Below are 121,896 nucleotides of genomic sequence, written 5' to 3' on the forward strand. Positions count from 1 at the left end.
TGAGTAACGAGTCGGTCGTCGCGTTGCTGCTACTGTTGGGAAGGTAGCCAACTTTTTCCGCTCTGCGTGAAAGCTATTTTGCTATGACCACCCAATAGGGGAGATGAGGGCAGGACAAATAACTTTAGTATTGAAACTTGGTAGGGTATAATGATGAAACTCATTCTCCCAGTAATACCCAATGACAAAACATACAAAACACGATGTCTCGGTATTAGGCTGTTCCAACCAAAATGATTGCAGTTTCGCCACTCTGTCTAGCTCCAATGTGGCGATGTTGAAGTGTATAGGATCTTTCGAAATGAAACATAACAAATTTGCATTGTTCTGCTATCATATTCTAGAATGAAGTAGGTACACTACTAGCGCGCTAGAGCATCGGAAAAGGCGGAAAATGTCCGGTGAGCCAAAGGAAAAGTTCTTTCATACATGAGAAATAGTTTGTCCTTGATTTTGAATAGTAATGACGTCAAAGAACAACTAACTACGCTATCACATGATAGTTTAATAGATAAGATAGATAGAAGTAGCTGCAGTTTAGCTGATACTAGGTAGAAAATATTATGGCTATTTGATGGTACATCGGTCCCAAAATGATTTTATCCGGTTACCCGGTTGGCCCAGTGAGCCCATATATTCTATAGATTATGAATTGACCGAAAAAACTTGATTCTGGAAACGAAAATAAAACTAAGCAATCATACACTTTATTATTTTAAACACCCACTTAGTTGGGTTGTTGCATCTTGCATTTATATTTTACTACTATTTATTAAATAGTAGAATTCAGTTGGAAAAGTTTTCTTTTTTATTTAATTTCAGGTTTCGTATTCTACTAAGACGCTCAATAAACTTCAGGATGTAATTGTAATTAATTGATAACCGGCTGGACACCGCGTAGCGTCGATGTCTCGCATGTCTGTAGACATAAAATAGACCCCAGAGTGGTTTTCAGTATCCTATCCAGCAACTACCTGCTCGTTGAACTACGAACAACCATAGATAAAGATGGGTAACCAAACCTGGTGGAAGCCAAGGTCATATGTTGACAGGCAAGGAAATACTCATGCGTACGCTGAGTGTTGACCCAGGGAACTGTAGTAGATAACCTTGCAAGCCTTGGGTATCTTTATTCTTATGCTAGAGGCGGCTCTTGACGTTGAACCCGTCAATTTTACCAGAGTGGAGGAGCCTCCAACGAGCTGGAAACGGGTTTTGTAATGTTATGCAAAATGCAGGATTACGTGAGACTAAAAAGCAATCAACGAGAGGATATGTCTGTCGTTTCTTCAATGACAGCATCGCCAGTCTGAACGACGGTAGACCCGAAGACGAAAAGAAAGCATTCTTCGTGTAGCTGGAGGAAGCGTACGAAAGATTTTCATCACTGATTCAGGGCTATGAACCTTCGGGTCGGTAGGGAAGCGTTCATATGGACTGGTGATATGGCCATAGCCTTCACATCGTCATCAACGAGAACGGCCAATGGTGCATGAGCGCTGCTTCACAAAGGTTAGTAATCATGAGCACTTTCTTATCTTACAACGATATTCACAAGCGCACCTGCAGATCACCTGAAAATCGCATCGAAAAGCAAACCAAATCCTAGGTGCTATATTCAAGTTTTGAACCTTAACCTTGTAATTTTTATTCGACATGTTTCGCAACCACCTGTTAGAGTACAGAGCATACGCGGGACTAGTGCTACGACCTTATTCGTTCTAACCTCCTCCCCCAACATCGTACCTACAAGCTAACTGGGAAGTCCTACCTGCGACCAACGAACAGATACTCAAATCAGCTAGGTTCTCATTGATAACTCCTTTATTTTCTAAGTCCACCATACATATGCTGATTACGTGGTACGGAAATTGACTCGGACCATTAGCAGTACATGTGTGCTCAAAGCTATCGACCAAAGTCACCATTCGCGACAAAGCCGTCCTCTTCTGCTGAACACTCAGCAATTGGATAACCTGCAAGCTATCGATAGCTACGCGAGCCTAATGGATGAGACATTTCTGTGGAAATAGATGCTTCGACCAACGGAGACAGTTGGGGTAGGTAGGATTCGCTCTGCCATGTTTGACATGGAATGCTAACATGCGATGAAGAGGAAAAAAGATGTTGGTAAAACTATCTAAGCATTTCCACGAGGAACGTCCTGAGGAGATAAAAGTACCAGAAAGAAGATAACTACTTCGGGCTAAAGGCACGCGCAGGCGCAACTTCTACGAGAAGGTGAGATAACCTCCTAGAGTAGGCTGACCAGACGTCCCGGATTATGCGGGACTGTGCCGGATTTGGATGGCTTATCCCAGATTGCTAAGCATCCCGGATCCCCAATTTCTAAGGATGAAACATAGGAAATTATCGCGTCTATTCTACATTCCGAACGGGCCCGTTCCGATCAGAAACATCCCGATCGACGTGTGTTATAGCCAGAGATGCCAGAAGTGAAGACATGTCTTCATTTTGAAGACATTTTTGTTACAAAAAAGTGAAATGTCCTCACTTGAAGACATGAGAAGACATGTCTTCACCATGCAATTTAAATGGGCGGAAAGCCGAAAGCAGACAAATGAAGACATTTTTCCTTGACTCGTGAAGACTTTTCAAAAAATCACCTGGCATCTCTGGTTATAGCATACGTTGTATTCCGATCGAAGCGCAATTTCTGATCAGATCCAGCTTCGAACGGAATGTAGAATAGAGTAGAAAATCCGCCTGGTGAGGCACCTACCCCTGTGTATCTCCGAATTATTATCTGTCACAAAACACTGGTTTTCACACGGATGCCAATGAAACAGATTCTTTGCAAAGTCATGACCCATCCCCAAAACCGATCACGAATCTGCTACAAACCTTATCGCGAGCCGGAGCATGAAGAATTTAACCTCTGGGTTTAGCTGAAATCGGTCTTTTCTGAAGCTTATTCATTATCGAATCAGACACATGCAACGCGTTTCGTCTCCACCCGGCCGCACAGCCCACAAGACCGGATTCTAGACTTTGTTTATTGTTTGAGGCTTCTGCGGGGGGGGGGGGGGGGGGGGATGCCCCGCTTGATCGGTAACGCTTGTAGCCATTCCGAGATGGATTCGCCATACAGTACAGCGGTCCGTATTCAGTTTTTTCGGCAAAGCACAAACCGTGATGCTGAGATCAACATTGCTTTCTGAATAACCCTCAACCGCAGTTGACGATCAAGTGTTCAACTCCAAGGTCTGATGGAATATTTTTGCCTGCGCCTTACGGACAGCCCTGAGAGTTTCCTTGCATCCCTCAATTACTCACACTACAGCTCTTTTAGGATAATCCGTCAGTCCCCAGCTCCCGAGTCGACGATGATGGATTCTGCAGGTGACCGCACACAAGTACTTTCATTTCTCCTCCTGCATATTAATATCTCGAAACCACTTAAACTGTGAAAAAAAAACCGAGCTAAATTGTTTACATATAACACAACGATATCAAAACATCCACGGTCACTGAGAGCGCCGCTATCGCCAAAATGAGGTGCCCAATTTCTAAATGATCCCATCTTAACTACCGAACCGATTTAGCAAATAAGCCATTCGATCTGTCCCGCATTTATCCAAAAAAATCTGATCACTTCATCGTAGAGGCTACGCACCGAAACCTGACATACGTGTGGACAGGAGGGAGCCCTGATTACAAAGTAGCGCGACATGATAGGTGGAAGCAGTTCTTCGGAAGCAAATCCTTCAGAAACGTCGGGAATAAGACGTACCCACTCATTATATTTTCTTAAATTTCAAGGCGACATACGATACAGTCGAACGCGAGGAGCTATGGCAAACAGTGCACAATGCATGCTACCCCAGAATAAGTGATAAGCTACGCACACGTTTCGTTTAACGTTTCTCGAATTCTTTCGAAGTGCACCGAGAGTTGCGGCTATGGAATGGACTATCCTGTATGTTGCATCACCGTTCAGAATGAGATTCGACGAGCAGACATCGAAGGGACAGGTACAATTTTCAGCAAGAGTAGCCAACTACTAAGCTTCATGAACGATTTCGAGATTATTACTGGAAACTTTACTACGGTGGACGTAATCTACACCAGACTAAAAGCGAAGGCTAGTAGGACTACACTAAGAATCAATGAGTCAAAAACCAAATATATGAGAAGTGGATGCTCAAGAGAAAGCAATATTTGCCTTCCACCCCAGTGACTATTGTCGGCGATGAATTTAAAGTGTTTGATGAGTTCATGGATTTGGGATCTTTGGTCACCGCCATCAGCACGACTAAGAAGCGTTCAGCAGCATCGGGATTAATTTGCCCTCCGCAAGACGTTTCCTTCAAGGATCATGCGCCATCGTATGAAGCCGATGACGTAAAAATCGCTAATCATACTGGTAGTCTCTACGGATTCTACGGACTTGTGACCATCCTTACCGAAGATATGCGTCGATCGAAAGGTGTTGCGGTCTAGTTTTGACGAAGTATAAACACCGATTCCCAATTGATCTCTAGATACGACACTGGTTCAACAAATCGGTCATAGCATGTTCGAACCTATGCTGGTAGAGCAGCTGTTACAGTTAAAAAGGTCGTAGCACTCACCCTGCAATTATACTGTAGTTGGCTGCGAAAACTGTCGAATAACATCAGAAGGTCAAATTTCGAAAACGGGATGTAGCACCTAAGATGATTTTTCACAAACGGAAAGCGGAAAATGGCTCAGACACATGAACCATGAGTTGCAAGCATTCTTTAGAGAAATTCACATCGTATATCTGGCGAAAGTTGAGACGTTGCGGTGGACTTGCCACGTCACGAGAGTGCCAGACGGCAGTACATCGAAATCTGCTCTCTTCAAAGACACTACCGGCTTCAGTAATAGACGAGCCTAACATGCTGAATAGCTCGGCTAGATCGAAGCTAACTTACGAAATCCACGAGTGTCGAGACGCTCAACGAATTGGGTCAGCCTGGATTACCATGCTAGAAATTCAATGCAATAGATTGATGCTGTGCAGGCGTTTCTTACGACGTGCATGTGTCCAACGACAAGGAGGAGAACCTGATTAACGAAAGATCCGAGATGGCTAGGTGTTGGAAACAATATTCCGATGCATTGTTGAATAGGGAACAAGATGGAGCAGTCAACAGAAACAGGATAACGATTGGGGAAAATGGACAAACTGTTGATCCACTAGCATTGGACGAGGTTAGAAAAGCAGCGAGAGAGCTGAAAACGGCAAAGCAGCTGGAAAGAATGACAACCCCGCCGAACTTTTGAAAGTCGGAAGCGAACGGCTGTATTCTGCAATACATCAGGTTATATTAAAGGTAAAGGAGGAGAACTACCGACTGACTAGTTAGGTCTCATATGCTTTATTTACAAAAGGGCCATCGACTCGAATGCAGCAATTGCCGAGGCATTACACTCCTCAATTCTGCATACAAAATTCTCCCGTATCCTGGTTCTTAGACTAAGGCCGTTGCAGCAAACCTTTGTTGGCGATTACCAGTGCGGTTTTTGAGAGCGACGCTCCACGACGGACCAAATGTTCACCTTGCGACAACTCCTCGATATATTCCGGGAATTCAACTTGCAAACTCACCATTTGTTTATAGATTCCAAGGCGGCGTACGATTCAGTTCAGTTCAGAAACAAGCTGTAGTAGATTATAACTGATTCGGCTGATACGTACTACCCTTGATGGTCCAAAATCAAGCGTCAGGATAACGGGTGAGATATCGGACTTGTTTGTGACGTTAGATGGTTTGAAGCAAGTAGTGGCCTATCGAATTTGCTGTTCAACATTGCATTGGAAGGTGCTATTCGAAGGGCAGGCGTGCAGAGAAGTGGTGCCATCATCACGAAATCCCATATGCTCCTAAGCTTTGCGGACGGCATCGATATAATCGGTGTTAACTGTAGAGCTGTGAAAGAAGCGTATACGCATCTTACGGAGAAAGCTGCAAGAATAGGGCTTATCATAAATTATACCAAAACAAAGTATATGGTGGCTGGTAGAGAAAGAGAGCATGGTAGCCGTGGTTCGGGTGTTGAAACTGCGTAGTGATAGATGGAGTTATTTTTGAAGTGGTCGACCAATTTGTTTTCCTTGGGACGTTAGTGGCAAGTGACAACGATGTGAGTCGTGAAGTACTATAAAAAGGCGGATAGCGGCTGCCAACAGGGTTACGTAGCCAGCTGAGGTCCCATAGTCTGCAATTCTCCCGGCGGTACTCTACGGCTACGAAGTGTGGACGTTAAAAGAGAGTGACCGACGAGCTCTTGGCGTTTTTGAGCGTAAGATCCTGCGATCAATTCTTGGTGGCATATTAGACGAAGGAGTGTGGCGCAGATGCATCAATCATGAAATACGTATACCAAGTATACAAAGATGCGGATATTGTGAAGCGACTAAAATACGGTAGGCTATGATGGGCTAGCCACCTAACAAGGATGCCGGATGAGAGACCAAGCGAAAACAATATTTAGCAGAGAACCCGATAGAGGCCGACGACTTCCAGGCAGACCCCATACCCGTTAGATAAGCGCTGTTGACGTGGATGCTAGAGCTGCGGGTGTTAGGGGCGCCTGGAGTGCGGCACCTCAAGACCGGGAAACGTGGAGAAGGCTCCTGAATTCGGCACGGATGTAAAAGTAAAAAGACGTTTAAACCCAAAGCTTAGGTTTTTACGAATTAAACACCATTGGATATGAAGGCAATTTTTGGGATTTTTAATTGCAATCTTTACTATATATGTAAGCTATAACTAATATTTCTTTTTTTATTGAACTGAGAGCATTCGGAAAGTACTCGTTGTAATTATTGACTATAAACGTTGAAATTGCACAGAGAGAAGGTCATGCATCTCATTAGAGACTTTTAGATGGTTCTTCGTGCAATTCACGATATACTGTGGGCAGCCGTTTTCATGAGTTTCAGCACCAGAAATACTCCGGTGATAATTTATTGTAAATTTTAATATCAAAACGCAAAATAAATAATAATGAACAATAAAAATACTGTAAGTATTTTAATTAGTTTTAAGCTGCAACGATAAAATTGTCTCGTAAAAGATGACGAACTTGTTTTCCACGTTTCGAAAGCATCTTCACCACGTAGACATTATTTTTGCCTTCTTCACTTATTTCTTGCCCTGTACACGAAGAGCCGGCTGCAAAGTCTGTCAAATAGAAGGTCAAGTCTTTACTCACGGTTCAATGCAGAAGTCTTTCTACTCAATCCATCACACGAAGTAAAAGCTTAAAATAACATTATATTGAAAAGAATCTTCTTTCATACTGTAAAGAAAACTTAAAAGAAATTATTTCGCACATTCTTTTGCAACGTAAAATATCATGGTTGGTTCTTAGTGTACAACACAATTGCAGAGCTAGTGTAAATTGTCGAGTTTAAAACGTTCAACAATACAATTATTCATTCGACTTTCTTATCATGAACTTGCCACTCGAAGCAAAACATTGAACTTGTATGTACGAGATTCATGAAATTTCAAAATTATACATTACAAACCTCCCCCAAATTTGCTATTTTTGAATGCAGTAATTAGCAAATCGAGCCAAATCTAATATATCCTGACATCAAGAAACCCGATCTTCAAATATAAACCTCCCTGCGACGCGCACCGTTTGCACTCCACACTTCCAGCGAGCAAACAAGCACCAACAACAAACATATGTATACTAAATCTGCCAAAACAGCAATAAATTACCCTATCGAATCAGATTCAATATATTTTCACTCGATTGGCAAATGCCCTTCCTTCCACGGAGCATACTAAACAGGCGGACAAGGAGCTCAATTTGACAGGGATTCTATTTTTACCCAGCAGCAGGTCTTCATCGGCCGGACTTTTGGAGTTCAGAACTTACCTCATCTGTTGGTTTCTGGCCAGCTTTCTTCCGGAGGTCGCTTACGTTCAGCACATTTCCGGTGCTGACAATCACGTTGATGTTCTCTTTCAGTAAGTGGGACAACATTTTTCCTTCGTTGGATGTCGTTGGATGGAAATTCCTCACGTCGTTTGATGATCAATTGAATGGAGTCCGTTTATCAAATTACGGAACATAAAAGAATGAACACGTAAAGCTATTCTGCACCCCGTTGGTATATAGCCTTGAAAGATAAGGCTGCTGTCAGAGTCAAAGCACAAGCAAACACAAGGTGGTGTCAACCTGACGTCAGGAACGAAAAAATAGATACACTTTCAACACTATTTGTTCTGTAACTTAACACTACTTAGATACGACTAGCTAGAATTCCACCTCGACAATTTTTTTAATGAAGTTACGATGCAATTCGAAGCAATCTATCTGTAACATCAAACCGTGAATAGTAGATATATGTAGCTCTTTATATAAGATGCCAGCAATGTGGAATGATTGTATCAAGTAAACCGGTTCACTGAGCAGCGTCTTAAATACTAAATCGCTAAACTACGGTGTGTCCAACACAGTCTGTCCTGTCAGTCCGTGTTGGAGCGAAATCTCTCTCAGCAGAGAATATGCTGTTCTAGGAAATATTTTTATCAGCTATCGCGTCGCGGTTACACTCATCCAGTGCCAGCCGTGCCAGCAGACATGGCTACGTTTTTTTTTTTCTTTTTTGTTTCAAGAACAGTAATATTTACAGACGCTTTGTCACAAACACCATTGCACTATACGCAAACCTGGTAACACATGTTATGGCAAGTTACAACCTAAATTATAACTATTAATTTCTGGAAATAAAACACTTACAATTTCACCATAAATTATATTATTTAATAATGAAATATATAATATTCATAAAAATATTAAACAAAACTTCTTCGCAAAAGATTTAACTACGCTTAAGGTTAAAGCACCGTTGTTCAGATGATGCACACTTACCCACCAAAGGCTAACTGAAATGCGACGTGGTACTTGAATGATAAGAAAACGTAACAAGCATCAGTAACTCTGGACCAGTGAGATCCCTTTCAATATATTTTGTACATCAACGGAATTAGATGCCGAGTTTGCGCACAGCACGCTACACCTAATTCCTGCTCGACGGCCACGTGCTTCTTGCCCCATCAATTCGATGCACCATCATCGCTTCGCTGCAGAAATATGTGGTCGTGATACGCGGAATGTGTACACTGTACAATACTATTCACAGTGCTAAGACGCCGCAACACGGTGTGTTTATTCACGAAAATAGTGCAACAAAATTATGACAAACATGAGTTGGTAAACTTGTAAACAGTTGAGCTGATGTTTGCCTGTTTTAAATCAGCACGACTTATTCCTACAAACTTGTAAGTTAAAGCTTAAACGACCCATGATTGTGGACTGACTGTAGTATACTGCCGCTACTCGGATAATAGTCCCATTTATATAGGGAACTCCATAGAAAATGGGACTGCTATGCGAGTAGCGGCAGTATACTAAGGTTACAAATCAGACGCTTGTCATCCTGTAAAATATTTGGGTTCAATGCGTTTCAATTTGATTTTACACAAGCAATTCGTATGAAGTTATCGTTCTGATTCAAACTTAAAACCGTGTCAGACTTCGAACACGGATAGAGGCCATTCTAACGAACATGGTGGTATACAATAAGCATAATATTTTACCATATTAGCGATACTAGCGAGAATTTTATTCTAAGTGTTCGAAGTTTGAGACTGTTTTAGGTTTGAATCAGAACGGTACTATATAAAAATACGCGATTTCACAAAATTGTCTGAAAACTTAAGAAAATTCATAACCAGTATGTAAAAGGTAAAATAAGACTTTATCGTCGGTTGAGAACAGGTGGCCTTCATACGACTTCGTAGACCAGCATTCTATTGTTTTCGAACGCTTTTGTTCCGATGAATTATTTATTTCACGCCTACCGTATAGAGCTATCGAACAAGCACAGTGTGGATTTCTTAGAAACCAATATCTCCAAAAAATGCCGCTGAGCTAGATTCGACCTTTGATGTAAAAACTATATTTTTTCAAAACCTGAATTATTTTTTCCAGCGGAGATCAGTCCTTGTCAACTCCCCTCCCCTAGCTACGCTAATGATTGTACCTTACTTTGTCGATGTAAAGATATGTTAAACTAATATTAACCATTAACCATAATAGGTCTACAATTCTGAACCACTTTTAAAAGTTGTATACCGATCGACATGTAACATGAAACAATAAACAATCTTCCCTCGTCCCCACACATGTCAGGTTTAGGTGTGTAGCCCTTTACGAGTTTAGTACATCTTCTCGTAAAACTTGCACGTGTCATTAGCCCTTTCTAAGACTCTTTCTTAGCGTTTTTGTTTTTTAACCTGGCTTAGTTCCAACTTGACCACTGAATAAACAAACATTTTCGGGGGAATAAACAAACGTTTTCAGGTTGTCAGTGTATTGCTCATGGCGGGGTTGAAACTGTAAAAATACCCAGAGCGAACCCGTCGTCTAAAAAGTTCAACCCAGACCGAACCTAAGTTCAACCTGAGTGACAAAAAAAACGTTTTGACAGCCGTTCGATTGGAACTAGAGCGAACCCAAGTTGGACCTAAGCCAAAACAAAAACGCTATAAGACTTGGCTATCCGTCATATCGTCATATGATTTTGCGAATGACTATCTCATCCCAATAGTTGGAATGAGCATGAGCACATTTTGATTTTACGTAACAGGCACTGTGCGTTGTAAAAACATGGTGCCGAGAATCTGAACATTAAGGGGTTATATACAGTTAGGGCGCTTAAAAAAGTGAATTTTTCTAGAATTTTTCTAGAGAAAACCCTTTAACTGATTAAGGAGAAAATTTGTGTACATATTACAGTAGCGTTTGACTGTATTTTAACATATTTCGTTTTTGAAAACATGTTATATCAATAACATTTTATAACATGTTATAACAAATAGCTGCTATAGGTAATGGGCTGGTAAACGGCTTGGTAATGCGTACCATCGGTGCCTTGTGCACTGGGCATAAAATAGACCCCACAGTGGTTCACAGCCTCTTACCTAGCAACTCCTACCCCTACCTCCTCGTGGTACCAGCCGGGATACGAGCAACCTCGGTGGAGACCGGGTAACCAACCCCGGTGGAAACCAAGGTCGTTTGCTGACAGGGGAGGAGGGCTCCTTCGAGCTACGTTGGCCCTCCGGCGATACTATGGGGTTGGTTGTGGGCTTTGCAAGCCTGAACCACTAAAAAAACTAAAGCAATGGACTCCGTAAGTAATAATAATATCTCTAATCGGAAGAATCGGCAAAGACCCAGGCGACGAAAACGGACTAACGATTGGAAATTAGAAACATGGACCTGTCGGTCTCTAAATTTCCTCGGAAGTACTCACGTGCTTTCTAAAGAAGTGAAGAGCCGCAAGTTCGACATCGTAGCGCTGCAGGAGATATGCTGGAAAGGAACGATGATACGTACGTATAGAGATGGTCATACCATCGACCAGAGCTACGGCAATACACACGAGCTGGGCACAGCTTTCATAGTGATGGGCGAGATGCAGAAGCGAGTGATCGGGTGGTGACCGATCAACCCCCGAATGTGCAGAATAAGAATCAAGGGCCGATAAGCATAATTAACGTGCACAGCCCTCACCTCGGAAGTACCGATGATGACAAAGACGAATTCTACGCGCAGTTGGAGCGTGAATACGTCCGCTGCCGAAGACATGATGTCAAAATTATCATCGGGGACTGTAATGCTCAGGTTGGTCAGGAGGAGGAATTCAAACCGGTGATTGGACGGTTCAGCGCCCACCCGCAAACGAACGAAAACGGCCTAAGACTTGTCGACTTCGCCGCCTCCAAGAACATGGTCATACGTAGTACCTTCTTCCAGCATAACCTCTACCATCGGTACACCTGGAGATCATCGAACCAGACAGAATCACAAATCGACCACGTTCTGATAGATGGTCGGCACTTCTCAGACATTATCGACGTCAGAACCTATCCGGGCGCTAACATTGATTCGGATCACTACCTTGTGATGGTAAGGATACGTAAAAAACTATCTGTTGTGAACAACATACGATACCGCCGCCCGCCACGGTATAATCTAGCGCGACTGAAGCAACCGGAGGTCACCGAAAACTACGCGTTATCTCTTGAAACCGCGCTGCCGGAAGAGGGTGAGCTGGATGAAGCCCCTCTTGAGGACTGTTGGAATGCCGTGAAAACAGCCATTAACAGCGTAGCGGAGAACGTCCTAGGCAGTGTGGCACTGAATCGACGTAACGAATGGTTTGACGAGGAATGCCAGCAGATATTGGCTGAGAAGAACGCAGAGCGGGTACAAATGCTGCGTAGAGCCACCCGTCAGAATGTGGAGCGATACAAACAGAAGCGGAGGCAGTAAACCCGATTCTTCAAGAAGAAGAAGCGCCACCAAGAGGAGAAGGAGTGCGAAGAACTCGAACAGCTGTACCGCTTTCACGACACTCGGAAGTTCAATCAGAGACTCAACGGATCTTGCAAAGGCTTCGTGCCGCGGGCCGAAATGTGCAGACATAAAGAAGGAGGTATCTTGACTGACGACCGTGCGGTGATCGAAAGGTGGAAGCAGCACTACGATGAACACCTGAATGGCGCGCAGGCGGAAGACCATGATAGCGGAGAAAGTGACCACATTGGTGCAGCAAGCAACGAAGATGTGCCACCCCCATCGATAAGGGAAGTTAAAGAAGCCATCCAGCGGCTGAAGAACAACAAAGCAGCGGGAAAGGATGGCATTGGAGCGGAACTTATTAAAATAGGCCCGGACAAGTTGGCCGGCTATCTGCATCAACTGATTGTCAAGATTTGGGATACGGAACGACTACCGGAGGAGTGGAAAGACGGGGTTATCTGCCCTATCTACAAGAAAGGTGATAAGCTGGATTGTGAGAACTACCGAGCCATCACTATCCTGAATGCCGCCTACAAAGTGCTGTCCCAAGTCCTCTTTCATCGACTATCGCCAATAGCCAATAGATTTGTGGGAAGTTCCAGGCCGGCAGTGTACAAAGTGCGCACTGTACAAAACGCTAATTAGACCGGTTGTCCTCTACGGGCACGAAACGTGGACACTGCTAGAAGAGGACCTACGAGCACTCGGAGTTTTCGAACGGCGGGTGCTAAGAACCATGTTTGGCAAGAGAACGGTGTATGGAGGCGAAGAATGAATCACGAGCTCGCGCGTCTCTACGACGAACCAAGTATTCAGAAAGTGGTTAAAGCTGGACGGATACGTTGGGCAGGACGTGTTGCTAGAATGCCGGACAACTATCCTGCAAAAATGGTTTTCGCATCAAATCCGGTAGGAACAAGACGAAGAGGGGCACAGCGAGCGAGGTGTCAAGACCAGGTGGAGCGAGATCTGGCGAGCACTGGGTGCCCGCGGAACTGGAGATCAGTTGCCATGGACCGAAACAGATGGAGAAATTATACTGCGCAGGCCTTGTCATAAGACATTAGGCCAATTAAATAAGTAAGTGAATTACTTTTGCTATTTTGAGATGTCGGGGACATTTTATCCCGTCCTGGGAGATACTAAAAACCACCTATGCTTCTTAACTGCCTTTTACCATTACCTGCGTCTATTCGAAATACTATCGTTACAAAAATTTATGCAAACATGTTAGAAAAAATTTTGAATTTTCGATCAATAGGGGGTATTAGACCCCCGACGCACCAAGACGTTTCATGAAAAAAGCTCCAATTGTTTTTAAACTGTGTATACTCTTTTCTTTAGGGAAAGTTTTATATCCCTATTTTTTTAAAACATTTCTCTTTGTGGTTCTCCCGCCGTCAAAACACAATTATACATATACTACATATAATTATACATATTAATTTTACATATTAATTAATAATAAATAAATATACATATTTTTCCGTATTGCAAAAGATTCAAGGTTTCAATTTAACTCATTTTTATAAGAAGGGTAAATTTTTTAAACTCACTCTAAAGTGAGTAGTTAAAAACTTTAGTTTCAACAGAAAATTAATTTTGCACTTAATTTACTAAATGAATTTTTGTACCAAAGAAATGTACCTATTTATATTCTAAAACAACTAGTTGTATCGTGATAGATCAATTGAACGACAAATTAATTTGAAAGACGTTAATAATAGTTATATCACTGTGCAATCGTGCGAAACAATTTAGACCAATAATTATTCTGACCACGTCTAATACTGTCTGCCCGGTAATAGACCTTCATACGGACAAATGCAAACATTTAAACAGTTTCTAAAATTGCATCGCTCAGTGCTAACTAAAGGCTCAAACGCAGTAAAATAGTTTTGACGGCGTTGCGAAAATTAAACAAATAATATTCCTAGATATAAGAATATTGTCAAATTTTCGTGATTCCTGATATTTCAAATAAATTTTACCATTTTTTATCACATTTTCGACATTCATCCTACTTCCACTGCCTTGTATAGAATATAAAAAAAAGTATGAAAATGAACGATAATTGATGAGCGCAATCCAAGATAGCCGGCTGCTGTCACTCGCTCGATAAAATTCGACACGTCCCGCAAAAGTGGGTTTCCAAAATAGAAGAACACTTCGTCAAAACCGCATATGTGTCTGTTGTTCCCGACAACTCCTGAATGCGTAAAGGCAAAATAAGTGAGATCACGAATATGGACATCGTTCTCTAACGGGCCTCAAATTGTATGCCGTCAGCGTCAGTAATCCAAAAACAAACCACAGCTCGGAAGCGCTCTGTACGAGGAACCGCTCGATCGGCTTCCGACGTACCCACCTATCCTATCTTACTTGCAGTAGTATAGCGAATCCGAATAGTACGAATGTATTTAGTGACAACGGTCCAGAGACGACGCACATTCCATGCATTGTCATCATTTTGCATTCAGTAACTTCTGCAGTTTGTTGTCATCGTGATATCGGACGAGATCGTTTGGTTAATTAGCGAATATCCTGAAGACACGAGCAATATTTCACAGCTAATATTGATTTTAGTTTAACCGTTATCTGTGCTAGAAAGTTTAGTGAATCACACTTTACGTGCCTAAACCGACTAGTAGCGAGTGTTTATTGTGCTTTTTGTACTTTTTACTCAGTGGAACAATGGCGACAAGGACAACTGTTGAAAATGTGAAATTACCTGACTTGATTTCTCGATGGATAGAACTACAGAAATCTAGAGCGGGATTCGACGATGGAAATGTACGTATAGTTGTGTAATTTAATAATTTAAAGTTAAGTATTTTGGTAAGAAAATTCAAACCAAAACAGATACTTAAGTTAATCTGTTATTTTGCGTATCCAACAACAATGCTTTATACCACAAACGTTACTTTCGAATTTGGGGAAAAACAATTGTTATTACATCCTTTATTCATTATCAGCAATCGGACATTTTTCACGCAAGTTAATAAACTTCACGCAAAAATTAATTATTTAAATCGTCCTTTCCGTACGAGAACTTTGAATTTGTACAGATAATCCACATGTTACCTTTCTTATGGAACTGACTTATAAATGAGGACCAGACCTCCAGATATCCAGAAAATATGAGGTCTAACTGCAGAATGAGGAAAGTTCAAAACTAAGTTTCTAATACCTACCAGTTGACTTTAACTAAGTTTTTTACATGTTTTTTGATTCCAAAATCTCAGAACATTCGTTGTTTTTTGTTAGAAGTAATATCATAAGTTCACAGTTTACCCAATCTTAAATTTTGATATCACACTTTTGTATTTCTTAATGAAAAACCTTAATACCTATTACTCGACATGTTTTCTAAATCAGGAATTCTATGGATAAAAGACTATCGAAGTATAAGTTCTCCAATGATGCTAATAGCTTATGTATGGGTAACGGGGGTTAGACCGGCACCCAGAGGTGGCATAAACCGCAGTGCAGACCAAAAGACACACATTCTTAAACAACACAACACTCGCCATGCGGTGTGTGTTCGCCCACAAATTCCCTTCAGTGTCTCTTTTGCTAAACACGCTCTTTCGTGTTTTACGCGCACCAGGAAAAGGCAGTCGCAAACGCAGAGTGATAAATTTGCTGCGTGCTTTACCACACCAAGAGCCGCACTCTGCGCGGCTGGATTGTACACCCTGCGCTGGGTCAGTTGAAGTGGTGTGATTGAAAAAAACATTATTACTGTTGCGTCGCCTGATCCGTACTAACTTAACATAGACCATATTAGTTGTTCAGTGCAGCGTGTATTTTCACTTTTAAAAGGGCAGAAAATTTGTAAATATAAAACAATTTTTTTGCATCAATTCCGCACGGAGTGTGGCAAAGGGCAACACCAAGTGCTGTTTGGATTATCACTCACTGGGCGATTTTCACCGAGTGCTGTCGTTCGCTCCCACTCCGCTTTCGCTCGTACGCTGTGTGCATATTAGCTGTAGAGGTGTGTTGCCGAATCGCTCTGTGCGACAGGGCATAATATTGGAACATTGGGCGCATAGTGTGAGCGAATGACAGCCCTGCCGGCACCCTTACGGAAATGATGATTTTATTAGATCTGAGGGCAAATAGGGCACGGGAGGGTATTTTCAGCCCATTAAGGGGACATAAACGACTAAAAACTCTGAAAAATTCATTATTTTTTTATTTCAGATTTTGTTTCTCCGCTTCTGTCTTTTCCGCTTGTTTTGATACTAATTATATAATGATCCGACTACGGGAAGTGGCCGAAAAACGATCATACACATAAGCGTTCCAGTGCGGTGTAGAAAAACCTCGACGGCATAAAACGCCACTCCTGCAAACCCTTGATTTTCAAACTTTATGTACCTTTCTCTCAGAAACTACACAGCGTAAGGGAACAAACTTTTTTGTGTTTTGTTGGTAGTAGCTTGACAAAGACTTTTATAACTTTTGAGCTTTGTAAATGAAACACAGCCAGAGAAAAAAGAAAAAAAAGACAAAATTTGATTTTTTCAGTCATCTTTTCTTCTTCTTTTTCGTTTTTCTCAAGCTGTATTTCATTTACAAACCTCAAAAGTTATAAAAGTCTGTGTCAAGCTACTACCTACAAAACAAAAAAAGTTTGATCCAATAGACCAAATCATCATACCGTCAATTGACAGATACTGGTGCCCTTGTTTACATTTTGGAAAATTTTCCTTTTCGTTTATAGCGAATGTAGTGTGTGTTTTAACATTTTAAAGGCATAATGGCGTTTTAAATTTATCATAATGCTGTTTAAAACAACAAACTTGCCGTTTAACAGCTGAAACTTTTTTGGACTCTGCGGTCTGTTTGTAAACAAGGGCGCCAGTATCTGCCAGATGACGTCACCTTGATTTGGTCTATAGATCATTTTGCGATGACGTCATTTTGCCGTCAAATGACACCACTTGGTGCTTTGTTTACATGTTTTTTGTCACATCCAGCAGTTTCGATTTAAAATTTCGTGAAGGATTACTGCATCAGTTGCTTTAAAATGCATGTAAGGTGCTTTCTCTTAAATAAAAACTATAATTTTTTATTATTATCTGCCGGACAAAGATAGAAAACTCAATTCAAACTTTAACACCATGTAAACAAACCACCAAGTGCTGTCAAAAAAGTGTGGTTAGGAGCTCCCGTGTAATGATCTATACGTTGTGTAGTTTCTGAGAAAAAGGTACATAAAGTTTGAAAATCGAAGGTTTTCAGGAGCGGCGTTTTATTCCGTCGAGGTTGTTCCACACCGTCGTTTATGTCCCCTTAACCCATTTCCTCCCAGCGTTGCGAAAACGCAACGCACTTTCATTCGATTCTAGAGAAGGCCCGGTTTAAGATATCAACTTGAATCCTGAGAAACAAAGAAAGATTGGGAAAAAATCTAATCGACCTGTTTTTGCTCAAAGGTCAGATGTTACATGTAACATAATTACAGCTGTGACAAAACAGCAGGTTTTGCTATTTTTCAGACAGTTAAGGAAAAATGCTCATAAAACTCGATTTTACCTCTATTAACGCCTGACCTATCAATCAGTGTTAGTAAGAATCGGTTGCTTATCGAAAAAAACTTTGTTTCATAATTTTGATTAATTTTGTAATTTTAACATAGTTTTGAAGCTTTGCGTTGCGAAAACGCAACGCTAGGAAGTAACGATATTCAAAATTTGCAACGGGAACGTTTGTTTTCGTTCGTTCGCAGCGGTGTTTCATTTGATGTCGTTGCTTTTTAGTAAACAAATGAATGTAAATCTTATCTTTCGTTTATTTAAAATATTCCGGAAACCTTATAAAAGTTTACATAACATAGAATTCGCAGCTTCAAACACTGATGGCAGATGGAGAAGCCGTTGTGATAAGAGCGTAATAAAATTGTTAAAGTACCTTTGCCTCCGGAATATCTGGAGCAATTGAGTGATGGCAACGACTGTTTCATGGACCCAAATTTAATGTTACAACCTTTCCGGAACGTGTTGCTGGCGTTTAATCATCTGCGATGACATGCATTTAGCATTCAAACTGCATACTATGCGACTAGTGCAAAGTTGGTCTCCAACCAAAATGTTTCGATATCTATCATAAAACATAACATGTAATACTCTAAGCCGTTCATTTCATCTTTATTAATACTCAAAATCACAAAAAAATCCCAAATTTGATTTAACGGTAAAAAAGTATGAAGCATTTATATGCATAGTAATGAAGGTATGCAAAAACGGTATACCCTTAACGCCCAGCGTTGCGTTTTCGCAACGTAGCGTTGCGGGACACAGGGTCAAAATTAAAAATACATGCCAGCGGCTTTTTCTTAGTTGACCTAAAAGAGAATTTTCCTGAAAGTTTCAACTTTATATCCCTACTGGGAAAAGTGTGGGGCTTAATGGGTTAAGCGATGGCATCTATTTTTTCGGCCTATGGCCTAGGTCTAGTAGAAGATCAGGTGGTTTTGACGTTCTTTGAATAAAAAATAGTAGATTACTTACAGTCTTAATCAGAAAATAGTTATCACATATTAAAATTATATGTCGGCAACGTATTTTTATTGGCGAAAGAAGAGGCTAATAGGCTGAATTTAGAAACCTGCTGAAAATACCCTCCCGTACCATATTACTAATTTTTCCTCACAGAATCTGTCTTTATTCTGGGGCCCTATTCTCACAGTCACCTCACCTCACCTAACGGCTCCCCGTTTGATTTGTACAGTCACCCATGTGAGCTGGGTCACCTAGGTGACTGTGAGAATAGGGCCCCTGTTTTCAATAAGATATGAGACTGTCAGTGCTTTTGATCGGCTATTTTACAAAATACAGTCAGCTTTTAAAACAGACGGAAAAATGGTGTTCATCACGCAGTGCGAGTGAAACCGGAATCACTAGAATTCAATGACAAGTACAAAGGAAGTCAAATCTTAATCCCTCATTATTACTATAACATTGAATAACATCTTTTTCGCTATAAATGAGTGTAAACGAGTTCAAGACGATTCAGGGTGAGACTATGCGGTTGTCTGTGAGTATTGCCGATGACCTGCAAGTATGCCCCCCTCTTACGGGGTCTTACCGGTTTTACCCCGTTCGAAAGATGTCTGTCTTACCCCCATTTCACATGTTTTTAAGAAGGCGATTTTTATACATTTATTACTCTAGTTTATTTCTACCCAAACCTGATGACATACAATACTAATAAGAATATGTAGCATCATGAAACATCTTCTTAGAATTAAAATATTTGAAATAATAAATATTAACTTGTTCAGTATTTAATAACACAACCAATTACTGCTTTCTAGTAAAAGTAAAACTTTAGTGGTGCCGGCCTTATCCGCACTACCTCTACTTGTTCTTTTTTTCAGGAAATTTTGGACCCATGCTATTTTTATTAGGTGCATACGGTACCCCTTGTGAATAAGGGTGGTTCCAAATATCGTTTTGGTTTTTAGACCAGAGATCGAAAATAAATTATTTTGAATATATTTTTATAGCGATAGTTTTACAAAAAAGACGAAAAAAATGGTGAAAAGAAAGTAATGAAACAAAGTGTTTTATTTTATTTTCCCCAGGACGGGATAAGACGTGAAGGGGAAAGTGCGGAAAATTAGATAAGAGGAGGATCATTACATCTATGCAGTTCACGACTTTGGTTGTCTAAAGCAATTCAATGCAAGTTTTCTTATCCATTAGCCCACTGTTGATAACAATTACCGATGGTGTTACTTTTGAAAAGTTACGCAAGAACTCTCAGTGGTCGAACAGAGTGTTACATCTATGATTCTAAGCAACGGACATGGAGGTCAGGTATCATCATGTGTAAAATCATGAGAGTCTTTATTGCTTACTGAAGAAAACAAATTTCACTGCACAGTCTTCCGGTGTCCTTGCGACGTGGCCAGCCCACCGTAATCTCCCAGCTTTCGCCAGGTGTCCGCTCTCCAAATAGTGTGTGGAGCTCGTAGTTCATAAGCCACCGCCACTCTCCACTTTCCGTTTGTGCTCCGTCAAAAATAGTTCACAACACCTTTCATTCAAATACGGCAAGTGCACGTATGTCTTCCGTAAGGAAGGTTACAGTCTCAAGTCCATAGAGGACTACCGGTCTGATTAGCGTATTGTACTTCGCTTGTTTTGTACGGCGGCGTATGCTCCTTGGTCAAAGCGTCTTGCAGAGGGAAACGTAAGCTCAACTTCCAGTTTAAATGCGTCGTTGAATCTCCTTACTCGTCCTTATTCGTATTGTTGTTGGTGGGGATCAGAGATCGCAAATATATGAACCCATCAACCACCACCATCAGTTTATAACCGATTGCCCGTGGGAAGGGACCATTGTTTTCTCTGGGTCATTTTCTTACCATATATTTGTTTTTCGACGCGTTGATTTCTAACTCAATCCTCATAGCCTCTTCCGAACTTTCTAGTAATGATGTCAAGGTCGTTTGCGAAGGCTAGGAATTGACTACTTTTGCTGAAGATTTTTCCTTTCGTTTCGATAGCCGCTCACCGGATCACACCTTCAATAGCGATGTTGAGTAACACACAGGACAGTACATCCCTTGCCTTAACATTCTGCGCGATTCGAAAGTGCCCCCGAAACACGTATGTAACACATATCTCGCTTAAGGGTAACTTTGATCAACCACGTCAGTTTATCCAAAAAACCGTTTTCGTCCATTGTCTGCCATACCTGTTCGTTCTCGACTGTATCGTAGAAGGTACAGTATGTTGCTCTATAATCCACGAAAATATGATGCACTCCCGACATTTCTGGAGGACTATACTGCCATATGAATTATTTTGCGATTAGGGATAGACGACCTAACAAAACCTGGGAGCGTACCTTGATAGGCGGCGTTGACCAGCATAATGCCGTGGGAATCACAACAATCGTACCGATCGCTCTTTTTATAGATGGGACAAATCACACCTTCCATCCACTCTTCCGGTAGTTTCTTCTCCTCCCAAATGCTTGGAATTAACCAGTAAAGTGCCGTTGTTAGTGATTCTTTGTCAGTTTTGTAGAGTTCTGCCGGGAGCCGGTCTTTTCGGCCTCTATTATTCTTAAGCTGACCGATTTCTCGACGGATGTCTTTGAGGTCGAGAGCCGGTATATAGGCACTTCTAGGTTAACTTCTGTTCTATCGCTATTGAGTTGTCCATCGAAGAACTGCTTTTACCTGTCGACCATCTCGCGCTCGTTTGTGACCAGGTTTCTCTCCTCGTCCCTACACATATCAGGCTTCAGCTTCGGTGTGTATCCTTTACGAGATTGGTTCACTTTCTCATATAACTTATGCGCATGTGATAGCAAAGTAAAAGTGCGACTGATCAGGTTGAACGACAATTATATTGTGAACTAACTATAACATAGTACAAGTCAACGCTTACTATTCTATCATCCCCCCTTAAGCGTTAAACTAGGATACCCCAAGTATCTTTCTGTCTTCATTTTGCTTCGGACCAGGTAAAGCTTTGGTAAGGATATCCGCCGCTTGGAGATTTGATGCAACATACTCTAGTTTAATCAATTTCCTTTCGACTTGTTCACGGACGTAATGATGTCTAATATCGATGTGTTTGCTTCGTGCCGAGTAGCCTACATCACGCTCCGCCAAACTAATTGCACTTTTGTTATCACATTTGATTACTACTGCTTGATTAGTCCCATGAAGCTCGAAAAGAAATCCTCTCCACCACATTGCTTCCTGTGTCGCTGTCGATAAAGCCATGTACTCAGCTTCGGTAGTAGAAAGTGCAACAGTGGGTTGCCTTTTCGAATTCCAACTGACTGCTCCACCATTCTGCAGGAAAACATATCCACTGACAGATCGTCGTGTGTCTGGATCATTTCCCCAGTCTGCATCGCTGTAGCCATAGAAATTGCTATCTTTGTTTGGTAAATACTTCAGCTTCTCATGTTTTGTACCCTTCAAATACCGAAGAATTCTTTTAGCTGCAATCCAATGGGCTGGTCCAGGGTTGCTGCAGTAGCTGCTGACCAAGCTGACCGCATGACTAATATCCGGTCTTGTACATTGCGCAATAAATTGAAGTCCGCCAACAAGCTCTTTGTACGGAATGTTCCTCATCTTTTCCCGTTCGTCTTCATTCGCTGGACACATTTCCTTAGTTAGACGCTGGTTCACATCCAGTGGAGTCTGCGCAACGTTACAATCGGTCAAATGAAATTTAGATAACAATTCATCGATGTATTGTTCTTGATCAATCGTGATATCCCCATTTGATCTGCTAACTCTTAGTCCGAGTACCTGCTTGGCTGGTCCCAAGTCTTTCATTTTGAAATCCACGCACAACTGCTGTTTAATCCGATTCACCAACTGCTGATCATCAGAAATAATCAAAAAATCGTCGACGTAAATTGCAACGATGACTAGTTTTCCTTCGACAACTTGGTGATAGACGCATGTATCATATTGTGATCTCTTGAATTTCATGCTCTTAAGTTTCGTATCCAATTTTTGATTCCAGACTCTACTGGCCTGCTTAAGACCGTAAAGCGCTTTCTGCAACTTGCACACTTTCGTCGGTGCTTGGTCATCACAGAATCCTTCTGGTTGCTCCATGAAGATCTCTTCCTCACCGAGATCGCCCTGCAAGAATGCAGTTACGGCATCCATCTGATGCACAACCAGATCGAGCTTGGCCGCTAATGCCAGAAGATAACGTACGGTTGCGTAACGAACGACAGGCGAATAGGTTTCTTGAAAGTCCACACCTTTCACTTGCGAATAACCCTTAATCACAAGCCGAGCCTTGTATCGTTCAACAGAACCATCTAGATTTGTTTTCACCTTAAACACCCACTTATTCCTCAAAGCTTTCCGTCCTGCGGGTAGGTCGACTAGACGCCACGTTTCGTTATCCATCAGCGCATGGAATTCATTCTCCATTGCTTCGATCCACTCACTGCGATCGGGTCGCTCTAGCACTTCTTGAACGGTTTCTGGTACAGTCTGATTCTCTCTGACTGAGCGCCCCCAGTCACTGTGCCCAGAAATTTGTTGCAGTTCAACATCTTCTTCTTTAAAGTGTGACGGGAGCGCAGCGCTCGTAGTAACCTGATGACATCGCCGCACTGGACTGCAACTATCCTGCGAAGAGACAAGATTCTGAGGGAGGACACTGTATGTGACCTTAAAATCAGAATACTTGCCTTTGAAACGGCGCTCCCTCTCGCTGCGCCTCGGTGTAGGTTGCAAACTTTCTCGAGTTAGATGCGAAGGGAGCGCGGACGGTTGAGATGAACACGGATCCTCTTGAGTAACACATTCTTCCGGTTGAATCTCATCGTTGACCACTACACTTTCATTGTTTCTAGGTTTATCTTCTTCAGTACTGTTTGAACACATACCATCATCCACGATGTATGGTACATTTTCGGTTTCCGAACATTGATTTAAATCTTCTTCACTTAGCACTATGACATCTCGGCTGACGAAGACTTCTCCTTTTGACGAATTGAACACTCTGTAGCCTTTGGAGTTTTCCGCATATCCAACCAGAATGCACGGAATTGACTTTACGTCCCACTTCTTCCTTTTTGCCTTGGGTACGTAAGCCATTACCTTAGACCCAAACACTCGAAGATGAGATAAATTTGGTTTCTTGCCATAAAATAATTCCAAAGATGTAGTAGAACGTCCCTTGCTCGGAATCCGGTTAATCAAATAAACCGCTGTAGATGCCGCCTCTGCCCAAAAACGCTTATCGAGTCCCGCATCGTACAGTAAACATCGTGCCTTCTCCTCAATTGTACGGTTCATCCTTTCCGACGTCCCGTTCTGCTCTGGGTTATACGGTACTGTCCTCTCGTGTCGTATTCCGCTTTTCTTCAGAAAATCCTGGAATTGTTTCGAGTCGTATTCCGTCCCATTGTCTGTCCTTAGACATTTTATCCTTCTTCCCGTTTGGTTTTCAACATAAGCTTTAAACTCTTGAAAAACACTGAACGCAGCCGCCTTGGATTTGAGGAAATATGCAAACGTCATATTTGTTGCATCATCGATGAAGGTGATCCAATATCTGCTGCCACCCAATGATGACTTTTCCATAGGCCCACACAGGTCCGAATGGATTAATTCCAAGGCATCCTTTGCTCGAAATCCGCTTGACCTGAATGGAAGTTTTCGATGTTTGCCTGCTGCACAAGACTCACAGCTAGGCATAGAAAATTTATCAATTTTAACACCAGTTACCATCGTAGTCAACCGTTTGATGCTATCAATGTTGAGGTGCCCTAATCGCCGATGCCATAGCTGAATATCACTGCTTGATTTGGTAGCACACACCACGTTTCGTGAACTGAGGTCCAATTTGTACAGTCCATCCTCTACTTGTCCAACGGCGATTATATCTCCTGTGGATTCATTCACCACCTCACACGATTTGTCAGTAAACGTAATTCGGTAACCTTTCCTGCATATTTCACTGACAGACAGAAGATTGATAGCAAGCTCAGGAACACATAAAACATTGGAAATGTTTAAATCGGTAAACGCTCCTTCAACGTTGGCGACCAGTTTCACGTTTCCAACCGCTTCTACCGGGATTTCCACTGCATTGGCCACGTATATCGATTCGGATGTTGACTCTGCTTCTTCTAATACTCCTCTAGATCGACACATGTGACGTCCAGCTCCTGAGTCTAGAATCCAGTCTTCCATTCGATGAGCTGTATCATGCCATGCCAGCAAAGCCGCCTGCTTATGCCGACCAGAATTTCCGTTCACCTTAGATTTCTGTCGACACTCCGATGCATAATGACCAAGTTTGTCGCACTTGAAGCATTTTACGTTCGATTTGTCCTTCTTCTTCGATTGGCTCTTGTTATTGCCTGTTAGTAACGCCCCGGATGAATTTCCAGAAGTACCACCACTGCGTTCTAGCGTCACGTCCTGCAATATTTTTGACTTGACTATATCTGCCGTCAAATTAACTCCTGATGCGTCCATGCCCATGATCATGGGTTCATATCGTTCTGGTAGACCCATTAACAAAATCAATGAGAGCCATTCGTCATCTAACTTGAATCCGATTTCGTCGAGTTTATGACTAGTAGACATTATTTCATCCACGTACTCCTCCACTGACGAGCAATCTTCGAGTTCCAAACGAGTCAGCTTCCGTAGCAAATTGATCTTGCGATACCTGCCGCACTCCTGGAATGCCGTTTTCAAGCTGTTCCATGCTTCCGTAGCCGTTTTCGCCTTCTGTACCAAACTGTAATTGTATGACTCGATACTTAGGCAAATCGTTGCTAGTGCTCGTTCTGAAAGGTCCTCGCTTATCTGGCTGTTTTCTGGAGGATCCACGGCACGCCACGTACCCTCACGAATCATGACCATTCGCATAGCAAATGCCCACGATACATAATTTTCACGGCCTTTCAATTTATCCATCTGTAGCATGGACAAACCACCGCCTGGAAGTCGCGTTACGCCATCTGCATGCCCGCTTCCGGATCGATTGCTGCTACTGGATTCAGATTGAACACTGCCGTTTAATGTTCCTCCGCCACCGTTTCCGCCGGTCCTAGCTGAATTTCCGTCTTCATTGCCGCCGGTAGAATGCCTGGTTCGATTTCTTACTTCCCGGAACATTTCTTTTCTTGAAGTTAAAAAATTTTCTTCGACTTGAAAAATTTTCTTCCACTTGTTGATCAGCCGTTACTATAGAAATTTACTTATGCTGGGCCGATAACCTGATAGCAAAGTAAAAGTGCGACTGATCAGGTTGAACGACAATTATATTGTGAACTAACTATAACATAGTACAAGTCAACGCTTACTATTCTATCAGCATGTCATTAGAGCAGTCATTAGTTCACGATGTCTGACTTCCTTCGGGCACTTTTTCCTACTCATAATCGTGGTCAACTCATTCTGCGCTCGTCGATATTAGGTCAAATCCCCCTCGTATATTGCTCCATCCATCTTCAGGAGACGAAGTACCTAGCGCCATAAAGGAAGGTAAGGCTTCATCCAGTAGGCGCGCGTAATTCTGGGCAACTCGCGGGTTATCTAATTGCCAAATGTTCAACCGAGAAGGGCGGCTTTGTAATGACCCGAGTTGATGTCCGCACCCCGTAGGGACCGTATGTTGGTGATGTTCGAGAACTGAGATCGATTTGGTTCAATGTTCGTTGGTCAGATGATCTTCACGTGGTTTTGTGAATAGCTTTGTGGGGAAAGAATGTGCTTCTGATAACCAGGCCTCGGGAACGCCTATCGTCCGCGTCGGTGTGCTTTGGGGCCCGCCCAAGTAGCACATTTTAGATAGAATTGAGCTATGCCGGACCCTCCACAGCTTCTCGCCTTTGCGACAGATCTTCTGCAGTGCCATGATGCAGCAGCATCCTGTTGTCACCCACGAAATTCAGCGATCTGCAGTTCCAGCTATCAAGCATCCATTCCATGTTTTTATTTCTTCGCCTTTGTGCATGCCGTATATTCCTAGCCGAATTTCCTTGATAGTTCGTAGTTAATTGACTTTGAACCTTACTAACTAAGTCTAGAGATGGGGCTGCCATCTTAGCTGTAGTTGCAAGACAGCATTTCTTGGTTCGATCGCACGCTTCAGATCAAACGGTGCCATGAGCCGCTCCTAACGCGGAGTACAACTGCACGCTTGGTTGAGGAATCGTCAAGCCCAAGTGCCGCCCTGACATGGCAACAGACGCTTAATGCTGTCAAGGCTATTGCTCGTTATAACACTCAGCATCCACACAAATGTCTCTTTTCCTGCCGGCATAGGACCTTAGTATCTACTGGGGTTGATTACCCAAGCTCCGTTTTTTTGTTTTTATTACGAGTAGGAAAATCTGCTGAGCACCTTAGAAGATACAATACTATCACACATCTGAGAAGACAACTCAGGGAGTGGCGTTAAGTATCCCGACCCCCCTAATGGGGCGTGAGGATCCAGACCCACTAAAACCCTACTCCAGTCTCCAGCCTCAATCCCCCCTGGCAGCACCTTATCGGTATTACTTCAGGGAGGGGCAATTGTACTTAACGCACACTCTTAGATAACTACTGGACTATGGTAGTTAGGCTGTTTATTCGCCGTTGATCGGCTCTCCAGCGGTTTTGTAGCTCAAGTACAATTAGGGTAGCAGCCGCATTTACCGCTCTCCCAGACGTCTAAAGATACTGATCTAAAACAACCATGCCCTGACAGAATCTGTGTCAGGTGGAAGTTGACTTTGCCGTGGCGCCTGTTGACCCACCCAAGCTCCATTGAGGTTCATCATGTTGCGGTTGGTATCACGAGAAGGTAGGAATCAGAGTGGCTAAGAGCCACTATGGGGTCCATTTGGTCGGTCTTAAATCAGACCGGACCAAGTCGCAAAAGTTAAAAAAATGAGTTAATGGGAGTAAACAATCAAGAATTTTCTAAGCTACATTTTACTCTAACTAGACTACACAAATGTTGCAAATAGCCAGAATTATAAGATGATTTCGAACGATTGATAGCTATAAACCATACAGAGCAGCAAACTTTGAACGCGTTTTTCTCGAAATCACAGTTTTGTTACTTGGTTCGGTCTGACTTAACACCGACCATTTTATACCTGCAGGAACGCGAAGCACCAATGTTACGCATTATCCAGCCATTCACTAAACACGGCAAAACGCCAGTTTACCTTAAATTGCTTCAAACAGCCTTTTGGCTCTTCTTCAGGGTCTGCTTGACGACGGTCCAATAGCTCTAGCGTGTTGGAAGGGTTCTTGTACTTGGGCGCCACATGCACGTTGATGATGACGATAGGGATAAAATAAATAAACGTCAGCATTTCTCGTTTGTCCTAATTTTTTCATATTCAAGCTTTAGTAATAGAATTATATAAAAAAAAAAGAAATTATACTAAGACGCTCAGGAGTAATCCTTATTATGCCCCGATCCAAAAATAGATAGGATATAAACGCCCATGTAGGCTGATAGTATTAACAACAAACTTAACAAATTTTTGTCTTAAATCAAGGATGGGTTCAACGTGTAATAAAAAATATTAGGAATGCAAACTGCAGTTGTTATTGTGCAATTTAAGATAGGCTTCTTATTCGTAGATTAATCAATGTCACGCCTCCGATCAACACTAGTTTAAATTTGTAGTAGTATGAAAGTACAGTAGAGACTTGTAGGTATAATGATTCAGAGACGCTGGATTTCTACAGTGCGCAACATTTTTACGGTTTTCCGGCGATAAAAAATACACGTATCATATGGAAATTGCACTAATTGGGACTGAACACGAATTTTGAATAATTTTAAATAGACACAACTTAATTGAGCGAATTGCAATATCCGTGCTTGAGTGTCGTTGTTTCTGACCCTATTTCTCCTTCGTGTTTTCACTACTTTCCAACTAATTTCATTCTCTGAAGCCAGCAAAATGTTAAGACTAGTTATAGTTTGCTCTCGGACAAGAGGCTTCATTACGCTCCTCGAACTAGTGCCACTCTTATACTTGTCCTGGGAAATTCAGAATTCAATATTAAGGAAGGATGTGGAATGTGCTTAGAGCGGAACAACTCACGTTAACGGAGCTCCTTCTGGAGTGCAGAAAACCGGTAACGCCGCAACGTGGAATGGAATACCAATTCATAAATTCATACTGGCTAATTTTAGGTTGGATATAAAACAAATCTAGAATGCTATGAAAATTTTATGGATGCCCCTGAAATCACTAAATGGTCTATTTAAGACCACAGTTTCTCGATTCAAAATTTCTAGTTAATATTGTCGATTTTTAGATTTGATGAACAAAAATCTATCTGATGAACAAAAATGCAGAATTGCAGTTTATATTCGTACTAGCTGACCCGACAAACTTCGTATTGCCACTAATTAAACTGTGTTGTTCACAAATCGTGAATCTTGGATGACCTTTGTCACTATCTCGAGTTTTGCAAGTTTCTGAGGAGTTCATGGGTGGTTTAATATACAAATTTTCCTCACAGTAAAGTAGAAAACAACTCCCCCCATTGCTTAGCCTGATAAAATAGCATTAAAATATTCGTCATGATTATATAACATTTCGCCGCATACCGTTTGGCAGAACACCACTTCTCGGTTGACCATAACGTAGAATATAGAATTTCGCTTAATAACATTTCGTGAAAATCTTACGCGGGATGTACCATTTCACGGAAAATGCTTTCTTGGAAAGCACCATTTCGCAGGGGTTATTCTCTCCTTACTCGCTGTCCCTCGTTCGGACCCAACTGAAAGAAATAATAGAGGTTAGTAGACTTCTAGGAAAATAAATAAACCTAATTGATAGTTTTTGGTGATCTTGTTTTTGACTAATGTTTTATGGAAGAGTCTAAAATTTCTCGTGTTCGATTAGTTTTTAAGTTACGCAAAAATTTCTGTTCTATTTGTATGAGAGTCCTTCCCCCTACCGACTAAAGGGGTGAGGCGACTAAAACCATCATAAAAAAATTCCTGCCTCCAAAACCCCTCACATGCCAAATTTAGTTCTATTTGGTTGATTAGTTCTCTAGTTATTAGAAAATTTGTACATATTTCATTTGTATGGGAGCGTCCCCTTTTATAGTGGGGAGGGGTCATAATTTACCTCCTGAAGAGGAGAGAGGTCTCAATGCACCATAGAAAAAGAATTTGCCTCCCAAAACACCCACATGCCAAGTTTAGTTCCATTTGCTTGATTAGTTCTAAAGTTATGAGGAAATTTGTATTTCATTTGTATGGGAGCCCCCCTCCTAAAAAGGAAAGGGGCTTAATTCATCATAGAAAAAAATCTTGCCTCCAAAAACCCCCACATGCCAAATTTGGTTCCATTTGGTTGATTAGTTCTCGAGTTATGAGAATAATTTGTTTTTTATTTGTATAGGAGCCCCCCCCCCTCCTAAAGTGGGGAGGGGTCCTAATTCATCATAGAAAAAATTCTTGCCTCCAAAAACACCAACATACCAAATATGGTTCCAATTGATTGATTAGTTCTCGAGTTATGAGGGAAATTTGTTTTTTATTTGTTTAGGAGCCCCCCTCCTAAAGTGGGGAGGGGTCCTAATTTATCATAGAAAAAATTCTTACCTCCAAAAACCTTCACATGCCAAATTTGGTTCCATTTGTTTGATTAGTTCTCGAGTTAAGAAGAAATTTGTATTTCATTTGTATGGAAGCCCCCCCTCTTAAAGGGGAGAGGAGTCATATTTCCCCTTTCAAAGAGGGGAGGGGTCTCAATTTACCGTAGAAAAAATTCTTGTCACCAAAACACCCAAATGCCAAATTTTGTTCCATTTGCTTGATTAGTTCGCGAATCATGCAGAAATTGGTGTTTCATTTGTATGGGAGCCCCCTCCCCCCTCCCCTCCAACCATCATAAGAACCTTCCCTGGCCACAGAAACCTCTATATGCAAATTTTCACACCGATTGGTTCAGTAGTTTTCGATTCTATAAGGAACATCCCGACAGACAGACAGACAGACAGACAGAAATCCATTTTTATATAGAAGATTTAACGTTGTCTAACTAGAGTTTGAATGAAAACAGTTCTGCACTCCGCTCTTACGGCTGTTGTGGACTATAATCAATGTTTAAATTGTATAAAGGTTTTATTATAGCAATAATAGTTACTTATAGTAATAATATTACTGACATGTGTTCTTCTTTCCAATTTCACTCAATAATGTCTAAATGTTTTTTCTATTCTCAGCCCTTGAAAGTTGATGTAATCGATCTCACATTACTTCTGAAATCGATGGGCCTTAAGCTAGAGTATCTGGACTTTGATGCAGACAAATCTAGCACAGAAACGTTAACAGTCGAGATTAGGTGCCATAAATCCGGCGTTCTGGCCAGAATGAGTTACGATTTGGTGGATTGCTCTTGCCCGGTAAAAGACGAAAAAGAAACTTCTTTCTGGGAAGTCCAAGCCACCGGTCCGAGCGTATTTTCCAAGCACAAGAATAATACATCTTCAAATTTACTACCGGAGATTTCCGAAAACTGTTCAATGGTATCCAAGGCAATGCTATCTAATTTACTGGATTATTACCGGACTAGTATGAAAGCCATTGAACAAGCCGAGGACGTCTTGCAATCCCCCCTTAAGGTCACTTGGTCCAGTTTTTGGTCCCCTAGGTCACCAGTGGCAAAAGAAAATAAAAATAGAGTCACCACTCCACCAGCGGAAGGTAAATTTATGGCACGCATTGAGTCTGTCGCCACCCCAGATGGCGCAAATGAGAACAAGACATCCTCAAACTCGGATATATCCAACTCAGTGGAAGATTCATCATCAACAACAACAACAGATACATCCAATAATTCCGCGGAACATGTGGGAATCAATAATACTACAAAAGAACTGTCCAACAGTTATTCTAGTGACAAACCAGTAATAACAATAGAACCGTTGCATAACAAGAGTCACAAGAGTAAAATGCCTGACGACAGTGCATTCGCTAATAGCGAGGCCATAAAAGCTTTTATCACTTCAAGTCCCAATGAAAAAGGTCTAAAATCTGGTTTCAACGCTGAGCAAAATCACGAGAGGGATCTGGTAACTGTCTGTCTTGAGCAAGCACGAAAGGAAATTGATATAGCTCTTCGGGTCATGAAACATGTTTCTACCGTCACAACTACACCGCAGACTGTGGTACGCCGGAAATTGGGCACGCCATTGTTTGCGGAGCGCTCCAGTTCGTTGACTAACATCAATCGAAGAATGTCACTTCCAGGTAAGAAGCTTAAAAATGATTTAAATCTCAATTGTTTGACAGTTTCAACTGGTTTCCTCATATTTAGGACATCCCTCGCCGCAACCAAAACTCCCCCAAAACTCCAGCGCGTCAAAAAAATTTACCGCTGTCGCTTCGAAGCTTGCTTCTGTTACATCCACTGGTCGCGGAGATACACCTCGTCCAATAACGGGCCAGAAGACGGCCACTGTGTTGCGTAAAACAAGTTCCAGCGCGTCTATATCTTCTGCAGGTAGCTCGGGTAGCACTGTCAAAACTGGCACCAAAAAGAAAGAATCGATTTTTGCATCGTCTGGTGCCATGGTACCCACACCAAGTTCAATTGCCCAAAGTCAATGTTCTGGCGCTTTGACCAAAAAGAAAGGATCCTGGGAATTCTTGGAATTGGATACGAAAATATCCGGTACCAAGGTACCCACACCAAGTTCAAATAGACCCGACCCAGCAGCTCCGACCGTTATTCGACGGAAAATTGTTAAAAAATAAAAAATTTTATATATTATTTCTATATTATAAATGATCTGATGGTAATTTTCGTCGTAACAACGTTCTACATTCGAGTAAACCCTGAACATATTTCAATAAAAACAATAAAAAATTCTTTAATCAATCTAGTTATTTTTCGAAATCGAAGTTTACCGGGGATTTAATATAATACATAACAGGTACGCCCATATACGAACATAATTAGGATCAAGTCCTAATTCGGATGCTCAACCGGAATAGTCAATTTTTAGAAGATTGAACTTTTGGTAAAAGACTATCTAAAATGGGGCGCGTGGCCTAAAAAGTTTAAAAGTTAAACAACGTTAACTGAATAGTTACACTTCATATTCCAATAGTATATGTTCTAGGCAAAGTTGTTGTTTCATAGTAACGATTTTCCGAACAATTGCAAAATACGAACCGTCCTTAATAGGTTATGGGTGTTGCAATGCTTTACGCAAAAGCATCTCATACTGCTGAGCCTAATTAGTCCCGTAGACCTTTGCACCTAAGTGCTCCTCAGATGTATTTGTGATTCCTAGAGTTCATCTATTTGCTTCAATATAATAAGGAACGTAGTGATAACCATGGAATCCAGCTCGTATCGTTGCTGCGAGAGAGTCGCGCCGATTTATCAGATAAGAAACACCTTGTATAGTACAGAGTAAAATTGCCCTTATTCTGTGAGGCGAGTGAGTTGATAGTGTCATATCGAACAACATTGGAGTTTGAAGATGGACCTTTCATGGCACGTGACTCAATTCGCAGAACAACGAAGTAAATGCGAGTGGCTCGCAGCGAAATTTGGCTTATCACGCTACTCGCCTCGCAGAATAGACACCAATGTCGCGCTAGTTCCATATTTCCCCGAATGTATCAATTCCCAGAAAACCATTTTCCCGAAAGATATTTCCCCGAATGTAATAATTCCCCGAAATATATTTCCCCGAATGTACTAATTTCCCGAAAGATATTTCCCCGAATGTACTAGTTTCCCGAAAAATATTTCCCCGAATGTACCAATTCCCCGAAAAACATTTTCCCGAAGGTATCTTTTCCTCGAAAATTACTTGCCCGAATACTGATTTCCACGAGTAAAATTCATGTTACATTGCATTGCAAGCCTGTAGTCAAGTGTATGTCTGGTCTTACCCAATTTTTTCCCAGTATCTTCAAAGTAGAAATATGTGTAAGATTATACGACATACGTGGAAATATTTTCCCCAAATGAAGTTTTTCTGAAAAATGCTTTTCCGATTGTATTGATTCCTCGAATGTACTGAATTCGAAAATCAGTTTCCTCAATAGTACTAGATTCCCAAAAAAACAGTTTATAAAAACCAATTTCTCGAATGCCGCTTCCCGGAAAAGCATGTTTTTAAAAATAAGCCATCACTTCCACTGTGCAGCATTATAGCATATGTGATGCAGTTTTATGCTGCAAATCTGATAAGTTTAAAATTAGATAATCTAAAAACTGGGGTTGACTACCACAGAAGGCTGCAAATCAAAAAGTAGAAAAACACACAAAGCTGAAACAATTGAAACGTCAATTAATTTTGACGGAACATGTACCATACTATTTAACATTACAAAACAAAACCAGTTTTCACATATTCTTGCTCATAAAATAACTGCTGCTCGTGCGGAATCAACTGAAAATTAGTTACTACGGCTGGGTATGCGGAAATTCACAAATTTGTGCCTGCGAAAGTCTGCTACATCCAACGGTGGATTGGCTATCATTTTTCTTGGTGAATAGATGGATCATTCTTCGTGAACAGATGCAGAACTTTGACCTTCTTAGGTCCCTTGGTATGATTTCCAACGTATGAAAGAAAAATCGTTTTCGGATCATTTAGGTAAGGCCAGTGCCGTAGCGTGCGGTTGTCAGACTAGCCACCGCCAAGGGCCCTAAGTCTGGGTGCCAAAAAGCAAGGCTCCAATAATAATTACAACCCTTTTTCACCACACTACCACACTTTTTCACCACACTGTGTAAAGGTCAATTAAAGGTAATGACATTATATTTCATCAAAAACTGAAACAAAATTCGTCATTATTTCAAAGATATTCTCGCATTTTGCTATTGATAGTTAATACCGCTCATCAGACGGCGCACATCTTCTACAATTACGGTCTAGGCCAGCAAATTCGCTGGTGACTGCTTCCTTCTTTCATCTTCAGTCATAGAATTTAACTCTTGCAGTAGGGAAATATCGACTGAATGTCAAAACATTCGCAGCCTTCGGTTTACTTAATTGTTGGTTATATGCTGCCATTACTCGCTATCGCTCGTTCGGACTCAACTAAAGGATAGCCCCTACTAATCAGTAAACCTACGAAAACGCATGCACCTGAATAGAGGTGGTTTCTGCGGTGGGGCTGCTTACGACTGTCTCGCCCTGAATCATCTAACACAATAAAATAGTTAGGTGCCACATCTTGTAATAAGCGTAACTCATTGTACTCGTAACATTGACTTTAAAAACATTCGTTTATCCGAGAAAATAATTTTCGGGGAAAGTCGAAAATGCGGTAATTAGACGATGCGCGAAAAATCCAGAAAAGAGAGATACTAAATAAACTGTTAGATAGCAAATGAAGATAATATGTGGTTGGAAGAAAAGATATTAATAATTATAATTATACCTACTACAGAATAATTTGGTTTTGTTTCCTGATGTAAGTTGATTCTTTTAAATAAATGAACGCTCCACTTATTTTTAACTTTGGGTTACTCGTTGTTAAATATTTTTCTGGATATTGGTTCTTTCTTGCCAATAGCTTTCTGGTAAATAGTACTTTCTGGGAATCGGTTCTCTGAAATTTGATACTTGGAATTCTGGATACTGGATACTTGGTTTTCTGGAATTTAGTACTTCCTGAGCATTGGTTTTCTGGGGAATGATTCTTTCTGGGGAATATCCTTCGGTATTTTATTTTCTGATGTTTGGTTTTCTAGAGAAAGTCGGACAACCATTCGTTGAGTCCGTGAGGTGCCGCTATTGCGTGCGACGCCTAATTTCATACGCTTGGTCTAAAGGTGGCGGTTTCCTAGCGGAACGTACAGAACATTTTCGACAAAAATGCCTAATACTCAGTCTCTGATGTACTTAGCTTCAACGCCTATATAATTTGCGAAAATAAAACGAATATAAAACGTTACTTTTTACGAAATATAGAACGTTACTTTTCGGGGAAATAGTACATTAGGGTAAACGGTTTTCGGGGAAGCAGTACATTCGGAGGAATGGTTTTCGGGGAAGTATTATATTCGGGGAAATGGTGTTCGGGGAAATGGTTTTCGGTAAAGTGGTACATTCGGGAAAACAGTTCATGCGGGGAAATAGGCTTCGGGAAAATATCCTTCGGGGAACTGGGTTTCGGGGAAACGGTTTTCGGGAAAATGTTGTACAACCCCTTGAGGGGCATCTTAACATTGACCCTAACACCAGTAAGGCAGTGAGAAATGTAAACTTCTTATAGCGAGTTTGTTTATTCGATTCGGGTTGCAACTGGATGAATTGTATCTCTAAGATAAAAGCAAATAAACACAAAAAATTCATCTGGTTCCAACCCGGATTGAATAAACAAATTCGCTATTAATCTGGCTACGATTATTCATTTGTCGGTTCCCATCTCATCAAGACCGCGTGAGCACCGGAGCTCAACAGTAATTCAACTCCGCGTTGCTGAGTCACATTAGCACTTATCACATTAGCGAGTACTAGAATATAGTAATACTGACCCAGATAATGTCTTGTGTTCACCAGTTTTCGGCCAACAGACCTCGCTTAGCTCCAATATGTAATGCCTCAAACAGCTAGCTTCTCTTCCCTACTGTGTTACCTGACTCACTGCGAATACGCGTTGTATTCGCGGGATCGTGTTGGTTCGAAAGGTTTCGAAAAATATCGCCCTTGTATCGAAAATATCGTTGATTTTGATCACTAAAAATAAACGTACTTAAACGTTATATCGCAAGTGCTAGTAGTACGCTGTCGGGACAACGAAGAGGATCCGAGTACCCTTCAGAATCATGACCAGAGATGCCATATTTCCTAAAAAAATGTCTGCAACTGCTCGAAAATCGAAAAAATCGAGCAGTTTTCCGGCTACTCGAATTTTCTGGTTTAAAAATAATCTGCGAAAATCTGCACACTTTTTTAGGAAGTCTGTGAAAGTTTAAAGAGCTTCGAACAAAAATCTGCACCAAAACAATAAGTCAGAAAAACTGCAAATATCTGCAAATTTATAATGATCTGCAAGACCGTTCCAAAAATCTGGAATTTGCAGACAAATCTGCAAATCTGGTATCCCTGATCATGACAGCTCGCGGATATAGTTACTATATATATAGTTCGGCGGATAGAAATTTGGGAGCCAAATAAACGTCAAAAGCGGAGCCAAAAGCTTTTCAAAATCCAAAATGCAGGAATAATGTTAAAAAAACACACTTTATTTTCATAGAACTAGTCGTTTTCAACACCCGCCAGTGATTATTTTTCGTAAAAACCTGCACATTTCACCATAATTTCAAATTTAATTTCATAAATCAGGGATGCCAATTCACCTGGTTTTCTATCCGCCGAACTATATATATAGTAACTATACTCGCGGATGCAGTAATCGTGTTCTCCACTCTATCAGCTTCGGCATCTCTATTGCACCAGCTTCTACCAACCGTACAGCGTAACATGCTCACAGCACAAAACGTCACGACAAGTTAAAACGTATTGAACGTGTGGCAGCAACAGTTAAAATCTGGTTAAAATTAGTTAAAATTAAAATATATACGGCTACGAAGTACGGAAACACTTTGAACACTAAAATGTGAGTTTAGAATTTATTATATTAATGTATTCTTAAAAATGATTAAACTGATTATTACAGCTTTAAGCAATTTACATTGTCGCGCTAAAAGATTGTGTTTTTTTAACCTCGCCGTGAAAGAAAGTTCCACGACATACGCAATAATTGTATTGTGAAACTGAATTGTTATTTATGCAACTTTTTATAAAACAAACTTATAACTTATAAAAAATCGTGTGTTAACGATATTAGCTGCATATGCGTAGCTCATGGTGACGTTTTATTTCAATAACACGCATATTCGCAGTGAGTCAGGTAAAACAGTAGTTAATTGCCTGGCTCCAAAGTTTATGTTCTATAATTTACTCGCGCTGCATAAAGCTGGTGCAAGTTCTAAAACGAACTTTTACTTAAGAACAAACTCTTTGGCAAAATTCACATCGCTTGTATACGACAAAAATGACACAGTGGATCGGGATAGGTTTGCAACGCGGAACACCCGGGTTCAAACCCAACAGCAGGCAAATGCAACGAATATAGAAGTTAGGTAGAAGTATAAAAATAGAACATAGAAGTGCTGCTAAATTTTAGTTTTTTCTAAGTTTTTGACAGTTTATTTCGAAGCTGCTTAGCGTTCTATGCAGCGAACCCAAGACAGCTTGAAAGTTCGGTTAATTACTTAAATGTGACGCTGCTTAGCAAGTTATAGATTAATATACATAAAGCTGTTTAACCCTCGTTAGACACCATTATTCGAACTCTTGGTTACTTGGGGAGATACCGACAGCATATGCTACACAACACAACACAATACAGTGGACCCCCGTTCGTTTGAACGATTCCTCATGCAAACTAACGGGATTAGTTTTTAATTTGAACAACTGGTAACTCTAAATATACTGGAACTAGTGTAAACTGGCTGCCCTACTCTATGTTATTGTTTTGGTGTTTTGGTTCAATTGGCAGTTGCAAGCAGCGATTATTTCATTGTCCGATCCGAACGGGGTTCAAATTAAAAAGTGTTCAGATTAGAAATGGTCAAACGAACGGGGGTCCACGGTATATTGCTTTCTTTAATGCTGATTTACGTTAATGCTTCTAAGCATCAACAATGTTAATACAGCAAAGTTTCGTTAATTGGGCGGTTCGTTAATTGGGCGTTCGCTAATTGGGCTATGTGACAACTTGAATGTCAAAATTGTATGGAATTTTCGAGTTTAGAATTTTCTAACAACTGTCAGTCGGCCCAATTAGCGAATCAGCTGGAGTGCAGTCGTGGCCCAATTAACGAATTCAGGCTGTATACGTTTTATACGTTTATACGTTTTAAGCTTATGGTTACTTGGGTAGTTTGTTTTATGCTAATTCCAGCAACACTTTTGCGCTTTTCTTGTGAATTTTTGTTTCTACAGTTGCACGCATGAAATCAGCCAATCAGGAAGCTGGCTCTTTTTTGACAGCAAAGTGGCTCTTTTGCGATACAACATGTCACGTCCTGTCCTAGCGCAAGTCTATATGTTGCGGCGGCTTTAATTACAATGTTGATTGTTGACACCCTGTGTTTTATTTCGGAAAACTAAACTAACGGAAAACGGGTAAACGTCAGTTTCGAGGTTTTGACTTTTGATTCATTTTTTGTTTATATCGCGATCGACTGAAAATTTTGAAATTATTCTTTAAACAAGTCTGGAAAAGCCAAACCCTCTTATCTCTGCTATTTAAAAACAACACACCGCAAGAATGGACCGCAGTAGACGGCTTTCGAGTGATAGCTCTGTTGGTCCGATTGCTGCCATTAACTTTGCCACCGATAAATTTCCGTGCTGTATCGTGTGGACACCAATTCCTGTATTGACATGGTTCTTTCCATTCATCGGCCATATGGGCATCGCTATGTCCAGCGGTGTAATCCGCGATTTTGCAGGACCATACTTCGTGTCGGAGGACAACATGGCCTTTGGACGGCCAACGCGATATCTCCAGCTCGATCCAGGACTTCTAGCCGGCGGCGTAGTGGAATGGGATGAGTGTGTTTCCAAGGCTTCCGTAGTTTATGGTACCCGAATGCACAATCTAGTTTTGGACAATTGTCACTCACACGTAGCAATGGCATTATCACTTATGAAATACAATGATTATGCCAGGTGGAATATGATCGTCCTTGCTCTTTGGATGTTCGTCAAAGGCAAACACGTTAGCTTTAAGGGAGCCCTCAAAACGTGGACACCCTTTGTAGTGGTTTTCATTACATGTTTACTAGTTGCAGTCTATTTGTGATAAGTCTAGACAAAACGCTGCATTACGAATGAAAATTCAACAGCTTTAGAAACGTGAAACACAGCTATATTATTATTGTACGGTATTTATAAATAATTTATGTCACAAATCACATCTAATAAATGGTACCTTTTAAGCCTAAAATTTTTGTGTTGATACATTGTTTTTCTTTTTCTCGGGTTTGTCATCATTTTAGCAGGGAGTTCTCTAGAAACTTTTCTGCCTGACGAGACAACCAATATCGGCCAAAAAAATAGACAAACCTCAACGCAATCGGTACACCCGCGCCCACAGCCACAGGCAAACGCGTATGTTAGCTTTGTTAGCTTTATCTACCGATTAATGAATGAATATTATACTAAGTAATTGATTGACAAAATCGTTACTCATAGGTAGCACTATAATTTGATCAATCATTGGGTCATATGGTCGGTGTTAAATCAGACAGCACCAAATCGCTAAGTTTACAAAAAATAATTAATGACAGCAAACGATCAAGAATTTTCTAAGCTACATTTTACTCTAATCACACTACATAAACGTTGCAAACAGCCAGAGTTATGAGATGAATTCGAACGATTGATAGCTATAAACCATGCAGAGCAGCAAATTTTGACCGCGTTTTTTTCGAAATCAGAGTTTTGTCACTTAGTTCGGTCTGACTTAACACCGACCATATTTAAACGGAAATTAGCAACTAAAGCTAAAATGACCCACAATTATGTGTGAACCATGTACAATACTTCTTAATCTTATAACTATGCATTTATTATTTTTCCACATCGCACGTTAAGGCGATGTCAGACAGAGACCTAAACATTCAGTTTGTATGAATATTGCGATCAATATAGTTATATTTGAGTAGATATTGAGTCTTAACCTTAAAGTGTCCATCTTTACCGCCCTTCCCCTTTTGTTTCAACATAAGAATGCATAAAAATCCTAATTTTCGTTTTTTATCACCAGTCTGATTTCATACATAATTTTTCTGGAATCCCAAAAACGTTCCACAACAGAGTAGTCTACGTAGAATTTATAAAACACTAAATGATTTAAAACCACTAATGAAAGTAGTGGATGAAAAAGTTTGATGACTGAAGACAATAATATCGTATTCTGACACCATTTTGGAATGTGAGATGGCGAATCCCGGTTTACTGTAAACGACCGGATGTAACTGGAAATAATGCCAAATCCATACAAAATGGGTACCGTATGAAAGGATGTAACGAGCAGAAGTCGAAGAGAAAGATCATTTTGTCACGGATCAAAAATTCAATATGAAAAATCAAATTTAAAAAAATCTGATGTAGGTACGACGGAACAAAAATAAGTATCAAAAACTGTGTTTCAATGAACAATTGAAACGTTCGACATGGTTTTCAATAGCAAAAATTCCGGAATGATATATCCACAACCAGATGCGGAATAATAAACAATAAATCAGTTATTATTTGAATATATTTCTAAGTATTGTTAATTGCAAGGAAGATTGTCCAATCAATAAGTGCGGAATCGCTCATAAAAGTGCTCTTTTGGCTTAAATCGTTTCGGTCTCTTCGGCACACTTATTGCTTGGAATGAAACGAAAAAATGCGCTAGATATCGAAACGATTTAATGCAGGATCGCCTTTTTATGATTTTACAATTTTCCTTGCCATCAGCAATATCAACGTAAACAAATTAAGAACTCAGGAAGATAATAATGGTTTTTATGTGAGTTGAACGTAGAAGTGCGTGGTTAATTAATCGGAATCATATTTAAAGTCATATTCAATCCAAAATTATGAAGAATATTAGTGTTTTAACAGTACTGTTTTTATTGATTTTCTCTTTCACATTATGAGACATAACGATCGACTCAAACGAAACCAACTTAAATAACTTCGCAATTCACATGTTAACCTTTCCAGCTAACACGAGATGCGCAAACGTATAAATTATCAAAAAATTAGACATTTTATTATTGAGACAAAACTTGCCTCGAAGGAACAACAGAAGAGAACAGCAGAACGGTTTTTAGAACTTCTTAATGGCTTCATTTACCTCGTCGGCGCATTCCAGCAACTTTTTCCACTGAGATACGTTTAAGCTGATGCCTTTCTTACCGGGAAGCTCCTTGCCATCTTTCTCGTAAAATTCGCGAACATCAACGTAGACTTTGTTCTTGAACTCCCTGACCGTGATTTTACGGTTCCGATCTAGCTGCCATTCCGGCTCCCCGCTTTTGTTGGTGCTACTTTTGGCGTCTTCGTCAGTTTTGCTTTTCTTAACAGGAGTACGCTAAAATACGACATACAAAAATCCATAGTTCCCTAGTTTCGACCTAAGAATATACTTACATCATCCGGTCCGGAATCAGAATCCGATGTATCCTCCTTTTTCTTGTTTTTCGGCATCCTGCGTCTGAACGGAAATGGGGTTATGAACTGAGAGTTATGAAGCAACTTTTATCGACTACCTAAGAACTTTTAAAAATTGAGTACACCAATAGTTAATTAAAAAATGAAAGTTGGACTTACCGTTAGAATTGAACAAAATAACAGAGAATTGCAATTGACAACGAAAATCAACAATCACAACCGAAGTACCGAAACGTATTTTTTAACATGAACTGAAGCTAAAATATCTTGGCGGTAAGCAAAGTAAATTGATATATACCAGGTATGTGACCATCGAGGGTTGCATTAGTGTGTGTAGAAAGAAGAAGAAATAGTTCTGAAATATGGTGGAACTTGCATGAAAATTAAAACTAAATTAATTGTAGTTGATGAATGCAGCTATATTATTCCAAAGAAATATTTGAACATTTACAATGAAATGTAAGGAATATATTTTAAAGTCATTTGCACTTGTAGCCTTCTTTATTATGCGTAAAAAATTTGAGAACATGGGTGACTAACTATTTCGATGTGCAATTGAAAAATGAATTAATGTTTCTAATACTTCACGATCAATACGGTATACGGTTGCTTAAATTAAAACACGTTCCATCCAACATTTTGCTTGCATGATGCTCTTGAATATCTGCCTTTGATGTCTTCTTTTAAAAAATAGTTTTATTCGAATAGATGCTTGTGCTACTGCTTGAAAATCCTTAAGTTGAAGTCACTGTTCCAAGATGATACCTTTTTATCATAAATTTACCCGTCGCAACACTATGTAGAAAACCATAAAAAGTAATCTTAGATTGCTACAAAACGGTCTTAGAAGATAATTAACACTTTAAAAGCTTACCAGAAATCAGACGAAAAATATCGCGGGCGGATAACAATGTTGCTCATGCTGCTTATTGAACAATCATGTCCGAGCATTTTAAAAAAAAATCTTTTTTGTTTTACTACTTGTAGGAAAGCGATATAACGACATTTCTTTGAGACATCTTGATACCGTTTTGATGAAAAAATTTCCGCTTGCAATTTGGAATGTTGCACTTCATTGTATTCATGAAAATACATACTAGAAATAATGTTCTAAGCATAAACATAAAAACTGTGAGGAAAAAAATAGACAAATCTTGAGTATCTAACGATTTTTTTAAAAAATTGTCTAATTTTCCATACAAAATGCTCGAAATCTCAGAACTAGTGTAGTTGTGTTAGTGCAAAGTGTATATGACAGCTCGCATTGTCATATACCTGGTATATATCAATTTACTTTGGGCGGTAAGCAGGGATGCTAGATTTTTCTTAAAAAATTTCTACTCGAAAATCGTATTGCAAACAGCTCGAAAATTTGTAGAAATCTAAATAAGGTCCCGAGTAAATATTACGTAACGCCGCAGGGGATGGGATGGGGCAAGGGGTTTCCAACAGCAATGATTACTACGCGGCTTTGAAAAAAGTTACTGTTGATTACTTTACTGATTACCTCTGATTACCATCAGTAATCAATCTCTTGTGATTACTAGAAATTAATCATGATTACCAATGATTACTTTAGATTATCATTGATTACTCTACTGATTACCATTGATTACCTAATTAATTCGTAAATGATTACAAAAGTAATCCCTGATTACTACGCACTTATATGGCTTACTGGAAACCCCTTGGGATGAGGATTTGTTGGCTCCTTATCCTTACATATAAATATTGCGGTTATTTACATAAATTTTCATCCTGTTGCGGCGGTAGTCCGCATCGTCAATCACCGCAACGAGAACAAGGAAAGGTGGCCAAATATTTTTTGGTTTATATGTGCAACTGTTACTGATGCTTTAGCAACTAAAACTACCATAAAAAACTTCTTTTAGCCTCTTATATTCAAAAATCTGTTTTATATACATTCATTGAATATCATAAGTATAAAAATTGGTGTAAATAGCAACAAAATTTAAAAAGTATGGAATGGTGATGCAAATATCTAAACAATAGAAATTAATCTATTTGTATGGCAGCTCTGGACAAAAGCACATCCTTCAATATTTGGCGAGCTCAGCATTGGGCGATAATGTATCGATATAACTGGTATCGATATTCGTGGACGAAATCTCGATAGAGATTTTTTCGAAATAGTTAATTTCGGCATGCATATAAATAAATACAACAGCTCTGTAAATGTTAACACGTTATACGGAGTGTTATAAAATAAATGTAAAATGCAGATCGTCACGTGATGCGAGCAAGTTTGCCGATTATGCTTTCAGCTGAGTATACGTATCGATATGTGAAAAATATCGATATTCAATTAACGAAAATTCGTCAGCTTCGCTCAATACAGAATTATTTTGACAGCTTGCTATGAATTTTCCGAGAATGAAAAGATTTCTAGCAAAGCACAATATGTCGACGTAGAAATATTGTGCTTTGCTAGAAATCTTTTCATTCTCGGAAAATTCATAGCAAGCTGTCAAAATAATTCTGTATTGAGCGAAGCTGACGAATTTTCGTTAATTGAATATCGATATTTTTCACATATCGATACGTATACTCAGCTGAAAGCATAATCGGCAAAATTGCTCGCATCACGTGACGATCTGCATTTTACATTTATTTTATAACACTCCGTATAACGTGTTAACATTTACAGAGCTGTTGTATTTATTTATATGCATGCCGAAATTAACTATTTCGAAAAAATCTCTATCGAGATTTCGTCCACGAATATCGATACCAGTTATATCGATACATTATCGCCCAATGCTGAGCTCGCCAAATATTGAAGGATGTGCTTTTGTCCAGAGCTGCCATACAAATAGATTAATTTCTATTGTTTAGATATTTGCATCACCATTCCATACTTTTTAAATTTTGTTGCTATTTACACCAATTTTTATACTTATGACAAGGCCTTTGATTATCACCGAATTTCAAACAAAACAGAAAATCTTTTTTCTTAGCATACATTGTTTTTTGTGCCTCTGAGTTTCGTATGTACAACTGCACAGTGATTTTCATCATAGTATACAAGTTCAATATATCGTGCAAATAGAACGGGAGAAAGTGATTTTCAAACCCAGAAGGTGATATTCACTTCAGGAAAAAAACAATTTTAAATGCAGTAAATGAAAAGAAAAATCTTATGTCCAACAGCTGAACGCAATAGATGCTAAATAACAACATAAATTTTTTTTATTGATTTTCACTGCTCAAACGTGAATATCAGTTTGTTCTTACAATATCACAGGGCGCTGATATTCTATATTCTCGTGCATGAAGTTCATGCTTGCTGTATATAGTTATTATGTACGTTTGATCAAAGCAAGCAGATTTTCAACGCAAGGTAGACTGATAATCCAGAAGTTTGAACGTTATGCTGATGAATATTAACAGCACTGACTTATGATATTCAATGAATGTATATAAAACAGATTTTTGAATATAAGAGGCTAAAAGAAGTTTTTTATGGTAGTTTTAGTTGCTAAAGCATCAGTAACAGTTGCACATATAAACCAAAAAATATTTGGCCACCTTTCCTTGTTCTCGTTGCGGTGATTGACGATGCGGACTACCGCCGCAACAGGATGAAAATTTATGTAAATAACCGCAATACTCAGAGGTGAGAGATACGCGGAAGCAGCCATCTTGGGAGCCAATCGAACAGCGAGAATTGTCCAAGGGGTTTCCAGTGAGACGTAAAAGTGCGTAGTAATCAGAGATTATGCACGCTTAAAAAATTTGACCCACTTTCACGAAAAGTGGAACAGCTCAAAACATGCGTCTATTTTACACACTATTTTGAGTAACTCTTACTCCTTTTATGAGTTCCACCGTAGAAGCTCATTAATGAGCAATATTTACTCAAAAATGAGTGCCATTTCACCCAAAACTGAGTAGTACTTACATAAACTACGAGTAAATTTAACTCAGTTATGAGGTCGACCTAAACTACTCAGAATTGAGAAATTGCCATTACTCAAATTTTTGGGCTGTTCCACTTTTTGTCATAGTGAGTCGGTTTTTACTCATTTTTGAGTTGAAAGTCACTCATTTCTGAGTTAATCTTATTCATTCGCGGGTTAAATTTTTTAAGCGTGGGGGCCCTATTCTGTAAGTCACGTCGAGTGTCACTTTGCTCGACTAGTCGACTTTTGGTATTATGTAAGTCACACGCGACCCGATTTTGTCGAGTAACTCGACTGTGTCCACCGCCAAAAAGCCAGTAACTAAACGGTTAGCAAGTGACGCCTGAGCTAGCTTTGTTTTGGTCGTGCTTTAAACCGCTATGCTGCCCCCCAGATAACACACAATCGTAATAGAAAGTTCACATTAAATCGTTTTCATGTCAATTTCACACTGGAATTGTATAATGATTAGAGTGTGAACAATAAGTTGTTTTGCAGTCGTACGTGTCTTCATGTACAATTCATGACTGTGAATATAGCATATAGCAGTATAGACGATTGCAATATTTGATTATATCTTAATCATATATTCAGGAGTATTTAGTTGCGTGTTATAAAAACTACGCAAAATAGAATTATAAATAATTATCAAAGTTTTCGCACGTATATCGCCTCCACTTTGGTACATATATGTTCTTATATGGCGTGAAATATAACTTTTTCGTTCAGATATGATTTCGTATATCTCAGTTGCAATCGAGATATACAAACCAAATGGTTTACTGGGCCGTTCTTCTTGCACTCGACACTCGACAGTGACTGAGTCGAGCGGAGTTGCTCGACGTGACTTACAGAATAGGGCCCGTCTTTTGTAATCATTTACGAATTAATTAGGTAATAAATGGTAATCAGTAGAGCAATCAATGACTTAGGATTAGTAATTATTGGTAATCACAATTAATTTATAGTAATCACACGAGATTGATTACTGGTAATCAGAGGTAATCAGTAAAGTAATCAAAAATAATTTTTTTCAAAGGTGCGTAGTAATCATTGCTGTTGGAAACCCCTTGGAATTGTCAATAGGGAGCCAATCGAACACGCATACCAAGACGCATACTATTTGCTTAAATATTTGATTAACAAGTATTGAAATAGTTATGAAATCTATTGTCACGCACCTTGAATATTATACTCGGACACAGTGTGTATAAAGCTTTGTAATGCATTTTACACTGATTAAGTTGAAAGATATATCGCTCTATTGTGCAAAATTGATGTAAGCAAAACAGAAATGGATCATGTTGAAAACAATCAAGTCATACTGCTACAGCATTTCGCTCCGCAGCAAGTGCTGGCAGTTTTTGTACATTGATGCCAAATCGTTGGCTTAAGTTTCCTCTCTTACTGAGAGTATTTCTAATTTCGACCAACATTTGAAAAGGGCGGATACGCCAACTGTCAAACAGACCGAGCGAGGGTTATTTTTTGCTGGAGCAGCATAGTAAAATGAACTCTCACTCGTTCTGTTTGACAGTTGGCTTATCCGCCCTTTTCAAATGTTAGTCGACATATGGCGAATTTGTAACAGAAATTCGACATACCCCCGCCCCCTGCTGCGTTATGTAATATTTGAACGGCACCTAAGCCTAAATCGATCTATCCAGCTTTTTACGCGCTATAATGGCGGACGCTATAAATTGTGTTCGTAATATGCGAACAATCTTTTTGACAACTCTGCATACATCAAAACTGGGCACTCTTCTCCTGTACGACAGTGTTGCTCTTTCTTTCGTTTACGCAAAATAAGGAGAGCAATAGTTTTGTTTACATTTCGCACATTTTTGCTTTCCTTATTTGGCGTAAGCGAAATAAAGGGCACGGTAGTGTTGCAAGAGAAAAGTGCCAGATTTGATGTATGCAGAGTTGTCAAAAAGATTGTTCGCATATTACGAACACAATTTATAGCGTCCACCATTATAGCGCGTAAAAAGCTGGATTGAACTCTCATGAAGTAAATACACAGAGAACAGACTACCAGATAATTGACAAAAAGTGTGTAAAAGGCAAGGTAAAAGGTTTTTATGTAATCTACGAGTAATCCTTCAATAGAGCCCCCCTTGAGCAGTAAGTGGCAAACTAAATCTTGATGTCGCTGCCTGCTGCCATCGCTGCTATGTAACTCCAGCACAAAGAAATATTGATAAAGGTACATGCATATTTTTTGATGCGTTTGGCAAACTATTTCTGGAGGGCGCTACCAACAGATTTTACACACAAAAAATCGATTACTTCCTTCGAGCCTGTTAATCTGTTCTCTGTGGTAAATATTTAATTTGCGGTTTCGTCACTAACGAGAATGACATTAGCTGCGGCTCATTTATATAGGAGTGATAGGGGAGCGAAGGAGTGGAGGAGAGGATCCGGGAGTTTGATATTTGATGTTTTTGATATTATTCCTACTGCAAACAGCCTCAGCAAGGGCCCCAGCTGATGTCAAAAAATCTTTATATGTGTACGTGGTGGAATACTTCATAGGACCACAGAGAACAGACATCCAAGTGAAAGGTCCCCACTTGGATAAAACTTATGTCAAATTAGTTGGGAAACTTATGTCAAATTAGTTGGGAAATTAGTTGTCAATTAGTTGGGAATTAGTTGGGAAGTAGTGATGATGTCGCTAAAGGCGCATAAAATTCTACACTAAACTCACAACAGCTAGCTTCTGGCGCTAGCATAACGCTTATAGTTCATATATACTAGCGCCAGAAGAGCCAAAGGTCGTCAGTGTGCAAATCAAAAGAATCATTTAGTTGGGAAACTATAGTGGTGGTGACGCTAGCATATTAGATGATTTTATTTTGAAATTTTATCCAAGAATACCCGACAAATTTGTTTCTGAATGGATGTCTGTTCTCTGTGATAGGACTGTCTTGCGGAAAATTTGTGCAAAGTATTTGTCTTTTGCACTCCTGAACACCGGAAAGACAATGGCCCACGGCACTGATCGCTGCAAATTTTTTAATATATTTATTATACAACATTCAACAAAGCGCTTTTACTTGATCGTTGGATTCCAAGGGCAGTTCAGTTATTGTCAATTTCCCACCCTTTCATACGCGATGAATTATAACCGTCGCCAGAGTCGTCGCGGGGGCAAATATCGTTTATTTTGTCAAGTAAATCAATGGTTTGCGTGCTAGACAAGCATAATATATACTTATAACTTACATACAGCCAAGCAGATTCTTTCTGCGACGATTTCAAGCAGTAGAATCAATATATATATAGAATGCCAGTGTCGCTGTTTTACTACGGGACCCATTGTGGTAAACATGATGCTAACAATCTATATCAAGTCTGTGAATCGGGAACTTCACTGTCATAGTGATGTCCGTTAATCGTTCGATTAATTCAACTAATCGAATAACTATAAAAATATTCGAATAATTTTTAATCGAATACTTCCAGCACGAGTAGTTGAATCTACCCCGTAACAAAGTGACAGTTATTAATAGTTTCCCATAACACCCGCCAGTGTCAAAAATGTCGCGACGATCGTTTTTACGTGCCGATCAAAATTGACGCACCTTCGATTTCCAAAGGAAATGTTAATTTTTGTTACGTCAAATGTGAACGCAAAAAGCTGTCTGGACAACGATTTGAAAAGTGCGTATTGATTATTTCAGCATTGTTTCATGTTTTCGGTAAAACTGTTTGAATTGTTGGTGGGCTGTTTGATTGATTTGTTTACAAGATTAAAAGCGGTATTTATTACAAGATTGTCACTCTTGTGTACGAGTTGTCTGCTCTAAAGTATTTAAATATTGCGTGTTTCATTGAAAGCTATCCGCTGCGCAATTTAAAATGAAATGCTCTTTCATGATTGCTGGATCGATTTTGTCATTAACAGAACAAGTTAAGCAAAATTCAAGAGTTAATTCAAGCAATAGAGATCGTTGCACTTGTACAAAAAAAATCTGTTACATGACAGAACCAAATAGAGCAATAGAGCAAGAACCACTTATGCTGCTATTGTTATTACCCCGGAAACGTTTTGGTACTTGGCATAATGTTGTCAGTTCGTAAAATACTCTATTGAAATAATAAATCAATTCAGATCTTATATGCACAAGGGATTTTTTGCCAAAACAAATGATAATAAACTCTTTCTTCGATATTTACGCCGCTTTCAAACATCTGTCGTGAACCATGAACCAGCAGTTTTAGGTACGTTTGATTAGTATGGGAGCTGTCACATTGTTACCGGGTTGAGTTGAATTAATCGAATGTTCAAAGGAAATAATATGAATGCGAATAATCCCCGAATAATGCCCGCTAATCGTTCATAATCGTTCGATTAATCGAATAAATGCAAAAAATATTCGAATATTTCTAATCGAATACCACTAGCACGAATAGTTAAATTAATCGATTAGTGCAGACAACGCTCGCTGATTAATCGGTAATCGAATAATTGAAAATTTCGGACATCACTACACTGTCAAAGTTGCTCATTGTTATTTATCTGTTCTTTATCTGTGCGCTCCTTGGTGCTGTCATCAGTGCGCTCATCGCTGTGTTTTCATGCCAGTGAAATGTCTTTAAACGTTCTTTTTCTTTTCGTCCGGATGAATTGAGTCCCACAACTGCGCCCTTTTGCACCGATTTTTTCAGAAATTTGCAGAAAGCGAAGTTTCCAATCACATTACTTGGCAGCCATATTTGAAATTTTAAACTGGTTGTCAAAGTTTGACAATGAGATTCCTTTTTGATGAATCTCAGGCACACACACATATGCATATATACTGTAAATACATTATCTGAACAAGTGTGATGTTTACCACGCGCACTGCAGCGACACTGGCATTCTATATACCGTGTACCCCCGTTGGTATAACCTTCTTTAATCTGAACATTTTTAATTTGTACCCCGGTGGTATGAATGCGTTCACATTAAAAACCGATCAAGCGTCACACACAATTGACGTTAAAGTTGACCGGTAAATTAAAAAAAGCAAAAAATCTAAATGCGTTTCCTCTTGCTCAGGAGCTTTGGCAATAAAGCTCATATGCAGCTTACCTCTCTCCAGCACTCAAAATAGACCATTTTAGTCGAAACTGCCGAACCAATTTCGTCTTCTACAAACCGAACGTTTAGAATTTGCGCATGTTTGAAATATTTTGAAAACGTTTGTTTTCGTCAAATCAAAACAACAAGCTCATAGGGTGTGCGTCTTGCGCGTATGTGAAAATGAATCCAGCTTTCCACGAGCGATAATGGCGGATATTGAGCACAAGTGGGCACAATCTTTTGACATTCATTGGAGGAGCGTCGAGTTCACCCTGACGGAGTTACTATGGAAACATCCATGATTGTTTGTTGTTCGACTGTAAAAATGTAAACATCGTTAAGTTTTGCAGATCAGCGGAAGAGGAAAATAATTGAACGGAAGCAAACTTTTGTGGTTTGTGGCCATAATTTCCTGAAAGCACCGGCTCAAAAAATCCCCTTTAGTATTGTGCGAATTGAATACTCGCGTGCACTCAGACAAACATTAACTTTATATTGGTCGAGCCGTAGCCAAGTTGGCCAGCGTCTCGGTCTGATAAGAAACTTTCCGTTGCGCATTTGGACGTTATTCCCGAAGTATGCGCAAACTACGAAGCCACAATCCATAAAACTTCTTATCTGTTCAATTATTCATCGTACACGAAAAGGTGGAAAATTAGCAATATGTTTCGCTTCATGTGCGAAAACTAAACAATGTTTATATTTTTACACTTGAACAACAAACAATCATGGATGTTCCCATAGTAACTCCTTCAGGGCGAACCTGATCCTCTTCCAACGAATGTCGAAAGATTGTGCCCACTTGTGCTCAATATCCGCCATTATCGTTCGTGGAAAGCTGGATAGAGTTACCAAATATTCAGATTAAAAATGAACTCGCCCAATCTGAACGAGCTGTTTTGCCTTTCTACTATATAAATATATAGTATAAAGGTATAGAAATCACTTGGAAAACCGGAAATGGAAAGAAGGTCCTGCGGGCCGAATGTCATATACCATTCGACTCAGTTTTGAAAACTGAGCATTTTCTGTGTGTGTGTATGTATGTGTGTGTGTGTGTGTGTGTGTGTATGTGTGTGTGTGTGTGTATGTGACGCTTTTAATCTCACTCACTTTTCTCGGAGATGGCTGGACCGATTTTAATGTTCTTAGTGTCAAATGAAAGGTCTAGGTGTCCCATTGGTCGCTATTGAATTTCATACTGATCGGACTTTTAGTTCAAAAGTTATGTATAAAAATACGAAAAATATGGGACTTCATTATCTCATAGGTCCCTTAACCGATTTGAACAAAGTTGATTGCATATGAAAGAGGAGCCTTGCAAACCCTTAACTTCCAAATTTCATGGTGATTGGACTTGTAGTTTGAAAGTTACATAAAGAAATGTGAAAAAATAGTATTTAAAACATATTTTTGTAACATATAAGCATTAATTCAATGAAAAACATCACACATTTTATTATTATTTGAAAATTACTGCTGAGATCTATCAAACAAAACCGAGTTATTGAAAATCGGACGGTTCATTCAAAAGTTATTTAAACTTTAACATTTAAGCACCGTATATTAAACCGTTAAAACGTGTGAAATCAAAACAAATGTTGATAGTATTCAATGTGTGTGATATATGAGTGTATGTATGTATGTGTGTATGTATGTATGTATGTATGTATGTATGTATGTATGTATGTATGTATGTATGTATGTATGTGTGTATGTATGTATGTATGTATGTATGTATGTATGTATGTATGTATGTATGTATGTATGTATGTATGTATGTATGTATGTATGTATGTATGTATGTATGTATGTATGTATGTATGTATGTATGTATGTATGTATGTATGTATGTATGTATGTATGTATGTATCTATGTATGTATGTATCTATGTATGTATGTATGTATGTATGTATGTATGTATGTATGTATGTATGTATGTATGTATGTATGTATGTATGTATGTATGTATGTATGTATGTATGTATGTATGTATGTGTGTGTGTATGTGGTGACAATTCGCAATTTTTAAATTTGCATTTAAATTCAAGAAAAGTAAGAAACATGTCAATTGTCTGAAGTTTTTGAAGCCTCTTAGTGGAATACGAACTTTGAAATTAAAGAAAAGAAAAAACTTTTACCGACTAAATTCCACTATTTAATATTTATTCGCGACAGATACGTATACGCTTTGAAATAAGACACTGATGAAGCCTGCACGTCGTAGGCGAACTACGTATCTGTTGCAAATAAATATTAAATAGTGGGATTCAATCGAAAAGTTTTTTCTTTTCTTTGATTTCAGATTTCAATTGTCATTTTGTTCACTTGCTGTTACACACAATAGTACAAGAAAAGCAAAAAGCGAAGAAAAGAAGTTAAATTAAGCATGTAGGTATAGTGGTATATAGGATTAAAAATACTAGTGAGTTGATTTGTCCAAATAAATTTATACAAATTTCAAACAAACTTTGCGCATTAATAGATGCTCTTTTCAATCCATAGATACTAGAGCTTAGAAATGTTATATGAAAAATAGGAAGTAAACGTTGCACGGTAGTAATTTTGTAAGATTTGTTTCCGTTAGTGACATTTTAAAGGACAGATGTCTTATGTCATGTATCATGTTTTATCATGTTTAAATAAATCAAAAATGACAAGCACTGGAAATCATATCGATCATATTTCCCATTCTCAAGCATGTTTGTGACGCAGCTTTTGCACTATTTTTCGACCTCATCTTGTTTTCCCAACCCTCTAACATTGTAAAAACGATGCGATCAAGCTAATGATTATCTTTGCATGAAAGTACATTCAAAAGAAGCTTAAGTTTTGATTTTCATGCAAAAATAATTATCTGAATGAGCGCCAGCTAAGAAAAAGTTCAATTTCTCTTTTTCATATCTAATGCATTTCTAATCTAATGCATATCTATTCAGTTATTTTTTCTAATTCAGATATATTGCAAAATTGAAGCGAAGCAAACTAATAGTAAAATTTTTAGATTAATCATTTTGTTGTCGATATCCTTTTTCTTCAAAAGCGAAGTATAATAATAATTTTTCTGAACTCTTGTTTTTCAAAGATGCTAGCTTTTGAACGCATGGTATTAATATCAAAATATCAAAAAATCTGCTGTGAACACATATTTTATATAGTCAATTCAAAACAAGTTTCATATGTGGCTCTGAAGCCCGAAAGTTAACGCCGACCGATTATAAAACTAAATAAGGTGTTTGTTACAAGTATTTACGCACCCAAGGAAAGAAAATTTAATTATTCTACGCAAAACGTTGGGAATTTTACTGGCAAATAAGGATTTTGAGGAATACGGAACGGATATTTAAAAATATAGTCAAGTTAATTATAAATAGATGTTCCTGAGAAATTAAATAATGATTATTGTGGCAGTAGAAAGGCTAGGTCACGCCGCTAGGTGGATTAATTCGGGTTTTTCATATTAGCGGGGGTTGAGTGTATATTGATTATACTTTTCAAGCTATCAAAAAGTGAGCAGCGCGTTTTGTTACCAAAGAAACGGGCAATACTACTTCAAACGTTCAAAAGCTAATGATTAAATTAGCATCACAGACAAACAGACATAACACTCGTTTCCATACTTCGCACCAATTAAACCGTCATTTCAAATTTGGGTTTAGTTGGGAATGTCTCCGTTTTGGTCAAAGTGGCGCTGTTTAACGAAAGAAAGGGATGGCCCCCATAAAAAATACTTGCTAATTCGAGGGATACTCGTGTTGCTCTATGATATTTGGGAATGTCGTTCATAGATGGCACTAGTGTTCAGTCAAAATGTGTGGTACGATAATTTTTGTTGATTTTTCTTCCAAGTGTTACGTCTGTTTGTCTGTGTTAGCATGTTGTAACCACCCTACACCGAAAAAACTATACACGTGCGTTCAATGTGCAGAACACATAGATATTCTCCTGGTGCAAATCACTACAGTTTCATAAGAATAACACATGAATCATATTAAATGGTAAAACCATGGGTAAAAATCTTTCAGATGACCTGATATTCACATCAGCTCATCGTGAAAGCCACGTGAATTTCAAATACAATGACATTTCATAAGAGTTACCCTTTGATTAAACGTGTAAAACCAGTGAAATATTTATAAAAACTTACACTTTAATTTCATGTGGATTGCAACAGGATACGATCTAATGGTAAAACACGTCGATTTGCAGTGCGAAAGCAGTGACTACCATGTTGATTGAAGGTTTGTTGGAAAAACATGGTTGTTTAACGTGTTTCCCATATGAAATATTTCATTTCACGTTAAATTGAATGGAAACCGACCCCCCGGCACATCGCCATTTTTCTATGACTAAAATCTAAACGTCAAAAGCACTGGGCGGGAAATCAGTTCATAGAAATTCTATGGAGCGGCCATTGTTGTTTGGGGCCCAGCATCGAGGGGCCCATCAGTATGGGGGTACTGTCAAATCATATGTGAGAGTGTATTGGTGACACCGGGCTGATGGAAACACTTTTCATACCCGAATGATTGACATATGAAACAAGATGTTCTTCAAAACATTCTTCCTAGAATACCTGCAATTTTTTTCAGGGAATTATTCTAATTTTTTTCCAGAAATATACTTTGTCTTAGGCGCACTTAAACGTTTGCGACGAAGATTCTGTTTTTTTGCAAAAACTGGCCCTTACGAATTTATAGCCTAATTTGCGCTGCTAATCAATTTAGCGGTTAGCGTTAGCTTCCGCTAAATTAAATTTTTGGTTAATTTAGCGAGTAGCAGTTTTTTTTGTATGCCAGAAGGGCACTGGGTTCAAAAATGCCACTGCGACAGTCACGAAGATCGTCTTTTGTAGCTGACCCCGATTGCTGTACACAGTTTACGAATTGCTCATACCCTTTGATGGAGTTGAGCTAGGTTGTAAGACTGTGCCCCAATTAGGTACTATATGCTTAATAAAACCAACTACCTTCTTGAGATGCAGTTTCCATACAGAGTATGGAGTTAATAGGCAGCTTCCGAAGAAGCTGAACCTGGAAAACGCAAGAGCTCCACAAGAGCAGAGCAAGTGCGCTGAACTTTCTAGTTCTAAATTGCAAAAGCGGCAAATGTTGATTAAGATCTTATTAAGCAAATGTTGATTAAGACCTTGCCAATCCTCTTTAAATGGTAAAGAGTGGGACAATGTCCGGTGAGGAGTCCCGCGATTGTGCGTAGTTCCCTACGTGTTAAGGTAAGTAGTTTTTTAACTACTGCAGGGTCTGGAATATGAATGAATATATGGTACTACCACCTGCCTTAGCAGAACCTCCGTTCATAGCAATGAGCCTATCATGTCAAAAAGAGTTGAACATATTCAACGATTGGTCATGCTTCCCAACTCTTGTACAGTAGACCCCCGTTCGTTTGAACGATTTCTCATGCAAACTAACGGGGTTAGCTTTTAATTTGAACAACTGGTACCCCTAAATATGCTGGAGCTTGTATGAGCTGACTACCCTGTCCTTTGTTATTGTTTTGGTGGTTTGATTCAGTTGGCAGTTGCAAGCACCGAATATTTCATTCTCCGATCAGATTTCTACCATAATCGTTGGGAAAACGCATTTTGAATCAGATTAAACACGCTAGATCAGTATAAACAAATCGTGTTTATATGCATTGTCTGCATAAGCAAATGATGTCATATTGAGAATGACATTTGAACCATTTTCAATTTGTACGTCGTGCAAACCAACGGGGTTCAAATTAAAAAGTGTTCAGATTAAAAACGGTCAAACGAAAGGGGGTCCACGGTATGAAGAGCCAAAAAAGAATTGGTCGATAAGCAACATCACTTACACGTACCAGGGATTTAGAGAATCTCCTTCCAAGGGCTAAGTCGCCTGAGTCAATCGTTGAATAAACCGTCTTAATGCAGAATGACTCCAGCAGGTGGGGAGAAGAGCCTGCTCATTATCCACGATGCGCTGTTAATCGGGCCAAGATTAACCCTAGAAAGTTGACTGTTTCACTCTCCCTAGGCCCACTGCTTCAAACAAGTGCTCTGATGGTCCCTCCCTGTTCCCGATTCTAGTTTAATTATGAAATGTGGTATATATGAGTAAAAATAGAACAATCTCACCAGCAGTCCTTGAAATGGAATAGAGTTGCGGCCGTTTGGTTTCCATAAGTGCTTCTAATAATTAATTTATTTTTTTCTTCTAGTATCCAATATCCATGTGCAGTATTAACACTCGTATTGGCCAAAGTTTACACTATATAGCAAGAGCTACTTCATAAGCTAAAACGAAAAAAATAATTAAAATAACTTATTTTATGCTTACCGAGGGGGAAGACACTTCATAATATTTATCATATATTAATATATTACGCCCCATTAAAGCCCTATAAATGTATAAATAAATGTAATTTTATAGGGCTTTAGGTTATATTATGGGTGGGAAGGGTCAATATATTAAGGTTGAAAAAATATTTCCATAGGGAAAAGTAATATATTTTCAGCAGTGTCTTGCCCCTCGATGCTTACCTATTAACAAGGTCGTGTGGAGCCGCCGTATGCCCAAAACCTCGATTTTCAGATCAGGCAGCCGGGAACTACTCAGTATCGCACCTCCTAGCTTGGCTACTCAATAGAGCATTACCGGGTATGGCCACGTGGAGGCGCTAGGTAGGGGCTTGGGATGGCTAGAGCTATATTGGACGCTCCTCATTTGCCTTCCTCATTTCATACCCTTTTAACTACTGCAGGGTCTGGGTAGATAAACTGTTTAGCTTGTCTACAGCCTTGCGCTTGATACCAACTGGACCAAGCGGTTAGTGGTTATCGAATCAAACGTTTTCAATTAGCTCATTAGCGATCAGCTATTAGCGAAGCTAAAATTTCGGTTAGCGGTGCCCACCACTGCTTCTCATCAATCTCATTAATGGCCCGTCGGTTTAATCAATATTTTTGTTCAGTTTCAGTTTCAATTTCTATTCAGTTTCTCTTCAGTTTTCAGTTTCTGTGTATCGTCGTAGATTATTAGAGAGTGGTTTACACTTGGGTTTACAATAGTTTGTCTTTTCATGTTAATTTAAAAAAAAAACGATGTAATGCTATAATAATAATAATTATGTAATATAATAATTTTTTGTATCAAATGTATTGTGTCGACCATTAAAAGACGATGGGGTTTTTATGCACATTTGAGGAAGGACTCTTGGAACCACCTCAAGTGAGCTTTACCCCACCCTAAATTTCATATAGACCAATAAAGGTCAGATGAACAGCAAAAATAAAAGTAAAATTACGCATTTTGGATGGTACAATTTTCCTTGCAATCAGCAATAAAACTCTTACTAGCAAACACCTATTGAGAATATTTCAACTTCAACTTTTGAATCGTGATACGACGAGACTTACACTGAGAGAAGCAAACCGTACCAATAAAATAGAAATAAATTTGAACTTGAATATAATATAGAAAGAAAGAGATAAACTTTAACATTGACAAAAAAATCATATATAATATTTCATATATTTTGTAAAGAATGATTATATTTTCGCATAGCATTGACAATAACAAAAAAAATTATTTAAAAAAAACCAGGGCAACGAAAATAACTACTTTCATTTTCGGCAACTTTTTGTGTTCCGGTACAGTAGACTGTTAACCTAAGGTCCTTATCCCGCTGGGCGGGAGCCACTGTGCCCCCTTCCCTGTTAGCATACGACAACCGAAGTTACGTACTCCAGCCGGCACCTCGTGGAGGTAGGAATAGGAGATAGGAGTAAAATAACTACTGGAGCATCAAATTCTAACCAAAAGTAAAAAAAAAGTCATCAATAGTTCATAGCCTAATTAACTGCAGTTCCGGATGAATATTGCCAATATTTTCATCATTATGGAGAGCACGTTCAAAGCAAAGCAAGAGCAAGATGGTCCGGTATACAATACACAACCACCCAGTAAACCATTTGGTTTGTATATCTCGATTGCAACTGAGGTATACGAAATCATATCTGAACGAAAAAGTTATATTTCACGCCATATAAGAACATATATGTACCAAAGTGGAGGCGATATACGTGCGAAAGCTTTGACAATTATTTGTAATTCTTTTTTGCGTAGTTTTTATAACACGCAACTAAATACTCCTGAATATATGATTAAGATATAATCAAATATTGCAATCGTCTATACTGCTTTATAATTCACAGTCATGAATTGTATATGAAGGCACGCACGACTGCAAAACAACTTATTGTTCACTTCGATTTGACATACTCTAATTATTATACAATTCCAATGTGAAATTGACATGAAAACGATTTATTATGAACTTTCTATTACGATTTTGTGTTATCTGGGCATTCGATATTAGCCCTGCTACAGATATCCGCTGCTATGAAATGTCGCATTAGCCAGAAACAGCGCAAGACAGCAGCGATGTTTCAAGTGAAACCAACAATGTGATGGGTTAACAGATTACAGATGCATAGAGTACAAATTTAAAACAATTTTTTTATTTACATCGTTCATGTCCAACTGAAGAAAACCCAATTCAGTTAGTTTCTCATTTTTAGATGTACCACTAAACATTCCAAAATCCAAAGTGAATCATTGCTAACAGTGCTAAGACCTGCCCGATTAATAAAAATGCCTGATCTTAGCCTGCAATATTGCAAATATCGATTTCATAGGAAAACCCATCTTGGTGGCCATTCAGTTTATTTTTCTGTTTTTATATCTACTTTACTAGTCCCTTGACTTTTTTTTATTAAAGGTGTGATTATAAATTTGTGCAGAAAGAGATAATAGAATGAACTGTGGGACTGATAGACTTATACCTACAACTCTCGTTTCATTAAATTTTCGTTATTTACAAAATGACGCTGCTCCCTTAAAAAGTTCATAATTTAATATCTTCTGGTTTAATTCGATAATGAATTTTATAATTCACGCAATTACATGGTTACATCTGCAACGCCGGTGCCATGCCGCGAATCATGGGATCAAGTGCGTTCATAACTGAATCAAGTTTATGTCTCGATTCGTCATGCATCACAATGAGACAGCCAATGCAAGGTGTCAAATACTTTAAACTGACGGTTACCGGTTGTGACCAATGCCTTTTGTTAAAGATGCTGGTAAATGACTGAATTATCGTCATTGTATAACAAATTTCTGCCAGCAAATATCATTTAGGGTAGTTGATCCAATAGTTGTGGTAGTACCAATAGTTGCGCCACTATTCATTATTAATGCATATTTTCGTCACCGTAGCATTTTAGATAAAACCATTACATTCATTATATAAAACAGGCTTTTAGACGTATTGGTAGTTAGACTACACCATTTAAAATTAAAGCATTATTTGCTAAAATGCCAATTTTCCAAAATCTAACGCGCAGTTGGAGCGCACAACTATAGGCGCTCATCTATAGTTTTGCTACGATGTTTTTTCACTTAGCAACCTAGCAATGTATATGGAATAACACAATTACAGGAACATCAAACTTAATTAAGGAAACATTAGCGCAACTGTTGGTACAATATAATTGAATCGGAAAATTCATTTTTTCTTTATAAAGCTTCTCGTACAACGAAAGCAATTGTCTTGCCTTGTGACAAATACCTTGTATTTGATAAATTTATATCCCATAAGCATTAATTGAAGCATATAGCTCAATAAACAAGCAAAATGAAGTTATATTGTGCTTAGTGGCGCAACTAATGGATCATCTACCCTAATTTAAAAAAAATCGTTAGTTGAGATGCAAGTCAAATTATTCCACTTCAGAATGATGCAGTACCAAAACTGACGTATTATCAAACAAACAGGGCTTGAGATCTATTTTTGTCACACACGATTCATACTTTAATTCCAGTTTTTGAAGAAAGTAATTAATCTGCCAGTAATCATTTTGCATTCGACATAAACAAGATTTTCTTCGTCGTTCAAGGTTGGTTTACAAAAACTATTCGGTGTTTTCAATAGGATAGCAACCAGGTCCGTTGCATTTTATCAGTTAGAGTAGAATTCAAAAAAGATAAATGTGGCCACAACACTCGGTCTTCAATTGATCATCCACGCATTACCAGCATTTCATGGATCTCAGATTCAAAAGTTCGTCGTTCCACGCTTGTTTAAAAACAATATTTTTGACGATTGGATAAGATTGGAAAGATAAGATAGCTATTCTTTGCATTTGGTGAGCTTGAATGAGAAATTGCCATCACAGGAAGAAAAGTTTTACAATTAGAATTAATATTTTAAAGTATGTTCGAACCATTAAAATAATATAATTGAAGGAAGGATCCAAAGCAATGAAGACAAAAGTATAAACTTCTATTCACGCATTTATATTGTCTACAGAAGGCTGTGTGACTAACAAAGGTAAATGAAATTAGTGGACAGACATTGCGAAGCCATGATAATGATCGTGTTAAACGTGTGTAAGTTGCATGTATCGTTATGACGGGCGACCCCAGAGCGTGGGTGGTGATCCTGCATATTAATCGAACTGATTCCTTGAATCACGACGCACACGTTTCAACATTTGCTTTGCTTTGATGGATAATGTACAGAATGTATAAATATGGACTTGCAGCTAATTCTTCGTTATCAGTCAGTCAAGAACTGAGCACCAGGTCAGCATGAAGTTTTTCGCATTCTGTCTGCTTTTGGGTGCTGTTTCAGCCGAAGCACCATTTTCGGGCTACGCACCGTCTGGATGGCGCCCTCAAGGTGCTCAATTCCGGTTACCAACGGAATATGGAGCCCCCGTGGTTCAACAAGCGGTAGACGTTGAGGTTACTAAGGAAAACATAGCTTATGCAGGCCAACTCGTTGAAACGACTACTGAGCAAAATTTACCTAACGAATATCTACCTCCAACAACCACCGTTCAGGTAAGTAATCGTATGTAGCATTATTATAATAATAATTATAATATCTTCCATTCAAAAAATTTCCACAGCCGGAACTTGATCCAATTCGTGTCCAAGGGCTTCCTGATAATCAGTTCAAAAGCTTTCAGCAGACTAATACTCAACAAGGAGTGCGAGCTAATCTCCAAGGAAGGTTTAATCCAGCTGTTAAATCATCCCAAGTTCAGCAACCTCAACCAATTTTTCCTCTAAACGGTCAGCTGCGTGTCCTTCCGGCGAATAATTTCGTTTTTGGCCGACAACAAAAAGTTGAGTCGCCTGCGCAAACCTATGGAGTTCCAGATGCTGGTAGTGACGAACCGGAAACATCCGAACAACCTGAAGAAACACAACCCACTGAACAACCGGATACGGATGAAGATGACAATCAAAGCGATTCTAACCCGGATAACGATCGACCAGTTATTGCCGTTTCTAATGCCTTTTCCGGTCAGTATTATATCCTCGGCCAAGACAACAATTTACAAAGGGTAGTATATTCGACCTCACAATCCGAAGACGATCGTCGCCAGATGGGTTTCAGTGCGCAGCTACGCTACTCACCAGTGGAACCAATAAAAGGACCTGTTTACGCGTATAACCAACAAGGTCAACTGATAAGGATCTACAAGTAAAATAGGAAATAACGCGAGCACCCTGCATCATTAAACTTTTAGCTCCAATCAAGTATTCTGATCACGCTCATCCTCGTCTGCTGGCTCGTACCATATTGTTTAGCCTGAAGGCACGTGCAACTGATTTACTTTTATTTCATTTTTAATTTATTCGAGTTTGTTTTAATTTATTGTGGCAATAATTTATTCACAAAAATGCTTCCCAAATCATTGAAATTATGTGTTGTAATGATATATCACAGGTTCCTGAAAATATTCGTTGCACTGCTCAATACACCAATGTTTTCTATCTCTTTTGCTTTGATGTTTTCATCTTTTTATGGCCGTCAACCATATGGGTACTGTATGCTTTGTTTACACGTTTCAGTTTATCATATATTTTTATTGTTTATTTATAAACTGAGATTTATAATCAATTTGAGTATTATTGGGACGAATTGTCTGTTACAATTTACATTCTACAAAGTTAATCTGTTGGCGTAGGACTACGTCTTACGGCAAGGTTTAAGATAGGGTGTCATTCCAAAAATCGAAAAATGCACATTTCTCAGCGTTGTTTTCGACCATTTTATTTGGTCGGCCAACACCATTTTTCTAGGGGTTGGCAAAATCTCGCCCAGGGGTGCTTAGCCTCCCCTAGAACCCCCCCTTTGTTCCGCCAATAAAAATGCAAACGTCGCGAAAATATGAAAGATTTTTAGCGCTAATAGCTTAGCGGTTTTCAGATCGATTTTACATATTGTTATGCCAATCAATCGGAAAATCTTTCTACGCATAACCCCAATAAACACGCACTATTGAAAAATTGAAAATAACGAACCATTGTCCAACTGGAAATCCTCGCTTCGTGATTGGTTGCAAAAGACGTCATCATAGTTTTAACGTGATCTTAGAAAAAAAAGTCTCCCCGTCCCAACAGTTCGAATTTTTTTTACGACGATCAAAACTGGTCTTAGGAAGTAAACCAGAATAAACGACAAAGCCTCCTCATCACAACAAAATTTCTTAGCGCTGCGATTAAACCTAGACTATTTTGATATCCTTCTTCTTCTTCTTCTTCTCGTTTTGTGCGACCGAACTGTGAAAGCCAGCCAGTCAGCTTTAATGGCCGTACAGTAGTGTTGCTATATTGCAAGCGATGTTCGTTTAGAGTCCAACAAACTTGAACTTGCATCCGAAGCATATCAGAAAATACTGATCCAATCGAGGTCCAAAGCGTGGTGAAAAAATCATATTCGAATATATTGCTCAGATGTGTTCCCAGGTAACCAATAAGCATTAGTATTGTCAATTGCAAGGAAAGCCCTGACCTCCGTCAGGGCAAACTCGTCGCTCCTGCAATGAATGTCAAAAGATTGTGCCCACTTGTGCTCAATAGCCGCCATTATCGCTCGTGGAAAGCTGGATATCCGCCATTATCGCTCTTGGAAAGCTGGATAATAAATTTATTATCACCAACCGCTTAAATTTATTCAGTGATTCGCCACTGACTTCTATATTCGTTGCATTTGCCTGCTGTTGGGTTGGGTGTTCCGCGTTGTAAACCTATCCCGATCCACTGCGTCACCTTTGTCGTATACAAGCGATGTGAATTTCGCAAATGAGTTGTTCTTAAGTAAAAGTTCGTTTTAGAACTTGCAGCAGCTTTATGCAGCGCGAGTTAATTATAGAACATAAAGTTTGGAGCCAAGCAATTAACTATAGTAGAGAGATACCGACAGCATATGCAACACAATGCAGAGCATTGCATTCTAATTTATATTTGTAATTAGAAATGTGCGAGGATTAAATTTATTCGAGTGAAATAAAAATAATTAATCTCAAATAGTTTTAGGTTCTGCTGGTTTGATGACCAGAAATTTAAACAAAAAAGTGGCCAGAAGCATGCACGCAGAACTTGTTAGCAACTAAAGTTACTTCAGAACTTCCTGTAGCATCCTAATAGCTTTGAAGTATCTATGAAGTACTCACAGCACTTCTTAAAGCATTTAGTTCAACGTATACTTGATATACACTACCACTGACGAACTGACAAGACACATAGAAGAAAATGCTTTAAAAACCATCGTTCTACACATTTTGCTTGCACACTAGCACCACTGACGAACTGACATGACACATAGAGGAAAATTCTTCAAAAACCATCGTCCTACACATTTTGCTTGCACTCTAGCGCCATCTGTTATGCATGTTGCGGAGTAGCTTGCATTTGCAGGGTTTTATACTGTAAGTGTTTTACATTTGCAGGATTTTATACTGTATACGTTTTTTACATTTGTATGGTTTTATACTGGAAACTCGAAGCAACACTCCAGCGCTGCGGTGTGGTCATGTTGCGAAACATGTTTTTTTTTGAAAAATGAGTGGTTTTTGATTGGACGATGTAATTAACGCGAGTGTCTCCTCTGTTTGTCTGGTGCTATAGCACCCTCTGTTATGCATGTTGCGGAGTAGCTTGCATTTGCAGGGTTTTATGCTGTAGGGTTTATACATTTGAATGGTTTCATACTGAAAACTCGAAGCAACACACGCGCGCCGCGGTGTGGCCATGTTGCGAAACATGCTTTTTTGAAAAATGAGTGGTTTTTGATTGGACGATGGAATTAACTCGAGTGTCTCGTCTGTTTGTCTGTGACACTACTAATCAGCAAGAAAGTTCCACGGAACTGAATCTGAACTAATTATGAACTTTCGAGTTCGCGTGTCAAGTAATATTCGAACTTTTGGTTGCTTGGAAATGTTTCTCAACGCAGCTAAAAACTCTGACACCACGATGTAACCACAGATAACAGACATCCAAGCTAGAACAAAAAGCTTCGTAAACCGTGTGTAAAATGACTCTAGCGACATCTAACTGCTTATTGCCACTTGCATTCTCTTAAGTGATTGAAGCGCCCGCTTGCGATACCTGCAGCTGGTGTTGGGCAGAGCTGCCAGATATCCCGCTTTTTTCAGCTTACCACATATTGTACACATATATTATAAATACGGCATGGTTAAAAGATATGTTTATATTAGAAATCAATATGATTAAAATTGGATGAAACAGAATGCACAAAATCATTGTTTCCGTGATTCGGCGTTAAATTCGATAAAGAATAATTCTTTTAAAAAATATCTGGCAGCTCTGCAAAGTGTTGCTGATATTTTGAGGTTTGTTCATGACAAAAAAGGAAGGAAATATTTTTTCCTTTTGTTTATCTGCCCGTTTAAGATTTCGTGCAAGTGCGAGCAGGCTCTTCCGCGAAACTAAAAAAGGATGTTCAATTCTTTTCGCACTCACACGAAATCTCATTGTGGATTGGCAATGCGTGCGTAATGTCAAAAGTAAAATATTTCCTTCTGTTTTTTTCTCGCTAAAAAGCTAAACATCGATGATTCGCGGTTTTGCTGATATTGTTCAGGCGTGAGAAAAAAAGAGGGAAGTATATTTTTGATTTTTTCGTACTCACACGTTGACAGTTCGTTACGAGGTTTCCTGTAAGTGCGAGCAGCCACGAAATCTCTTACTGCTTTCAACGCGAATTCGTGACTACAAAAGTGAATGAAATTTTCAAGCCTGTTCGCACTTACACGAAAACCCATGCCGAATTGTCAAAACTTGTGGGAAAACAATAGCAAAAATACTTTCTTCTCTTTTTTTCTTACAAAAACCAAACAAATATCAGCAACTTCGTAGTCTCGAATATGTATACAAGAGATCGTGTAGGGTGTAGCATCGTAGTCGCGAATGTGTACCTTATGGGGTTTCCTGTATGAGCGAGCGGGTGTCGATTTCTTTTAATATACACTAGGGCCCCCAGCTATATAGGATTTTGTGTTAGTGTGAGCAGGCTTCAAATTGCTTTTGCGCTCATGTCTTCGAATGAACATTTTAGGTGATCGCAGTGCCACCATACTGCTTATTGCCACTTGCGAAAAACCGTTGCAAGTTTTTACACACGGTCCAAGCCTAGCTTGGATGTCTGTTATCTGTGATGTAACTGTGGTTCGTTACGAGCGCCGTCCGCCATTATGGCTCGTAAAAAGCTGGATGTAGAGTTTAATTTTTCGCTAGGTTTCTTGTTGTCGATGAAACGGATCGAATGCTTGAAAAAGGGCATTTTGACGAGTTAAAACAGTTACTGGAAATGATTAACCAAAACGAGGAAGCTAAACAGCGCAGGCGGAACTTTGTCTTTTCTGCCACGCTTACCTTCGATCATGATTTGCCCGAACACATAGCAGCGAAAGCTAAGAAGAACAGCAAATCGGGCATCTTTAAGGAAACACCTGGTCAGCGGTTGAACAATCTTGTTCAGGTAATTGGTATGACGAATCCAAAAGTAGTGGACATAACGCAGCAACACGGCACTGCCCATTCTCTCATCGAATCACGAATTGTGTGTAAAGCAGACCAAAAGGATTTCTATTTGTACTATTTCCTGAAGCGCCACCCAGGACGAACGTTAGTCTTTTGCAATTCAATCGATTGTGTCAAACGACTGGTTTCACTGCTCGGATACCTAAATTGCGATCCGCTTAGTCTGTTTGGATCGATGCAACAACGACAGCGATTGAAAAATTTGGAACGATTCACCCAGAATCCGGCGGCTCTCCTGATTGCAACGGATGTCGCAGCCCGTGGTCTGGATATTCCGAATGTCGATCATGTAATTCACTATCAGGTGCCCAAAACAACTGAAAACTATGTTCATCGTTCGGGAAGAACGGCTCGTGCCTCTAAGGAAGGTATCACAGTCTTATTTATCGGCGCTGATGAAGTGAAGGACTATGTCAAGCTCAATCAATCCCTTGGTAGAACGGAAGACTTGCCAATGTATCCGACATCAGAAAGAATGATGAAGCAGATCAGGCAGCGGGTCAGCCTGGCGAGGGACATTGAACGGATGGATCTGCATCAAAGGAGGAACAACGAGAGCCGAAATTGGGAGGATAAAGTGGCAAAAGAGTTTATGAGTGATTCCGATTTGGACAGCGAACAGGAAGAAGAACTCAAACTGTCAAAAGGTAGAGAAAAGCGGCAAATGAAGGCTCGGCGGCTTGAGTTGAGTCGTCTGCTTGCCACACCAATCATAATGGATCGGGTAGAAATGAAGTGAGTACCACAGAAATATATGTTCAAGTACTAGAAGTTAGTCGATTTCCACATTTGGTATACCAGCTGGTAGAATAGGCATAATCTTTAAAAGTATAGACTCCCACGCGAAAATTATTAGCGCGGTTATTTTCTGCGTTTACCACACATGTTTGCAATTTAGCAATTTGAATCATCAATTTTTTGTTATTGCCTCCCCACTGCACCCCTCCTTGCTTGACAAGCATATTTTCAATGTATTTAGTAAGTACAGGATAATAATTACTAAAAAACGAATTTGCGTAGGACTCGTAAAATGGCTGCCAGGTGCAATACTTCATAAAAATATTTTGTCTATTTTCAGGTTTCCTACTTCAGACTCAGTTGACCTTCCTGCAGAAAAAGAACAGTCAGCTATAAAGCTGGTCAGGCAGGTGGTACAGGAGAACATCGAGTTTAAAAAGCAAAGAAACAAGAAAAGGAAAAGGAATAACTAATTCAGTTTCTGTTGATTATTAGAAATACATATATTATAAATTAAGATAATCTTTTGTATTAGAAGTAAAAAAATGATATACATTTTCATTGCTCTAATGCTTTGATACATAAATCCGCACCCCGTTAACAACTAATGAGCGCGTGTGTTTAGCCAGAATTGATGTGACCCCTAAAGTTGGCGTTGTGAAACATCTACAATTAATAAGATACATCTTACTATGCAGCATTCAGAATTATAGTAATTACTTACTCTATATATGGCTCAATCTGCTCCAAATTCCAGCGCTCCTTTGTCCTAAAAAGCATGGTAAGTCGAACCAAAAGATTGGTTGGCAAATCAGCTTCGTTCAAACCTCGTACGCATGGAACCGTTCCTTCGCGATCAATGATACCGATTCCGCGAAGGTACTTTTCATCAATCTTAAAACCTTCCGGTAACGTTTGCTCCCAATTGCTAAGGAAATCGTCAATGCGAAACTTCAATCCTTGTTGCAAAATATTTTCCGCGAATAGTGCACAGACCAGATCCTCTCGATAGCGAAACCGATCCGGCACACGTTCACTTGCTTCCACGTATACATCAAAGATGCTGTCAACTACCTCGTACGGAACGATTCCATCTAAAGCATCTATTGTAGCAGCCTTATCAATTTCATCCAGTTGCCACGAATTTTCGCCTATTAAAGCCAACATGAGCGTCAGAACGCGATATTCGTATTCGCTGTGTAGCATTCTTATTCTATCGTCAATTTGAATTGCTCTATACTTTTTCAAACCTTCCTGAAATTCTTCTCGGCTGCACTGCACCGTATCTAGCAGCTGATTAAATCTAAAGAGCAGTGAACGATCAACGAGATGCTCGTTCTCAGGTCCAGCATACCGAGTTAAACGAAGCAGATCGATTATCTTACGATACTTTGGCTTCACCTGACGGCATTCGAAGTAGTCGTGGAAGATCTTCACTACATCTTTGCGCTCAATCTGATCAATGCTGTCAACTGATTCATCTGCTTCTTCAGTGCTACTGTCTAAAGATGTATTCACGCCGCCCTTAGGACTCTTGAGAGGTGACCGACTGGTAGCTTGTGCCTGTTTCAGACAAGGAACCAATAGTAAACTGTTGGAAATTTCGGCCTCTTTAACATCATACGTACGCGATTCGGTGCAAATTACCACTTTTTCATTGAGAGCGCCCTTGAATGAAACCGATTTTCCTTCGGAGATTTGCTGAAGAATATGATCATCTACTTCTAGTAGTTTGAGATTCGCCATTTCTGGGTGAGCAACAGTATCAGGATAGTATATAGCCTGGAAAATGTAGCGTTTTTTGAAATGAAATGTTTTCTTTTGGGTTGTTACATACTTGAGCCATATTGGTAAGATTATTGTGGTCAACTTTGGCATATTTTATAATGTTGTGGACGTCTTCGACGGAACGTTCATAACTGTAATGCAAATCGATTTGTCGTTCATATGTCTTATTATAATAGAAATGCATATACTTACTCCTGACTAAATATCATTATCTCAGATTTTAAATTATGCAAAATATAGCACGATTATCCTGGTTATAACGACGATAATATTAAAAATCAGCACATCAATAACAAAATATTAAACTATTATGTTTACTGACTTCGCGCCAACTCGCCAACCAGCGAGATTTACAAAGGTAAAAGCAGAACCACTGTCACTAGAAACCCTCAAAGTAACAGAAAGATACACTCAGCCAAATTCAGATATGATTTTCATAACATGGATCTATAGAGTGACTATATATACAGAGTGGCGACAAGTCATCCCAAATGTATGCAATGCGGTTTTTCCTAGGTTTTTCTTTCTCTTTATCTTTAATGCATACGCGTTGGATAGGTCGTCTGCTCGATTGGAATGACACTGACAGATAATTATCATTCCAATTTTGACATTGTCGCCACTCTGTATATAGTCACTCTAGATCCATGTTATGAAAATCATATCTGAATTTGGCTGAGTGTATCTTTCTGTTACTTTGAGGGTTTCTAGTGACAGTGGTTCTGCTTTTACCTTTGTAAATCTCGCTGGTTGGCGAGTTGGCGCGAAGTCAGTAAACATAATACAAGAGCAACATTTCAAATAGGCCGATGTCAAAACTGACACTTTCGAGAAAATCGATGATGAAACTTGAGCATCATTTTTTAACTCCTCATTTGATATAAACAGTGTTGCTTAGAATTGAATGTCGCATTTTGATGCAAAAACATAATAGTTTAATGTGTAATGCAACAACTAGCAGAAAAAACATTGATTAACTTTGTAATTTGCAAAAATATGCATTAGGCCGTATTTATAACGTTTTCGGCGAAGGGTCCTTTTCATAAGGCCGATTTGATTATTGATTGTTATTTGGGCTTTTCTGATGAGGCTTTTGTTTACTGTCATTGGTGATATGACTTCGTTGTTGAGGCTGTTTTTATTCAATGTTTTGCATTCGGCCAATTTTTTGTTTTGATCATGAACCTCCAGAAACAGTGGGAAATAGCTAAAAGATACATCTCCAGTTTATTATGTTCAAATATTATAGAAATTTATGTTAAATAACGCAATAACGTATTTACAAAAGCAGCATGTCTTGTAAATGAGATTGAGATCCGTTAATTACAAATACGTGAGTTTTCTGTCGCGGAAGTTGCTGCATTCTGCACATTGAAGAGGTGGCAGAGACGGTAACTTGACACATGGACACAATTAGACGTCAGCTGCCGATTAAGAGTCATCCGGCTGTAGTGTTCGACATCGGAACGAAAATTAAAGTGCCGGTTAAAATTCGGCACAAACTTTTTAGTCAGATCTCATTCCGGTCCGATTTAGCTCTGTTCCCTTCCTGTACGGTTCCAGAACAGAGCCAAATCAGGCTGGAATGAGATCGGACTAAAGAATTTTTTATCGGACAGGAACCCGAACTTCATTTTTCGTTCCGATGTCGAACACTATCCGGCTGTGCACGGTTTGAACCATTCATTATTAAAAGCTTTTGGTCAGGACTCCAATTATGGCAGTTCAATGAAAAAGTTGTGCTTTGATCTATAAATCTTATGACTATTATGCAGATTTTCGAAGCCTAGGCTGAAGTTCACCCGTTAAGTAGTGCCGATTTACGTCAAAGAATCAATCTAAACTAGCTATCACAAAAACCATTAACGGCTGGCGGTTAGTGTTTGACAAAAATTATCCAGATCCAGCTGTGTCAATTCGTTCGGTGTTGCGATTGAAGATCTGAAAGCAAATCCCGAAAGTATTGCTGGCACTGAAACTTAAACGGGGTTTTGGGGTAGAACCCATCTCTATATGTCGGTCACAGAGAATTTCGTCATAACTATTGCCAACTGATTCGAAAAATTTTATTAACCGGGCCAGAAGAATTGAAAAAGATCATAGGAACTAAATGCTCTCCAGGACACAATTCTGGTATTAGTTTTCAGTCGCATAATCCATGTAAAAGGGTTGACCTGGACACCTAGAAAATATTTTGCTCAGCTTCGATTCCCAAGTCCACGGTAGAGAAAAATCTAAAGACAAACTGGTGGAGATCGCGCATTTTCCCCTAGTAAAGCTCCAGTCGGCTCAGGCTTTGGGAGTGTACCGATCTGATCCCTCGCGTGTCTATCCGTAAACTGCCGATTCTCTGCTCGGCTGTCAAACGCTCTTTCTCTCGATAACCATCACATAAGAGATACGCTGCACCTAATCCAATGTATTGTATCTAACGGTGCAAGGTGTGTTATATCTCGCAGATGACTCCAGTACATCCCTCCCCAAATTAAGAACTGTACTCAGTCTTCGATAACATTCGATACTATATACTTGAAGGGCATTCTCCATAGTATTGTTATTGCACAAAGAAAGTAATTATTGATTCAGTTCGCAATCTTTATATTTTCCCGGAGCGCTCCGCCGTCTTCGGGGCGATTTACGTTTCCTGCAGAAACTCCTTGAACATGAGCGAACTCTGGCTCTAAATCTGTCCCCTTTCGATCCTCGGCCATGTCAGCGCTGGGGAGCCAGCAGTGATTCGCCAGTTGCTTTAAAGTCGAACATCTGTACCACGTAGCATGTTCGGAACAAACCTTTTGGCGTGCGTTCCATTCCATGCATACTCCCTCCTAGGTTCCATTGAGTTGGCAGCAATCTCACTAGCCTGCATACTGGCAACTTCCAACTCTTTCCCTTGAAAGTTTGGTTGTGTTGATCCCAGCTCTAAGCTTCGCATTAATACCGTGTCGCCAACATAAAAGTTACCATCTTTTGCATTTCTTGCACTTGCGTGCAGCTTTTTTCGCTCCTTGCCTAAGGAGTTACCTCTACAGCCCCTTCATGAAACATTCGGTGTATAGTACGGACAGTACGGTGCTGTCAGGTTAAAATGGATACTGTAGGAATCAGAACTTCCTGAGCTCCATGGTGTGGAAATGCCACCATTACCATTAAACATGTAGGATGTTTCATTGGTTAAAGCATGGTATATCGGGTTGCACAGTAAACCACAACTAACATCGAGTAGTCGATAGGTAAACCTTCAATAAAATACACTGCCAGTGCTGATAATACTCGCGTCACAGGGTATGGTGGATCAGGTTTTGACATCAATTCCATATTCTTTACATTTTTAGGACCTTCTCGATTGAGTCGTCTAACCAGAAAACCACAATCTCGATCTTTATGTGTCTTGTAACAGCCACCCCTTGGTGACAAATGTGCTATATGTGTGACTCTCAGTTGCGAAGCTGGACGACTCGATCGCCTCTTAGAATTATTTACTTGTATTGGGAAAGCCGCTCTTTAATCATCATCCTGTACTAACCCGGAACATTAGTTCAATCACACGATGACACCGCCTCACGAATCGCCTTCAAATGAACAGTGTCGAAAACCAGTCCGCGTCTTCACGGTGTATGGCGTATCTCAAAATGAAAACTCTGGAGATGCAGCATTCACCTTTCTAATCGACCGAAGTGCCCCGATCACACTCGCTCGAATAAGTAGACAAGAGATTTACAGCCCAACAAACATTTATGCTGTATAATTGCTTATTAAGCGCTTGATTCCTTAACATTGGCTATATACCGGTTGAATAATCTACAGTTCAAATAAAATGTTTGTTGGGAGTCTTTGATGGATGATTCGACAATTTCGATTTTCGACCATCTTTCTCGGTTTACGCACATTTCCCTCCTCGCTTTGTCTAAAGACAAGAGTACCAGTTCATTCGCAGCTCTTAGATAAACGCAAAAACCCGAGCCCTGAATCACCCCTTCGAACAGACACCAGTCGTGGACACCCAACCGGTCGCGTCCCTGACCATCTCTATGACCTTCCGAGCAAACCCCCTTTATATCTGCCATTCCACGTCTACGAGACGAAAAGATCAATATACAAAGCAAAGCCTAGGTGCTACATTCCGTTATCGAAACTTGACCTTCTGTTTTTATACGACAGACTTCGCAGCCAGCTGTTAGAGTGCAGTGCCAGTTGCTGCGATCCTATTGACTCTATCTAATAGATCAATGTACATCCCTAGTTAAACTTCCGATTCCGTTGGAAATGAAGCAGACGTATCCGGCTCAGGACCCGAAATCGCCTGATTCCACAATCAATCCGATCTAACCCAGCATCATTCTAGTCAACAAACTTGTTCTCGTAACCGGTTATCAAAATCGTCAAACAGTTCATTCTTGTCTGGTCCAATGCTGTTCAAGTGTCCTTCGCTTGCCCGTTTTTGGGGCATAACAATTATTAACCTAAAAGGTGATTAAAGCGTACTCGTCCACTCAGTGGCTCCCGCTTCAATCTTTACTCAGACAAACAGACGAGACACTCGTGATAATTCCATCGTCCAATCAAAAACCACTCATTTTTCAAAAAAGCATGTTTCGCAACATGGCCACACCGCGGCGCGCGAGTGTTGCTTTGAGTTTTCAGTATAAAACCATTCAAATGTACAAAACCCTACAGCATAAAACCCTGCAAATGCAAGCTACTCCGCAACATGCATAACAGAGGGTGCTGGTGTGCAAGCAAAATGTGCAGGACGATGGTTTTTTTAAAGGATTTTCTTCTAAGTGTCATGTCAGTTCGTCAGTGCTAGTAGTGAACCTACTTCTCATACTGATCTTGCAAATCGATACGTCCTAAAACCAATCTCCACCATTCCGGGAGGATCTTCCACCATCCTCCTTTTCTGCGTTCCAGCTCAAACTCAAACAATATTCCTAAACGCGTCTCCACTTAATCCAACCATCGGGCGCCATGACCTGGTCCGAAAGGTCAACTACTGACGTTCGCAAATTGGTATAAATAAATCTCTTTATTTTCCACATGTCGTTCTACAACCACACGGTAGTTTATCTGTATGCGCTTCTCACAAATGCAGTGCTACGCAAACATCAACCATCCTCCAATGTCTTTCTACATTGACATGAAGCAACCCTACGGTGGCTTATCCGTAGCACATACGCATCGGTAATTCGGTATGTGCTCCTCCAATATCTACATTGACATGAACCCTACGATAGCTTATCCGTATGTGCTTCCCACAAAGATCAGTCATGTGGTCACCACATGCCTTACCCGTATGTGCTACTCACATAAACCGGCCATGTGCTCCCCACATGCCTTATCTGTATGTGCTACCCACATACACCGGCCATGTGCTCCCCACATGCCTTATCTGTATGTGCTACACACATACACCGGCCATGTGCTACCCACAGGCCTTACCTGTATGTGCTACCCACATGCCTTACCTGTATGTGCTACCCACATACAACGGCCATGTGCTACCCACATGCCTTACCTGTATGTGCTACCCACATACACCGGCCATGTGCTACCCACATGCCTTATCTGTATGTGCTACCCACATACAACGGCCATGTGCTACCTATATGCCTTACCTGTATGTGCTACCCACATACACTGGCCATGTGCTACCCACATGCCTTACCTGTATGTGCTACCCACATACACCGGCCATGTGCTACCCACATGCCTTACCTGTATGTGCTACCCACATACACCGGCCATGTGCTACCCACATGCCTTACCTGTATGTACTACCCACATACACTGGCCATGACTAAACGTATTACTCACATAAACTATTTCATTATCAGTTCTTGCACCATCTAATTTAGGTATATGCTGCCCATATATCACACCACTCAAAAATTAGACACTCCACAGGATTACCTCATTTACATCCGGACAATCCATACACCTCAACACCACACGGGAAAATCTAATACCGTTTTTATTTTTGGCAAGGTCCAACCAAGGTTCGCACTAGTTCCAAACAAGCGGCTGTCAAAACGTTTGTTTCTTTTTCCACTCCTGCTGAACTTAGTTTCGCTCTGGGAATCTGGGATGCACTTGCACTCGACGATGTTTGTTCACTCTTCCGAAAATGCCTGTTCATTCGGTGGTTGGACTGGCACCAACCCACCTCAAAAAAACAAAAACACTACAAGTGCACTCCATCTCCAACAGGCAAGCAGGCCGCAGCCGAAACGCCTGAACAAATGCTTGTCGAAAGAACAAAAAAAAATATCAACATCAACTTCAACTGAAGCTGAAATCAAACACGAAGTGCGTCGCAGCAGACCACTTCGAACAGAAACCAAGCTTTCCTATACGAAAGCAAAAGCTCGTACTGATCCGTACCAGTAATTTACATTCCATGTTGAATTACTTGACCTGTTTTCACTGAACTTTACTGAACGAGAACCATTTTTATTCTCGTCGCCATTTGTACCGATCTGATCCCTCGCGTGTCTATCCGTAAACTGCCGATTCTCTGCTCGGCTGTCAAACGCTCTTTCTCTCGATAACCATCACATAAGAGATACGCTGCACCTAATCCAATGTATTGTATCTAACGGTGCAAGGTGTGTTATATCTCGCAGATGACTCCAGTACAGGGAGCCAATTTTAATATTTCAATCTCGATATGAAATTTTTCATTTAAGTCGCCAGTTTGCCATCTTCAAGCCATAAGAAAGCCAAGGCGGTACCGTAATTTACGATTGTAATCATTTTGCTCGAAACATCCGTTGATAACTTTTTAAAATTATTCATCATTTCATATTCAGATCAATTATGTTCGGCTTGACATCGAATAAAAGCTTTTCTAACGTATAAAGTTTGGAATTTGAAACCAATCTTTATGTTAATAAAGTTAAAGTTGTAATTAACTGTAATATATATATATATACATATAAGACGACTAACAAACAATAATTCGGTTGACTTTTCAGAAACGTTTTTTTTTCTAACCGTAGTTGATTGAATTGAATCGGGCTCAGTTGGTTACCATCAATAACGCAAATTTTTTACATGGTATCGGCATTCCACAAGTTCCGTCCATCAATGCTTTGCGTGAAGATAAAATGTGAACCTGGGTCTAAAAATCCTATATTTATATTTGTGCAGCTTCCCTGTGAAAGCACATTGATATCAATTTAAAAAAAAGCGCAGACTGTAAATCAGTACTCACCGGTAGACGTATGTGGTGGTATTCCGTGAAACATGTCAATCAGTCATATAATAGAGCCGTTGGTATCATCAATAGCGTCCTAACGTCCCTAGAGAATTTCAACTCCTTTGTTCCTAGAAATGAAAACAAACACTCCCGTTGTCTTCATACCGATCACCGGGTTCGGCGTACGACAAAAGATGTTCGCCGCCAACTACTCCTGGCAACGATATTCTCATACACTGAAGTCGATAGATATCAATCTTCAGAAATAAATAGCGCATTGGGTTGATAAATCTAACATTATTTTCGACGGTCAACTAGATCAGTACATTGCTTCTGGCATCAAACAGCGATCGCTTCCTGTGAGCAGCCGAACATAAATCTTCAGATATTGCTTCGTATTCGTTCTATACACGTTCTTGTGCTTATCGGCATTGTTAAGCCATAGCCATAGCGAAACTTGATTCTCGAATACGAGCATAGCATTTCGCCGGAAGGAATTTACATGAATCGCCAAATCATTCAATTGCCTTTTCATATACTATAAAAGCATGAATCAGTTTATTGCGTTTATTTAACAAGAAATACTTACCAAATGATTGTACATAATCTTAGTTCGAGACCTAAATACGCTAAATACACAATCCTATAGGTTTAGTGCTTGGTGGAAGCGTCGTATTACAAAAAAACAAAATGGACAAGACGGCCGAACGCAAATCAATTTACAAACTGCATAAAGGCTTTTTCGAACAAAAGGGCCGAATCACAAAATGAAAACTTGGTTGCCAGTTTTCTTATGAGGCTTTTTTTAAATTTGCTTTTTCAGGCATTTATAGTTTTCTAATAATTATGATGTTCTATATTATTATAGATATTTATAAATGCTATAGTTATAACCAAAAAACCAGTTTTTTTACATTTTGCACTTGGGCCCTATTGAAATGTTGCTCTTGAATAGTTTAATATTTTGTTATTGATGTGCTGATTTTTAATATTATCGTCGTTATAACCAGGATAATCGTGCTATATTTTGCATAATTTAAAATCTGAGATAATGATATTTAGTCAGGAGTAAGTATATGCATTTCTATTATAATAAGACATATGAACGACAAATCGATTTGCATTACAGTTATGAACGTTCCGTCGAAGACGTCCACAACATTATAAAATATGCCAAAGTTGACCACAATAATCTTACCAATATGGCTCAAGTATGTAACAACCCAAAAGAAAACATTTCATTTCAAAAAACGCTACATTTTCCAGGCTATATACTATCCTGATACTGTTGCTCACCCAGAAATGGCGAATCTCAAACTACTAGAAGTAGATGATCATATTCTTCAGCAAATCTCCGAAGGAAAATCGGTTTCATTCAAGGGCGCTCTCAATGAAAAAGTGGTAATTTGCACCGAATCGCGTACGTATGATGTTAAAGAGGCCGAAATTTCCAACAGTTTACTATTGGTTCCTTGTCTGAAACAGGCACAAGCTACCAGTCGGTCACCTCTCAAGAGTCCTAAGGGCGGCGTGAATACATCTTTAGACAGTAGCACTGAAGAAGCAGATGAATCAGTTGACAGCATTGATCAGATTGAGCGCAAAGATGTAGTGAAGATCTTCCACGACTACTTCGAATGCCGTCAGGTGAAGCCAAAGTATCGTAAGATAATCGATCTGCTTCGTTTAACTCGGTATGCTGGACCTGAGAACGAGCATCTCGTTGATCGTTCACTGCTCTTTAGATTTAATCAGCTGCTAGATACGGTGCAGTGCAGCCGAGAAGAATTTCAGGAAGGTTTGAAAAAGTATAGAGCAATTCAAATTGACGATAGAATAAGAATGCTACACAGCGAATACGAATATCGCGTTCTGACGCTCATGTTGGCTTTAATAGGCGAAAATTCGTGGCAACTGGATGAAATTGATAAGGCTGCTACAATAGATGCTTTAGATGGAATCGTTCCGTACGAGGTAGTTGACAGCATCTTTGATGTATACGTGGAAGCAAGTGAACGTGTGCCGGATCGGTTTCGCTATCGAGAGGATCTGGTCTGTGCACTATTCGCGGAAAATATTTTGCAACAAGGATTGAAGTTTCGCATTGACGATTTCCTTAGCAATTGGGAGCAAACGTTACCGGAAGGTTTTAAGATTGATGAAAAGTACCTTCGCGGAATCGGTATCATTGATCGCGAAGGAACGGTTCCATGCGTACGATGTTTGAACGAAGCTGATTTGCCAACCAATCTTTTGGTTCGACTTACCATGCTTTTTAGGACAAAGGAGCGCTGGAATTTGGAGCAGATTGAGCCATATATAGAGTAAGTAATTACTATAATTCTGAATGCTGCATAGTAAGATGTATCTTATTAATTGTAGATGTTTCACAACGCCAACTTTAGGGGTCACATCAATTCTGGCTAAACACACGCGCTCATTAGTTGTTAACGGGGTGCGGATTTATGTATCAAAGCATTAGAGCAATGAAAATGTATATCATTTTTTTACTTCTAATACAAAAGATTATCTTAATTTATAATATATGTATTTCTAATAATCAACAGAAACTGAATTAGTTATTCCTTTTCCTTTTCTTGTTTCTTTGCTTTTTAAACTCGATGTTCTCCTGTACCACCTGCCTGACCAGCTTTATAGCTGACTGTTCTTTTTCTGCAGGAAGGTCAACTGAGTCTAAAGTAGGAAACCTGAAAATAGACAAAATATTTTTATGAAGTATTGCACCTGGCAGCCATTTTACGAGTCCTACGCAAATTCGTTTTTTAGTAATTATTATCCTGTACTTACTAAATACATTGAAAATATGCTTGTCAAGCAAGGAGGGGTGCAGTGGGGAGGCAATAACAAAAAATTGATGATTCAAATTGCTAAATTGCAAACATGTGTGGTAAACGCAGAAAATAACCGCGCTAATAATTTTCGCGTGGGAGTCTATACTTTTAAAGATTATGCCTATTCTACCAGCTGGTATACCAAATGTGGAAATCGACTAACTTCTAGTACTTGAACATATATTTCTGTGGTACTCACTTCATTTCTACCCGATCCATTATGATTGGTGTGGCAAGCAGACGACTCAACTCAAGCCGCCGAGCCTTCATTTGCCGCTTTTCTCTACCTTTTGACAGTTTGAGTTCTTCTTCCTGTTCGCTGTCCAAATCGGAATCACTCATAAACTCTTTTGCCACTTTATCCTCCCAATTTCGGCTCTCGTTGTTCCTCCTTTGATGCAGATCCATCCGTTCAATGTCCCTCGCCAGGCTGACCCGCTGCCTGATCTGCTTCATCATTCTTTCTGATGTCGGATACATTGGCAAGTCTTCCGTTCTACCAAGGGATTGATTGAGCTTGACATAGTCCTTCACTTCATCAGCGCCGATAAATAAGACTGTGATACCTTCCTTAGAGGCACGAGCCGTTCTTCCCGAACGATGAACATAGTTTTCAGTTGTTTTGGGCACCTGATAGTGAATTACATGATCGACATTCGGAATATCCAGACCACGGGCTGCGACATCCGTTGCAATCAGGAGAGCCGCCGGATTCTGGGTGAATCGTTCCAAATTTTTCAATCGCTGTCGTTGTTGCATCGATCCAAACAGACTAAGCGGATCGCAATTTAGGTATCCGAGCAGTGAAACCAGTCGTTTGACACAATCGATTGAATTGCAAAAGACTAACGTTCGTCCTGGGTGGCGCTTCAGGAAATAGTACAAATAGAAATCCTTTTGGTCTGCTTTACACACAATTCGTGATTCGATGAGAGAATGGGCAGTGCCGTGTTGCTGCGTTATGTCCACTACTTTTGGATTCGTCATACCAATTACCTGAACAAGATTGTTCAACCGCTGACCAGGTGTTTCCTTAAAGATGCCCGATTTACTGTTCTTCTTAGCTTTCGCTGCTATGTGTTCGGGCAAATCATGATCGAAGGTAAGCGTGGCAGAAAAGACAAAGTTCCGCCTGCGCTGTTTAGCTTCCTCGTTTTGGTTAATCATTTCCAGTAACTGTTTTAACTCGTCAAAATGCCCTTTTTCAAGCATTCGATCCGTTTCATCGACAACAAGAAACCTAGCGAAAAATTAAAAATAATTATGACAGAGGGAAAACAAAATAAAACGGAAACTCACCGGATTCCACAAACTTTACTGAGATGCGAATTTCCGCTTTGTAATAGTTCCCACAAACGACCTGGAGTTGCAATCACAATTTCCGGACACTTTTTCAGCATTCTCTCTTGCTTCACGGCTGCCAACCCTCCAAATACGGTTGCAATTCGAATATCTGTGTACTTGGCAACAGCTTTCAGGTGATCGTTAATTTGAACCGCGAGCTCACGCGTCGGTGTCAATATCAAAGCGAACAAGGGTTTGGTCATATCTGGGTGTTCAGCCAGTTTAGCATCCACACCAACCGGTTCTGGATAGTATAGCATTTCTTCAGGAGGTGGCGTTAGTTCATGTTCTTCACTGTTCTCAGTATGGGACTTGTGTTTATTATTAGGCTTTAAAAATGGTTCACCCTTTTTAGACGCTTTTAGTTTCAGGATTCCTTCTAGCAAAGGTATTCCAAATGCCAAAGTTTTACCACTTCCTGTTTCTGCTGCACCAAGCAAATCTCGTTTACCCATGATGGCAGCCGGTAAAGATAGGGTTTGAATCTCCGTCGGACTGCGAAAACACTTGTCAGCAAGTGCTTGAACAATCGGCTCTGATACACCCAGCTCCGTCCATTTCTGAAAATTTGTAATAAGCATAAGTAAATTTACATGATATTTCCTAATCCAGCTCGTACATGATACTCTGTTGCTATGTTTCTTTTATTTGTGATCCCATCCTTGGAAATTGTTTGAACCTTTCCTTTATTCTTGCTCTTCTTAGACTCCGTTTTTCGCTCTTTTTGCTTATTTACTGGCGCCCTCAATAAAACAAATTTGCCCGGTGTCGAATCACTTGATTTCTCTTTAATTTCCTTTGCACGGATTATGTTCGTTTTTCTCTCAGGTTTATCATCGAACCCCGAATCTTCCTCAGAAAAGGGTTCTTCGGTTGGTTCCGATTTTTTATTTTTCTTCTTTCGACGCTTTTTATTTTCTACGTCACTATCACTATCTGAGTCAATTCGTTTACGTTTCGTGTTACGTTCTGCGGACCAATCCGGTTCACCGTCATCGTCACCCAAAATGGGATCTTTTGTGAGCTTCTGCAAATTAGTTTTTCATGAATATTTTATAAAATAAACCCTAATAAAACAAGATTATTTACCTTTCTCTTTTCCCTTTTGACTAGTTTCCTATCGTAGCCTTCTAAAACTTCCAATCCAATCAACCCGGCTAAATCAGCTCCATCGTCGGATATAACTGGGCCACTGAGTTTCACCTGCTTCCATGAGGCATCAGTAAGAGTTTTTGGTCCAGCCGTAACAGCTTTTTTAAATCTATTGCGAAACTTTTGAGATTTTTGTACCATTTTTTCCTGAATTGCAATAAATTATTTAGAAAACATCCACACGTGCTAACAGAATACAGAACAGCTGGCTGCTAAAGTCTGCTAACCCTGCTAACCGATATCCAGAGATGCCAGATTTTCCTAAAAAAAATGCCTCAGGCGTCATACAAAACAGACGTCTGTCGATGTCGGTGTCGGTGGGGGGCTTGAAAAATAACAGAATCCATCCAGCTTTTTACGCGCTTTAATGGTGGCCGCTATAAACTGTGTTCTTGATATGCGAACAATCTTTTTGACAACTCTGCATACATCAAATCTGGCACTCTTCTCTTGCTACACTACCGTGCTCTTTCTTTCGTTTACGCCAAAGAAGGAGAACAAAAATGTGCGAAATGTAAACAAAACTATTGCTCTCCTTCTTTTACGTAAACGAAAGAAAGAGCAACACTGCCGTACAGAAGAAGAGTGCCCAGTTTTGATGGATGCAGAGTTGTCAAAAAGAGTGTTCGCGTATTACGAACACAATTTATAGCGTCCTCCATTATAGCGCGTAAAAAGCTGGATCCAGCTTTTTACGCGCTATAATGGCGGACGCTATAAATTGTGTTCGTAATATGCGAACAATCTTTTTGACAACTCTGCATACATCAAAACTGGGCACTCTTCTCCTGTACGACAGTGTTGCTCTTTCTTTCGTTTACGCAAAATAAGGAGAGCAATAGTTTTGTTTACATTTCGCACATTTTTGCTTTCCTTATTTGGCGTAAGCGAAAGAAAGAGCACGGTAGTGTTGCAAGAGAAAAGTGCCAGATTTGATGTATGCAGAGTTGTCAAAAAGATTGTTCGCATATTACGAACACAATTTATAGCGTCCACCATTATCCAGCTTTTTACGCGCTATAATGATGGCCGCTATAAATTGTGTTCGTAATATGCGAACAATCTTTTTGACAACTCTGCATACATCAAATCTGGCACTTTTCTCTTGCAACACTACCGTGCTCTTTCTTTCCTTTACGTCAAAGAAGGAGAGCAAAAATGTGCGAAATGTAAACAGAACTTATTGCTCTTCTTCTTTTGCGTAAACGAAAGAAAGAGCAACACTGCCGTACATGAGAAGAGTGCCCAGTTTTGATGGATGCAGAGTTGTCAAAAAGATTGTTCGAATATTACGAACACAATTTATAGCGGCCATCATTATAGCGCGTAAAAAGCTGGATAGCGCGTAAAAAGCTGGATATCCAGCTTTTTACGCGCTATAATGGCGGACGCTATAAAATGTGTTCGTAATATGCGAACAATCTTTTAACATTTTTGTTCTATTTCTTACGTATTTTTGATTATACTATCATATTATCGTTAGTAATTATTAACGATAAAAAACTTTATCAATAATCGTTATAGATTTTGATCGGCATTTCCCATCATTACAACTCTCCCATCTGAGCTGACATTTGATTTAGCAGTGGCGCCAATACCAGTTGTAGGAAAAGCAAATAGTATTTAATTTTCCATTTATTTTATATATGCTGCATATTTGTTCAAGTTATGAATTATGTGCGGAATTATGTATTTAATAACTATTTTTATATTATTCTTAGCGTCGATAACAACTCTACGTAAGCATTAGAATTCAAATAGGAATCAACCAAGATTCATGGGGTTTTCCCACGAAATTTTGGCAACTTTTCTCACCTACAAAATGTGTGATTGAACAAGTGTGTTCAAAATCCAACTTTCAATGCAAAGGGCAATACCTCTATCCAGCTTTTTACGCGCTAGATTTGATGTATGCAGAGTTGTCAAAAAGATTGTTCGCATATTACGAACACAATCTATCCAGCTTTTTACGCGCTATAATGGCGGACGCTATAAATTGTGTTCGTAATATGCGAACAATCTTTTTGACAACTCTGCATACATCAAAACTGGGCACTCTTCTCCTGTACGACAGTGTTGCTCTTTCTTTCGTTTACGCAAAATAAGGAGAGCAATAGTTTTGTTTACATTTCGCACATTTTTGCTTTCCTTATTTGGCGTAAACGAAAGAAAGAGCACGGTAGTGTTGCAAGTTAAAAGTGCCAGATTTGATATATGCAGAGTTGTCAAAAAGATTGTTCGCATATTACGAACACAATTTATCCAGCTTTTTACGCGCTATAATGGCGGACGCTATAAATTGTGTTCGTAATATGTGAACAATCTTTTTGACAACTCTGCATACATCAAAACTGGGCACTCTTCTCCTGTACGGCAGTGTTGCTCTTTCTTTCGTTTACGCAAAAGAAGGAAGGCAATAGTTTTGTTTACATTTCGCACAGTTTTGCTTTCCTTCTTTGACGTAAACGAAAGAAAGAGCACGGTAGTGTTGCAAAAGAAGAGTGCCAGATTTGATGTATGCAGAGTTGTCAAAAAGATTGTTCGCATATTACGAACACAATTTATAGCGGCCACCATTATAGCGCGTAAAAAGCTGGATAGCGTCCACCATTATAGCGCGTAAAAAGCTGGATAGCGGCCATCATTATAGCGCGTAAAAAGCTGGATAGACAAGTATTGGCGCTAGTGTTCTCGTTATCCACTTTTTCGCGTGCTTAATGGCGGATAGTGGGCGCAACTTTTGGAAAATAATTTCAATGCTTTTGGCAACTTTGCTAACGTACGCTTGACAGTTTTGCAAGGGGAAAATGGGGGGCTCTGTAGCCGCAAGGTTACCGAGTCTGCTTTGACAAGCGAATGGTCATGGGTTCGAATCTTAGTAGAATCAGGCCATTCGATGTCAAAGTGACTTTAGCATGGGTTTATTCTCAGGCCCCTCATCGCCCTTCCTTCATGCTGAGTTCTATATTATCCCGATATGGCCTATTGACAGTGCAAAAATGAGACCCTTGTAGTAAAAATGCACTGGTTTGCTACGCCAGGGATGACTATAATTGGGGACTGTGCGCTGTCATGTGGAACGAGGTGGATAAAGTAGAGTAAAGCATTGAAAGAAGGGTACCCAATTACACACAAGCACGCATAAAAAAAAGAAATTCAATAAGCATATCGCTCACTCAATAGCGACTATAGCTAAAATAAATGCAGTGCGGGTTATACAACAAACACCCGGGCGATATCACAATAGATCTAACTTACTGGTCGCAGTGATGAGTCCATACAGGAAAAAAAAAAGGGGAAAATGTCAACATTACGTGAGCAGAGTTGCCAAAAGCATGTTATTTTTTCCGTTAGTTGTACCCACAAGCCATAAAGCCCTATAAATGTATATAACTAGCCGCCATTAGGCACGCGAAAAGGTCGATATTCCTGGAAAATCATCTTCCAGCAAGAAGCCAGCACTTCTGAGCTACAAGTGTCAAATGTGTGTTTACGTTTACCAAAAAGAAAAAGGCAAAAACAACAGCCCGGTGTCGGTGCACGGTGCTTGCGAAACAGTAACGCATCCCTTTTATCAAACAATCGACCGTGTTTAAATATATTTCGTATTCATATTGAAGTCGCTGTTGTTGGAATAAGTACAATCTGCAGCCCGCAGAGTTACCGGCTATCACAGTGAAATAGGTGGCTATCCAGCTTTTTACGCGCTATAATGGAGGACGCTATAAATTGTGTTCGTAATACGCGAACACTCTTTTTGACAACTCTGCATCCATCAAAACTGGGCACTCTTCTTCTGTACGGCAGTGTTGCTCTTTCTTTCGTTTACGTAAAAGAAGGAGAGCAATAGTTTTGTTTACATTTCGCACATTTTTGTTCTCCTTCTTTGGCGTAAACGAAAGAAAGAGCACGGTAGTGTAGCAAGAGAAGAGTGCCAGATTTGATGTATGCAGAGTTGTCAAAAAGATTGTTCGCATATCAAGAACACAGTTTATAGCGGCCACCATTAAAGCGCGTAAAAAGCTGGATAGAGCAGCGAAGTTATAGAGCATTACACGGGAGCTCCTAACCTCACTTTTTTGACAGCACTTGGTGGTTTGTTTACATGGTGCTAAAGTTTGAATTGAGTTTTCGATATCGTAATATAATATTATTCTCTTGTAGAAGCTGCGGAGCTTTGGTGTCGAAAATTGAAATAATTCTAAGGGGTCGGTCACTCGGCACAGCCGTTTTTATGTTAGGCGACTTGAAACGAACCGAACTATGCCGATGCTGTACCGAAAGTGCCGAACTGCAAGATTTGTTAAATTCGTTAAAATCTGATAGATATGGCAACCGTGCGAGATGATTTTGACAACTGGCAGTGCTCCCATTTCATATTTAAAATTGAACTGGAGGTGTGTAAAGCCCTATAAATGTTATTTTTATAAGGCTTTAGAGGTGTGCCGTTTGATATCTCTGCAGTGCCGGGGCACTATGTGCTGAGTGTCCGACCCCTTGAATAAGTCACATTATATGTATGTGCTAATTTCCTTTCCGATCCAAACTTGTAATGGATTGCAATCCGTGTTCTGTGATGTTTTTCAACATTACGCCTAGGTGGCATTCCGCCAAGGAACATCGGTATAAATCGGGATCAAGTGACGAAACTAGAAGAGTTTTCTAGGGAAAGTACTTAAGTTTGGTAAAGGCATGGTGTAAATTATGGACACGAACGACTTAAAACGTAATCGAAAACTTAACTCTTAATACTTCTCTAAACATTGGACTGTAACGAGGGGCAAGACACTTCATAATATTATCATATAATATTAATATATTAGGCCCTATTAAAACCCTATAAATGTATAAATAAATGTAACTTAATAGGGCTTTAGGTTATATTATGGGTGGGAAAGGTCAATATATTAAGGTTGGAAAAATATTTCCATAGGGAAAAGTAATATATTTTTAACAGTGTCTTGCCCCTCGGACTGTAATTTACTCGTAATTGCTATCATATTTTAATTATCATTTTTAAAAGATGTTTCTTAAATTCAGTTTCTAATTGACCAAGTTTTTAAGTGACTCGAAATGTTGCATTATGATTGACAAAATATATTAATATCGTTAGAAGTAGATGCACTAATAAACATACTAACGGTTGAAGTTTGCAAAACAAAAAGCTGTAATAAGCACAGTGCATTGCACGGTGCTTGCTGGGAGCTTTCCAAACACAGTGCTCACTATGTGCGAGAGCTAACCAAAAGCATGTCTCCCAATTTTATATACCATCTCGAGGGGCAAGACACTTCATAATATTATCATATATATTAATATATTAGGCCCTGTTAAAGCTCTATAAATGTATAAATAGATGTAACTTTATAGGGTTTTAGGTTATATTATGGGTGGGAAAGGTCAATATATTAAGGTTGAAAAAATATTTCCATAGAGAAAAGTAATATATTTTCAACAGTGTCTTGCCCCTCGGATTAGTGGTACAGTTTAGAAATTGCATGGGTTCGAAACTTGCCAGAGCCAAAAATAAAAACAAAAAGAAAATACGTAAAGATTAATAACGAATTGGCGACAGAAATTGATATTTATTTTCGAAGATGACGGTTGATATCGATATTTTGGTGAAGATCTTTACAAAGTAAACTTTAATTTTCTATTAAGTTTGTAGAAATTTCTTTTAGAAACGATAGCCATCGATTTTCTCTATAGACACCAATTAACGACTGATATATCGGAAAATGAAGAAACATGAAGAAATGGTTGCCCGGGTTGCAACAAACGTCTTCAGCTTAAAGCGGAGTACGCTGCTGAAAAGTAATGGGTAAAAAGATAGGACAAGAAATGCTCAAGAAATCAATTTCTTTTACGATTTCTTAAGCAGTACGCACCTCATAAGAAATATTATTTTACGTCAAGATGGCGCAGTTTTACACACAAGTAAATTAAAACGTCACTTTTCCGAACGGAATAATATCCGGCGCAATTTTTACCACAAGAAAAAATGACAGGTTTTTGCTTTGCGTTGGAGCTGTCAAAATTTCTTCGGTAAATAGCAGGATTTTTTCTTGAGCTGTTTTCTTTTCAGCAGCGTACCCCGCTTAATTCCACACCTTTTTAAACCGCATTGAGCTGCGTCAGCTGTCATTAGGTCAAAGAACGCAGCCAATTATACCGTCGCTGTGCGGCAATGAGACTTAAAAAGGTGAAGAAGACGCTTGATGGTATTAGTAGTGAAAAATCCGAAAACAACGTCAAACTACAAAAACAAGCCGCGCCGAACAATGGGGATTGTTTTTGGGGTTTGACATCACGCTTGATCGTGATTGGTCGGTTTACGATTTCACCCACACCATGATGAAATTTCTTCTTGGTACTAACGCCAGTTTACCAACATCGCCACACCTGTATATACCACATTGGCTTTGGGGTTCGGCTGCTTGTGGTGAATCGAGTTTACTTCTCTCGGCTTTCTCTCCTCGACCGAACAAGGTGTGTGCTTGGTGCGTTCCGCTGTAGGTTTGCAACAATTTTCACACAAATTTCAAAGTCGAGTTTTGAAATATTACTTGAATAATATCAGTGTTAAATTATTTGAATCCACTTCCATCGAAACTCAAGTGTAAAGTGAAACTGAAAGTAAGTGCGTAGGCAAAGCTGAGACTGACAGTGGCAAAATCCGATTGAACTGGAAAATTTCCTTGTTCGATCGCCATCTTTTTTTCATTGTGTGTACCCCAAAGCGGAGCACCAGCAGCGCAGAAGTAGCACCACCAGTTTTTCCTACCCGTTCCCGGTAACCAGCCGCAACATACCCTCTCAACGCTTAAACGTTCCATCACGTTGCATTCGCTGAAAATTGCTGTAAAACCGTGAGAGAGGAAATATAGTGCTGCGGCATTATACCTATCAAGCATAAGCGGAGACGGAAAAAACTATAGTGAAGAGTGCTATAATAGTGAACCGTTGCAGCAGTATTAAAGTTTCCTGCGCTAACTTGTTTCTGTCGGCTTTACAGGGAAGAGAAAGCTCGAGTAGGTAAGTGTCTTATTTATAATGTGTAGTTTTATTAGTGTTAAATCTTTTATTAGAATTAGATTATCTTAAAAAAAATTCTCAAGTTAAGGAAAAATGGAAACTATTAACTGATTGTCCATTAAAACATGTGAATATGATTAAGTCATTAATTACCTCAAGTTTAACAGAATTTTTTTTCTTGAGAATTAATAGTTTGCAATCCAACAGCAAAAACATGATCGATCGCAAAATGCTGCCTCAATATTTTATGAATTTGTATAATGCAAACATTATAATATACTCTATGAATTTGAATAATATGAAATATCATTAAATTTTTGTTTAAAAGGGTTATTTTACACTACTCGCGAACGTAAACTAGTAAAAAAAAAATGGATATTGGGATAATTTGATCATCCACGTACGTATTTATGTTACCTGAAGTGCACATGGATGATGGCCTAACACACATTTTACATCAGAAAAATTATGAAAATTTGATATGTATTTTGTAACAGGGGCAAGCATAAAACGAACGAGAAAGATAGCAATTTGAAAATCATAAATATTTTTCTTAAATAACGCTACAACATAGTTTTTCGAACACGTCATTATTATAGTTACTATATATATAGTTCGGCGGATAGAAAACCAGGTGAATTGGCATCCCTGATTTATGAAATTAAATTTGAAATTATGGTGAAATGTGCAGGTTTTTACGAAAAATAATCACTGGCGGGTGTTGAAAACGACTAGTTCTATGAAAATAAAGTGTGTTTTTTTAACATTATTCCTGCATTTTGGATTTTGAAAAGCTTTTGGCTCCGCTTTTGACGTTTATTTGGCTCCCAAATTTCTATCCGCCGAACTATATATATAGTAACTATAGTCATTATCTGTAAACCCCGTACCTGTCACTACAGTTGAGTTTTGGAAACCATCTAACGAAAGCGCACTCTTAATATTGAAAATTTTGCTTCGTCTTTTTTCTCTCTAGTGCGTTGCTTAGTCCTTTTCGTTTAAATGCGCCAGTGAACATATAAGGAATGAATAGGATGAATCCAATCGTTACTACTCTTTACGGTGGACATTTGTCTTCGAATATAATAACCACTCATTCAAATTAAGCGGGTTCATTTTTAATCGGAATATTTGGTAACGGGATTTATTCTGATATGTGCGCAAGTTACGCACTATGTGTGCATTTATTCCACGAATGTTTAGAAAATTCATTTAAAGTGCGCAAAATCACAACGTCCGGATTATAGAAGATAAATTGAGACTAAAACGGTCGATTTTGGATGCTGGATAGAGAAAAATTACGTATGAACAAATCTGCGGGGCAATAGGAAACAGTTTATATTTTGGATCGGACAAAAAATAAACATAATGGTGTGCTATAGTAAATTATACCACTTAAATTTTAAGTTTTCATCGCACATCCGCGTTGAGAATTGCCGCTAACACACTAACGCAAGAACAACGTCACGTGCAAATGCCGTATAGCTTGTAAGTAGCAAGCGTCTGTACAGTTTCGTCGTCTCGGTTAATAAGAACGAATTAGATTAAACATCTCAGTCAATGGTTCGAATCTCGGCTGGGAAGTGCTGTTATAGAGTCAGTAGGATCGTTGCACTAGCTCCGTGATAATTGTCCTGTACTCTAATAACCTTCGACGCCGGTTCTGTCGATAAAGAAGGGTCAAATTCTTATAGCTTGGTTCGACCCGCGAATCAGTTGCACCTTGCATAAAAAGAGTGGTAAACAACTTCTTAAACACTGCTTGAATGATTCTCCTTTACCTCATTCTTCCGCTCTTTCCTCATCACGCCTCGTCCCATTGTATTTGAATCCTATCAATATGATAGCTTCATTAATTTCTTTTACTGTGTTGATTGTGAAAAACTACCATTATAAAAAAAATAAGGTTCAAATTTGACTTCTAGGTGAAGACTGATTTTAGATTCCGCATAAGCTCCTCCGGAATAAATTACCTACTGAATCATTTCTTTGATAAAAGAAAAGATATATTTGAGATCACTAGATTACACGGTACTGCTAGGCAGCCATGTTTATGCAGTCAACATCTAACCATTTGCGTAAATGAGACAGCATGACACCGCTATACGTTCTGTTCGTTTCATTCTGCAAAGCCAGTATGCTAGCAGATAGGTACTATTTTCAAATTTTAGCCAGATTTTTGCAATTAATACCCACGTCGGCAGTAGATGTTGGCTACTGTCAAACATAAGAGTAAGGATAGGGTTGCCAGTCCCTTGCTAGAATATCTTTTTACGTCCATTCATTTTACGTGATTTCGTTTTACGTCCACTTTTTAACTCCGAAATTTGAACTAACGTGGCCTTGTTTTAGATCGAAAATTTGAATTAGCGTCCTCTCGTTTTACGACCGATTTTTTTTACTTCCCCCTAATAGTGGACGTAAAATGAGATACAAATGTACATATATTGAATAGATTGGATTTTGGAAAGCATCAAATTTTTGGCAGAAAAGTCATGAGACCCCGGAGATTATATGTTCACATCCGGTGATTTTTCAAGACTTATTCGAAATACCCAGTTACTTGAAAAACCGAAAAAAAATCATAAAAAACGACGATGCGATTAATGTCTAACAGTATTTTCATTTTATTTTCTCTTCACAAAGTTTAACAACATGCAATTCCAAAACAGCAGCCAACCCCATCCGGGAAGTTTCCGTCCACGCAGCGATAAACCGGACTTCTACGGTGGTGGTGGCGGTGGACCCGGCGGTAAGCCGCATTTTATGAGCAAACCAGGTGGTCCTCCATCAATCCCACCGTTTAACCCGAATGGTTTCGGTGGACCCAAACCAATGTACGGCGGTGGCCCCAACGGTCCGTCCGGTGGTCCCGGTGGATTCAACAAGTTCCGTAATAGCAACAATTTCGGTGGACCCGGCGGTGTTGGAGGAATGCCAATAAAGAAGGAATTTGGTGGACCTAAACTGTACGGTGGTGGTCCCGGTATGAATGGTAATGGAAAACCGTTCTTTGACAAGCCACTGGATTCGTTCGGAGGCCCCAAAAAGTACAATTCCATGCCAAATTCGTACAGTAATCGAAACGGTTATGGTCCAAAACCGGATTTTAACAATATGAGTAAAGAAGACCGAGCCAAAATCCAATCGCTGAAGGCGAAATTTCCTGGACAAGCTTTGGTTCCACCAATCTGGGAAGATCTGGAACCATTCCAGAAAGATTTCTACGTACCACATCCAAACGTGCTGGCACGTGCTCCAGAAGAAGTTCAGGCTTTCCGTGAACGAATGCAAGTCACTGTTATGGGTAACAGTGTACCGCACCCTGCGCAGAACTTCGAAGAGGGAAATTTCCCGGACTTCGTAATGAATGAAATCGAAAAACAAGGATTCCCATCTCCGACAGCCATTCAAGCGCAAGGTTGGCCAATTGCATTGTCTGGTCGGGATTTGGTTGGCATCGCCCAAACTGGATCCGGTAAAACGCTTGCCTATATGTTGCCCGGAATCGTCCACATTGCCAACCAGAAACCACTGCAAAGAGGTGAAGGACCCATCGTTCTGGTACTGGCTCCGACCCGTGAGTTGGCTCAACAAATTCAAACCGTAGTGAGAGATTTCGGTACCCACTCTAAGCCGCAAATTCGGTATACGTGCATTTTTGGTGGCGCCCTGAAAGGACCTCAGGTATGTATTAGATTTCCTTTCACTAGGATTGGAGTTTAAGGGTTTTGAATTACGGATGTATTTTTTTTCGCAGGTTCGTGATTTGGAGCGCGGTGTTGAGGTGGTTATTGCAACCCCCGGTCGTCTAATCGACTTCCTGGAGCGTGGCATTACTAACCTTCGCCGGTGCACATACCTTGTGCTGGACGAGGCCGATCGTATGCTGGACATGGGTTTCGAACCTCAGATTCGAAAAATTATCGAACAGATTCGACCGGATCGGCAGGTACTGATGTGGTCCGCAACTTGGCCCAAGGAGGTGCAAGCTCTGGCGGAAGATTTCTTACATGATTATATCCAGATAAACATTGGATCCCTCAATCTATCTGCAAATCATAACATTCATCAAATTGTCGATATTTGTGAAGAGAATGAAAAAGAAGGCAAACTTCTTGCCTTGCTGAAGGAGATAGCCAGTGATGCTAACAATAAAATCATAATCTTCGTGGAAACGAAAAAGAAGGTCGAAGATTTACTTAAGAATATTGTGAGAGATGGTTATGGAGCAACCTCGATTCATGGAGACAAATCCCAATCGGAGCGTGATTATGTGTTGCAAGACTTCCGACACGGAAAGAGTACCATTCTGGTGGCTACGGATGTGGCAGCCAGAGGTTTGGACGTTGAAGACGTGAAGTATGTTATCAATTTCGACTATCCCAATTCGTCGGAGGATTATATTCATCGAATTGGTCGTACGGGACGTTGTTCTTCCTTTGGAACGGCTTACACTTTCTTCACCCCGGGTAACGGTCGACAGGCAAGAGAACTGCTCTCGGTCCTGGAAGAGGCCGGTCAACAGCCTACGACGGAGCTGATTGAAATGGCTAAACAAGTAAGTTTTTTCAGCGTTCCATGTAAAAACTCACGATTGACCAATTTATTTTCATAGGTTCCCGGCGGAAAGGGTGGTCGCTGTCGGTACAATGTGCGTGGAGCCCTGACTTCCAATAACTACGGCTACGGTCGTCCGGATCAGAATGGTTTCGGTGGCTCGAGGATGTTCCCGAAAAAACCTTTCGAAAATCGTTTTGGTGGACCCCCAAGTAACGGTGGTCCTGGAGGAAACCGTTTTAATAACATGAACGGTCCTAGTAAGTTTGGAGGACCCGGTGGATATCGTAACGGAGGAGATAGCTGGAACAAGAACGGCGGTGGTGGTGGTGGCTACCAACAGCAGCAGCAGCCACAGCAACCTCAACCACAACAGCAAACCGGAGGTCAACAACTGTACGAGCCTCACCAGCAAATGCGATTCCATCCGAAAAATGTTTATCAGAACCATAATCAGTATGAAGATTTTTCCAACCAAATAGTTGGAGGTGCACCGCAAGCTTTCGGTGGTCATAACGGAACACGTTTTTACCCAAATAAGCCCCATCAGGGTGCTGGTGGTATGCAACAATCTCAGCCAGGTGGTCGCTACAATCCGAATAACCAATACAACACGGAAGGCGGTCCAAAGCCGGCCGGAGGTCGTCCGCCATATCAACCCAAACAGCAGTACAACAATAACTATGCTGCGGCAGGTACTGGCAACCCCTATCCACCTCAGCTGGCTGCGGCTGCTGCAGCTGCTGCTGCCGCGGTTGGCGGAGGACAAACCATTCCGGCGGCCGGATTCGCTACCGGTTTCGACCCGCTCGGTGGTGTCCAGGGAGCCATGGGTACTTTTGCCTCGTCTTATCAGATTCCAGCTGCCACGTACTATTCGTACACTGCAACGGCTCCACCACCACCACAAACCCAAGCTCCGCCGGTGGTTCCTCCCGTTCAACAGTAAGTGTTTCGCTTTCCATGACCTAATCCCATTCTATCCACATCATTCCATGACTACTAATACAAGTGTCGAGTTTTTTTTATATAACCAAGCATGTGAATTCCAATTTAACCGTTTGTGGAAATCTTAACATTTCCACACCTATAATTTATTATCGCCGAACGAAGTGAGTTCCGGTATAAGATATTCAGATATTCGGATTAGTAAGGTGTGTGATGACATTTTTTGTTTGTTTTAGAATTAGATGGTATCCACTTTAATAACATTCTAACTCTTTTGTTTCATACCTACGAATTACTCATTCGCGATCTATAAACGAAAGTTTATTAACCAAAAGAAGTAATTGTGAGGTTTTTTTACCGATAAATAAAAATATTAAATAACAATTTGAAGTTCAAACAAATGAATCAAGGCTCGTTTTAAGAACATTTGTCGAAATGAATCAAACTTTTATTCATGCATGTTTGTTAGAATTAGGAACTAGGTGTAACAAAAAAAGGCACACTACACGTTTGCATTACATACTGCTACTAAACCCAAATCACGTGTGTGTAATAACTAAAAAAATACACCACAGTAGATGTGTTTATCAAACGAGGGCAAACATATTATAAATCTAAGCAGATAGAACCGCTATGCATTTTCTAGAACTTTCAGTTTCGGTCTTGTGTTTCTGTCTGTTAATAACAATCAGTAAGAGGAACAAACGAAAAACAATTTGATTTATTTTGTGCGTTTTTTTTTCTTTTTTTTTTCGTTTTCTTGCCTTTTCCGTTTCAGAGCTGACGACGGGCGACAGATGGGTTCGTACTCGCCGGCCGGCATGGTACCGTGTCAGCTGGTGTCGGTGGAGGATTATCCCCACGGTTGTTAAGCCGTAAGGGCGGATATCAAAAGAAAAACAAAATACTTTCTTTTTTTAAAAACAATCGATGGCTTAATATGTATGTATGAATGTGGATGACGGTGAGAAGGAGAGGGGTCAGTTGGTAAAAATTGTGATTCTTCCAAGCTATTTTCCTCACGAAGCAAACTGGACAACCTCTTGGACAAGACAAGCTACGTGAAGCAGCTGCCGGCAGGTGTGTATGGGTTTTGGGATGTACAGGTTCAGCTCTCACTCTCTTGATTATGTGGGAGTTATAAAACGAAGGATTATTTTGTTTAATAGCTAACAGCTTCAATTCCGTATTTCTATTACGAATATGTTATTCAGCAAACATGATTTGTGTACAAAGAGCAATTATCAAAGAATAAAAAATGTTGAATATTTATATTTGATGGTGAAAAATTTGGAACAGAAGTTGTACTTTGATCTGTTCCTAAATTTTGGAGGAAAAATATAAAATGCCTACTAGTTAATGCCACAGTAGCAAGCTCTTTTTTTAACATCAATTAGTCATAACACAATTGATAGAGTCGATTTTGAACGAATTGAGTTATTTTAGGTAAATAGGAGCAAGGCATTTTTACTATTAGTAATAGAAAATCTTTTTCATAGAAAATGTCGACGTTTGATGTTTGAAGTTTTGATGGATCTTATTATATTTCACTATTTAAAAAAAATTAACACTGGGTTCACAGTTTAATCCACCGTTTTACCAAATTTTTCGCGTTTTGTATAATCCATGTCAGAGAACAGAAGCCCCGTTAACCCGGATGCAATACGTATGAGGAAAAAGTTGTTCGCAACTTGAGATTCGACGTAAACAAAAAAGCAACTTTCAATTTATCCTTATGCATCACACTTTAACGTTACTACTGCCTACTTCTACAATTAACATAATACAAGTGTAATAATCGCAATCTTAGCAGATTTTTGTACTCAAATGGACAAATAGTTTCAACTATTTCGAATACTATTTTGCTGAAATTGTTCCTGACAAGTTGAAATCAAGTTGAAAAAATATTATGCAACTAACCATTGATTCTTAACAATCGTAAACATTTGAAGTCTACTTTTCGGTGGCTTTTAACTTCCGCCACCTTATCTGGTTGAAAACATGCCAAAACGGTGAATAATAAGCTAGCAGCAAATAGATAATAGTTTTCCAATGTTGGCTACGTCCAGCATATGCGACTTTTCTAAATTTAACATTAGAGTTTTTGGTATTTAACGAACTTGTTAACTCTTAAATACCAGTCTATAAGTAGTGGTGAAAAAAAACAGAAAATTTCGCCTTTTGTCTGAATGAAAGCTGTCCTATTGCGTTTAGATACACGACAGTACGAACCCACTCGTCGTCAGTTTTTGTTTCGCATAGGGCAAAGTACGAAAAACATATGTGATAAAAAACAAAACAAACAAGCTAAACAAAGTCGATCAACTGAATTATAAAATACGCGTCAACTGTTGCAATCAATCAATCATTGACTTTAATTGAGTAATGAACCTTCCTACACAAGTACACAAGAGATAACGAAGAAAGCAAAATCACATTAACATCGTTATGCGCGCGATGTGACACACACAACGCGGAAATAGATCGACTTCATGTAGAGGCCACCCACGAATCCTTCGTGAGAACGCGAGCAAAATAATATAACTTGTGATAAATATTTTCTACAAAATATGTACGTAAGCACCAGCGAGAAAACAACGCAAAACATTATTGATATCGTTTTGTGTTAGTGGTGTTTGTTGATCCATCCTGCCAATTGCTGCGCGATGGTTGCGAATTACAAAGGAAACCTGAAGTTGCATCTTCAGAAAGAAAATCAGATATGGACAAACGTATCAAGTAAAAGAGGTAGATTGATGAACCAAAACTAAAGTTAGAGCAATAGAGATGCCGAGCGTTTGAGACTTTTCATGAGTTATACCGCGAGAGAACAAAATCGAGCAATACGAAAAAGAAAGTTGATAAATTAGGGCGATAGAAAGCCTCCAGTAAGCAAGAGATAATGATATATAACGAAAGAGCAGATAAGGAGCTACAATCATTAATTGAGTAAATAATAACAAACACACAATGAAGGCAAGAGACTTGAAACTTTTTTGTTTTATTCTCAAATTTGTGATATTCGTCGATTTTATTGTTCGTTAAGTTACTAGAGAGACATACGCACATACACTGACATATTAAAAACAAAGTAAAATGCGCGAATCGAATAGCTTATGTTTTTTAGGCAGTTTTGAAATGAATGGTGTGTGAAACAGCCGATTCGTCTCTATCTCAAACGTAAACTACGTAGTAATTTTAGAGGTCACATTCCTTTAAAATAAACGATCATTGTTTAGCTGGGCACGGCAGGGGGCGCCTTCCGAAGAGCCGGTCCTCTTTCCGTACAGACCCTCAGCTGAAAAAAACAATGCGTAATTTCTCATTAATAAAACACTCACTTCAGTACCTGTCGTTTAAGGAAAGCAAAACAAGGAAAACGCGCGCGAGCATCCAGGAAATCTAATAGTAAATGAAAACCAGCGAATGATTAGAAAGACGAATTTTAATTTAAGCATGATCAATCTGAAGGTAATGAAGATATTGAAACTGTTTCAAAAGTAATGATATAACATTAAACAAACAGTAATCAACAGTCGTCAGTTGAAGACAGTAGTAGCAAAACAAGAAAAAATCGCGAGCAAGGATTTCCTTCACACAAATCTAGTCTGATTCAATGTTGTTTTATTTGTATTTTTTACGATATTTATCCTGCATCGATGGGAAGTCCAAAATGTGATACAAACAAATCGGTCAACCGTTCTGACGGTTGTGATATAAATATTCTTTATTTCGTAAAGAAAATCGAAGAGATGAGACTTAAATCACGTAAAAACGCGAAAAGTTTAAAACTAGTATAAACCAAACCTATAATAAAATTTAGGAAAACAAGAATGACACCAGCAGCGCGACAGTACTGTTAGAATATTCCTACATAAGTGAAAACTTGGTGCGTTTTCCCTTTCCAAAGGCTAAACAGTATTTTTTCACACGCAATTCGCCGGCGCAAATGTTATTAAATAACAATCGATAGCGATATTTAATAGCAAGCTACTACATACAAGAACACAAAAAAGGAAAGAAACCCATAACCAAATTGCCTTTAATGAACTGTGATCGATATTCAATCTCGTCTCGTTCCTTTTTCTCTCTCATTACTTTGTTATGTAAAAGGATAAAATATCGCGAAACAAGAGAAGAAACTCATTTTCACATGCTCTCATTTGTTATTATCACCTACAAACTAAACTTTTTCGTTAATTTACAATGACTAATAAGTACTAGAACAATACATTCGTGTGTGTGATTCGGAGTTGTTTATACTCTGGCTGACTGATTATTGTTGTTTATAACTACTAGTTAGAAAATGACAAAATACATTTAATTGACACGAGAAATGTATGCCAAAAGTATTCATATTGATACACGAGACAAAAACTGATAAAATTATGTTTAAATCGAAAAATTAAAATTCGTCAAATTGTTCCTAGCAAAAACCACGTGGTTTATATTTTAGTTTTCTTTAAGCTAGAATCGTTAAACAAAACAATTCGATCGAGAAAAAATCTCAAACTTTTTGAGACCCGGTTACAAAATACACAAATGAAATGCAATAAAACAAAAAAGTTAACCAGCAAACTTTCTTTCATGGCCGATGTAGGTATCGAGAGTTGACGTGCAAATCTACGATCGTTGATTTCGGTCGGTCGGATTGGGTCGATTCAGATAAACCAGAAAATAAAAGAAACAGCCAATCGGCACCTAACTGTTGTTGTGCTACCACCTCCAAACAAACCCAAATCGAAAATTCATTTAATGAAAAATTAGTTGCCAGATTTGTGCTGTTACACCTTTTAAGCTGGTGAAAATCTGTGATCCATTTGATAGGTAATTAAAACGACAACGTGTAGAGAATGGGGAGGAAACAAGAAATCATTATCAACTTGAAGATGAAAAATCTCGCATCTGTGAAAATGACAAACGCGAAAATAACAACACATAAGATACAAAACAATTCGGGTAACCTTGTAATATTGTTGTATAATGAGCGGTCGTTCAAAACGGGGACAACCTTTGTTCTCCCAAAAACCTTTCGAAACGCTTCCATTTCCATCTGACATCCGGTTACAGTTGTTCGCATCTGGACCTTTCCACATTCCCATAACAGAATAAGTTCACTCTCTCTCTCTCTCACTTTTCCTCCTGCAATGGTAGTCCTGTTGGAACGACCCAATACCAGAAACGGTAGATCTATTGAAAATCATCCCATTTTTCCAATGTAGGTAAGTCTTGTGCAAATTTGGTGCATCATGATAGCCGATGCTAATGATTGATAAAATCAATTTTACAAAATAAAACAGAAATGAACGCTCGCCTCTCTAATATACAGAAAACAAGCAAACAAACATAAAATCAAGAGAAACATATGTAAAACGAGGGAAAATCTAATGCAAAAACGGGAAGAACACTTTTTATTTACATACATAAGGAGAAGGTAACATTTTTTTTGTTGTGATACTATTTTTCACACAAACACATTTTCGTAACCCGCAGTGGAACTAAATATAACGTTAAGAGAATTTTTTTTTGAAAATGCATGAAAAACGTGTCACGGTGTGTGTCAAGATAAACACGATGGGGCTAAGAGAATAATGCGCTTTCGATAAGACGAAAACCCGACGACGTCAGCAGTGCTCCTCCCCCAAAAGGAGATGCCGACGGACTGTGCATGCAAAGCGTAAGCCCCTTTTGGCTTCTACTACTATTACTACACACAGATACTGCTTAGAGAAATAAAATATACGAAGTTCTTTAATGTAACCGTTTAATGAACTGTAGCAAAACTAATAAAACTATCATATTTAATGGGCAAATTGAAGCGATTGGGGTTTTTTTTATTTGAAGAAAGAAACAACTGAATAGTGATGACTTCAATGGAGCAAGCGAAACAAATTATAAATTCGCTCATTTTTTAACAGTAGTATAGCCAGTCACTATTGTTTATGCAACAAGAATCCCGTAAGTGAACGGCAAGTGACAAGAAAGTTACGTTGTTCAAAGTCGCACAGTACACTGACGGGTAAACCCAAACCGTGAGATCCCAATAACGCTGGATGATTCGCAAGTACAGTGGAAAGACTGTTTGTTCTGGATGATGCAAGCTACATTTCTCTATCGAAGTCCTGTTTCATGTTCAAGTTGATGTATAAGATCTTGAAAATTATTTGCAATATGTGCCCAGTAAACTCTAGGCCCAGGGTTGTTGGTAGACTGCTACCTTACAAGGCACCTAGATATAAAGTTGTAGATATGAAGGAGGTTGCGTTTTAAGGGTAAGACAAGTAGATTGCAGTAAGACGATGCATGACGAACTATGACACAATCACAATGACCTTACTGCGCAATCCTGGGTGATATTGGTCCTCTTGGTTCGAGGAACGGTGTTCAATTCACCGTAGTGTGTTAGTTCGGCCGCCTAATACCTACTCAGTTTGCTCGGGTACCGGACCAAGCCCCAATCAGTAATATGCTACAGTCCTTCACCTCGCTGAAAAAAAATTTGATGTATATGAAGCAAAGCGGTTTGGCCATCAACCAGGAAGGGTACCAGAAAGAGTGGATCAGATGCAGCAAATACTCATCTTTAAAAACATCACCCGGGACGGAGTACACGTGTTGTGTCCATTCCTAGAGTGCTAAGATATACCAGATATGTCAAAAGATCGGAGTTCGACCAATCTTCCACGATACCGCTTTATCGAGGAGTTTTTCGGTCATGCATGGAGCTCAATGTACAAGAATAATTGGAAAACCAACAACTCAAACCAATTCAACAAAAGGATTAAAAACTGGAAAATCAATGTGGCAGCCGGCCAAGAGCTCGGTTCCATCACGGACTGTAGGCCAATATGCACTAACCTCAGTTTAAAAACTTGAGTTAATACGGAACAAAGGCCATGGTATGCCGTCAACAGCGCGCACGAGTTGCCCAAGGACAAGACCAATACTCTAGCGCTCTTTTTTACGAGTAGGGAAATCTACCCGGGGAAGATTTGTTACCGTGTCACCTAGGAAACAAACCCCTGTCACCTAAGTGTCAAACCGTGTCACCTAGGTGACAAAGCGAGTCACCTAGGTGACAATTGTCACCTGATTCGCGGCGAATCCAAAATAGTCACGTCACTCGCCTCGCAGAATAAGGGTGGGTGCTATCAGACACCTGGGAAGACAACTCAGGTAGTGTGGGGCTAGCTTTCCCGAACCCCCAGTAGTTGCAGTTCCCGACGCTGATCTTTGCGTGCTGCACAGACTTGCGGTTATTCACCACGATAATATCCGTTTTACGATGCGCTAGCTCCAGTTTCCTGGAGCGCATCCAATCTTCAACAATGCTTATAGAGTGTGCAGCCGTCAACTCAACCTCTCTGATAGATTCACCGTAGACTTCGAAGGTGATGTCGTCCACAAGGCAGACAAACAACCCCTACTGGGAACTTTGGCTTCAACACCTCGTCATACATGACGAGTCTGCTGGAGAGTACTGTACGAGTCTGTTAAGGATACCTCTCCACCACCTTACCGGTAGTATCGAGCAGACAGATCGGCATATATGACGAGGGGACACCTTGGATGTTTCCCGGCTTCGGCAGTAGGACCAGGTTCTGTCGCTTCCAACTGTCCAGAAAGCAGCCATCTTCCTTGCATCTATTCATTACCGTGTACCCCTGCTGGAATAACCTTCCTTTATCTGAACATTTTTAATCTGAACCCCGTTGGTATAAATGCGTTCACATTAAAAACTGGTCAAGCATCATACACAATTGACGGTTAAGTTGACCGCGGGCAAATTGAAAAAAAAAGCAAAAAAACTTAATATAGCCTGAATTCGTTAATTGGGCCACGACTGCACTCCAGCTGATTCGCTAATTGGGCCGACTGACAGTTGTTAGAAATTGTTAGAAAACTCGAAAATTCCATACAATTTTGACATTCAAGTTGTCACATAGCCCAATTAGCGAACACCCAATTAACGAAACTTTGCTGTACCTTGCCTGTTGCTCAGCAGCTTTGGCATAGCCCATATGCAACTTATCTCTCTCCAGCACTCCAAATAGATCATTTTAGTTGATACTGTCGAGCCAATTTTCTCTTCTACAACCTGGATGTTCAGAATTTACGAGGTGTTTTTCATATTAGCGGGGGTTGAGTGTACTGTCCCGAATAATTCGGGAGCCTGTAGAATAGCCGCTTTAATGGCCATATTCGTGATTCTGTATGGCCCCGGTGCCGTCGCCCACGTTACTTTGGATATTCGGCAGGGAAGTCGACCATCTTATGCTATGGTCGGAGATACTGGAACGTCGGCCGTGGGACGATTCAGCGTCCTGAGGCCAGGGCCTTGGCTCGAGGCGCGGAAACAGGCCCTCGATGATCCGCTCCAGCATCTCTGGCGATCGCTCTGCGGGCGTCATCATGCCATTGGCCTTTGCTATTAACACCCTGTAGGCATCACTCCGCACCATTTCTACTAAAGGTGCTTATGGTGCCGACGTTGGCCAGATCTACGTTGAGCTTTGCCAGAGCCTCAAGCAGAATCCGAACCCTATGGTTCGTGCGACGATTTCCCCACTCTACTGCCCAAGCGTTAAAGTCGCCCGCCACAACCTCCGGAACTAGACCACTCAGCACAACTGGTACTCGGTCTACCATCCGCGTGAACTGCTCGATAGACCATCTCGGCAGAGCATAACGGCTCAGTAGAACACTCCACCCGCTTTGGCAACCGCAAATCCCTCGTCTGCGGTTGACACAACCTCTTGAACCGGGAACCTGCTTGTCGTCCATATAGCCGCCGTCCCCCCAGATAACACAAAATCGTAATAGAAAGTTCACATTAAATCCTTTTCATGTCAATTTCGCATTGGAATTGTATAATGATTAGAGTATGCCAAATCGATGTGAACAATAAGTTGTTTTGCAGTCGTGCGTGTCTTCATATACAATTCGTGACCAGGGCTTCGACCGATCCTTTTTTTCTACCGCAGTCACACCAACGCGCATTCAAGTTCACACCGTCCGTTTAGAGGTGGAATACGAACGCTATGCATAACACAACTGGCAGTTTGCTCAGTCAAACGCCGATTGCACGCAGCACTATGATCGCGTTCTAAAACTTTTTGACATTTTCGTTTCGATCAAGTTGCCTTTACCGTTTGGAGCAGCGAATGACTGCAAAACAGTCAAATGACTGGCAATCACCACGCTAACGAAAAGCAACCGCACAATCGTATGATTCAATACTACAAAAAAACAACCACTACATGTGCATGTAAGAAGTCGGTCGGACTCCGTCCAACACAAACGAATATGCTTGCGTCGGACCGACGTCCGGGTGACAAACTATTACTGTGAGCAGCCGATTTGGAGACAAAAAGAGAAACGAAAAAATACGTCACCGTATGCTTCCAGTCAGTTTGCAGTTTATATTCTCAAAGCGCAAAGCAAAACGGGAGATCGACTGTTTGCTTTTGCAGAGATGCCGCATGAATTGTAAGACGGCAGCAGCGCAAGCGGCAGCTTGACTGAATTCAAAAAAACAGTCAAATGATCGTTCAAAAAGCGGAGTTTGAATGCGGAAAGTTCGCATTCACGGCAGTCACATTCAACTTGCGATCCCTTTTCAAGCCCTGTTCATGACTGTGAATTATAAAGCAGTATAGACGATTGCAATATTTGATTATATCCTAATCATATATTCAGGAGTATTTAGTTGCGTGTTATAAAAACTACGCAAAATAGAATTACAAATAATTGTCAAAATTTTCGCACTTATATCGCCTCCACTTTGGTACACATATGTTCTTATATGGCGTGAAATATAACTTTTTCGTTCAGATATGATTTCGTATATCTCAGTTGCAAGCGAGATATACAAACCAAATGGTTTACTGGGCCGGACCTATCCGAGACCGAGTTGCCGTTTTCAGCAGGGACACGATATGGGTCCGAGATAATGACAATGTCCGTTGCCGACTCGGAAACTGCTTGGTGTAGCAGCTGCTGAGCCGTGCTGCAGTGGTTGAGGTTGAGTTGTGTCACTTGCACTATGATCGTGGCTTGGTCTCCGGCACACCAGCAGGGCACCTTGGACCTCTCGTTACATGCTTTGCGTCCCGTTTACCGGGTACAGATCAAGCACTTGGGAGACTCCGGGCAGTCCATTGCTTTGTGGGCAGCACCAGGGATGCCAGGTGATTTTTTGAAAAGTCTTCACGAATCAAGGAAAAATGTCTTCATTTGTCTTCCTTCGGCTTTCCGCCCATTTGAATTGCATGGTGAAGACATGTTTTCAAGCGAAGACATTTCACTTTTTTGTCACAAAAATGTCTTCAAAATGAAGACATGTCTTCACTTCTGGCATCTCTGCCACTACAGGTACTACCGCACTACTACACTCAAAATAAATTTCACGTCGAAATCATAGGAAAAGTTATGTGAATATTTTCCATCCAGCTTTTCATGTACTACAGTGGACCCCCGTTCGTTTGAACAATTCCTCGTGCAAACTAACGGGGTTAGCTTTTAATTTGAACAACTGGTAACCCTAAATATGCTGGAGCTTGTGTGAACTGGCTGCCCTATTCATTGTTATTGTTTTGATGGTTTGATTCAGTTGGCAGTTGCAAGCAGCGTATACCGTGGACCCCCGTTCGTTTGACCATTTTTAATCTGAACACTTTAATTTGAACCCCGTTGGTTTGCACGACGTGCAAATTAAAAATGGTTCAAACGTCATTCTCAACATGACATCATTTGTTTATGCAGACAATGCACATAAGCACGATTTGTTTGTACTGACCTAGCGTGTTTAATCGGTTTCACATTTCGTTTTCCTAACGATTAAGATAGAAATCCGATCGGAAAATGCAATATTCGCACTTGCAACTGCCAACTAAAACAAACCACCAAAAGAATAACAAAGAGCAGTGCGGCCAGTTCACACAGGTTTCAGCATATTTCGGGTTACCAGTTGTTCAAATTAAAAAGTAACCTCGTTAGTTTGCATGAAGAATCGTTCAAACGAACGGGGGTCCACTGTATTTCATTCTCCGATCAGATTTCTACCATAATCGTTTGGAAAACGCGTTATGAAACAGATTAAACACGCTAGATTAGTTCAGACAAGTCGTGTTTATGTGTATTGTCTGCATAAGCAAATGATGTCATATTGGGAATGACAGTTGAACCATTTTTAATTTGCACGTCGTGCAAACCAACGGGGTTCAAATTAAAAAGTGTTCAGATTAAAAACGGTCAAACGAACGGGGGTCCACGGTATTTACGTAATTTTCAAGTAGTTCGCACGCATACTTATGCGTTAACGTGAAAATCAGATAGATGCTAGGGGCGTCTCACTAGATTTATATTGAATATATTCACTGCAAATGCTGCAATCACTGCAAATATCGCTTTGCATCCACGGTTGCAGTCAATATAAAAATTTTACAGCAAAAAAATCTCGCTTGCATTTTTGCAATGAATGCAAATGATGTAAAAAGCTAATGCAAAATTGCGAAGTGAGACACCCCTTAGATAGATGTTATTATTTTTTCCAATAACAATCAGCTGAAAGTCACGTAACTCCCGTAACTCCCTGTAGAGAAATCTAGATAGAATTAACAAAAGGGCGAATGTCGCAAATGTAAACAAAACGGGTGAGAGTCATTTTTTGCTGGACTAGCATAGGAAAATCATCCCTCACTCGATTTGCTCTTGACATTCACGTGGAAAGAACGTGTGGATTATTTTGAGTGTACTGGTGCGTCTACCCTAATACCTTTTTCCGCACCTATATAATATACCTCATTGCACGGTAAACACTCGCCACCGCCAGCAGGGTTGCCACATGCACAGATTATTCTGTGTTTAACAGATATTTGAAAGAAATCACCTGTACAGAATCTGTGTGCATAGAATACAGATTTTCACCAAATTACACAGATTAAACAGATTTTTGAGCTTTTACATGAGAGTGAAAGAGACGGAAATAGTCAGCAAAATGACTCTCTATCTCTTTCACTCTCATTGTTTTGCATTGGACAGATTTTTGCACAGATATTTTTCCTTGTCGTACAGATTGTTAGATTTTTCCAACAAAAAACACAGAATTATATGTGGCATCCCTGACCGCCAGGCCACTAACATCACAGGTAAAAAATCTAAAACTAGAAGGTCGTCGCTGCAAATTTAAACATTATTTTGTAGAAATTCATTGTTCAGTGACTTTTTTATTAACTAATTTCTATTGGTTTTTTCTTTAAACCCAGTGAGACATTTTTATAGTAGGTTTTGAAATTTGTAATACAAAGTATTTAGCAAAAAACAAAACCTGGATGCTATTTACATTCGCATTAACAAAACGTTACCATAAATGTTTTTATAGAATTACAGGTCTTAGTGCTAAAATCTGTTCCCCTGCAACTTTTCCCAGGCGAGTCGATATTCATGCGACGACTGGCTTGTTAGATACGTAGATACGTGTATCTTGAGGCCGATTGGGAAGGTTTTCTGTAAGCATCGTGACCGTGAGCAAAAGATTACAGTTATTTGGTCAATATATTCTGATTTTAGGTCAGCAAAATGGTTAAATGTCACGTACCCTATTGTGATAGTAAGGTCCGAAATATTTCTAAGAAATCGTGCGAGGATTCATCGATTGAATCAGAATTCGTTTCTTTCCATCGTTTTCCATCCAATACTAAATTAAAAAGAAAGTGGCTTAAGTTTCTTGGGCAAGATTTTTCTATTGACACCAAAAATATATTTATTTGTTCGCGTCATTTTGATCCAAACTCATTTAATCCGTTGAATGAAACGCGACCACGGTTAAATGCAGATGGTAAGTAAATATGTTTGCGTATCATAATAATCCTGAATCTGAATCATCTAAACTCAATGTTGCAGCTATTCCATCTATACGTGTGCCCTACAAGAATCCGCATCCAAATCGGAAAAGAAGGAGTAAAGTGGAAATATCCCCGGTGGAATCGACTACTGACGCGGAATGTGCTATCGATGTGAATTATTTTCCTGCTGCACCAACAGAAAGCGATCCTCTACAGATACCAGTTTGTTTATCCTTGATTGACTCAGTTCAGCTCCTTGAAGCAGATAACCAGGACCTGCAATGCCAGTTGCAAGTAAAAACCGCCACCATTAGCTCACTACAGGCGCAAAATGGTGAACTATTATCTAAGGTAGGGGAACTGAGCAAACAACTTCGGGATTTGCGAAAAGTACACTATCTACAGATGATCGGAAAAACCGTCTCATCATTATCATCTACAAACCATGTTAAGTTAAAGCTCGACCAGAGCAAAGATACCGACGGAGAAGAAAAATATAACATGATTTTGTAAATTGATAGCAAATAAATTGTCCAAAATAATATTTCATGCGAAAACTATTGTTTTGCTAAATGTATTAGCTACCAAATCATTTCAAGGCAAGGCAATCATAATTCTATATTTTTTGGAAACACGTATTCATTTCGTTTTTAGGTCACAGTTAACTTGACATACCAAAGGCGCATCACACCACCTTCACTTGACAAAATTCACTTTAGCCAGGTGAGAAGTAACTTTCATTTGTACACTTTTACCTCACTTATTTTTGTACTAGTCGAAACCATTTTGAAGTAAAAGTGGACATGTCACATTACGAATTGGTAATAGAGACAAACATTAATGCTTCGTCACTTTCATCGCGAATCTTTTTGACATGAAAATGTACCCAACTTAATAAGGTCACTATACTTCACAGAAATTACCTTGATTTTATGATGCGAGATTTTATTTGAGCGTTGAACAGGTAATATTACAAGATTACCTCAATGAGGGCAAATAGTAGTGCATGAAGTGGTAATTCTTTACTTAATATTGTAAAATTATATGTTGATTTTAAAAGGCATTTGGTTACGATTTGCGGGTGGTATGGTGATAACTGCTTACTGATTCAATCTGAGTGGTAATCGTTTTTGGTTTAAAAAGTCTTGCTCGTGTGACGAGTCTTTGGGAAGAATGAAGAAAACCAGCGTACCTTCATACACATAGAATCTAAAAAAAAATTAACTATAAAAACTCGTTGTACAACAGCATAAAAAACTTACCTCTTTTCCAGGACGATATCTTTTATTTGTTTCTTTGTGTCCGCTTTGTACACACAGCCCTCTAGTCGATCTTCATAATAAACGTTCAAATTGTGTGGCAGATATATGCCCTCCTCGTCTTCACTGGGTGGTTCCTCGAGCATATTGATAAGTACTTCTTCCATTCTGTAAAACATATGAATTAGTTCCTATCTTTCGTTGTTACATTATCAATGCTTTACGTGTACTCCTCAGACAGCTGTTGTTGAAAGTCGGTACTTAAAAACTGTGGATAACAGAATACCGTAGGCCAGTGGAGAACACCATTGCTGTCCGCCTTCACCATGAAATCCTCCAGCGGAGCAAGACGTGGCTTCAAGCGTTTGACATTCGTCAGTGCATCGTGTTCTTCAAATTTAATTTTACGTTTTCTAAGCTGTTCCATTGTCCTCGTTTGCTGCTCCAACTTGGTGCGTTCAGCTTGAGCAGCTCTACGTGCATCTCGTTCCCTAGACGCTCTTTTTGCCAGAGTAGTCTTCCTTAATTCCAGTGCTTGATTATTACTAGGATCTCGGTCCAAGATCTGATCGCACAGAGAAACGCACTGTTCATACTTATTTAGTAAACTAGCACATTGAGCCGCTCTCCATCGGGCTTTGTCGTAATCTGGCTTTAGTTCGAATGCCTTCAATGCATCCAGTAGAGATGATCGGTAATTTTTTATAAAAAAGTTTGCTGCACTTCGGTTATTGTACAACACAGCCTTGTACTCCGGATCAGTCAGATCGAAGTTTAATGCTTCCGTATAACTTAGAACGGCCATTCGAAACTTTTTGTGCTGCATGTAGAACTTGCCATCATCTTTGTAAGCATCGGCTAATTCTTGGGCGGTATTTTCCGCCGGATCATATTTCAATTGTTGCAATCCTTCCATCAGCGGACTGAGTTCCTCACCCGGTTCCGGTGGCTTTTGCATGAAAAATGGATGCTTCGCCATTTCCTAAACGAAATGAATATTGGAAAACCCTTTTACGCAAGTTACTCTTTTATTTTTACCTCCTCCCATCGGTCCTCCGGCCATCCTTCGGTGTAACGTCGTTTTTCCAAAGAATTTATAAATTGATCTAATTCGTTATCCAGCTTTGCGGCTAGTTGTAGACGTTCTTCGTCTGACATTCCTTTTTTGACTTTGTCCATCACGACACACCGATTTTAATACACCTATCACCAAAAATCGAGTCTTGAAGTAAAATTTATTTATTCCGTCAAACTATGTTAACGAATCTAAAATTTCTACGGTATATGAGAAAACTTAAGCGAACCTGAATAAACCGAACAAACTATCGCGATATCCATGACAAACATTCGCAGCACATGCACAAAACGTCATAACAATAATAATCAGCGATTGACAGTAGAGGTTTGTCAGTTTCTGTCAGTCAGCAGTTGTAGGGGCACGGAGAAACCGTTATAGTGCTTTAGCACGGACACCTGATTCTACAAGCTACATTTTCAAAACGACATATCTGCAAATGTATATTTAAACAAATCGAGAGAATAGGCCGTATGAATAAAACAGTTTGCTTTGCTGTAAATCCCGTGTAAATCTTATGGGAGAGTTTGCTCTAACTCATTTATTCATACGGCCTAATATGTGATTATGCTCAGTGCCGTAGCGTAGGATTGGCTAGACTGGCCCTCGCCCAGGGCGCAACGTCTTGATGAGGCGCCAAAAAGAGCCTAAAACTTCAGCAAGGCTCCGGCAGTAATTATAACCATTTTTTAACCATTCGTTATATTTTATGCAATAAAAAACAACCAATCATTCATCTCTCACTTCACTGTTAATGCCGCCCAACAGCCAGCGTCACTTTCTTCAGTTACAATTTAGGTCAGCTAGTTCCACCATTTCAATATCTCTGGAGGCTGCTTCCTTCATTTTTAGTTTTCGCTTCATTATCTCTCAATACTTCTTTATTAGACGGAACTGGGGATAATTTGGTAGATTCAGCTTTTTTGGGATGAGCTGAACTCCATAGCCTTTGTATCATGTGTAAGAGAAATAGTGAAAAGGATCATTAGCCTTCCAGAAGCGCACGAATAAACGCTTATATTAGTAATTTGCCAGAGTTAGGATATTCGCCTTCACATGGTAGCACGTCCTTGCTGGCCTTGCAACTGGTAGGTGGCCAGATTTACTCAAAACATACCTGGATCAACCAACCAACGGCACTACAGCCCTCAGCGCTATAAATACAAAAGGCATAATAATGCTTACTTCAGCAATATTGTAAATAATAACTAATTCTACAAACGCCCTATGCATCACTTTTTCAAATTTTTCTTGGCTAAGATGCAGTAATCAAAAGAGCAAAATCAAAACAAAAAGTGTATGCCAAGCCTGCTCGGTCGTCAACGAGGCCGCAACCGCGGTGCTAGGAGTGAAAACCTCGAGTGCACGAAATGATTGGTTTGACGGGGAATGCCAAGAAGCGATAGAGAGTTAAAAAAGAGCTTGGGAAAACTATCTAAGCATATCCACGAGAGAGAATTTGGCCAAGTATCGACGAGCGCGGAATGAGTTGACCACGAGGAAAAAGTGCCAGAAGGAGGACAGAGATCGTGAGGAGCTGATACAACTATTCCGGGCTAATGACACACGCAAGTTTTACGAGAAAGTGAACCAAACTCGTAAGGGCTACACACCTAAACCTGACATGTGTAGGGACGAGGGAGGGGTTCTAATGACAAACGAGCGCAAAGTAGTCGACAGGTGGAAGCAGGTATAGCGGTATAGCAGCAGGAGACGCAATGGAAGTTAACCTCGGAGTGCCTACAAACGACAACAGTGCCGGCTCCCGATCTCGAAGAGATCCGGCGAGAAATTCGTCAGCTGAAGAATAATAGAGCCACCGGATAGGGCCAACTTCCGGCAGAGCTCTACAAAAATGGCCAAGAACCGCTAGTAACGGCACTTCATTGGATAATTTCTAGGATTTGGGAGGAGAAGAAACTACCGGAGGAGCGGATAGAAGGGCTACCGGCTAGACTGCTGTAATTACCGCGGCATCACGTTGGTCAATGCCGCCTACAAGGTACTCTCCCAGATTTTATTGCGTCGTCTATCCCCAATAGCAAGAAAATTCGTAGGGCAGTATCAGGCGGGCTTTATGGGGGACGTGTTACTACAGATCAACTTTTTACTTTCCGACAAATCCTCCAGAACTGTCGAGAGTACAACGTGCTCACGCATCATATTTTCGTAGACTTCAGGGTAGCATACGATACAGTTGAACGAGAACAGCTATGGCAGATAATGCACGAGTACGGTTTTCTGGACAAACTGACTCGGCTGATCAAAGCTATTCTGGAGCGAGTAATGTGGTACTTGCGCGTTTCGGGGATACTCTAGAGTCCTTTCGAATCGCGCAGAGGGTTGCGGCAGGGGATGGACTGTCCTGTATGTTATTCAATATCGCTGTTGAAGGTGTGATCTGGCGAGCGGGCACGGGCATCGAAACAAGAGGAACGATCTTCAACATGAGTAGCCAACTCCTAGCCTTCGCAGACGACCTCGACATCATTACTAGAAACCTTGGGATGGTGGAGGGAATCTACGCCAGACTAAAAACCGAGGCTAGGAGGATAGGGTTACAAATTAATGCGTCGAAAACCAAATATGTGGTAGGAAGAGGCTCTAGAGAAAGCAACGTTTGCCTCCCACGGACAGTGACTGTTGATGGTGATGAACTAGAAGTGGTTGATGAGCTCGTATATTTGGGATCTCTGGTCACTGCCGACAATAATACGAGTAAGGAGAACCAACGACGCATTCAAGCTGGAAATCGAGCCTACTTTTCCCTCCGCAATATGCTTCGATCTGGGAGCATGCGCCGCTGCACAAAGCTGACGATGTACAAAACGCTAATCAGACCGGTAGTCCTCTACGGACTTGAGACAGTAACTTTGCTTTCGGAGGACATACGTGCACTAGCTGTATTTGAACGAAAGGTGTTGCGGGCTATTGTTGGCGGAGTACAAACGGAAAGCGGAGAGTGGCGAAGGCGTATGAATCACGAGCTACAGGCACTGCTTGGAGAGATTCCCATCGTACACTTGGCGAAAGGTGGGAGACTACGGTGGTGAGCGGTTACTAAGCGATTACTAGCAAAGCTACTAATAAACCGCCCCCCCCTCTCACCTTTCCGCTTTTTCTTCTCCTTCACTCTAAAATTTCATTACTTTCTTCTACCGTCCCCTTGTCAATTGTAAAAGAACTACCGTTTCTAAAAATAATAATTATATATGCCTCCTCATTTCAAGACACGAGGTTGGTCTATCCTATAGGAATGGAACCTCAAACCCGAAGATCCGCGTTGAGAATCGCTGCTAACACGCTAACGGACAAACAACGTCACGTGCAGTACCTTGTAAGTCACCAGTGCCTGTACAATTGCGTCGCCCCAGTTAGTACAAACGAGTTACATTAAACTTCTCAATTCGGAGGTTCGATTACAATAGATGGAAGAAGAGGCACTATTTGTGTCTATAAATAACTCAACCCACCAGATGGTGGAATTGGAGATACGTCGCGCGCTTAACAAGGGGGGTTGCGCAGTCTCCCTTTGGTCCGGCGCCTCTATGGTGCAAAGGTACATAATTAGTAGCAGCGTGCCACATGCCCTGGCGGGTGTTGTGGGTTCGAATCCGGTAATAATCTCAGATTATAGCTTGCACCTTCCGGCATTGGACAAAAGGTAGGAGTCACAACGACTACTTGTTAAGCGTAGCTATTAATAACCCCCCCCCCCCTTTCCCACCTGAGAACATGAAAACACTGTCGGTTGTTGGGTATAAAAACATTAGATCACACACCGCGAGCATCACATGCTGTATTCATTGTAAAACTGCTTACTGCTGAGTGTGATGCCCTGGATCTGTTATCATAAATTGGATGCTACACACCTACCTAGGGTTTTGCCACCAACGACTATGCTTTATGCGGAATTTCAGTCAACCCAGAATACAGCCTGTTAAATTTAATTTTCGTTTTCCATGGCTACTCTTCAGCATTTTAATCTGGCCGTTATCCAACGGATTGAATCGATTTGCATTCCACGAGGTTACGAGACAAGCTGACCAGAGGCAGTAGACTACACCCCACGGGAAACGTGCCGGCTGCGTAACGTTGCCTTACTCAAAGCATTATTGTAATTGAACCGTTCATGTACATGTTAATTGCAATTTATTAGGCGTTTTTATGCGCTATTTTGCAGTGACGCAGTGCTTGATGGCGACGCTCGGCCTCTGGAGAAGCAATAACGAAAGAAAGTGCAAGCAAAGAAGGAACTTAATCGATATTCATTTCCACTCAACAACATGTTGGGCCAGCGGTTCTTAACGTTTCTGTTCCTAAATCCTCTAATGGTATAAAATGTTAAAAGTTAGAGCTCTGTATTTTTGCAATTAAACGTGAAAATATGCAAAACTGGTTATATACTTTAGATCTTTGTAAAAATGGTGCTGAAAATCAAGTAAAAATATCAACAAATAATTTCGGTTAACCATCAGAAGTTCGCGAGATTGTAGGCTGAGAAACGCTGCGTTAGGTGTATTCTGCGACTAATAGCCGGTTGAGCATGAGCATAAGCAAAAGGTTAAATTATGTTTACCTTTTGTGAGCCAGTGTAATTGGCATGTGTCTAACTATAGCTGCCTTGCCGGTATCATGTCGCTGATGTCATGCTAACGGAGGTGTTATGTAATGCTGTTATCAGGTCTTTACAGCTTTATGTGAATCATAAAAAAGACGTTTAAGAAAATGCTTATATTTTAAAAAAGATAATGGGCGACAATTTATTTTTAAATAAACCTCATGTTTTTGTATTGACTTATAAATGAAAGCAGACATTTCAATAATTTTTTGAAACGATAGTCTTTCCAAGAGATGAAGGAAATAGTAGAAAAAAGTAATGAAACATAGGTGTTTATAGTATCTCCAGGGCAAGATAAGACGTGCAGAGTAAAGAGCGGAAAATTAGATGGGGAAGGATCATTAAAGCAACACTTTTATAGGTACGTAGTTCGTTACTTTTTTCCAACGAACTAGCTACGGAGTACGGATCTATAAAAGTGTTGCTTCAATGGCCCTTCCCGCATCTAATTTTCAGCTCTTACCTCTTCACGTCTTGTCCAGCCCTAGAGATACTAAAAATACATACCTATATTTCATTCCTTTCTTCTACATTCTCTTCATTTCTTTGAAAAACTATCGTTAAAAAAATAATTTAATTTTTCCTAAAATTCACACAATTTTTGCCGGCTTTTACATTATATTAATTTAAGATACAATATTATAAAAAATAAAAGTAAAAAAATCATTTAATTTTTTTGGTAAACCAGTAGTACCGACCTTCCCAATGGCTTCGATGTACGATCACTGATCTAATAAATCAATAGTCATAAGTTCGAATCTCAGCTGGGAGAGCCTGTAAGAACCAATAGGGTTGTAGCACTAGCCGCGCAATTGTCCTGTACTCTAGCAGCTGACTATCAAGTCTGTCTATTAAAAACAAAAGTTCAAATGCCAAATGTGGAATGTAGCATCAACGCTCTGGTTTGCAGTAGTATGAATTTTAATTGAAGAGAATCGGGGCAACAGGTGGCCTGATTTTCCGTGGAATAGCTTCAATGGCCATGAAGTGCAGCACTCAAACTATGACATAAAAATCTAATAATAAAAGCTAGTAGGTACGTACATTCAACTATAATAAAAATGTTTATCTGGTATGGAAACAGGGTCTGGCGCTTCCGCTGATACATCGCAGGGAGAGATTGTAAACGTAGGTATCATTTGACATTTAGAGTCTGCGGCTTGCCGCGTATGGTAGACAAATAGTCGCACCATGTTGCAAAAAGAATTAACCTTTTGCAAAAGAGAAAGATCTCATTTCTCTTTTTTTTTTTTTCTTTTTAGCAGCATTAACCTTATTTGGCGACCCGGAAGGGGTCGCCGAAAGCATTGGAAGCAAAAAATAAGTTTATTTGTACATGCCGAAGCGATGTCGTTGCCATTTTACGACATCAATCATGCTGTTTATTCCAGTAGACTTGTGGGACGGCATCTTTTAAATCAAAGCACAAATGGGTGAGTAAATAAACACTTAATTATACCTACTAGATACTTTAACTACTTTTCAGTTTAAACTAGTTTTTAGGATCACATTCTCTAGTTTATTGGAATTTCAATTAGAATTGATTGATTCATGCCTTGCGAGCTACAAAGTTTCCCAATGCATCAATAATTGCGAGAATCATTTTCATTTCTGGACCATTAGCGGATTCTAAAGTACTGAAAATGGAGCAGGTCTGAAGTAAAGTGAAAGAATGAGAATTTAAGCATTCTAACATATTAACTTGTCGAAGACATGTTTCAAGTTTGTGAATTTTGTTGGTAAAAGTTATTATCCATTTCTTATACAAATATCTACATCGGGCGCGTAAAACGCCGATATAATCTAACATCTTTATGCATGGCATAATGTTCTATTTAATGCCAGATCATGCTTCAGACGAAGTTGTTATTCAACATCAAAAATAGTTAGTAGAATGTTGCAAGCGATAAAAGGCATCTACTTATCCTTGCATCACACTTCAATATATTTTATGCACGTTGTAGTGAAGGGGTAACGATCATTGATCCATCTAAATGATTATTTTGATCATTTTGCTAAGCAATAACTTTTTAAACGAGTAATCAAATAATTCCTAAACTTGTTTTTACTGCTGTAAATGCCACCGTAGTATTAGATCAACTGTCGTTCTGGCTGTAAGTAAGCCCTGCGTACCATTTGAATGGATGATATCTTGTTTAGCATCATTCCTCGCAGCTATAATTAAAAGAAAAAAAAATATTCGAAATAATGAAAGGATAGGTCAAAAACATATCGACTGAGTTTTGCAATTCACCGAATTGAATTCAGATAGTATAGTGGTATTTTGATTTTGACGACATATGCCTATTATCGATATTTTAATTCTTGATGCCTGGCACTTAAAAATGAGGTTGGTTAGTTTATTTATTAGAGATACTTTACACCGGGCGGGAAAAGCTTGATGCCTGACACACTAATGATGATATTCATCATGTGGCACGATGTGGAACAGTAATCCACTAAATTCCTCGCTGCCCCTGGCCTGAAGTCCCCCCGGGACGGGCAACGTATGCATTAAAAAAATTGACTTTTTTCGGATTGTGATAAAAAAACTACGACAGCTAATTGAGTTTGATAAATTTCCCATGGCCTCCCAGTTGGCTTCGAGGTATAACGCTGGCCTGAAAAGCCAGTCGTCGTATATTCGAATCTCGACTGGGAGAGGCACTCTAACAGCTGGCTGCGAAGTCTGTCGTATAGAAACAGAAGGTCAAGTTTCGATAACGGAATGTAGCACCTAGGCTTTGCTTTGCTTTTTTTAAATTTCCCATGGAAGGTAATTATATTAGCTTATTTGCATAAAAATTCTAGCTATATTAGTCGAACTCTAACCGTGTTGGCGAAAACAGTGAAGCTACTCCGTTCAGAAGTGTGCGCGGTACCTTGCCGCGTCGAAAACGGACATCATGCGGCACTTTGTTGACACGGAATACGCCCGTTTTGGCATCTACAACATCTTGGCACTATTGGACAACTTTCAGAGCAACAAAAGAAAGCCCGGTTCCTGACGGCCGACGACCCTGCGCGACAAGAAGCTCCAAAGGATGCTGAAGAGGAAGACCGAGGAAAAAGTGATTACATCGCTGCATGCGTTTAGCGTTTAGGGAGGTCGGTGCAACCGGCCAAACAGTGAAAAAGTACTTGGCGAATATAGATATACATGTCAGGAAGCGGCAGTGTCGTTCACTGGTCTCGGAACTGCACGTAATGACGCAGCGGCAGCGGCTGAATAAAATGGTCAAGACGATTTTCCCGGCAAATCGCGACGTGGCGGTTGTGTTGGACGATGAAACCTATCTCACCTCGAATGGCAACGACTGGCAGGGCACTTTGTATTTTACTTCCCCTACGAAGAAAGTGAGCTGCGAGGTGAAGTTCCTTTCACACACCAAGTTCTCCAAGAAGATGCTGCTCCTGCTTCACGGCTAGTCCGTGAACGGGGAATTTTTAGTACGAAGTGTCTACCGGAAGTTGCATTGTTCATCAAGAAATACCATAACGGCGCAGATTTAGCGTCAGCACACTACTCGAAGCGATAGTTGGAGGAGATGGAGCGGCTGAATATCGAAGTCAGCGAACACGCCCAACGTCGCCCAGCTGCGTCCCATCGCGAATTTCTGGGCATATCTGAAGCGTAAGATGTACTCCAACAGTTTCGTCGCGAAAACTGAAAAGAAATTGATAAATAAAACGAAGAAAGAACTCAAAAAAATGCCTACACGCATGTTTTAGTCCGCCATGGGAATGTGTCCGCAGAATTTTTTAGCAAGTAAGCCAATATAATTACCTTCCATGGGAAATTTATCAAACTCAATTAGCTGTCATAGTTTTTTTCATCACCATCTGAAAAAAGCTCATTTTTTAATGCATTCTTCACAAGGCGACTACTTCGGGGAGAGACTGTGCGTATGCACTGCTCCAAGAACGGCGCTCCTGCTACCCATCGAGACGTGTACTTATTACCCAGATAACACAAAATCGTAATAGAAAGTTCACATTAAATCGTTTTCATATCAATTTCACATTGGAATTGTATAATGATTAGAGTATGTCAAATCGAAGTGAACAATAAGTTGTTTTGCAGTCGTGCGTGTCTTCATATATAACTCATGACTGTGAATTATAAAGCAGTATAGACGATTGCATTATTTGATTATATCTTAATCATATATTCAGGAGTATTTAGTTGCGTGTTATAAAAACTACGCAAAATAGAATTACAAATAATTGTCGAAATTTTCGCACGTATATCGCCTCCACTTTGGTACATATATGTTCTTATATGGCGTGAAATATAACTTTTTCGTTCAGATATGATTTCGTATATCTCAGTTGCAATCGAGATATACAAACCAAATGGTTTACTGGGTAGGAAGTACCCTCCACCACGACGCGCACTTCGTCACAGCCACAGTCGCAGGATTCTCCGCCAGTTATGAACATTTGTCCAATATAGGTACAGGGATTACTTAGGGTAAGAAATCCATTCAAACACATATGAGTCCGGTCAAGAGTTTCACCGCGCCCAGAATCGCGTTGCATCGGATCAAGATGTCATATACGGCCGAAGGACTCCATATTCGTTGCAGATCAGACAAGATTTGTGTTGTCACACTGTTGGCAACATTCCATATGTTCTCATCTCTACACATTTCTCTAACTATGTTATCTGCGTTAAGAGATGGCAGGTCGCTTCGGGATCATTTCGGCGATAACACAAGCTGCTTCCGACAAGATGTTTCGGTAGGCAGTAGTAACTCGTATGGGTATCAGCCAAAAGGTGCGGTTCAAATTTTGTCCTATTCTGGTGGGTTTCCAGCGCTCTATTCCATGCTGGGCCCGCGTATCTCAGTATCGAGCAGGATACGCTAGCCAAAAGACGCCACTTGCTGCTGCTTAAAACAGCACTGTTCGGCATGATTATGGAAATCGCGTTGAAGGCCTTGGTCGCCTTGTTGCAGGTACGGTCGAAATGGCTGTTGAAATTGAGCGTCCGTCAAGTATTTTAGCACACGCTTAGAAGCTATAGTGTTCTCACCAACGTTGAATTCCAAACGTTGCACCGCTTTACAGTTGTTAACTGATAGTACCTCTGTTTTGTGGTGGGCTATTTGCAACTCCACTCCTTACATCCAGGTTTCGATCGCGTCTATTGTCTGGGATGCCAGCGTTTCAATCTCCTCCAAAGTCTCGTCTATTACCGTCGTTACAATATCGTCCGCGAAACCGCATTCCAGAGCGATGGGCAGAGGAGTGAGCCTTGTGGAACTCCCACGAAAACCATAAGCGACTTCTGGCCGATAGTCGTTTCATAAACCAGAAAGCGGTTCTAGAAATAACTATTGAGGACCCTACACAGATAGGCAGGGACCCTCATTGTGTGCAGCGCTAAAGCGATAGCTTGCAAACTGGCGCTATTGAAAGCGTTCTTAATGTCAATCGTGATTACGGCGCACTCTTCTCTTCTGCTTAGTTACATTCTCAGCTCTTTCGATCACTGATACGTATGGCGTTTACCGTACACTTTCCTTTCCTGAACCTGAATTGCCTCTCTGACAGTCTTTGTTCACTCTCCGTGTGTTTTGTAAGCCGGTTGAGTATAATTCTCTTCAAGAGTTTACCGAGTGTGTCCAGCAGCCAGATGAGTCTGTAAGCTGGTGGATCTGTAACTTCGCCATATGGACAAGAGGGGGCAGATCGTCATATTGTGCTCCGGGAAAAGCGCTTCAATGATGATCTTTAGCCTCTTTGGACACATTTTAGCGGGCGTCGTCGGACCTCTTATGACTGAAGTTTTTGGAGCTCTTAGTGTGAACCATTTCGCGAAATTTTTAAGTTTTTGGTTAAAATTTGACAGTTCGATGGTTTTTTGAAAATAGCCCTGCTCGGGAGCATGGTTAGTTTTGACAGTTCGATGGTTCGCTTCTGAGAGTCAATGAGATATGCCACAGGTTTCTTCCACATTCTCACACTCCGGGCATAAGGGTGACCTGGCGTGCCCGAACCGGTAAAGGGACCATGACCAGACAGGGACTGCGTTAGGTACAAGTTCGCCTCCCATGCTTCCTATTCACCCAAACCACGAGAGCCGATATGAGCTGTGGGTCCATCTACCTGTGTCGTGTTCCACTCCTGTTGCCACTTAGCCATTGATTATGCTCTCCTCAGCTTTCTAATTCCTCTGACCTCCTTTTACCTGTAGCACTCGTAGTCCTCTATCAGGCTGATGTCGATTGAAATCATCCCAGCGATTACGCACGCAGCTTCTGATGAGATAGTCCTGAACGCGCCCACGACTCGAATGACCATGAGCCAGACCGTACTTCTCAGCTTCGCTCTGTTGCGCTGGGTTTGGAGTGCTGTAATCCAAGCTGGTCCACCATACCGCAGTATCGACGTTATACACTGGCTAAGAGGTGCCTCTCGCTACTGCTTGGTCCAAAGTTATTCGGCATGATCCGAGACAGTGCACTGATGGCTTTCGCTGCCTTTTCACATGCGTAGTCATTGAAAAAATGGTGCATCTTTTGAAGGGTCTTTCGTCCAATATTTAGGTGTTACTTTAACAACAATTTAAGTATTAACTTTTTGAGTAAATTTTTTTTCACCTTTTTGGTTTCAAAATATTAAAGATAAACCAATTTCAAGTATTTGCTTTGAAGATATCAAACTTCTACCTTTTACCCATTTTCAGCAATAGACCTTTGTTTATAAACGACCTCTCAAATTACATTTCTTGTTGTAACATGTTTATTTCAACAGACAGCTCAATGTGATGTTCTAGACAACATTTTACACATAAAAGAGGAATATTTTTGCCGAAGACTGTTTTGCTTTTTCTTGAATTCACCTATTAGGGTGATACAAACTTTTGTTTTCTTAAATAATTTCAAAAGAATAGTTTTTTTCTCCAAAAGTTGCAGAACGTACTAAAATAAGCAACTTGATTGAATAAAGTAACTATCTATCTCTTAACGGTTGCGAAATATAATGATGTGTTAAAAAAGACCACTTAAAATTCAATAACACTCAATAACTTTACACACGATTATTTTATTGCTTTCAAATGTTCTACAAAGTTATTCAGTATGCTGAAATACATCTTTTCTGTGAAAACTGTTTCACGCTAGGACGCATATTTATGAAGTTATAAAATGTATGAAAAAATCCGCACTATTCCCAGGTATTCCCAGCCATGGCATTCCCAGGTATTCTCTGAAATACACATTTGGGCAGATAACTTTAACAATTCCCTACAAAATGGTATGCAAACTAATTGCAGATACTTGCAGATGGCTAAGATATTCGGATTTTTCATCAGACGGTTTTTAACCTAAAATCAGTCATATCTTATTAATTAATGCATATAAAGTAAAATAGTCTTCAGAACATTACATTGAGCTGTATGTTGAAATAAACATGTTACAAGAATAAATGTGACTTGAGGGGTCATTTATAAA

The 121,896-nt window shown here is 39.9% G+C and overlaps 12 protein-coding genes across 15 annotated transcripts in view; 7 read left to right on the forward strand and 5 right to left on the reverse strand.

The window, feature by feature from the left end:
- Positions 1-8,424, reverse strand: part of LOC128734657 (glutamate--cysteine ligase regulatory subunit) — a 13,339-nt gene extending 4,915 nt beyond the window's left edge. Inside the window, exons 1-2 of the mRNA XM_053828949.1 lie at positions 8,191-8,424; positions 7,888-8,131 (exon numbers count right to left, since the gene is read on the reverse strand). Of these exons, the coding sequence (XP_053684924.1) occupies positions 7,888-7,995 (108 nt within the window). The 5' untranslated portion in view covers positions 7,996-8,131; positions 8,191-8,424. The remainder of the gene's footprint in view (positions 1-7,887; positions 8,132-8,190) is intronic.
- A 20,518-nt stretch (positions 8,425-28,942) lies between these two features.
- Positions 28,943-32,654, forward strand: LOC128735657 (protein PRRC2C-like). Its single transcript, XM_053830141.1, has 3 exons — positions 28,943-29,008; positions 31,121-32,147; positions 32,215-32,654. Exons 1-3 carry the CDS (start codon positions 28,943-28,945, stop codon positions 32,652-32,654), a joined length of 1,533 nt encoding a protein of 510 aa, XP_053686116.1.
- Positions 32,655-39,096: 6,442 nt separating this feature from the next.
- On the forward strand, positions 39,097-39,867 carry LOC128737451 (transmembrane protein 222). The gene has a single exon (XM_053832088.1). It carries the CDS (start codon positions 39,210-39,212, stop codon positions 39,744-39,746), a length of 537 nt encoding a protein of 178 aa, XP_053688063.1. The 5' UTR covers positions 39,097-39,209; the 3' UTR covers positions 39,747-39,867.
- A 1,675-nt stretch (positions 39,868-41,542) lies between these two features.
- LOC128737465 (RNA polymerase II transcriptional coactivator) lies at positions 41,543-42,384 on the reverse strand. 3 transcript variants are annotated; one of them, XM_053832103.1, is made up of 3 exons: positions 42,269-42,384; positions 42,089-42,214; positions 41,543-42,029 (listed from the first exon to the last, which is right to left on the reverse strand). In XM_053832103.1, the coding sequence occupies exons 2-3, from the start codon at positions 42,143-42,145 to the stop codon at positions 41,766-41,768; spliced, it is 321 nt and encodes a 106-aa protein (XP_053688078.1). In that variant the 5' UTR covers positions 42,146-42,214; positions 42,269-42,384; the 3' UTR covers positions 41,543-41,765. The 3 variants fall into 3 exon arrangements, with proteins under 3 accessions (XP_053688078.1, XP_053688080.1, XP_053688079.1); XM_053832105.1 differs by having other exon boundaries at positions 42,089-42,152; positions 42,269-42,371; XM_053832104.1 differs by having other exon boundaries at positions 42,089-42,207; positions 42,269-42,368.
- A 19,363-nt stretch (positions 42,385-61,747) lies between these two features.
- LOC128737936 (uncharacterized) lies at positions 61,748-62,655 on the forward strand. The gene is made up of 2 exons (XM_053832713.1): positions 61,748-62,002; positions 62,071-62,655. The coding sequence occupies exons 1-2, from the start codon at positions 61,748-61,750 to the stop codon at positions 62,653-62,655; spliced, it is 840 nt and encodes a 279-aa protein (XP_053688688.1).
- A 2,737-nt stretch (positions 62,656-65,392) lies between these two features.
- LOC128735658 (ATP-dependent RNA helicase DDX24-like) lies at positions 65,393-68,395 on the forward strand. The gene is made up of 3 exons (XM_053830142.1): positions 65,393-65,430; positions 66,713-67,753; positions 68,097-68,395. The coding sequence occupies exons 1-3, from the start codon at positions 65,393-65,395 to the stop codon at positions 68,227-68,229; spliced, it is 1,212 nt and encodes a 403-aa protein (XP_053686117.1). The 3' UTR covers positions 68,230-68,395.
- On the reverse strand, positions 68,289-69,841 carry LOC128735065 (sister chromatid cohesion protein DCC1-like). The gene is made up of 4 exons (XM_053829540.1): positions 69,737-69,841; positions 69,594-69,675; positions 68,481-69,538; positions 68,289-68,422 (listed from the first exon to the last, which is right to left on the reverse strand). Exons 1-4 carry the CDS (start codon positions 69,751-69,753, stop codon positions 68,323-68,325), a joined length of 1,257 nt encoding a protein of 418 aa, XP_053685515.1. The 5' UTR covers positions 69,754-69,841; the 3' UTR covers positions 68,289-68,322.
- A 7,867-nt stretch (positions 69,842-77,708) lies between these two features.
- Positions 77,709-79,261, forward strand: LOC128734261 (sister chromatid cohesion protein DCC1-like). The gene is made up of 4 exons (XM_053828343.1): positions 77,709-77,813; positions 77,875-77,956; positions 78,012-79,069; positions 79,128-79,261. The coding sequence occupies exons 1-4, from the start codon at positions 77,797-77,799 to the stop codon at positions 79,225-79,227; spliced, it is 1,257 nt and encodes a 418-aa protein (XP_053684318.1). The 5' UTR covers positions 77,709-77,796; the 3' UTR covers positions 79,228-79,261.
- Positions 79,262-79,275: 14 nt separating this feature from the next.
- Positions 79,276-82,264, reverse strand: LOC128734260 (ATP-dependent RNA helicase ddx24). The gene is made up of 5 exons (XM_053828342.1): positions 82,031-82,264; positions 81,561-81,968; positions 80,897-81,501; positions 79,797-80,837; positions 79,276-79,453 (listed from the first exon to the last, which is right to left on the reverse strand). The coding sequence occupies exons 1-5, from the start codon at positions 82,232-82,234 to the stop codon at positions 79,321-79,323; spliced, it is 2,391 nt and encodes a 796-aa protein (XP_053684317.1). The 5' UTR covers positions 82,235-82,264; the 3' UTR covers positions 79,276-79,320.
- Positions 82,265-88,568: 6,304 nt separating this feature from the next.
- Positions 88,569-100,448, forward strand: LOC128738014 (uncharacterized). The gene is made up of 5 exons (XM_053832813.1): positions 88,569-89,128; positions 91,775-92,815; positions 92,889-93,689; positions 93,747-94,633; positions 95,415-100,448. Exons 2-5 carry the CDS (start codon positions 91,784-91,786, stop codon positions 95,506-95,508), a joined length of 2,814 nt encoding a protein of 937 aa, XP_053688788.1. The 5' UTR covers positions 88,569-89,128; positions 91,775-91,783; the 3' UTR covers positions 95,509-100,448.
- A 6,383-nt stretch (positions 100,449-106,831) lies between these two features.
- Positions 106,832-108,011, forward strand: LOC128737894 (uncharacterized). 2 transcript variants are annotated; one of them, XR_008412056.1, is made up of 4 exons: positions 106,832-106,917; positions 107,019-107,145; positions 107,207-107,474; positions 107,540-108,011. XR_008412056.1 is itself a non-coding variant. In XM_053832641.1 (3 exons), exons 2-3 carry the CDS (start codon positions 107,216-107,218, stop codon positions 107,992-107,994), a joined length of 714 nt encoding a protein of 237 aa, XP_053688616.1. In that variant the 5' UTR covers positions 106,949-107,145; positions 107,207-107,215; the 3' UTR covers positions 107,995-108,011. The 2 variants fall into 2 exon arrangements, 1 of the variants encoding a protein (XP_053688616.1); XM_053832641.1 differs by lacking the exon at positions 106,832-106,917 and having other exon boundaries at positions 106,949-107,145.
- A 413-nt stretch (positions 108,012-108,424) lies between these two features.
- On the reverse strand, positions 108,425-110,069 carry LOC128737110 (DNA polymerase interacting tetratricopeptide repeat-containing, protein of 47 kDa). Its single transcript, XM_053831675.1, has 4 exons — positions 109,779-110,069; positions 108,965-109,722; positions 108,744-108,908; positions 108,425-108,690 (listed from the first exon to the last, which is right to left on the reverse strand). The coding sequence occupies exons 1-4, from the start codon at positions 109,917-109,919 to the stop codon at positions 108,582-108,584; spliced, it is 1,173 nt and encodes a 390-aa protein (XP_053687650.1). The 5' UTR covers positions 109,920-110,069; the 3' UTR covers positions 108,425-108,581.
- Between the last annotated feature and the right edge of the window lie 11,827 nt (positions 110,070-121,896).

Source organism: Sabethes cyaneus, chromosome 2 (assembly GCF_943734655.1).
Source record: "Sabethes cyaneus chromosome 2, idSabCyanKW18_F2, whole genome shotgun sequence".
In the NCBI taxonomy this organism is placed as follows: Eukaryota; Metazoa; Arthropoda; class Insecta; order Diptera; family Culicidae; genus Sabethes; species Sabethes cyaneus.

Excerpts from the sequence above, each read along its gene's own strand:
- LOC128737894 (XM_053832641.1), top strand. The coding sequence starts at position 107,216 with ATGGTTAAATGTCACGTACCCTATTGTGATAGTAAGGTCCGAAATATT. Across the intron at positions 107,475-107,539 it reads ACCACGGTTAAATGCAGATG|CTATTCCATCTATACGTGTG; the intron begins GTAAGTAAATAT and ends TCAATGTTGCAG.
- LOC128737936 (XM_053832713.1), top strand. The coding sequence starts at position 61,748 with ATGAAGTTTTTCGCATTCTGTCTGCTTTTGGGTGCTGTTTCAGCCGAA. Across the intron at positions 62,003-62,070 it reads CTCCAACAACCACCGTTCAG|CCGGAACTTGATCCAATTCG; the intron begins GTAAGTAATCGT and ends AAATTTCCACAG.
- LOC128735657 (XM_053830141.1), top strand. The coding sequence starts at position 28,943 with ATGTGGAATGTGCTTAGAGCGGAACAACTCACGTTAACGGAGCTCCTT. Across the intron at positions 29,009-31,120 it reads TTCTGGAGTGCAGAAAACCG|CCCTTGAAAGTTGATGTAAT; the intron begins GTAACGCCGCAA and ends TTCTATTCTCAG. Across the intron at positions 32,148-32,214 it reads TCGAAGAATGTCACTTCCAG|GACATCCCTCGCCGCAACCA; the intron begins GTAAGAAGCTTA and ends CCTCATATTTAG.
- LOC128734261 (XM_053828343.1), top strand. Across the intron at positions 77,957-78,011 it reads ATCTTACCAATATGGCTCAA|GCTATATACTATCCTGATAC; the intron begins GTATGTAACAAC and ends TACATTTTCCAG. Across the intron at positions 79,070-79,127 it reads CAGATTGAGCCATATATAGA|ATGTTTCACAACGCCAACTT; the intron begins GTAAGTAATTAC and ends TATTAATTGTAG.
- LOC128737110 (XM_053831675.1), bottom strand. The coding sequence starts at position 109,919 with ATGGACAAAGTCAAAAAAGGAATGTCAGACGAAGAACGTCTACAACTA. Across the intron at positions 109,723-109,778 it reads CGGAGGACCGATGGGAGGAG|GAAATGGCGAAGCATCCATT; the intron begins GTAAAAATAAAA and ends CATTTCGTTTAG. Across the intron at positions 108,909-108,964 it reads CAGCTGTCTGAGGAGTACAC|AATGGAAGAAGTACTTATCA; the intron begins GTAAAGCATTGA and ends TATGTTTTACAG.
- LOC128735658 (XM_053830142.1), top strand. The coding sequence starts at position 65,393 with ATGTTTCTCAACGCAGCTAAAAACTCTGACACCACGAT. Across the intron at positions 65,431-66,712 it reads AAAAACTCTGACACCACGAT|GTTTCTTGTTGTCGATGAAA; the intron begins GTAACCACAGAT and ends ATTTTTCGCTAG. Across the intron at positions 67,754-68,096 it reads ATGGATCGGGTAGAAATGAA|GTTTCCTACTTCAGACTCAG; the intron begins GTGAGTACCACA and ends GTCTATTTTCAG.
- LOC128734260 (XM_053828342.1), bottom strand. The coding sequence starts at position 82,234 with ATGGTACAAAAATCTCAAAAGTTTCGCAATAGATTTAAAAAAGCTGTT. Across the intron at positions 81,969-82,030 it reads TCAAAAGGGAAAAGAGAAAG|AAGCTCACAAAAGATCCCAT; the intron begins GTAAATAATCTT and ends ACTAATTTGCAG. Across the intron at positions 80,838-80,896 it reads AGTAAAGTTTGTGGAATCCG|GTTTCTTGTTGTCGATGAAA; the intron begins GTGAGTTTCCGT and ends ATTTTTCGCTAG.
- LOC128737451 (XM_053832088.1), top strand. The coding sequence starts at position 39,210 with ATGGACCGCAGTAGACGGCTTTCGAGTGATAGCTCTGTTGGTCCGATT.
- LOC128735065 (XM_053829540.1), bottom strand. Across the intron at positions 69,539-69,593 it reads ATCTTACCAATATGGCTCAA|GCTATATACTATCCTGATAC; the intron begins GTATGTAACAAC and ends TACATTTTCCAG. Across the intron at positions 68,423-68,480 it reads CAGATTGAGCCATATATAGA|ATGTTTCACAACGCCAACTT; the intron begins GTAAGTAATTAC and ends TATTAATTGTAG.
- LOC128738014 (XM_053832813.1), top strand. The coding sequence starts at position 91,784 with ATGCAATTCCAAAACAGCAGCCAACCCCATCCGGGAAGTTTCCGTCCA. Across the intron at positions 92,816-92,888 it reads GCGCCCTGAAAGGACCTCAG|GTTCGTGATTTGGAGCGCGG; the intron begins GTATGTATTAGA and ends TTTTTTTCGCAG. Across the intron at positions 93,690-93,746 it reads TGATTGAAATGGCTAAACAA|GTTCCCGGCGGAAAGGGTGG; the intron begins GTAAGTTTTTTC and ends TTATTTTCATAG.
- LOC128737465 (XM_053832103.1), bottom strand. The coding sequence starts at position 42,145 with ATGCCGAAAAACAAGAAAAAGGAGGATACATCGGATTCTGATTCCGGA. Across the intron at positions 42,030-42,088 it reads CTGATTCCGGACCGGATGAT|CGTACTCCTGTTAAGAAAAG; the intron begins GTAAGTATATTC and ends GTCGTATTTTAG.